The following is a 109,727-nucleotide window of genomic DNA, read 5'->3' on the forward strand; positions in this document are numbered from 1 at the left end:
CATAGCTAGGTTCTTAACTAATATGTATACCAAACGTTTGGTTGCATACACAGATCGGCTAGATAGCTAGCTACACATCCATGGGCATACAGGGATTTTAATCATCCACTGCACAATAAGCAAGAACATAGCTAGCTACGTGATTTCATCTATCTGCATGGCAAATATCAGTAAGGCAAGCTTACAAAATTGTACATTCAATTTACAGTAAATTCTTCAGCTAGCTAGATTCTATACATCCACTGTTTCACAAATCAACCGCCTGGTTTGCTGGTTGTTTCAGGAGTCCCTAAAACAACCAGAATTACAATTTCATACTCATGTCACAACACCCATAAAGCTAGCCAGCTAGCTGGCTAATGTTAGCTGGGTCAGCTAGCTGGCTAAATCGCGATTTTCATGAATTAACTTTATGATAAAAAAAAATGCATAATCGTTTGTCTCTACATGAACAAACATTCCTGTCAACTGTACATGTTTTTTGCATGATTCGTTATGACGTTATAATCCCTTACATTTGCTTCCATCCTAGTATTTCCGTCCGCCATCTTTGATTCAGTTCAGTTCTGTGTAGGGGTTCCCCTCTCTCCTAGTATTTCTGTTCGCCATCTTTGATTCAGTTCAGTTCTGTGTAGGGGTACCCCTCTCTCCTAGTATTTCTGTCCGCCATCTTTGCTGAAGAAAGTGTAACAGTCACTAGCGCAGCAGCAGCCTCCCCCGGTCCTAGTGCCGGCCCGGTAAGATGTTTAAGATGCGATGGAACGGTTGACGAAATAAGAAATCACAGACAAAATATATTGACTGATATTGATTTATTTAGTTTAAAATTAATATTTCATATCAGCAGATTGCGGTCTGCGACTTTAAGGCAATGCTGCTACTGTGACGTATAATCTAGTGGACGGAACGCTTCTTTCAACAGCAGCAACAGACAGTCAGCCACCTCGGTAGCTTGCTAGACAAAATAGACGAACCAATAAAGTTCTGTAGACGCTTTAGTGTATATTTGCCACTGTATTTTAAAGCCACTTCTGTCGCCTAGTTAGTTATCCGTTTTAATTTCATATTTACGGTATTGTTTTTATTATTCATCTAGCGGGCTGGTTAAGTTAGCATTAGCCTAGCTAGCTAACATCTCCAACCATGAGGTCACTAAGCTACTCTCTTGTTAATGAAGAGGAGGTCTGCTGGACGGAGAAAGAAGCTCTCGTCAAAGAGGAGGAGGAAGAGAAGGATATCACAGTAAAACAAGAAGTAGAGGGTGAGGCTGTTACAGTGAAAGAAGAAGAGAAAGACGCGTTCAGATTGAAAGAGGAAGAGGATGTTACAGTAAAAGAAGAGGAGGAAGAGAAAGAGGAGGGTGCAGTTTTTGGAGTGAAGGAGGAGGAGAGGGAGATGACTGTCACATTGAAAAAGGAGATGGAAGAAGAGGAGGAAACTGGATTTCTGGACTCGGTTTCCCAAACGCATCTTAAGGCATCCGATGGTTCTAACGATGAACGGGCCCTGGTTAACACAAGTAAGTACTGCCTTAAAAACAGAGACACAAACTCTGCAGTTGTTGAACTTTTTTATTTAACCAGGTGGCTATGATGTCATAATGATAGTTTAACCAGGTGACCATGATGTCATAATGATAGTTTAACCAGGTGACCATGATGTCATAATGATAGTTTAACCAGGTGGCCATGATGTCATAATGATAGTTTAACCAGGTGACCATGATGTCATAATGATAGTTTAACCAGGTGGCCATGATGTCATAATGATAGTTTAACCAGGTAGGCCAGTTGAGAACACGTTTTCATTTACAACTGCGACCTGGCCAAGATAAAGCAAAGCAGTGTGACACAGACAACAGCATAGAGTTACACATGGAATAAACAATAAACAAGCCAATAACACAATAAACAAGTCAATGACACAGTAGAAAAAAATAAAGTCTATATATAGTGTGTGCTATAGTGTGTGCAAAAGGCATGAGGAGGTAGGCAATGAATAGTCCATAGTAGCGAAGAATTACAATTTAGCAGATTAACACTGGAGTGATAAATGAGCAGATGATGATGTGCAAGTAGAGATACTGGTGTGCAAAAGAGCAGAAAAGTACATGTACAGCTGCAGCGATCGATTAGCTGCTCAGATAGCTGATGTTTAAAGTTGGTGAGGGAAATATAAGTCTCCAGCTTCAGCGAATTTTGAAATTCGCTCCAGTCACTGGAAGGATGTGTGGTGTTAAAGGGGAAATCTGCAATTACCACATCCATATTTAGATTTTTTAATTATTTATTTATAGCCATTGATTCTTGAAGAATATAACACATGCCTCATGAGCTTAGTTCAACTGTTGTACCCCATCAGAACCCTAAATAAGCTTTTTTACTCCAATGTATAGAAAAAATGTAAATCAACACTGTATAGCCTCAACATGGTTAAAACTATAATGTTGATATCATGGATGGTCAGTCCTTGCATCCATAGGTCTGTCTATGAATTTGAAAGTAGTTACATTTCTCCAGCGCCATCCATCATCTTATAAGCAAAACAGTGGTGGAAAGACAGCTTTGTTATTGGTTGATTGATTGTTGTGTGGCTTTTTTAAAGGGACAACTTAGTATTTAAACAGCAACAAAATGGCTGCCCAGAGACTGGGTTTGGTAAACAGCTGAGGGATGGGGGCTGGAGAAATGAAACCATGCTCAAATTCATAGAGAAAGCTATTGTATCAACCGTAATCCAACACCTAGCGACCTCGTCAAAAAGTTCAGACATCTTGGCGTAACAGTTGTAAGGTGTTGGCTTGACAGTCGCTGGACCCAGGTTTGAGTTCAGCTCAGGCTACACCCTGAATTCACTATACTATGAATACAAGGACTGGCCATCCATGATGTCATAATGATAGTTTAACCAGGTTTCTAGGATATATAGTATATTCTAGAATTCATCCATGATGTCATAATGATAGTGTAACCAGGTTTCTAGGCTATATAGTATATTCTAGAATTCATCCATGATGTCATAATGATAGTTTAACCAGGTTTCTAGGCTATATAGTATATTCTAGAATTGCCAGTGTAGATTTCCTGTGGGGGTCAAATTGTTAGAGCTGTTGATAAGTCATTGTATAATATTCAGCCAATTTATTTCCATGCCATTACATCAATAACGCCCAACCAGAGGAAGAAACAAACTCTTCCCGATCCACCTCCTGCTGCTGTCCTTCATACATTCTGACGTTGCTGGTAATTGGCTCAACAAGCAGTCGGCAACCTACATTTGGAGTGCAAATCTATCTTACCATTTCTACTGATCTGGTGACAGTTATGATTTTCATATTCACATTTTACTGGAACAGTTTAATTTCATTTATAATAGTATCTCAATCATTGTCTGTGATTAATCTACATTCTATCTAAATGAAAATTATACAAATCTAATTTATGTAAAAAATAGCCTACATAACAAATAAAAACATTGCAAATAGATGTCCTATAAATCACATGACCTGTCCATAACGAACTTGAAACATTGTATAAAATATTCTGGGCCCTCAGTTTCCCGTGCCTGTGAGTTCTCGACCAACACAGCTGTAGGCTATTTGTGAAAGGGATAAGAAGTAATCAGGTGTTTTGACATTTCCACTGGATCAGCACATTACGTTTTTCCCTTTCGTGCCGAGTGGTTATCGAAAGGGCGAGAGCTGGAAATATTTTACAAATACATTCTCCTTTGCAATTGATTTAGATTTAGACTTTGATTACTTGCTGTTTGAGGTGGAAAAAAAACATTACTTTGAGAAGCTCCACAACTCACAATCAGACATCCCCAAATGTGCATATTTATAGGCCTCCATTTGTGCTCAGGACAGGTAGACTAGTCCTACTTCTATATGTGTAACCAGGTAGACTAGTCGTACTTCTATATGTGTAACCAGGTAGACTAGTCCTACTTCTATATGTGTAACCAGGTAGACTAGTCCTACCTCTATATGTGTAATCAGGTAGACTAGTCCTACCTCTATATGTGTAACCAGGTAGACTAGTCCTACTTCTATATGTGTAACCAGGTAGACTAGTCCTACTTCTATATGTGTAACCAGGTAGACTAGTCCTACCTCTATATGTGTAATCAGGTAGACTAGTCCTACCTCTATGTGTAATCAGGTAGACTAGTCCTACTACTATATGTGTAACCAGGTAGACTAGTCCTACTTCTATATGCGTAACCAGGTAGACTAGTCCTACTACTATATGCGTAACCAGGTAGACCAGTCCTACCTCTATATGTGTAACCAGGTAGACTAGTCCTACTACTATATGTGTAACCAGGTAGACTAGTCCTAGTACTATATGTGTAATCAGGTAGACTAGTCCTACTTCTATATGTGTAACCAGGTAGACTAGGTCTACTTCTATATGTGTAGTCAGGTAGACTAGTCCTACTTCTATATGTGTAGTCAGGTCGACTAGTCCTACTTCTATATGTGTTATCGGGTAGACTAGTCCTACTTCTTTATGTGTAACCAGGTAGACTAGGTCTACTTCTATATGTGTAGTCAGGTAGACTAGTCCTACTTCTATATGTGTAGTCAGGTAGACTAGTCCTACCTCTATATGTGTAACCAGGTAGACTAGTCCTACTTCTAAATGTGTAACCAGGTAGACTAGTCCTACTTCTATATGTGTTGTCAGGTAGACTAGTCCTACTTCTATATGTGTAGTCAGACTCACTCTGACATCTGTCGAGTTGAAATATCTCCTCTCTAGGTGAGATTTCACCTCTGGTGCAGATGTGCCCACCTGCTCTCCAGGTGTAGACCCAGGGGGCCCGTTTAGAACCTTTTTAGGACATTTCGAGATGACAGATGTTTGTGTTTGGTCTATTAATGTACCTGTGAGTTGAAATTTTTATCATTTTTGCATTTTTGACAAAATTAGACTCCTTTTAAAGTGTCATTTTTTCGCTCAGGTAGGGTATCAGCCTGATCTATTTAAAAACACTTTTTCCACATTTCAAGATAGCAGTGTGTTCAGTTTGATCATTTCAAAGACAGCTGCAGCTTCATTTTATTAATAATATTCAAAAAATTTTTTTTTTCCATTTTCATCATAAAAATTCCCTCGGCTGTTAACCTCAACTCCAGAGGTGTTCAAGGTGAGGGATCAGCCTGGATTATTTAAAAACACGTTTTCAACATTTCAAGATAGCAGTTAGTTTAGTTTGATGTACATAAAGATAGCTGCATCTTTATTTTATTCATTTTCAAAAATATTTTTTTTACCAAAAACATGTGAAAATGAATAAAATAAAGTTGCAGCTGTCTTTATTTACATCAAACTGGAGTAACTGCTATCTTGAAATGTTGAAAAAGTGTGTTTAAATAGGCATCCTATTTAAAATAGGCATTTCCAAATTAGCTGAAAGGCTGAGGGAATCATCTCCAACCTCTTCTCAGGAGATGGCCCCCTCAGCCTTTCAACTAATGTTCAAATGATAGGATAATTATTTAAAAACACTTTTTCAACATTTCAAGATAGCAGTTAGTTCGTTTTGAGCATATCAAAGACAGCTGCAAGTTGATTTTATTTTATTTTTATTCCAGCCAAAAATATTCTAAGTCCACACAGAAGTTCACACTCAACTTTGTTTGGTGATTGAACAGGTTAGCAGGTGTATTTTTGAATATGGTTCTTAATATGGTTCATTGGGTTGCTGGGGTCCACTGCTTGCTAAGGGGGAACCCCCCACCCGTGTTCAGCCGACTGGGGCGCACTCTCTGTCAACATTTTCAACATTTCAAGATAACAGTTTATTAAGTCTGATGCATATTTATTTTTTTAATTTTCACACACCCTAACCCACCTCATTTGAAAGGTTAATGTGAATAGTTACCACTTCTCAGGAGATGATAGACTTAGCCTTTCAAATGTTTTGTAATGATGGGATGGCTATTGAACAGAACTTTAAAACCTGGTTTTCTTGTCTGTACCAGTTCATGAAATCACACATTTGACATTTATGCTCACTGAGTCTGTACATAGTCAAAGCTTTCCTTAAGTTTGGGTCAGTCACAGTGGTCAGGTATTCTGTCACTGTGTACTCTCTGTTTAGGAACAAATTGCAATTGATAATGTACAAGTGTCAGCTTTTTTCCACATTATCAATTGCTCATGTCATGTTGATCCAAATATAGTAGTTGGTTCTCTGTTGAATAGTCTGACCCCTCAAAACATCTAGGCATTAGTTCCTTGCATAAGCCATTACAGGCAAAATTGTTGAACTATTTGTCACAAACTGTCAAGCATAGTTTTACACATTTCTATAAGACCTTTTGTACAAAAAGGTAAACTGATGAATCGTGCAGGTGAAATTGACCCTCACTCATGAAGGAATGAAGTTTTGATTTACATAGCCTGCAATTGTGACAATCACTGCATTCAAACCTGTGTAGATCAGTCAATTTTTAATATACAGACTTAAAACTCAGGATTCTGTAACAGCATACTCCATTCAAGATATGTGTTTACTGTGACAACCAGAAGGGCCTTAAGATGGTGTCATAGATGCTGTTTTGAAGGGGTAAAAGGTCAGAACTTTTCAAAACTTCATATATGTGATTAGACAACCCTCGTGAACTGTAAATCAGTCATTTCTCCCAACAGATGTCAAAGAAAAGCTCTCACACACACACACAGCAGGGATGGAGTGAAAAAGTACGGTGCTTAAAGACACACAAAGCCTGCAATGGCATTACTATTATCTCCAGGCCGTGCCGAGTTCAACGAGATGCCCCGCTTGACCGTAGCTCACTCGGTCTGAGCGCAGCCACAGTGACAACAAGACGGACCCAGAGCTGTCTGTCTGTCTGTCTGTCTGTCTGTCTGTCTCTGTCTCTCTCTCTCACATTCTCTCTCTCTCTTTCTCTACGATTAGAATGTAAAGTCTCTCTCTATCTCTCTCTCTCTTTCTCTCTCAATTCAATTCAATTATATTCAAGGGTCTTTATTGGCATGGGAAACATGTGTTTACATTGCCAAAGCGAGTGAGGTAGATAATATACAACAGTGAAATAAACAATAAAAATGAACAGTAAACATTACACATGCAGAAGTTTCAAAACAATAAAGACATTACAAATGTCATATTATATATATATACAGTGTTGTAACAATGTACAAATGGTTAAAGTACAAAAGGGAATGAGATCCCTGAATGGTAAAAAACATCTCCAAATAGAATATGTTTGTATCACAAATGATCTTACAGATATTTTGACCATATCTGACAGGCTCCCAAAGGCAATCAAAGGATCTAGCTCACTTAATGCCCCATACCCTCCCCATCACCAATCAGCCCTGCCATTGTTTGTATTCATACTGTTTTGTAAAGAATGGCTTCTTGTCTGTTAGGTTGTATTCCACTGGGAAAGTGATTACAGTTTTCCTCAGTCGCTTTGGTGCATTTCTTAGATCAAAAGTGCAATTCTTGATACGACTTGTACAAATTCCAAATCATCTAGTCACTTGTGCACATCATTAAAGCAATTTCTTATTCCTTTGAACACATTGCAATTGATAATGTACAAGTGTCAGCTTTTTTCCACATTATCAATTGCTCACATCATGTTGATCAAAATATAGTATATGGTTCTCTGTTGAATAGTCTTACCCCTCAAAACATCTAGGCATTAGTTCCTTGCATAAGCCATTACATGCAAAATTGTTTAACTATTTGTCATAAACTGTCAACCTCTCTCCGCCTCTCTCCCTTTTCACTCCCCTCTCTCCCTTTTCACTCCCCTCTCTCCCTTTTCACTCCCTCTCTCCGCCTCTCTCCCTTTTCACTCCCTCTCTCCACCTCTCTCCCTTTTCACTCCCTCTCTCCGCCTCTCTCCCTTTTCACTCCCTCTCTCCGCCTCTCTCCCTTTTCTCTCCCTCTTTCCGCCTCTCTCCCTTTTTACTCCCTCTCTCCGCCTCTCTCCCTTTTCACTCCCTCTCTCCGCCTCTCTCCCTTTTCACTCCCTCTCTCCGCCTCTCTCCCTTTTCACTCCCCCTCTCCACCTCTCTCCCTTTTCACTCCCTCTCTCTCCCTTTTCACTCCCTCTCTCTCCCTCTCTCTCCCTTTTCACTCCCCCTCTCCGCCTCTCTCCCTTTTCACTCCCTCTCTCTCCCTTTTCACTCCCTCTCTCCGCCTCTCTCCCTTTTCACTCCCCTCTCTCCGCCTCTCTCCCTTTTCACTCCCTCTCTCCGCCTCTCTCCCTTTTTACTCCCTCTCTCCGCCTCTACCTTTTCACTCCCTCTCCCTCTCTAAGAACTTCCCATTTGAATCAATAAGGATTGCAGTTGTGGGTGACTATCTGGGTGGAGCAGACTGGGAGGCTGGTATTCTGCCCTGGGCTGGAGCAGACTGGGAGGCTGGTATTCTGACCTGGGCTGGAGCAGACTGAGAGGCTGGTATTCTGACCTGTGCTGGAGCAGACTGGGAGGCTGGTATTCTGACCTGGGCTGGAGCACACTGTGTTGGAGCAGACTGAGAGGCTGGTTTTCTGACCTGGGCTGTGGCAGACTGAGAGGCTGGTATTCTGACCTGGGCTGGAGCAGACTGGGAGGCTGGTATTCTGACCTGGGCTGGAGCAGACTGGGAGGCTGGTATTCTGACCTGGGCTGGAGCAGACTGAGAGGCTGGTATTCTGACCTGGGCTGGAGCACACTGTGTTGGAGCAGACTGGGAGGCTGGTATTCTGACCTGGGCTGGAGCACACTGTGCTGGAGCAGACTGAGAGGCTGATAAGTTGACCTGGGCTGGAGCAGACTGGGAGGCTGGTATTCTGACCTCGGCTGGAGCAGACTGGGAGGCTGGTATTCTGACCTGGGCTGGAGCAGACTGGGAGGCTGGTATTCTGACCTGGGCTGGAGCAGACTGGGAGACTGGTATTCTGACCTGGGCTGGAGCACACTGTGCTGGAGCAGACTGGGAGACTGGTATTCTGACCTGTGCTGGAGCAGACTGGGAGACTGGTATTCTGACCTGTGCTGGAGCAGACTGGGAGACTGGTATTCTGACCTGTGCTGGAGCAGACTGGGAGACTGGTATTCTGACCTGGGCTGGAGCAGACTGGGAGACTGGTATTCTGACCTGGGCTGGAGCAGACTGGTAGGCTGGTGCAGTGTCATCAGGTTGTGTGGTGGAGGCCATCCTGTTCTCGGGTTCTGCTTGTGTTATGCCAACCACCAGGTCATTATAACCACCAGGTCATTATAACCACCAGGTCATTATTACCACCAGGTCATTATTACCACCAGGTCATTATTACCACCAGGCCATTAGAACCACCAGGTCATTAGAACCACCAGGTCATTAGAACCACCAGGTCATTAGAACCACCAGGTCATTAGAACCACCAGGTCATTATTACCACCAGGTCATTATTACCACCAGGTCATTATTACCACCAGGTCATTATCACCACCAGGTCATTATCACCACCAGGTCATTATTACCACCAGGTCATTATTACCACCAGGTCATTAGAACCACCAGGTCAGGGAGAAAAGACTCACCTTGTTGCTCTGGTAGGGTATCAGCCTGAGCTATTTAAAAACACGTTTTCAACATTTCAAGATAGCAGTTAGTTTAGTTTGATGTAAATAAAGATAGCTGAGAAGTGGGACTCTGTCATTGTTTCTGACAAAATCTCTCATTGATCTCGGGTTCAGCCACCAGGGGGCACCAAACCTCTTTGAAAAGTTCATGTGAATAGTTACCACTTCTCAGGAGATGATAGACTTAGCCTTTCAAATGTTTTGTAATGATGGGATGGCTATTGAACAGAACTTTAAAACCTGGTTTTCTTGTATGTACCAGTTCATGAAATCACACATTTGACCTTTATGCTCACTGAGTCTGTACATAGTCAAAGCTTTCCTTAAGTTTGGGTCAGTCACAGTGGTCAGGTATTCTGCCCTTTCTCCGCCTCTCTCCCTTTTCACTCCCTCTCTCCGCCTCTTTCCCTTTTCACTCCCCTCTCTCCGCCTCTCTCCCTTTTCACTCCCTCTCTCCGCCTCTCTCCCTTTTCACTCCCCTCCGCCTCTCTCCCTTTTCACTCCCTCTCTCCGCCTCTCTCCCTTTTCGCTCCCTCTCTCCGCCTCTCTCCCTTTTCACTCCCTCTCTAAGCCTCTCTCCATTTTCACTCCCGTCTCTCCCTTTTCACTCCCCTCTCTCCGCCTCTCTCCCTTTTCACTCCCTCTCTCCGCCTCTCTCCCTTTTCACTCCCTCTCTCCCTTTTCACTCCCCTCTCTCCGCCTCTCTCCCTTTTCACTCCCTCTCTCCGCCTCTCTCCCTTTTCACTCCCTCTCTCCGCCTCTCTCCCTTTTCACTCCCTCTCTCCGCCTCTCTCCCTTTTCACTCCCTCTCTCCGCCTCTCTCCCTTTTCACTCCCTCTCTCCGCCTCTCTCCCTTTTCACTCCCTCTTTCCGCCTCTCTCCCTTTTCACTCCCCCTCTCCGCCTCTCTCCCTTTTCACTCCCTCTCTCTCCCTTTTCACTCCCTCTCTCTCCCTTTTCACTCCGCCTCTCTCCCTTTTCACTCCCCTCTCTCCGCCTCTCTCCCTTTTCACTCCCTCTCTCCGCCTCTCTACCATTTCACTCCCTCTCCCTCCCTAAGAACTTCCCATTTGAATCAATAAGGATTGCAGTTGTGGGTGACTATCTGGGTGGAGCAGACTGGGAGGCTGGTATTCTGACCTGGGCTGGAGCAGACTGGGAGGCTGGTATTCTGACATGGGCTGGAGCCCACTGTGCTGGAGCAGACTGAGAGGCTGGTAAGTTGACCTGTGCTGGAGCAGACTGAGAGGCTGGTATTCTGACCTGGGCTGGAGCAGACTGGGAGGCTGGTATTCTGACCTCAGCTGGAGCATACTGGGAGGCTGGTATTCTGACCTGGGCTGGAGCAGACTGGGAGGCTGGTATTCTGACCTGTGCTGGAGCAGACTGGGAGGCTGGTATTCTGACCTGGGCTTGAGCACACTGTGTTGGAGCAGACTGAGAGGCTGGTTGGCTGACCTGGGCTGGAGCAGACTGAGAGGCTGGTATTCTGACCTGGGCTGGAGCAGACTGGGAGACTGGTATTCTGACCTGTGCTGGAGCAGACCGGGAGACTGGTATTCTGACCTGGGCTGGATCAGACTGGGAGACTGGTAAATCACACATTTGACCTTTATGCTCACTGAGTCTGTACATAGTCAAAGCTTTCCTTAAGTTTGGGTCAGTCACAGTGGTCAGGTATTCTGCCACTGTGTACTCTCTGTTTAGGGCCAAATAGCATTCTAGTTTTCTCTGTTTTTTGTTAATTCTTTCCAATGTGTCAAGTAATTGTCTTTTTGTTTTCTCAGGATTTGGTTGGGTCTAATTGTGCTGTTGTCCAGGGGCTCTGTGGGGTGTGTTTATGTTTGTGAACAGAGCACAATGACCAGCTTGCTTAGGGGACTCTTCTCCACGTTCATCTCTCTGTAGGTGATGGCTTTGTTAATGGCCCATACCCTCCCCATCACCAATCAGCCCTGCCATTGTTTGTCTTCATACTGTTTTGTAAAGAATGGCTTCTTGTCTTTCAGGTTGTATTCCACTGGGAAAGTGATTACAGTTTTCCTCAGTCGCTTTGGTGCATTTCTTAGATCAAAAGTGCAATTCTTGATACGACTTGTACTAATTCCAAATCATCTAGTCACTTGTGCACATCATTAAAGCAATTTCTTATTCCTTTGAACAAATTGCAATTGATAATGTACAAGTGTCAGCTTTTTTCCACATTATCAATTGCTCACGTCATGTTGATCAAAATATAGTAGATGGTTCTCTGTTGAATAGTCTTACCCCTCAAAACATCTAGGCATTAGTTCCTTGCATAAGCCATTACATGCAAAATTGTTGAACTATTTGTCATAAACTGTCAAGCATAGTTTTACACATTTCTATAAGACCTTTTGTACAAAAACGTAAACTGATGAATCGTGCAGGTGAAATTGACCCTCACTCATGAAGGAATGAAGTTTTGATTTACATAGCCTGCAATTGTGACAATCACTGCATTCAAACCTGTGTAGATCAGTCAATTTTTAATATACAGACTTAAAACTCAGGATTCTGTAACAGCATACTCCAATCAAGATATGTGTTTACTGTGACAACCAGAAGTGCCTTAAGATGGTGTCATAGATGCTGTTTTGAAGGGGTAAAAGGTCAGAACTTTTCAAAACTTCATATATGTGATTAGACAACCCTCGTGAACTGTAAATCAGTCATTTCTCCCAACAGATGTCAAAGAAAAGCTCACACACACACACACACAGCAGGGATGGAGTGAAAAGGTACGGTGCTTAAAGACACACAAAGCCTGCAATGGCATTACTATTATCTCCAGGCCGTGCCGAGTTCAACGAGATGCCCCGCTTGACCGTAGCTCACTCGGTCTGAGCGCAGCCACAGTGACAACAAGACGGACCCAGAGCTGGCTGTCTGTCTGTCTGTCTGTCTGTCTCTCTCTCTCTATCTCTCTCTCTCACTCTCTCTCTCTATCTCTCTCACATTCTCGCTCTCTCTCTTTCTCTGCTATTAGAATGTAAAGTCTCTCCCTATCTCTTTTGGATAACTTTATGAAATAGATACTCTCTCTCTCTCTTTCTCTCTCTCTCAATTAAATTAAATTCAATTCAAGGGGCTTTATTGGCATGGGAAACATGTGTTTACATTGCCAAAGCAAGTGAGGTAGATAATATACAGCAGTGAAATAAACAATAAAAATGAACAGTAAACATTACACATGCAGAAGTTTCAAAACAATAAAGACATTACAAATGTCATATTATATATATATACAGTGTTGTAACAATGTACAAATGGTTAAAGTACAAAAGGGAATGAGATCCCTGAATGGTAAAAAAACATCTCCAAATAGAATATGTTTGTATCACAAATTATCTTACAGATATTTTGACCATATCTGACAGGCTCCCAAAGGCAATCAAAGGATCTAGCTCACTTAATGCCCCATACCCTCCCCATCACCAATCAGCCCTGCCATTGTTTGTATTCATACTGTTTTGTAAAGAATGGCTTCTTGTCTGTTAGGTTGTATTCCACTGGGAAAGTGATTACAGTTTTCCTTAGTCGCTTTGGTGCTTTTCTTAGATCAAAAGTGCAATTCTTGATACGACTTGTACAAATTCCAAATCATCTAGTCACTTGTGCACATCATTAAAGCAATTTCTTATTCCTTTGAACAAATTGCAATTGATAATGTACAAGTGTCAGCTTTTTTCCACATTATCAATTGCTCACGTCATGTTGATCAAAATATAGTAGATGGTTCTCTGTTGAATAGTCTTACCCCTCAAAACATCTAGGCATTAGTTCCTTGCATAAGCCATTACATGCAAAATTGTTTAACTATTTGTCATAAACTGTCAACCTCTCTCCGCCTCTCTCCCTTTTCACTCCCCTCTCTCCCTTTTCACTCCCTCTCTCTCCCTTTTCACTCCCTCTCTCTCCCTTTTCACTCCCTCTCTCTCCCTTTTCACTCCGCCTCTCTCACTTTTCACTCCCCTCTCTCTGCCTCTCTACCTTTTCACTCCCCTCTCTCCCTTTTCACTCCCTCTCCCTCCCTAAGAACTTCCCATTTGAATCAATAAGGATTGCAGTTGTGGGTGACTATCTGGGTGGAGCAGACTGGGAGGCTGGTATTCTGACCTGGGCTGGAGCAGACTGGGAGGCTGGTATTCTGACATGGGCTGGAGCACACTGTGCTGGAGCAGACTGAGAGGCTGGTATTCTGACCTGGGCTGGAGCAGACTGAGAGGCTGGTATTCTGACCTGTGCTGGAGCAGACTGAGAGGCTGGTATTCTGACCTCGGCTGGAGCAGACTGGGACGCTGGTATTCTGACCTGGGCTGGAGCAGACTGAGAGGCTGGTATTCTGACCTGTGCTGGAGCAGACTGGGAGGCTGGTATTCTGACCTCGGCTGGAGCAGACTGGGAGGCTGGTATTCTGACCTGGGCTGGAGCAGACTGGGAGGCTGGTATTCTGACCTGGGCTGGAGCACACTGTGTTGGAGCAGACTGAGAGGCTGGTTGGCTGACCTGGGCTGGAGCACACTGTGTTGGAGCTGACTGAGAGGCTGGTATTCTGACCTGGGCTGGAGCAGACTGGTAGGCTGGTGCAGTGTCATCAGGCTGTGTGGTGGAGGCCATCCTGTTCTCGGGTTCTGCTTGCTTTATGCCAACCACCAGGTCATTATTACCACCAGGTCATTATTACCACCAGGTCATTAGAACCACCAGGTCATTATTACCACCAGGTCATTATTACCACCAGGTCATTAGAACCACCAGGTCATTAGAACCACCAGGTCATTAGAACCACCAGGTCATTAGAACCACCAGGTCATTATAACCACCAGGTCATTATTACCACCAGATCATTATAACCACCAGGTCATTCTTACCACCAGGTCATTATAACCACCAGGTCATTATTACCACCAGGTCATTAGAACCACCAGGTCATTAGAACCACCAGGTCATTAGAACCACCAGGTCATTAGAACCACCAGGTCATTATTACCACCAGGTCATTATAACCACCAGGTCATTATTACCACCAGGTCATTATAACCACCAGGTCATTATTACCACCAGGTCATTATAACCACCAGGTCATTATAACCACCAGGTCATTATTACCACCAGGTCATTAGAACCACCAGGTCATTAGAACCACCAGGTCATTAGAACCACCAGGTCATTATTACCACCAGGTCATTATTACCACCAGGTCATTAGAACCACCAGGTCATTAGAACCACCAGGTCATTATAACCACCAGGTCATTAGAACCACCAGGTCATTATTACCACCAGGTCATTATTACCACCAGGTCATTAGAACCACCAGGTCATTAGAACCACCAGGTCATTATAACCACCAGGTCATTAGAACCACCAGGTCAGGGAGAAAAGACTCACCTTGTCGCTCAGGTAGGGTATCAGCCTGAGCTATTTAAAAACACTTTTTCAACATTTCAAGATAGCAGTTAGTTTAGTTTGATGTAAATAAAGATAGCTGAGAAGTGGGACTGTGTCATTGTTTCTGACAAGATCTCTCATTGATCTCGGGTTCAGCCACCAGGGGGCACCCAACCTCTTTGAAAAGTTCATGTGAATAGTTACCACTTCTCAGGAGATGATAGACTTAGCCTTTCAAATGTTTTGTAATGATGGGATGGCTATTGAACAGAACTTTAAAACCTGGTTTTCTTGTATGTACCAGTTCATGAAATCACACATTTGACATTTATGCTCACTGAGTCTTTACATAGTCAAAGCTTTCCTTAAGTTTGGGTCAGTCACAGTGGTCAGGTATTCTGCCCTTTCTCCGCCTCTCTCCCTTTTCACTCCCCTCTCTCCGCCTCTCTACCTTTTCACTCCCTCTCTCTGCCTCTCTCCCTTTTCACTCCCCCTCTTCGCCTCTCTCCCTTTTCACTCCCTCTCTCCGCCTCTCTCCCTTTTCACTCCCTCTCTCCGCCTCTCTCCCTGTTCACTCCCTCTCTTCGCCTCTCTCCCTTTTCAATCCCTCTCTCCGCCTCTCTCCCTTTTCACTCCCCCTCTCCGCCTCTCTCCCTTTTCACTCCCTCTCTCCGCCTCTCTCCCTGTTCACTCCCTCTCTTCGCCTCTCTCCCTTTTCACTCCCTCTCTCCGCCTCTCTCCCTTTTCACTCCCCCTCTTCGCCTCTCTCCCTTTTCACTCCCTCTCTCCGCCTCTCTCCCTTTTCACTCCCCCTCTCCGCCTCTCTCCCTGTTCACTCCCTCTCTCCGCCTCTCTCCCTTTTCACTCCCCTCTCTCCCTTTTCACTCCCTCTCTCTGCCTCTCTCCCTTTTCACTCCCTCTCTCCGCCTCTCTCCCTTTTCACTCCCTCTCTCCGCCTCTCTCCCTTTTCAATCCCTCTCTCCGCCTCTCTCCCTTTTCACTCCCTCTCTCCGCCTCTCTCCCTTTTCACTCCCTCTCTCCGCCTCTCTCCCTTTTCACTCCCTCTCTCCGCCTCTCTCCCTTTTCACTCCCCCTCTCCGCCTCTCTCCCTTTTCACTCCCTCCCTCTCCGCCTCTCTCCCTTTTCACTCCCTCCTTCTCCGCCTCTCTCCCTTTTCACTCCCCCTCTCCGCCTCTCTCCCTTTTCACTCCCTCCCTCTCCGCCTCTCCCTTTTCACTCCCTCTCTCTCCCTTTTCACTCCCTCTCTCTCCCTTTTCACTCTCTCTCTCCCTTTTCACTCCCCTCTCTCCGCCTCTCTCCCTTTTCACTCCCCTCTCTCCGCCTCTCTCCCTTTTCACTCCCCTCTCTCCGCCTCTCTCCCTTTTCACTCCCCTCTCTCCGCCTCTCTCCCTTTTCACTCCCCTCTCTCCGCTTCTCTCTCTTTTCACTCCCCTCTATCCGCCTCTCTCCCTTTTCACTCCCCCTCTCCGCCTCTCTCCCTTTTCACTCCCTCCCTCTCCGCCTCTCTCCCTTTTCACTCCCTCCCTCTCCGCCTCTCTCCCTTTTCACTCCCCCTCTCCGCCTCTCTCCCTTTACACTCCCTCCCTCTCCGCCTCTCTCCCTTTTCACTCCCTCTCTCTCCCTTTTCACTCCCTCTCTCTCCCTTTTCTCTCCCTCTCTCCCTTTTCACTCTCTCTCTCCCTTTTCACTCCCCTCTCTCCGCCTCTCTCCCTTTTCACTCCCCTCTCTCCGCATCTCTCCCTTTTCACTCCCTCTCTCCGCCTCTCTCCCTTTTCACTCCCCCTCTCCGCCTCTCTCCCTTTTCACTCCCTCCCTCTCCGCCTCTCTCCCTTTTCACTCCCTCCCTCTCCGCCTCTCTCCCTTTTCACTCCCTCTCTCTCCCTTTTCACTCTCTCTCTCCCTTTTCACTCCCCTCTCTCCGCCTCTCTCCCTTTTCACTCCCCTCTCTCCGCCTCTCTCTCTTTTCACTCCCCTCTCTCCGCCTCTCTCCCTTTTCACTCCCCTCTCTCCGCCTCTCTCCCTTTTCACTCCCCTCTCTCCGCTTCTCTCTCTTTTCACTCCCCTCTCTCCGCCTCTCTCCCTTTTCACTCCCCCTCTCCGCCTCTCTCCCTTTTCACTCCCTCCCTCTCCGCCTCTCTCCCTTTTCACTCCCTCCCTCTCCGCCTCTCTCCCTTTTCACTCCCCCTCTCCGCCTCTCTCCCTTTTCACTCCCTCCCTCTCCGCCTCTCTCCCTTTTCACTCCCCTCTCTCCGCTTCTCTCTCTTTTCACTCCCCTCTCTCCGCCTCTCTCCCTTTTCACTCCCTTTCTCCGCCTCTCTACCTTTTCACTCCCTCTCCCTCTCTAAGAACTTCCCATTTGAATCAATAAGGATTGCAGTTGTGGGTGACTATCTGGCTGGAGCAAACTGGGAGACTGGTATTCTGACCTGGGCTGGAGCAGACAGGGAGACTGGTATTCTGACCTGGGCTGGAGCAGACTGGGAGGCTGGTATTCTGACCTGGGCTGGAGCAGACAGGGAGACTGGTATTCTGACCTGGGCTGGAGCAGACTGGGAGGCTGGTATTCTGACCTGGGCTGGAGCACACTGTGCTGGAGCAGACTGAGAAGTTGGTTGGCTGACCTGGGCTGGAGCAGACTGGGAGGCTGGTATTCTGACCTGGGCTGGAGCACACTGTGCTGGAGCAGACTGGGAGACTGGTATTCTGACCTGGGCTGGAGCAGACTGGGAGACTGGTATTCTGACCTGGGCTGGAGCAGACTGGGAGACTGGTATTCTGACCTGGGCTGGAGCAGACTGGGAGGCTGGTTTTCTGACCTGGGCTGGAGCACACTGTGCTGGAGCAGACTGGGAGGCTGGTATTCTGACCTGGGCTGGAGCAGACTGGGAGACTGGTATTCTGACCTGGGCTGGAGCAGACTGGGAGACTGGTATTCTGACCTGGGCTGGAGCACACTGTGTTGGAGCAGACTGGGAGACTGGTATTCTGACCTGGGCTGGAGCAGACTGGGAGGCTGGTATTCTGGCCTGGGCTGGAGCACACTGTGTTGGAGCAGACTGGGAGACTGGTATTCTGACCTGGGCTGGAGGAGACTGGGAGACTGGTATTCTGACCTGGGCTGGAGCAGACTGGTAGGCTGGTGCAGTGTCATCAGGCTGTGTGGTGGAGGCCATCCTGTTCTCGGGTTCTGCTTGTGTTATGCCAACCACCAGGTCATTATTACCACCAGGTCATTAGAAGCACCAGGTCATTAGAACCACCAGGTCATTAGAACCACCAGGTCATTAGAACCACCAGGTCATTAGAACCACCAGGTCATTATAACCACCAGGTCATTATAACCACCAGGTCATTATTACCACCAGGTCATTAGAACCACCAGGTCATTAGAACCACCAGGTCAGGGAGAAAAGACTCACTCTGACCTCTGTCGAGTTGAAGTATCTGCTCTCCAGTTGAAATTTCAGCTCTGGTGCAGATGTGCCCATCTGCTCTCCAGGTGTAGACCCAGGGGGCCCGTTTAGAAACCTTTTAGGACATTTCGAGATGACAGATGTTTGTGTTTGGTCTATTAATGTACCTGTGAGTTGAAATTTGTATCATTTTTGCATTTTTGACAAAATTAGACTCCTTTAAAGTGCCAGTTTTTCGCTCAGGTAGGGTATCAGCCTGAGCTATTTAAAAACACGTTTTCAACATTTCAAGATAGCAGTTAGTTTAGTTTGATGTAAATAAAGATAGCTGAGAAGTGGGACTGTGTCATTGTTTCTGACAAGATCTCCCATTGATCTCGGGTTCAGCCACCAGGGGGCACCAAACCTCTTTGAAAAGTTAATGTGAATAGTTACCACTTCTCAGGAGATGATAGACTTAGCCTTTCAAATGTTTTGTAATGATGGGATGGCTATTGAACAGAACTTTAAAACCTGGTTTTCTTGTATGTACCAGTACATGAAATCACACATTTGACCTTTATGCTCACTGAGTCTGTACATAGTCAAAGCTTTCCTTAAGTTTGGGTCAGTCACAGTGGTCAGGTATTCTGCCCTTTCTCCGCCTCTCTCCCTTTTCACTCCCCTCTCTCCCTTTTCACTCCCTCTCTCCGCCTCTCTCCCTTTTCACTCCCTCTCTCCGCCTCTCTCCCTTTTCACTCCCTCTCTCCGCCTCTTTCCCTTTTCACTCCCCTCTCTCCGCCTCTCTCCCTTTTCACTCCCTCTCTCCGCCTCTCTCCCTTTTCACTCCCCTCCGCCTCTCTCCCTTTTCACTCCCTCTCTCCGCCTCTCTCCCTTTTCACTCCCTCTCTACGCCTCTATCCCTTTTCACTCCCTCTCTCCGCCTCTCTCCCTTTTCACTCCCTCTCTCCGCCTCTCTTCCTTTTCACTCCCTCTCTCCGCCTCTCTCCCTTTTCACTCCCTCTCTCCGCCTCTCTCCCTTTTCACTCCCTCGCTCCGCCTCTCTCCCTTTTCACTCCCTCCCTCTCCGCCTCTCTCCCTTTTCACTCCCTCTCTTCCCTTTTCACTCCCTCTCTCTCTTTACTCTCTCTCTCCCTTTTCACTCCCTCTCTCCGCCTCTCTCCCTTTTCACTCCCCTCTCTCCGCCTCTCTCCCTTTTCACTCCCCTCTCTCCGCCTCTCTCCCTTTTCACTCCCCTCTCTCCGCCTCTCTCCCTTTTCACTCCCTCTCTCCGCCTCTCTCCCTTTTCACTCCCCTCTGCCTCTATCCCTTTTCACTCCCTCTCTCCGCCTCTCTCCCTTTTCACTCCCTCTCCGCCTCTCTCCCTTTTCACTCCCTCTCTCCCTTTTCACTCCCCTCTCTCCGCCTCTCTCCCTTTTCACTCCCTCTCTCCGCCTCTCTCCCTTTTCACTCCCTCTCTCCGCCTCTCTCCCTTTTCACTCCCTCTCTCCGCCTCTCTCCCTTTTCACTCCCTCTCTCCGCCTCTCTCCCTTTTCACTCCCTCTCTCCGCCTCTCTTCCTTTTCACTCCCTCTCTCCGCCTCTCTCCCTTTTCACTCCCTCTCTCCGCCTCTCTCCCTTTTCACTCCCTCGCTCCGCCTCTCTCCCTTTTCACTCCCTCCCTCTCCGCCTCTCTCCCTTTTCACTCCCTCTCTTCCCTTTTCACTCCCTCTCTCTCTTTACTCTCTCTCTCCCTTTTCACTCCCTCTCTCCGCCTCTCTCCCTTTTCACTCCCCTCTCTCCGCCTCTCTCCCTTTTCACTCCCCTCTCTCCGCCTCTCTCCCTTTTCACTCCCTCTCTCCGCCTCTCTCCCTTTTCACTCCCTCTCTCCGCCTCTCTCCCTTTTCACTCCCTCTCTCTCTTTACTCTCTCTCTCCCTTTTCACTCCCTCTCTCCGCCTCTCTCCCTTTTCACTCCCCTCTCTCCGCCTCTCTCTCTTTTCACTCCCCTCTCTCCGCCTCTATCCCTTTTCACTCCCTCTCTCCGCCTCTCTCCCTTTTCACTCCCTCTCCGCCTCTCTCCCTTTTCACTCCCTCTCTCCCTTTTCACTCCCCTCTCTCCGCCTCTCTCCCTTTTCACTCCCTCTCTCCGCCTCTCTCCCTTTTCACTCCCTCTCTCCGCCTCTCTCCCTTTTCACTCCCTCTCTCCGCCTCTCTCCCTTTTCACTCCCTCTCTCCGCCTCTCTCCCTTTTCACTCCCTCTCTCCGCCTCTCTCCCTTTTCACTCCCTCTCTCCGCCTCTCTCCCTTTTCACTCCCTCTCTCCGCCTCTCTCCCTTTTCACTCCCTCTCTCCGCCTCTCTCCCTTTTCACTCCCCCTCTCCGCCTCTCTCCCTTTTCACTCCCTCTCTCCGCCTCTCTCCCTTTTCTCTCCCTCTCTCCCTTTTCACTCCCTCTCTCCGCCTCTCTCCCTTTTCACTCCCTCTCTCCCTTTTCACTCCCTCTCTCCGCCTCTCTCCCTTTTCACTCCCTCTCTCCGCCTCTCTCCCTTTTCACTCCCTCTCTCCGCCTCTCTCCCTTTTCACTCCCTCTATTTCACCTCTCTCCCTTTTCACTCCCTCTCTCCGCCTCTCTCCCTTTTCACTCCCTCTCTCCGCCTCTCTCCCTTTTCACTCCCTCTCTCCGCCTCTCTCCCTTTTCAGTCCCTCTCTCCGCCGCTCTCCCTTTTCACTCCCTCTCCCCGCCTCTCTCCCTTTACACTCCCTCTCTCCGCCTCTCTCCCTTTTCACTCCCTCTCTCCGCCTCTCTCCCTTTTCACTCCCCCTCTCCGCCTCTCTCCCTTTTCACTCCCTCTCTCTCCCTTTTCACTCCCTTTCTCTCCCTCTCTCCCTTTTCAATCCCTCTCTCCGCCTCTCTCCCTTTTCACTCCCTCTCTCCGCCTCTCTACCTTTTCACTCCCTCTCCCTCTCTAAGAACTTCCCATTTGAATTAATAAGGATTGCAGTTGTGGGTGACTATCTGGGTGGAGCAGACTGGGAGGCTGGTATTCTGATCTGGGCTGGAGCAGACTGGGAGGCTGGTATCTGGACCTGGGCTGGAGCAGACTGGGAGGCTGGTATTCTGACCTGGGCTGGAGCAGACTTGGAGGCTGGTATTCTGACCTGGGCTGGAGCAGACTGAGAGACTGGTATTCTGACCTGGGCTGGAGCAGACTGGGAGACTGGTATTCTGACCTGGGCTGGAGCAGACTGAGAGACTGGTATTCTGACCTGGGCTGGAGCAGACTGGGAGACTGGTATTCTGACCTGGGCTGGAGCAGACTAGGAGAGTGGTCAGGTATTCTGCCACTGTGTACTCTCTGTTTAGGGCCAAATAGCATTCTAGTTTTCTCTGTTTTTTTGTTAATTCTTTCCAATGTGTCAAGTAATTATCTTTTTGTTTTCTCATGATTTGGTTGGGTCTAATTGTGCTGTTGTCCAGGGGCTCTGTGGGGTGTGTTTATGTTTGTGAACAGGGCACAATGACCAGCTTGCTTAGGGGACTCTTCTCCACGTTCATCTCTCTGTAGGTGATGGCTTTGTTAATGGCCCATACCCTCCCCATCACCAATCAGCCCTGCCATTGTTTGTATTCATACTGTTTTGTAAAGAATGGCTTCTTGTCTGTTAGGTTGTATTCCACTGGGAAAGTGATTACAGTTTTCCTCAGTCGCTTTGGTGCATTTCTTAGATCAAAAGTGCAATTCTTGATACGACTTGTACAAATTCCAAATCATCTAGTCACTTGTGCACATCATTAAAGCAATTTCTTATTCCTTTGAAAAAATTGCAATTGATAATGTACAAGTGTCAGCTTTTTTCCACATTATCAATTGCTCACGTCATGTTGATCAAAAGATAGTAGATGGTTCTCTGTTGAATAGTCTTACCCCTCAAAACATCTAGGCATTAGTTCCTTGCATAAGCCATTACATGCAAAATTGTTTAACTATTTGTCATAAACTGTCAACCTCTCTCCGCCTCTCTCCCTTTTCACTCCCCTCTCTCCCTTTTCACTCCCTCTCTCCGCCTCTCTCCCTTTTCACTCCCTCTCTCCGCCTCTCTCCCTTTTCACTCCCTCTCTCCGCCTCTCTCCCTTTTCACTCCCTCTCTCCGCCTCTCTCCCTTTTCACTCCCCTCTCTCCTCCTCTCTCCCTTTTCTCTCCCTCTTTCCACCTCTCTCCCTTTTCACTCCCTCTCTCCGCCTCTCTCCCTTTTCTCTCCCTCTTTCCGCCTCTCTCCCTTTTCACTCCCTCTCTCCGCCTCTCTCCCTTTTCACCCCCTCTCTCCGCCTCTCTCCCTTTTCACTCCCTCTCTCCGCCTCTGTCCCTATTCACTCCCTCTCTTCGCCTCTCTCCCCTTTCACTCCCTCTCTCCGCCTCTCTCCCTATTCACTCCCTCTCTTCGCCTCTCTCCCCTTTCACTCCCTCTCTCTCACAATTTAAATCTCTCTCCCTTTTCACTCCCTCTCTCCGCCTCTCTCCCTTTTCACTCCCTCTCTCCGCCTCTCTCCCTTTTCACTCCCTCTCTCCGCCTCTCTTCCTTTTCACTCCCTCTCTCCGCCTCTCTCCCTTTTCACTCCCTCTCTTCGCCTCTCTCCCTTTTCACTCCCTCTCTCTCACAATTTAAATCTCTCTCTCCCTTTTCACTCCCTCTCTCCGCCTCTCTCCCTTTTCACTCCCCTCTCTCCACCTCTCTCCCTTTTCACTCCCTCTCTCTCCCTTTTCTCTCCCTCTCTCTCCCTTTTCACTCCGCCTCTCTCCCTTTTCACTCCCCTCTCTCTGCCTCTCTCCCTTTTCACTCCCTCTCTCCGCCTCTCTCCCTTTTCACTCCCCTCGCTCCGCCTCTCTCCCTTTACACTCCCTCTCTCCGCCTCTCTCCCTTTTCACTCCCTCTCTACGCCTCTCTCCCTTTTCACTCCCTCTCTCCGCCTCTCTCCCTTTTCACTCCCCTCTCTCCCTTTTCACTCCCCTCTCTCCGCCTCTCTCCCTTTTCACTCCCCTCTCTCCACCTCTCTCCCTATTTCCGCCTCTCTCCCTTTTCACTCCCTCTCTCCGCCTCTCTCCCTTGTCACTCCCTCTCTCCGCCTCTCTCCCTTTTCACTCCCTCTCTCCGCCTCTCTCCCTTTTCACTCCCCTCTCTCCGCCTCTCTCCTTTTTCACTCCCCTCTCTCCGCCTCTCTCCCTTTTCACTCCCTCTCTCCGCCTCTCTCCCTTTTCACTCCCTCTCTACGCCTCTATCCCTTTTCACTCCCTCTCTCCGCCTCTCTCCCTTTTCACTCCCTCTCTCCGCCTCTCTTCCTTTTCACTCCCTCTCTACGCCTCTATCCCTTTTCACTCCCCTCTCTCCGCCTCTCTCCCTTTTCACTCCCCTCTCTCCGCCTCTCTCCCTTTTCACTCCCCTCTCTCCGCCTCTCTCTCTTTTCACTCCCCTCTCACCCGCCTCTCTCCCTTTTCACTCCCTCTCTCCGCCTCTCTACCTTTTCACTCCCTCTCCCTCTCTAAGAACTTCCCATTTGAATCAATAAGGATTGCAGTTGTGGGTGACTATCTGGGTGGAGCAGACTGGGAGGCTGGTATTCTGACCTGGGCTGGAGCACACTGTGTTGGAGCAGACTGAGAGACTGGTATTCTGACCTGGGCTGGAGCACACTGTGCTGGAGCAGACTGGGAGGCTGGTATTCTGACCTGTGCTGGAGCAGACCGGGAAACTGGTATTCTGACCTGGGCTGCAGCAGACTGAGAGGCTGGTATTCTGACCTGTGCTGGAGCAGACTGGGAGGCTGGTATTCTGACCTCGGATGGAGCAGACTGGGAGGCTGGTATTCTGACCTGGGCTGGAGCAGACTGGGAGGCTGGTATTCTGACCTGGGCTGGAGCAGACTGGGAGGCTGGTATTCTGACCTGGGCTGGAGCACACTGTGTTGGAGCAGACTGAGAGGCTGGTTGGCTGACCTGGGCTGGAGCAGACTGAGAGGCTGGTATTCTGACCTGGGCTGGAGCAGACTGGGAGGCCGGTTATTCTGACCTGGGCTGGAGCAGACTGGGAGGTTGGTATTCTGACCTGGGCTGGAGCACACTGTGTTGGAGCAGACTGAAAGGCTGGTTGGCTGACCTGGGCTGGAGCAGACTGAGAGGCTGGTATTCTGACCTGGGCTGGAGCAGACTGGGAGGCCGGTTATTCTGACCTGGGCTGGAGCAGACTGGGAGGTTGGTATTCTGACCTGGGCTGGAGCACACTGTGTTGGAGCAGACTGAGAGGCTGGTTGGCTGACCTGGGCTGGAGCAGACTGAGAGGCTGGTATTCTGACCTGGGCTGGAGCAGACTGAGAGGCTGGTATTCTGACCTGGGCTGGAGCACACTGTGCTGGAGCAGACTGGGAGGCTGGTATTCTGACCTGTGCTGGAGCAGACCGGGAGACTGGTATTCTGATCTGGGCTGGAGCAGACTGGGAGACTGGTATTCTGACCTGGGCTGGAGCACACTGTGCTGGAGCAGACTGGGAGGCTGGTATTCTGACCTGTCCTGGAGCAGACTGGGAGGCTGGTATTCTGACCTGGGCTGGAGCAGACTGGGAGGCTGGTATTCTGACCTGTGCAGGAGCAGACTGGGAGACTGGTATTCTGACCTGGGCTGGAGCAGACTGAGAGGCTGGTATTTTGACCTGGGCTGGAGCACACTGTGCTGGAGCAGACTTGGAGACTGGTATTCTGACCTGTGCTGGAGCAGACTGGTAGGCTGGTGCAGTGTCATCAGGCTGTGTGGTGGAGGCCATCCTGTTCTCGGGTTCTGCTTGCGTTATGCCAACCACCAGGTCATTATAACCACCAGGTCATTATAACCACCAGGTCATTATAACCACCAGGTCATTATAACCACCAGGTCATTATTACCACCAGGTCATTATTACCACCAGGTCATTATAACCACCAGGTCATTATAACCACCAGGTTATTATTACCACCAGGTCATTATAAACACCAGGTCATTATTACCACCAGGTCATTAGAACCACCAGGTCATTATTACCACCAGGTCATTATTACCACCAGGTCATTATTACCACCAGGTCATTATTACCACCAGGTCATTATAACCACCAGGTCATTATAACCACCAGGTCATTATTACCACCAGGTCATTATAACCACCAGGTCATTATTACCACCAGGCCAGGTTTGGTTTGGTTCGACACTGCTGCCGACTGACTGATCTACAAATCACCTTACATCATAAATAACTACTCATTATTATTTAAGCAGTGTGTTACTTTATCAGCATTGATCAATGACTTCTGAAGGTTTATTTTCTCCCATCATTCTGTTGTCCTCGATCTTTTGATCTGCAAACACGTTTAGGTTTTGTTAGTTTGGTTCTAAATGGTCTCGGTGCTGGTTGGCTACGCTGGTTAGGCTAATAGCTAGTTAGCTAAATAGCTAACGTTAGCTGGTTGGCTACGCTGGTTAGGCTAATAGCTAGTTGGCTAAATAGCTAACGTTAGCTGGTTGGCTACGCTGGTTAGGCTAATAGCTAGTTGGCTAAATAGCTAACGTTAGCTGGTTGGCTACGCTGGTTAGGCTAATAGCTAGTTGGCTAAATAGCTAACGTTAGCTGGCAGGCTAAGTTAACTGCATATAGCTAATGTTAGCTTGCTGGCGTAGATAACTGCATATAGCTAATGTTAGCTGGCTGGCTAAGATAACTGCGTAAAGCTAACGTTAGCTGGCTGGCTAAGATAACTGCATATGGCTAACGTTAGCTGGTTAAGATAACTGCCTATAGCTAATGTTAGCTGGCTGGCGTAGATAACTGCATATAGCTAATGTTAGCTGGCTGGCTAAGATAACTGCATATAGCTAACGTTATCTGGCTGGCTAAGATAACTGCATATGGCTAACGTTAGCTGGCTAAGATAACTGCATTTAGCTAATTGTTAGCTGGCTGGCTAAGATAACTGCATTTAGCTAATTGTTAGCTGGCTGGCTAAGATAACTGCATATAGCTAATGTTAGCTGGCTGGCTAAGATAACTGCATATAGCTAACATTAGCTGGCTGGCTAAGATAACTGCATATGGCTAACGTTAGCTGGCTGGCTAAGATAACTGCATATAGCTTATGTTAGCTGGCTGGCTAAGATAACTGCATATAGCTAACATTCATTTGATATTTGGTTAGATGGCGTTATGTATTTACAAAACTGTGGTTTACTTTAATCAGTCAAGTCATGAGTGTTATACATTTATACATTTTAAGTTATTTTTGTTGTAGTATACATCATAGGGAATAGAGTTTGAAAACAGCAGGTCTTTATATTATTATAAAATTGTATCATTTTTTTTTTTTATATCATCTTCCCATTAATAACCTCAATGACAATTAACTTGTGGGCGGTGGTGGTGATGACGTCCTATTCGATGACGTCGTCCATCGGGATTTCCCAAAAAAGAAGACGCTCTGGATTGATCACTGGCGTCAGATGTGAAGGAGGAGGTTGATCATCAGGAGTCAGGTGTGAAGGAGGAGGTTGATCATCAGGAGTCAGATGTGAAGGGGGAGGTTGATCATCAGGAGTCAGATGTGAAGGAGGAGGTTGATCATCAGGAGTCAGATGTGAAGGAGGAGGTTGATCATCAGGAGTCAGATGTGAAGGAGGAGGTTGATCATCAGTGAACCTCTAGGATTGTGGCTGGGCTGGCGTTTCCACTTCCAGCTTGGTCATATATTTTGATACATTGAATGTTGATATTGTGAAACTATGTTATATATTTGTACCTCCTGTTTCATGAAGTGATGTCACTAAGTACTGCCCCTATATATACAATGCATTCAGAAAGCATTCAGACCCCTTCACCTTTTCCACATTTTGTTACGTTACAGCCTTATTCTAAAATTGATTCAATCATTTTTTCCCCTCATTAATCTACACAATACCCAATAATGACATCAAAATACCCAATAATGACATAACAATACCCCATAATGACATCACAATACACCATAATGACAAAGCAAAAACAGGTAAATAAATGAAAAAATTAGATTTTCTTTAAAAAACAAGGACATTTCTAAGTGACCCCAAACTTTTAATGGTAGTGTACATCTACATGATGTATAGTTACACCATGTAGGAGCAGTATAGACCTAGTCTGTTCATTATATACATCTACATGATGTATTGTTACACCATGTAGGAGCAGTATGGACCTAGTCTGTTCATTATATACATCTACATGATGTAATGTTACACAATGTAGGAGCAGTATAGACCTAGTCTGTTCATTATGTACATCTACATGATGTATTGTTCCACCATGTAGGAGCAGTATAGACCTAGTCTGTTCATTATATACATCTACATGATGTATTGTTACACCATGTAGGAGCAGTATAGACCTAGTCTGTTCATTATATACATCTACATGATGTATTGTTACACAATGTAGGAGCAGTATAGACCTAGTCTGTTCATTATATACATCTACATGATGTATTGTTACACCATGTTGGAGCAGTATAGACCTAGTCTGTTCATTATATACATCTACATGATGTATTGTTACACCATGTTGGAGCAGTATAGACCTAGTCTGTTCATTATATACATCTACATGACGTATTGTTACACCATGTAGGAGCAGTATGGACCTACAGTAGCTTGCTAATTATTTAGATTTAGTTTGACTTAATGAAACTGCCTTAAATGTGCTGTAGTAAACATTTTTTATCCACACTAATCAATCAACACATTCCTGTCTTTGTATGTCTCAATATAATGGTATTATTTAATTAAATCCATTTAAAATAATCTTTGTCTGAAAATAAAATATGATCCTCAACTGCGTTTCCCCTCCAGTCAGCAGACGGCGATGTGCGTCTTTCAGGCGACGCTGCCAGCGTGACGTATAATCTAGTGGACGGTTCTTCATAAACAGCTCGTCAACCACCTCCGTAGCTTGCTAGCCAACATAGCCGAACGATTCAAGCTATTTATACGCTTTCGGTGTATATTAGCTGCTGTGTTTTCGACACACTTAGGTCGTATCTACTTGTTAACCTATTTAATATTACGTTATTTTGTATTAGTCAGCTATAGTAGCTGGCTGGTTAAGTTAGCACTAGCCTAGTCGCTAATGATAGCTAGCTAGCTAACATCCCTGAACATGAGCTCCCTAAACTTCTCCCCTCTCGTTGAAGAAGAGGATAAGGTCTGCTGGACGGAGAAAGGAGGTCTGTGGCTGAACATTAACGTGAAAGAGGAGGAGGAAGAAGAGGATGTCACAGTAAAACAAGAAGTAGAGGGTGAGGCTGTTACAGTGAAAGAAGAAGAGAAAGACGTTTCAGTGAAAGAAGAGGAAGACGCGTTCAGAGTTAAAGAGGAGGAAGATGAGAAAGAGGAGGATGTAGTTTTTGGTGTGAAAGAGGAGGGGGAGATTACTGTCACATTGGAGGAAGAAGAGGAGGTTGGAGATCCGTTTAACCCCAGTAAGTACCGTCTCTGCAGTCATTGAACCAATATGCAGTAAAGGGGTTCTACACTTTAATGTTGTTCTGTAGGAATGGCTGAAGCTACACTGTAACGTGTAGAACATCAAGAGTGGACCATCAACAAAACGTTAACAATTGATCAAATGCATCCAATGACAATGCCTGAAATACTGTAGTCCTCAATATCTCCTATTAGATTCGCCCAATATGTAGTCTTAAAGGGGCAATCAGCAGTTGTTACATCCATTTTGGGACTTATACATTAATGATATGTACCCATTGTTTCTTGAAGAATTCCCTTATAAATGCCTCATGAGCTTAGTTCAACTGTTGTACCCCATCAGAACCCAAAATATAAGCATTTATTTTACTCCAATGTTAGTCAGTAAATATAAACAAACACTGTATATCCTCAAAACGTGGTTATAACTAGAATGTTGATATCATGAATGGTTGCATTTCTCCAGCCCCATCCCTCAGCTTTTTACCGAAACAGGCAGGGAGTACGCTTTGATATTGTTTCTACTGCTGATTGCTGCCCCCGTTACTCCTCAAGGTCCAAGGACTGTATGTTATTTTCAGAGGTAGACTGGCTCTGGCAGCTAAAATAGTCAAATATTCCATCTAAATGTGAATCGATTCTCAACGGGCAGGGAGTACGCTTTGTTATTGTTTCTACTCCTGATTCTCTGCCCCAGTTACTCCTCAAAATAATTTCACATAATACTTTCATATCACATAACAATTATTTCACACAATACTTTCATATCACATCAAAATAATTTTAAATACTTTAACATCAAAATAATTTCACACAATACTTTCATATCACATCTAAATAGGTAACCAGTCTGTATAGATAGATAGCTAAGTGAATTAAATATCATCAGCTGTCTAACTTCATATTAGCTAGCTATCTTGATGTATTTATCACTATAAAAAAACAAACTCCAAATGCATTTGAAGGTAGCTAGCTAACAACCATGGAGGGTGAAAGGATAGCAGCCCCAACTGTCAGTGAGAGAGGAGGCTATTCTGGATAGGGCAGGTACTTTTGTGTAGTTCCTGTCCCTAGAAGTGAGGACGGCGATAATAGTAACATAATATTCAGTGTGGTGTAATTTGACTATAATGAAGTGAGTTTCTTGTGAGGTTTTCTGTCCTCAGATAAAGAGCGCTATGAAAGCCAGTCTACATATGAAGAGGTCCCAATGAAGAGCAGTGGTTCTCAGTCCTGGGGACTCAAAGAGGCACATTGTTGTTTTTGCCTCAGCACTGCACAGCTGATTCAAATGATCAACTTATCATCAAGCTTCAAGTGGTATTTATGTAGTCATTTGTGATGCCATCCTTGATATGATCCTGTTATTGTCACATGCTACACATGTACATATATGTGCCCATGCATCTATCAATCCAATGTTATCATGATTTGTTATCAGGGATATTATACTTTAGTAATCCACAATGACCTGGTGATGTAACAGTCTAATAATGACATTGTCTTCCATATTCCTACAGATACCTTGTAACTGGAGATTCCTTCAAAACGATTGCCTACAGTTGCCGTGTAGGGCACTGCAAGGTTGGGTGACCAGGGTCATCTGGGATTGCCTCCTAGAGGAATTCAGGTGTGTGAAAGCTACCTGTGTCCTGCGTAACTTCATGAGGATGGACACGCGGACCAGGAGGGGATCTGCAGCTCGCCGCCGTGTCCCAGAGGAGGAGTCTGCTGCTCTGCAGGATGTTTCAAGGATGGGGTCCAACCACGCAGCAAGAGAGGCAATCCGTGTTCGGGAGATCTTCACCTCCTACTTCTTCAAAGAGGGTGCTGTTCCCTGGCAACACCATAGACTACACTATGCACAACCAAAGGCTCTTTTAAGAGGGTACTGTTCCCTGGCAACACCATAGACTACACTATGCTCAACCAAAGACTCTTTTAAGAGGGTGCTGTTCCCTGGCAACACCATAGACTACACTATGCACAACCAAAGGCTCTTTTAAGAGGGTGCTGTTCCCTAGCAACACCATAGACTACACTATGCACAACCAAAGGCTCTTTTAAGAGGGTGCTGTTCCCTAGCAACACCATAGACTACACTATGCTCAACCAAAGACTCTTTTAAGAGGGTGCTGTTCCCTGGCAACACCATAGACTACACTATGCACAACCAAAGGCTCTTTTAAGAGCCATTCACATTGAAATAAGAGTATTCTTCCATTTACTTAGCAATGTCAACTGCAGTTATTCAATTCACAGTTTCTCTCCCTTTAACTGTGGCTCCTTCCACCTTCAAAGAATAGGCAAGAGGGCCAACCATGGAGAATAGTAAGACACTTCATTATTTCTATAACTACGCTATATTGTTTGTCTTTGTGTGCCCGTTCATGTTTTTCAGCATAAAGTACTCTGCAGCCACTTAGTGTGGTGTGGACACCAGGTGAGGCCACACACAGATTCCTGTTGAACACTGTGGCTTTAACTACCTTATTTTCTCAATAACAGTCTCTCTCCTTCACTTCATCCCTCTCTCCTCTTCTCCCTAAGTCCTCTAGGTTATATCAGCTGTGTCGGTGAACCCCTCCTGCATCTGAACTGGCTACATAGAGGGCACAGCATGATCAGAGGTGAGAGGTCACTTGGTCAGGTCAACAGGAAGTATGATTAAAGAGATGCTTTACATTGAAATACAGATAGATGTAGTAGTCCCAGAGTTAATGATCCCAGGTCAGTTTATATTATACAGGAAGTATTATTAAAGAGATTCTTTACATTGAAATACAGATAGAGATGCAATAGTCCCAGAGTTAATGATCCCAGGTCAGTTTATATTATGCAGGAAGTATTATTAAAGAGATGCTTTACATTGAAATACAGAGAGATGCAGTAGTCCCAGAGTTAATGATCCCAGGTCAGTTTTGCATTTCACCTCCTGATTGATGACTAACAATGTTAGAATAAAAACACAAGGCTTAACCATGCTCTCTCTCTCCATCTGTCTCTCGTCTGCAGATATGTTTTTATGTGAGAGGATGCCAAACCCCAGTCCCATCATCGCCACCTCACCTGCTTTTAAGATAACCTTTGGGCCGACTAGAGACACTATTATGTAATTGTGATGAACTGAGAGAATATTTATGTAGCACTGTGATTCATTAATCATGTGCTGCCTTCCCTGCTCCTATGTGCTTACCTCTTTCCCTTTCTGTCTTTTACACCTCTCTCTCCACCTCTTTCTTCCTCTGTTTTTATAATGCACAACAGATGTGCATTGAAGTACAGATTAAACTTGTATTTATATCACTTGGATAATGAGCTTTTCAATAAAGCGTTTCACATTCTCTACTGGTTGAAATGAAGTGTAATGTGATGAAATACTCCACCTATCCTGTGTTTATCAGATCAATGCAGATGAAGGGCATTAGATGTTGAGATGAACCGGTGTTGGAGTATTTACATGATGCATAGGAAGTGTAGTGTTCTGGTTTTTAACATTATATTTCTGTATATATGAATTAACTAGTTAAATCCTGTTTCTAGTCTATTAGTTACAATGTGTAACCATTGATGTCCCAGGACCAAGATTGGTGAACACTGTTGAAGTGTATAATTGTAATACATACATGCAGACACAGCGTCATTCAAAGACTGGAATTTGATTCTCCTGGTATTGGATATGACTGAAAAAATCATCTCAAAGACATTCATACCTAAACTGCACCTTTATTTGCCAAGGTAGAGTACATGATCAGTGAATATATTAAATGTACAGGCTACAAAGTGGGGATCTCATGCATGGTAATAACTACATGTATATACGACTTGCATCCTTGGCACAACATGATATTATATTCTACTCAATTCATAGGCTTCATTAATGTCATTCAGGCTGTTTTAAAGTTGATACAACTGGCTATGATAGCTGAGGTTCATAGCTAGGTTCTGGACTAATATGTATACCAAACGTTTGGGTCCATACACAGATCGGCTAGATAGCTAGCTACACATCCATGGGCATACAGGGATTTGAATCATCCACTGCAGAATAAGCAAGAACATAGCTAGCTACGTGATTTCATCTATCTGCATGGCAAATATCAGCAAGGCAAGCGTACAAAATTATACATTCAATTTGCAGTAAATTCTTCAGCAAGCTAGATTCTATACATCCACTGTTTCCCAAAACGACAGATCGGCTAGATAGCTAGCTACACATCCATGGGCATACAGGGATTTGAATCATCCACTGCACAATAAGCAAGAACATAGCTAGCTACGTGATTTCATCTATCTGCATGGCAAATATCAGCAAGGAAAGCTTACAAAATTATACATTCAATTTGCAGTAAATTCTTCAGCTAGCTAGATTCTTTACATCCACTGTTTCACAAATCAACCGCCTGGTTTGCTGGTTGTTTCAGGAGTCCCTAAAACAACCAGAATTACAATTTCATTCTCATGTCACAACACCCATAAAGCTAGTCAGCTAGCTGGCTAATGTTAGCTAGTCAGCTAGCTGGCTAATGTTAGCTAGTCAGCTAGCTGGCTAATGTTAGCTGGGTCAGTTAGCTGGCTAATGTTAGCTAGTCAACTAGCTGGCTAATGTTAGCTAGTCAGTTAGCTGGCTAAATCACGATTTTCTTAAATGAACTATGATAACGAAAATGCATAATCGTTTGTCTCTACATGAACTAACATTCCTGTCAACTGTACATGTTTTTGCATGATTAGTTATGACGTTATAATCCCTTACATTTGCTTCCATCCTAGTATTTCTGTCCGCCATCTTTGATTCAGTTCAGTTCTGTGTAGGGGTTCCCCTCTCTTCTAGTATTTCTGTTCGCCATCTTTGATTCAGTTCAGTTCTGTGTAGGGGTTCCCCTCTCTCCTAGTATTTCTGTTCGTCATCTTTGATTCAGTTCAGTTCTGTGTAGGGGTTCCCCTCTCTTCTAGTATTTCTGTTCGCCATCTTTGATTCAGTTCAGTTCTGTGTAGGGTTACCCCTCTCTCCTAGTATTTCTGTTCGCCATCTTTGATTCAGTTCAGTTCTGTGTAGGGGTACCCCTCTCTCCTAGTATTTCTGTTTGACATCTTTGATTCAGTTCAGTTCTGTGTAGGGGTACCCCTCTCTCCTAGTATTTCTGTCCGCCATCTTTGATTCAGTTCAGTTCTGTGTAGGGTTACCCCTCTCTCCTAGTATTTCTGTCCGCCATCTTTGCTGAAGAAAGTCTAACAGTCATTAGCGCAGCAGCAGCAGCAGCACCCCCCCCCCCCCCCCCCCCCCCTCCCCCCCCCCCCCCCCGTCCTAGTGCCGGCCCGGTAAGATGTTTAAGATGCGATGGAACGGTTGACGAAATAAGAAATCACAGAAAAAATATATTGACTGATATTGATTTATTTAGGGGGGGCTAATTCATATTTTGGTTCTAGCGACGTCCCTGATTCCTACCCTTTAATTTTTTGTCTGAAAATTAAATTTACATTTTACTCAACTGCGTTACCCACTCCAGTCAGCAGATTGCGGTCTGCGACTTTAAGGCAATGCTGCTACTGTGACGTATAATCTAGTGGACGGAACGCTTCTTTCAACAGCAGCAACAGACAGTCAGCCACCTCGGTAGCTTGCTAGACAAAATAGCTGAACCAATAAAGCTCTTTAGACGCTTTAGTGTATATTAGCCACTGTATTTTAAAACCACTTCTGTCGCCTAATTAGTTATCCGTTTTAATTTCATATTTACGGTATTGTTTTCATTATTCATCTAGCGGGCTGGTTAAGTTAGCATTAGCCTAGCTAGCTAACATCTTCAACCATGAGGTCACTAAGCTACTCTCTTGTTAATGAAGAGGAGGACTGCTGGACAGAGAAAGAAGCTCTCGTCAAAGAGGAGAAGGAAGAGAAGGATATCACAGTAAAACAAGAAGTAGAGGTTGAGGCTGTTACAGTGAAAGAGGAAGAGGATGTTACAGTAAAAGAAGAGGAGAAAGAGGAGGATGCAGTTTTTGGAGTGAAAGAGGAGGAGAGGGAAATGACTGTCACATTGAAAAAGGAGGTGGAAGAAGAGGAGGAAACTGGATTTCTGGACTCGGTTTCCCAAACGCATCTTAACAATGGTTCTAACGATGAACGGGCCCTGGTTAACACAAGTAAGTACTGCCTTAAAAACAGAGGCACAAACTCTGCAGTTGAACTGATGTTTTTTTATTTAACCAGGTGACCATGATGTCATAACGATAGTTTAACCAGGTAGGCCATGATGTCATAACGATAGTTTAACCAGGTAGGCCATGATGTCATAACGATAGTTTAACCAGGTAGGCCATGATGTCATAATGATAGTTTAACCAGGTAGGCCATGATGTCATAATGATAGTTTAACCAGGTAGGCCATGATGTCATAATGATAGTTTAACCAGTTGGCCATGATGTCATAATGATAGTTTAACCAGGTGACCATGATGTCATAATGATAGTTTATCCAGGTAGGCTATGATGTCATAATGATAGTTTAACCAGGTAGGCCAGTTGAGAACAAGTTCTCATTTACAACTGCGACCTGGCCAAGATAAAGCAAAGCAGTGTGACACAGACAACAACACAGAGTTACACATGGAATAGCATACAATAAACAAGCCAATAACACAATAAGCAAGTCAATGACACAGTAGAAAAGAAAGAGTCTATATATAGTGTGTGCAAAAGGCATGAGGAGGTAGGCAATGAACAGTCCATAGTAGCGAAGAATTACAATTTAGCAGATTAACACTGGAGTGATAAATGAGCAGATGATGATGTGCAAGTAGAGATACTGGTGTGCAAAAGAGCAGAAAAGTACATGTACAGCTGCAGCGATCAGTTAGCTGCTCAGATAGCTGATGTTTAAAGTTGGTGAGGGAAATATAAGTCTCCAGCTTCAGCTATTTTTGAAATTCGCTCCAGTCACTGGAAGGATGTGTGGTGTTAAAGGGGAAATCTGAAATTACCACATCCATATTTTGATTTTTAAATTATTTATTTATAGCCATTGTTTCTTGAAGAACATAACACATGCCTCATGAGCTTAGTTCAACTGTTGTACCCCATCAGAACCCAGAATAAGCCTTTTTTACTCCAATGTTTAGAAACAATGTAAATCAACACTTTATAGCATCAAGATGGTTAAAACTATAATGTTGATATCATGGATGGTCAGTCCTTGCATCCATAGGTCTTTCTATGAATTTGAAAGTAGTTACATTTCTCCAGCCCCATCCATCATCTTATTAGCAAAACAGTGTTGGAATTACAGCTTTGTTATTGGTTGATTGATTCTTGTGTGGCTTTTTTAAAGGGACAACCTAGTATTTAAACAGCAACAAAATGGCTGCCCTGAGACTTAGTTTGGTAAACAGCTGAGGGATGGGGGCTGGAGAAATGTAACCACTCTCAAATTCATAGAGAAAGCTATTGTATCAACCGTAACCCAAAACCTAGCGATCTCGTCAAGAAGTTCAGACATCTTGGCAAAACAGTTTTAAGGTGTTGGCTTGACAGTCGCTGGACCCAGGTTTGAGTTCAGCTCAGGGCTGCCCCCTGAATTCACTACACTATGAATACAAGGACTGGCCATCCATGAGGTCAAAATTATATTTTAACCAGGTTTCTAGGATATATAGTATATTCTAGAATTCATCCGTGATGTCATAATGATAGTTTAACCAGGTTTCTAGGATATATAGTATATTCTAGAATTCATCCATGATGTCATAATGATAGTTTAACCAGGTTTCTAGGATGTATAGTATATTCTAGAATTCATCCATGATGTTGTAATGATAGTTTAACCAGGTTTCTAGGATATATAGTATATTCTAGAATTCATCCATGATGTCATAATGATAGTTTAACCAGGTTTCTAGGCTATATAGTACATTCTAGAATTCATCCATGATGTCATAATGATAGTTTAACCAGGTTTCTAGGCTATATAGTATATTCTAGAATTGCCAGTGTAGATTTCCTGTGGGGGTCAAATTGTTAGAGCTGTTGATAAGTCATTGTATAATATTCAGCCAATGTATTTTCATGCCATTACATCAATAACGCCCAACCAGAAGAGAAGAAACTCTTCCTGAACCACCTCCTCCTGCTGGCCTTCATACATTCTGACGTTGCTGGTAATAGGCTACACAAGCAGTCGGCAACCTACATTTGGAGTGCAAATTTATCTGACCATTTCTACCGATCTGCGTGCCGGTTATGATTTTCATTTGCACATTTTACTGAAACAGTTTAATTTCATTGATAATAGTATCTCAAAATCATTCTGTGATTAACCTGTCTGGCCCCGGGGTTCCACTAGCGGAACTCCTCCCACATTCCACTGAAAAGGCAGAGCGCGAAATTCAAAAAATATTTTTTTGAAATATTTAACTTTCACACATTAACAAATCCAATAGAGCAAATGAAAGATACACATCTTGTGAATCCAGTCAACATGTCCGATTTATAAAAATGTTTACAGCGAAAACAGCACGTATATTTATGTTAGCTCACCACCAAATACAAAAAAGGACAGACATTTTTCACAGCACAGGTAGCATGCACAATGCCAACCTAACTAACCAAGAAACAACTTTATCAGATGACAGTCTTTTAACATGTTACACAATAAATCTATGTTTTGTTCGAAAAATGTGCATATTTGAGCTATAAATCAGTTTTACATTGCAGTTACCATCACAGCTACCGTCAGAAATAGCACCGAAGCAGCCAGAGTAATTATAGAGACCAACGTGGAATACCTAAATACTCATCATAAAACATTTCTGAAAAATGCATCGTCTACAGCAAATGAAAGACAAGCATCTTGTGAATCCAGCCAATATTTCAGATTTTTTAAGTGTTTTACAGCGAAAACACAATATAGCATTATATTAGCTTACTACAATAGCCTACCACACTACCACATTCATTCATCAAGGCACGTTAGCAATAGGCACGTTAGCGATAGCGAATAAACCAGCAAAAGATATAAATTTTCACTAACCTTCATAAACCTTCGTCAGATGACAGTCCTATAACATCAGGTTATACATACACTTATGTTTTGTTCGAAAATGTGCATATTTAGAGCTGAAATCAGTGGTTATACCTTGTGCTAACGTAGCATCTTTTCCCAGAATGTGCGGATATTTTTCTACAACTCACCTATTCTGACCAAATAACTATTCATAAACATGACTAAAAAATACATGTTGTATAGGAAATGATAGATACACTAGTTCTTAATGCAATCGCCGTGTTAGAATTCGAAAAATAACTTCATTACGACATCCAGCTTAAGTTAAAGCGACAGAGTGCCCAAAATCTGGGCGCTACCTAATAGTACACATGTTCGACAGATATATGAAATAGCATCATAAAATGGGTCTTACTTTTGATGATCTTCCATCAGAATGTTGTACAAGGGGTCCTTTGTCCAGAACATTCGTTGTTTGGTTTTAGAACGTCCTTTTTCCCTCATGAATTAGCAAGCACACTAGCCAAGTGGCGCGAAGCTATCCTTCCTGAACAAAGGCACACGACGCAACACGCCTAACGTCCCGAAAAAATTTCAATAATCTAATAAAACTATATTGAAAAAACATACTTTACGATGATATTGTCACATGTATCAAATAAAATCAAAGCCGGAGATATTAGTCGTCTATAACGACAGCTTTCCAGAAGGCAATACCAGGTCCCTTTTCGCGCGCTCCAGGAAACAGGAAATTGGGGTCACGTCATGCCAAGAGGATTTATTCCACCTCAGACCAAGATAAACACTCCATTTCTTCTATCACTTCCTCTTGACATCTAGTGGAAGGTGTATGACGTGCATGTATACTTATACGTATCAAGCCCATTTATAGGCATGCCCTAGAAAAGAGCATCGTTTTCAGATTTTCCACTTCCTGATCAGGAAGTTTGCTGCAAAAGGAATTCTGTTTTACTCACAGATATAATTCAAACGGTTTTAGACACTAGAGAGTGTTTTCTATCCAATAGTAATAATAATATGCATATTGTACGAGCAAGAATTGAGTACGAGGCCGTTTAAATTGGGCACGATTTTCCCCCAAAGTGAAAATAGCGCCCTCTGTCCTCAACAGGTTAATCTACATTCCATCTAAATCTAAATAAAAATTATACAAATCTAAAAGTAACTTTTATTGCCAACTATGTAAAAAATAGCCTACATAAAGCCAACAAATAAAAAGTCTGCTAGCAAAGGGTCTGAATAATTAAGTAAATAAGGTATTTCTGTTTTTTACCTGTTTTCACTTTGTCATTCTGGGCTATTGATGACACCCCTCTGAAACAAGATAGCCTATCAGAAAAACTTCTTCTTTAGCCTACTCCTCCCGCTGCTGCTGGCCTTCGTAAATTCTGATGTTATGCTCCTATAGTTTCTGGTAATAGACAACACCAGCAGTCGTTATGCTCCTATAGTTTCTGGTAATAGGCTACACCAGCAGTTGTTATGCTCCTATAGTTTCTGGTAATAGGCTACACCAGCAGTTGTTATGCTCCTATAGTTTCTGGTAATAGACTACACCAGCAGTCGTTATGCTCTTATAGTTTCTGGTAATAGACTACACCAGCAGTCGTTATGCTCCTATAGTTTCTGGTAATAGGCTACACCAGCAGTCGTTATGCTCCTATAGTTTCTGATAATAGACTACACCAGCAGTCGTTATGCTCCTATAGTTTCTGGTAATACGCTACACCAGCAGTCGTTATGCTCCTATAGTTTCTGGTAATAGACTACACCAGCAGTCGTTATGCTCCTATAGTTTCTGGTAATAGGCTACACCAGCAGTCGTTATGCTCCTATAGTTTCTGGTAATAGGCTACACAGGCAGTCGTTATGCTCCTATAGTTTCTGGTCATAGGCTACACCAGCAGTCAGTAACCTTTTCCATTTGGTGCCCACTTTATCTGACCATTTCTACTGATCTGGTGCCAGTTAGGATTTTCATATTCACATTTTACTGGAACAGTTTCATTTAATTTATAATAGTAATAATAATTATAATAGTCTTTATCTCAACATCATTATCTGTGATTAATCTACATTCTATCTAAATGAAAATTATACAAATCTAAAAGTAACTTTTATTGCCATTGCCAACTATGTAAAAATAGCCTACATGAAACCAACAAACAAAAACATTTGCAGCCTGCAAGTAGAAAATATCCAGATTTAAAAATAAATATCCTATAAATCCCATTGGCTGCACATGGCCTGTCAACAACGAACTTGAAACATTCTATCAACTATCAACTGGGTCCTCTGAAACTTGCAACATTGTATAAAATATTCTGGGCCCTCAGTTTCCCGTGCCAGTGAGTTCTGGACAGACACATCTGTCGTTGTCTATTTGTGCAAAGGATAAGAAGTAATCAGGTATTTTATAACATTTCCACTGGATCAGAGCATTACATTTTTCCCTTTAATGCTGAGTGGTTATCGAAAGGGCGAAAGCTGGAAATAATTTACAAATACTTTGAGCAACTATTGTCATTCGTAATGGTTTCTTTTTTTAAAATTTTTATTTATTTTTTTATCCCATTTTCTCCCCAATTTTTCGTGGTATCCAATCGCTAGTAATTACTACCTTGTCTAATCGCTACAACTCCCGTACGGGCTCGGGAGAGACGAAGGTCGAAAGCCATGCGTCCTCCGAAGCACAACCCAACCAGCCGTACTGCTTCTTTAACACAGCGCGCCTCCAACCCGGAAGCCAGCCGCACCAATGTGTCGGAGGAAACACCGTGTACCTGGCCCCCTTGGTTGGCGCGCACTGCGCCCGGCCCGCCACAGGAGTCGCTGGAGCGCGATGAGACAAGGATATCCCTACCGGCCAAACCCTCCCTACCCCGGACGACGCTATGCCAATTGTGCGTCTCCCCACGGACCTCCCGGTCGCGGCCGGCTGCGACAAAGCCTGGGCGCGAACCCAGAGACTCTGGTGGCGCAGTTAGCACTGCGATGCAGTGCCGTAGACCACTGCGCCACCCGGGAGGCCCTCGTAATGGTTTCTAATAAGACTTTGTTTACCTGCTGTTTGAGGTGAAGAAAAAAATTAGTTGGAGAAGCTGAATCATTTTTTTTTAGAAGCTCCACAGCTCATTAGTGGTGGTGCGTTAAGACAATCTGAAATACTATCAGACATCCCGAAATGGGCACATTTTATAGGTCTTCATTTGCACTCAGACCAGGTAAACTAGTCATATTTCTATATGTGTAACCAGGTAGACTAGTCCTACTTCTAAATGTGTAACCGGGTAGACTAGTCCTACTTCTATATGTGTAACCATGTAGACTAGTCCTACTTCTATATGTGTAACCATGTAGACTAGTCCTACTACTATATGTGTAACCAGGTAGACTAGTCCTACTTCTATATGTGTAACCAGGTAGACTAGTCGTACTTCTATATGTGTAACCAGGTAGACTAGTCCTACTTCCTATATCTGTAACCAGGTAGACTAGTCCTACTTCTATATGTGTAATCAGGTAAACTAGTCCTACTTCTATATGTGTAATCAGGTGTGCGTCCTTACTCAACATTGACAGGACTGTTTCAAACAAAAGACAATTAATAAATTGACAAAACTGACGCATCTTGTGGGGTCAGGTCTGGGTGGTCTGCCATGGGTCGTTTCATTTAGTATCCGTTTGGGTCGGCATGGGGAATGAATCTATTTCTCCATAGTATGTTGTACCGAAGTTGACCGACTGAAAGGAAGTGTAACTTTGACTATAATTACTGTTTCCTGAAGGAGGGAAACGAGGTACAACACCTGATTGGCCCCACCCCTTCCTGGGTCGGTGAAGAGCGGTATTAAATTGAAGGAATAAATCCAAGCCTCACGCTCATCACCTGTGGAAGACAGGGATTCCAGGAAGGTGTGGATATGATAGTATGTTGTTCCTAGTTTCCCTCCTTCAGGGAACAGTAGTAATAGTCATAATGTGTGGATTTAATAGTATGTTGTACCTAGTTTCCCTCCTTCAGGGAACAGTAGTTATAGTCATAACATGTGGATTTAATAGTATGTTGTACCTAGTTTCCCTCCTTCAGGGAACAGTAGTTATAGTCATAACATGTGGATTTAATAGTATGTTGTACCTAGTTTCCCTCCTTCAGGGAACAGTAGTTATAGTCATAACATGTGGATTTAATAGTATGTTGTACCTAGTTTCCCTCCTTCAGGGAACAGTAGTTATAGTCATAACATGTGGATTTAATAGTATGTTGTACCTAGTTTCCCTCCTTCAGGGAACAGTAGTTATAGTCATAACGTTACGCTTGTCATATGATGAACTTCAACTTAAATACTGGATCTTGCAGTGGGACAGTTTTTTTGTATTCAGATCTCTGAAATGCTCTCTAACTACGTCACATTTAATGTCTCCTTATGTTATGCTGGGGAAACAGTTTTCAATCATTTCAGAGTTTGCTAAATCCAATGGTTCTAACCGAAAGTCCCCTTAACTTTATTGACAACACCCAAATGGATACTGTCATTAACGCAGTTCTTCAATAATTACACATCATTCTTAATACTGTAGCTGTTTAGTTAGTCACATGTTCAACTATCATCAGCCGATCCAGGAAATCATTTTCTGAATGCCAGTCACATGACAAACATCACAACATGCAACAACAACCAAAGTGCTTCTTCATTCATTACTCTGGTAAAGACAGTTATGCCGTGCTCCACGTTGGATCCAACATCCCTAACAAATTTATGTTTATAATGTTATTGTCTGCTTGATTTACAGTAAGGTCTCGTTAGTCTGTTTGCACACAGAGATACTCAGCTCATAATGTGTAGAGAACTGTTCCTTGATGGATAGGTTATTGTACAACACACAGAGCTATTTTCCTTTATTCAGGACATTTAGAATGACAACACATTACAGAGTAGCCTAGTGGGATTATTCACAAAATTATCTGGTGATCAGGTTATGAAATGTCATGACAAAGACATTTTAGTTTCCATGTTTCACCTGGAATATTAAATGATTTATAGTCCTAGGTCTATGTTATTGTTAGGTGAAGTTATGGGTCCTACAGTAGGTCTATGTTGTTGTTAGGTGAAGTTATGGGTCCTACAGTAGGTCTGTGTTGTTGTTAGGTGAAGTTATGGGTCCTACAGTAGGTCTATGTTGTTGTTAGGTGAAGTTATGGGCCAATTTGTTAAACACTTAATGTACAAACCCTCAGTTTCAGGCTGATGGCAAAGCTAGCTAAAGAGCATTTTACTGGTTGAAGTGTTTTATAAGTATAAAGCAGTTGATTTGCGGCAATAACACAAACATATTAAGCAGGAGATTCAAACGAGCCTTACAGTTATAATCCAAAGTAATGTGAAATGCACTCATATGCAACCTGGAAATGGAGGCTATTTTTGCTGTCAGCCTATGAGAACTCCCCTGAGTTTTCCCCCACGGTGGTGAATTAGTGAAAAGACACAGAGCTTAATGTGAGTTTCCTTGAGTAGCACTCCTGATCTTGTGCTGTAATATTCATAATACATTGTGGAAAACTAAAATCTTTGCTCACCATTTTTGTTCCAGGCAGATATACTACATCCATAACTAGTGGTTTCGTCATTACCAGATATACTACATCTATAACTAGTGGTTTCCTCATTACCAGATATACTACATCCATAACTAGTGGTTTCCTCATTACCTCATTACCAGATATACTACATCCATAACTATCATTTTTCTCATTAGCAAGGAGGAGTTACCAAATTGTATGTGCTTTGCCCTCGTGCCACAATTGTATTAAACACAGAAAGGGGCCTATATTGGAGACCAATCGCCAGTCGTCTGGCTCACTGCTTACAGTTTCAACAACATGAATAACTTATTTCAAGCCTACAGTCATCGATGTTACTACTAAAATATGACTATTCTTCTCTCATTTTAAGACAATTGTCAAATAATTGTAACATTCATTACAGACGTCAATTGTTGTACAACATCAAGGCTACGCTGTTGGCATCACCTTTTATAGTGGATCTGTAACCATCTGTCTGACTTTGTTGTTCACACAGGAGAGATACGGAACTATCGTGGATCCTCTGGGGAGCCTCACCAACCTCATGATGCTGACGAGGCAGAGAAGAGTCTCTCCAGATCAGAACTCCTCAAGAAACATCTGCAGAGATCCACAGGGAAGAGATACACCTCATCAGGCATTAACGTTCATCAGAGAACACACACAGGAGAGAAACCTTATAGCTCTGATCAATGTGGGAAGAGTTTTGGTCAATCTGGAGATCTGACAGTGCACCAGAGAATACACACAGGAGAGAAACCATATAGCTGTGATCAATGTGGGAAGAGTTTTACAACTTCTGGCTATCTGACAGTGCACCAGAGAACACACACAGGAGAGAAACCATATAGCTGTGATCAATGTGGGAATAGTTTTATTACATCTGGCAATCTGTCTCGACACCAGAGAATACACACAGGAGAGAAACCTTATAGCTGTGGTCAATGTGGGAAGAGTTTTACTACATTGAGCTCTCTGACTATACACCAGAGAACACACACAGGAGAGAAACCATTTAGCTGTGATCAATGTGGGAAGAGTTTTGGTCGATCTGGAGACCTGACAGTGCACCAGAGAATACACACAGGAGAGAAACCCTATAGCTGTGGGCAATGTGGGAAGAGCTTTGTTCAATCTAGCTATCTGACAGTGCACCAGAGAACACACACAGGAGAGAAACCTTATAGCTGTGATCAATGTGGGAAGAGTTTTACTACATCGAGCTCTCTGACTATACACCAGAGAACACACACAGGAGAGAAACCTTATAGCTGTGATCAATGTGGGAAGAGTTTTACTACATCTGGCTCTCTGACTTTACACCAGAGAACACACACAGAAGAGAAACCTTATAGCTGTAATCAATGTGGGAAGAGTTTTACTACTTCTGGCAATCTGACTTTACACCAGAGAGTACACACAGGAGAGAAACCTTATAGCTGTGATCAATGTGGGAAGAGTTTTTGTCAATCTGGCTATCTAATAGTGCACCAGAGAACACACACAGGAGAGAAACCTTATAGCTGTGATCAATGTGGGAAGAGTTTTTGTCAATCTGGCTATCTAATAGTGCACCAGAGAACACACACAGGAGAGAAACCTTATAGCTGTGATCAATGTGGGAAGAGTTTTACTACATTGAGCTCTCTGACTATACACCAGAGAACACACACAGGAGAGAAACCATTTAGCTGTGATCAATGTGGGAAGAGTTTTGGCCAATCTGGAGCGCTGACAGTGCACCAGAGAACACACACAGGAGAGAAACCTTGTAGCTGTAATCAATGTGGGAAGAGTTTTACTACTTCTGGCAATCTGACTTTACACCAGAGAGTACACACAGGAGATAAACCTTATAGCTGTGATCAATGTGGGAAGAGTTTTTGTCAATCTAGCTATCTGACAGTGCACAAGAGAACACACACAGGAGAGCCAATGTATAGCTGTGACCAGAGATAATCTGATAAAAGATCTCTGACTAATCATCAGAAAATACATTAAGGAGTTTTCATGATATCAATGAAATGATGTCACAATGTAGAATGTTTTAACATTGTAGTAGGAGTATTTTAATGATGTCACAATGTAGAATGTTTTAACATTGTAGGAGGAGTATTTTAATGATGTCACAATGTAGAATGTTTTAACATTGTAGGAGGAGTATTTTAATGATGTCATAATGTAGAACCCTAAATGTTTGTCCCCTGTTCTATTGATTTCAACATGATATGGATATTATCCTCAGGGGAAAAATCCAGGCTCTGAATTGAATGAGTACTATTTATGAGATTTAGTAAGTACACATTATTCCCAGATTCCGTGTAGTTTTTGAGCTGCTAGTTTTAACAGGACGTGCAACCTCATCTCCCTCCTGTCACATAAATGATTTTAGCATGATATCGATGAGTTATGACAAATAAGTGTTGAGTTCCTTTGTTTAGCGACCCCTACATTTAAATGCATTCCAACATCACGTACAACCTGATTTCCCCCCTAATCGATATCAGTGATTTATTGCTACTTGTCAAAACAACACTGTTTCTGGTGCTTGTGCAGTTTATAAGGAGCTTGTTTAAAAAAATACAAGAAATATGATTATTGTGGCAGATGTTTGTGTAAATAGCACATGTTATGTTTAGGTTTTCAATTTATCCCAAACTGTTTCTACATATTGGTTATTGATTTGGACATGTTAAAACTGTGTTTTGACATTGAGGCTATCCCACCTAGCAAAATGTAATTGAAAAGTCGTTGAAAATAAGACTATGCAATCTTATTTTTTTTAAACATTTTTTATTATACCATGCCTTACCATTAAGTGAATTATTGACAATACATATTATTAAAGGGGTGTACATTTGGTTTTGGTATTTCATGTTTACAATTCATGTAACTTTTAGTAATCATAATTATTTATGCAATCAACTGACAATTTTTTGGTATAAATATATTGACATTGTTGCCCTTCTTTTAGAATATCAGGGTTCATTCTCAGATGTGCCAACCCAAATGTACTAGAGCATGACATTGGGGACTGGACCCCGATCCAACAACATGCCTATCGAGTGATCCCTGAAAAGAGAGAGCTCCACAGTGAGGTGGAAAGTTACTACGGATATTGCAGGATTTTCCTCTTGAAATCAGACACATCCGTGGTAAGGACAACTTGGTTGCTGAGTGTCTCAAGAATGGGCAGTCAAAAAGATTTGTGTTTTGCATTTAGCCATTGCGTTGCCATGGATCACAATTTATTTTGACTGCACGTTTTTCCGTATTGGAGATGAGTTTTGTTTGGGCTCGTTCCAAGGGGACGAGAGTTCTAGAAGCTGGTGAGTTTTAGGAAGACGAAAGTTCTAGAAGCTATTGAGTTCTAGGATTCTATAGAATGAAAAAGAAGAAAAAATAATACGATTGTATATTATTATTTAGAAATGCTTGTTTTTCTTGTTTTTAATTGTTGACAGCCAGTAGACACCATGTTTATATTGTAGAAGGTGAAGCATTGTAGTTGATTTATAATGTGAAATGGAAGTTGTTTTCTGTTGGTGGTGAGCAAACTTGTCCAACAAAAATTATAGGATTTATTTGTTGTTTCAAGGGGAAAGGTGTTCCAGGCTTTCGTTTTTCCATTTATGTTTTGAGGTTGGACTTTAGCACGTATAGCTCGTTAGCACGTAGGGCACACTGATTGGTGTCACCTCGTTAGTTAGTATGTGTAACACCAGTTCTTTTGTTTGCCTGTTCTTGGGCAGATTTAGTGGATCTCATGGTGGGTGACTTTTATGTCCCAGTTGTTGTTACTAGTCAACTTTCAGTGGACACTGAGAGCAAAATTGCAAGATTATGTTATAATTCTTTTATTGGATCAAATGGTTGTTTTATGCAACAGAATAGAGGGTTCTTAGAACTATTGTGTCTGTGTGTTTTACTGAGGATGGGCCTCTGGGAGAAAACACTGACAGGAGATTTACAATGTCTTTTGGGTGATAAAACCTAAAGAGACCACATTCCAGAGCATGAGTTAATGTTTCTGTTCTATATGGCACCAGGGAGAGATGACCCCAGGGCCAGACCCTGGTCTCTACACAAAGAGTACTGTTTTTACAGCAGATACTGTCTGCTGAGAATTATAAGTATCTTTCATACAAATCTTAACCTTATGACCCGTTCTATACATCTGTTGTTGGTCATGTAGGTTGAAAGGGTTGTATCTTGCCTATAAAAGACCTTTGTACTTTTGTCTCGGGGCTCTCAACGAATCTCTGGGGGTGATTCATCGACCAGCCATCATTATCGTAGAGCACTCAATTGATTCACTTTATATGTGTGCATTGTATTGACCTGCTCCCTTATTAATAAGTGAATAAAGATTTAGTTTAAGAATAACTCTGACTTGTGATAAATGTGTCTCTCCTTATTTGATATGAAAGAAAATAACCATATTTGGCAATGGGGATGTGAATCTTCGCTTGGTGACCGCTCCTGACGAAAATAAATCATGCACGAGCGATCCCTCAAACTTGGGATCTCAGAGAGACCACACTTTGGGAACGGAGCAGATGGTCCCACCTTTGATCTGAGAGGCAGCGAGCCGAGTGGATACCAAATCTCAAACCAAGTTTAAAAAAAGAGGTGAGCGAACCACGCAAAGTGTTTTTAGAACAGCCTCGTAGGCTCTGAGTGTGTATTCCTGTGTGAGGGGGGGACCTTGGAGGTGTAAACAGGGCCCAGTCAGGAGGCTCTGAGTGTGTATTCCTGTGTGAGGGGGGGACCTTGGAGGTGTAAACAGGGCCCAGTCAGGAGGCTCTGAGTGTATTCCTGTATTTTCCCAGTATGGGAGGAGTTGCTAGATTGATTGAATAAACCTTTTTCCATAAAGTTAGTGAACCAAGGTGGCTGACTAACTGTAGATGTTGAAAAAATGTCCCGTCCACTAGATTAAACGTCTGTGGCAAAATCACCTGAAAGACGCACATCGCCATCTGCTGACTGGAGTTGGTATCGCAGTTGAGAAAATACTTTCAGACAAAAAGCTAAAAAGCGACTGCCTCTAAAAACCAACGACTCCCTTTGAAAACGGGCGATGTGGCATCAGAAACATTTATTATAGTGTAAAAATGTACTACAAAGTGCAGCTAAATAGAATAACTTTGGTCATACCCACTCAGCACGTGACGTCCAAGGACGTCGAATTATGGGCGATATCAGGTCTGTCTGTTGTGGCCTCTATTTCGCCCCAAAATAGTCATCCCAAATCGGGCTGTGTGTAACTATGTAAATGTCTCTCGGACAAGGTGAGTTTTATCAATATACACTCTAAAAAGTAAAGGTTCCTGGAGTAGCCTTTAGGGGTTCTTCAAATTGAAACAGTGGGGGAACCCCTAAAAGTTATTCAAAGAACCTTTTGTGGGAACCCCTATAAGTTCTTTGAAGAACCCCTTATCATGGTTCCTCAAAGAACCCCTCCATTATAAAAACATATTTTAATAATATTAATAACAATATTGATTTAAATAATTCATTGTTTATTTAGTGGCACCACAAATGTGAATTAATATTTGCAAAACAATTTACCAAATAAAACACATTACAAAATTGCAACATTTCTGCAGACATGTCAGACCATAATAAATAATACATTTACTTTGTATAGTGCTTTTCATGACATTTAAAATATATAAAATAGTGATGTACAATAAAAACAACATACATTAAAAATGAATCATAGGTAAACTAACAATATTGTAGACTTGATGCTAAATACAGATTTTTCAGCTTTAGTGTGTATATCGTATCCACTTAATTATGTTAGGAAGTTTGCCATCTTTATGACCGGCCCTGGTAACTTCACCCCAACTTCTCTTATCCCCAGAACACAGTAACTTAACATAAGTGTTTTTCTGACATTTTTGGGAACTTGAATGGAAAATAAAAAATACAGCCCTAGCAGAGCCCCAAGTCCCATGGGGACGTCCTCGAGGGCGTGGATGTTCTCCCCCATCAAAGGCCAGCGGGATTTCACTCTCATGGTGAAATGGATTTCAGCCGATGTGCAGTAAAGGAGTGAAGGGCGGTGAAATCTGTCAACAAAAGTAAGAAAAGATTAATACACATACAATTAACAAAGAACATAACAAATGTTCAGCTGTAGTTTTATATCAGCATGCACGCCTACGTTTATGAAGAAACAGATGATTGGTGCATAGGCATACCTTGTCACGGACATAAAGGCCCTCATTGAAGAGGTAGGGCAAGAGCAGGATCACTGCTGTGGTCTCCAGTCCTAGTAAAGTAAAGCAATGATCTTACTACACTTGATCATTTTATTACAAAATACATTAGAGAAAGGGAAGGAATAAGAGCAAATCCCTCTTCTGTATTGTCCTTCAGGGACTGTCAAAATAGCAGGATGATGTCCTCACCCCTTCCTCGCCTCTCCACCTCTGCTAGTCCTTGAATTATCTTTTTGTCTATATCCATTCCATGGACTTGATTCATTTCTGACAAGATCTGAAAAGATCATTTGCACACATTTGTATGCTAATAGATGTCAGTTTGTATTGACTGCTATGTAGGTTAAATGTACACTTCAAATGCAGCTGTCCTACAACAGATCTGTACCTTCTTCTTGATCCCAATTGCATTGTGTCCATGTTCTGTCCTATAAGAATTTCAAAGGAAGAGAAAATGTGTCAAAGAATAGTCTTACAAGCATTAAAACATACACTGCTCCAAAAATAAAGGGAACACTTAAACAACACAATGTAACTCCAAGTCAATCACACTTCTGTGAAATCAAACTGTCCACTTAGGAAGCAACACTGATTGACAATAAATTTCACATGCTGTTGTGCAAATGGAATAGACAAAAGGTGGAAATTATAGGCAATTAGCAAGACACCCCCAAAAAAGGAGTGATTCTGCAGGTGGTGACCACAGACCACTTTTCAGTTTCTATGCTTCCTGGCTGATGTTTTGGTCACTTTTGAATGCTGGCGGTGCTCTCACTCTAGTGGTAGCATGAGACGGAGTCTACAACCCACACAAGTGGCTCAGGTAGTGCAGTTCATCCAGGATGGCACATCAATGCGAGCTGTGGCTAAAAGGTTTGCTGTGTCTGTCAGCGTAGTGTCCAGAGCATGGAAGCGCTACCAGGAGACAGGCCAGTACATCAGGAGACGTGGAGGAGGCCGTAGGAGGGCAACAACCCAGCAGCAGGACCGCTACCTCCGCCTTTGTGCATGGAGGTGCACTGCCAGAGCCCTGCAAAATGACCTCCAGCAGGCCACAAATGTGCATGTGTCAGCATATGGTCTCACAAGGGGTCTGAGGATCTCATCTCGGTACCTAATGGCAGTCAGGCTACCTCTGGCGAGCAAATGGAGGGCTGTGCGGCCCCACAAAGAAATGCCACCCCACACCATGACTGACCCACCGCCAAACCGGTCATGCTGGAGGATGTTGCAGGCAGCAGAACGTCTCCACGGCGTCTCCAGACTCTGTCACATGTGCTCATGTGCTCAGTGTGAACCTGCTTTCATCTGTGAAGAGCACAGGGTGCCAGTGGCGAATTTGCCAACCTTGGTGTTCTCTGGCAAATGCCAAACGTCCTGCACGGTGCTGGGCTGTAAGCACAACCCCCACCTGTGGACGTCAGGCCCTCATACCACCCTCATGGAGTCTGTTTCTGACTGTTTGAGCAGACACTTGGAGTGATGTCAGATTGTTAATAACATTGATTATAGACCAATTTATTATACTGCTTTCATGTGTGTATATATACACAAACATCTGCAACAACAAGCAGCTTTTTCAACTTGTAGAAAACAGCTAGCTACATTTTGAAGTGCTGCATTTTGATTAAAGTGGGTCACCAATACAGTAAGTGTAACACAGCTCTTTTTTTTGTTTGTCACTTTTTGTTAAATAATACTCTTTCAATTCAGAGCCTGGATTTTCCCTTGAGGCTAATATCCATATCATGCTGCAATCAATTGAACAGGGCAAACATCATTAAAATACTCCTACTACAATGTTAAAACATTCTACATTGTGACATCATTAAAATACTCCCACTACAAAGTTAAAACATTCTACATTGTGACATCATTTCATGGATATCATGAAACAACTTCTTCATGTATGTATTTTCTGATGTTTGATCAGAGATCTTTTATCAGAGTATCTCTTGTCACATTGACCACAGTTATAAGGTTTCTCTCCTGTGTGTGTTCTCTGGTGTCGAATCAGATGACTTGATGTAGTAAAACTCATCCCACATTGATCACAGCTAAAAGGTTTCTCTCCTGTGTGTGTTCTCTGGTGTACAGTCAGCTGGCTAGATGTAGGAAAACTCTTCTCACAATGATTACAACTATAAGATTTCTCTCCTGTGTGTGTTCTCTGGTGTATAGTCAGAGAGCTTGATGTAGTAAAACTCCTCCCACATTGATCACAGCTAAAAGGTTTCTCTCCTGTGTGTGTTCTCTGGTGTACAGTCAGAGAACAAGTTGTAGTAAAACTCTTCCCACATTGATTACAGCTATAAGGTTTCTCTCCTGTGTGTGTTCTCCGGTGCACTGTCAGATCTCCAGATTGGACAAAACTCATCCCACATTGATCACAGCTAAAAGGTTTCTCTCCTGTGTGTGTTCTCTGGTGTTCAGTCAGAGTGCCAGATGTAGTAAAACTCTTCCCACAATGATTACAACTATAAGGCTTATCTCCTGTGTGTATTCTCTGGTGTACTGTGAGCTGGTCAGATCTAACAAAACTCTTCCCACATTGACCACAGCTATAAGATTTCTCTCCTGTGTGTGTTCTCTGGTGTATAGTCAGAGAGCTTGATGTAGTAAAACTCATCCCACATTGATCACAGCTAAAAGGTTTCTCTCCTGTGTGTGTTCTCAGGTGCACTGTCAGATAGCCAGATGTAGTAAAACTCTTCCCACATTGATCACAGCTATAAGATTTCTCTCCTGTGTGTGTTCTCTGGTGCACTGTCAGATAGCCAGATGTAGTAAAACTCTTCCCACATTGATCACAGCTATAAGATTTCTCTCCTGTGTGTGTTCTCTGGTGTCGAGTCAGATTGCAAGATTGACCAAAACTTTTCCCACATTGATCACAGCTATAAGATTTCTCTCCTGTGTGCATTCTCTGGTGTTGAGTCAGATTGCAAGATCGACCAAAACTCTTCCCACATTGATCACAGCTATTAGATTTCTCTCCTGTGTGGATCCTTTGATGAATTGTAATGCCTGATGAAGTGAATCTCTTCCCACAGTCAGAGCAGCAGTGAGTTCTCTTCCCTGTGGATCTCTGCTGGTGTTTATTGAGGCGTTCTGATCTGGAGAGACTCTTCTCTGCCTCGTCAGCATCATGAGGTTGTTGAGGCTCCCCAGAGGATCCACGATAGTCCTGTATCTCTCCTGTGCGAAAAACAAAGTCAGATGATTAAAGGCCCACAACAGTGGAAATCCACTGTAAAAGGTGATGCCAACAGCGTAGCCATGATGTTGTACAACAATTGACGTCTGTAGTGAATGTAATGATAATTTGACAATTGTCTTAAAATGAGCAAGAATAGTCATATTTTAGTAGTAACATCGATGATTGTAGGCTAGAAATAAGTTATTCATGTTGTTGAAACTAAGCACTGTGCCAGACGACTTTTGGTCTCCAATATAAGCCCCTTTCACATGAACCTTTCAAATGAGGTGGGTTAGGGTGTGTGAAAATTAAAAAAATAAATATGCATCAGACTTAATAAACTGCTATCTTGAAATGTTGAAAATGTTGACAGAGAGTGCGCCCCAGTCGGCTGAACACGGGTGGGGGGTTCCCCCTTAGCAAGCAGTGGACCCCAGCAACCCAATGAACCATATTAAGAACCATATTCAAAAATACACCTGCTAACCTGTTCAATCACCAAACAAAGTTGAGTGTGAACTTCTGTGTGGACTTAGAATATTTTTGGCTGGAATAAAAATAAAATAAAATCAACTTGCAGCTGTCTTTGATATGCTCAAAACGAACTAACTGCTATCTTGAAATGTTGAAAAAGTGTTTTTAAATAATTATCCTATCATTTGAAAATTAGTTGAAAGGCTGAGGGAGCCATCTCCTGAGAAGAGGTTGGAGATGATTCCCTCAGCCTTTCAGCTAATTTGGAAATGCCTATTTTAAATAGGATGCCTATTTAAACACACGTTTTCAACATTTCAAGATAGCAGTTACTCCAGTTTGATGTAAATAAAGACAGCTGCAACTTTATTTTATTCATTTTCACATGTTTTTGGTAAAAATAATATTTTTGAAAATGAGTAGAATAAAGATGCAGCTATCTTTATGTACATCAAACTAAACTAACTGCTATCTTGAAATGTTGAAAAAGTGTTTTTAAATAATCCAGGCTGATCCCTCACCTTGAACACCTCTGGAGTTGAGGTTAACAGCCGAGGGAATTTTTATGATGAAAATTTAAAAAAAATTTTTTTTTGAATATTATTAATAAAATGAAGATGCAGCTGTCTTTGAAATGATCAAACTGAACACACTGCTATCTTGAAATGTGGAAAAAGTGTTTTTAAATAGATCAGGCTGATACCCTACCGGAGCGAAAAAATAACACTTTAAAAGGAGTCAAATTTTCTCAAAAATGCAAATATGATAAAAATTTCAACTCACGGGTACATTAATAGACCAAACACAAACATCTGTCATCTCGAAATGTCCTAAAAAGGTTCTAAACGGGCCCCCTGGGTCTACACCTGGAGAGCAGGTGGGCACATCTGCACCAGAGCTGAAATCTCACCTAGAGAGGAGATATTTCAACTCGACAGATGTCAGAGTGACCCTCTTCTCCCTGACCTGGTGGTTCTAATGACCTGGTGGTAATAATGACCTGGTGGTAATAATGACCTGGTGGTAATAATGACCTGGTGGTTATAATGACCTGGTGGTTATAATGACCTGGTGGTTGGCATAACACAAGCAGAACCCGAGAACAGGATGGCCTCCACCACACAGCCTGATGACACTGCACCAGCCTACCAGTCTGCTCCAGCCCAGGTCAGAATAACAGTCTCCCAGTCTGCTCCAGCCCAGGTCAGAATACCAGCCTCCCAGTCTGCTCTAGCACAGGTCAGAATACCATTCTCCCAGTCTGCTCCAGCACAGGTCAGAATACCAGCCTCCCAGTCTGCTCCAGCACAGTGTGCTCCAGCCCAGGTCAGAATACCAGCCTCCCAGTCTGCTCCAGCCCAGGTCAGAATACCAGTCTCCCAGTCTGCTCCAGCCCAGGTCAGAATACCAGTCTCCCAGTCTGCTCCAGCACAGGTCAGAATACCAGCCTCCCAGTCTGATCCAGCACAGTGTGCTCCAGCCCAGGTCAGAATACCAGCCTCCCAGTCTGCTCCAGCACAGGTCAGAATACCAGCCTCCCAGTCTGCTCCAACACAGTGTGCTCAAGCCCAGGTCAGAATACCAGTCTCCCAGTCTGCTCCAGCGCAGTTCAGAATACCAGTCTCCCAGTCTGCTCCAGCACAGGTCAGAATACCAGTCTACCAGTCTGCTCCAGCACAGGTCAGAATACCAGTCTCCCAGTCTGCTCCAGCACAGGTCAGAATACCAGTCTCCCAGTCTGCTCCAGCACAGTGTGCTCCAGCCCAGGTCAGAATACCAGCCTCCCAGTCTGCTCCAGCACAGGTCAGAATACCAATCTCCCAGTCTGCTCCAGCACAGTGTGCTCCAGCCCAGGTCAGAATACCAGCCTCTCAGTCTGCTCCAGCCCAGGTCAGAATACCAGCCTCCCAGTCTGCTCCAGCCCAGGTCAGAATACCAGCCTCCCAGTCTGCTCCAGCACAGGTCAGAATACCAGTCTCCCAGTCTGCTCCAGCCCAGGTCAGAATACCAGCCTCCTAGTCTGCTCCAGCACAGGTCAGAATACCAGCCTCCCAGTCTGCTCCAGCACAGGTCAGAATACCAGCCTCCCATCTGCTCCAACACAGTGTGCTCCAGCCCAGGTCAGAATACCAGTCTCCCAGTCTGCTCCAGCACAGGTCAGAATACCAGCCTCCCAGTCTGCTCCAGCACAGTGTGCTCCAGCCCAGGTCAGAATACCAGCCTCTCAGTCTGCTCCAACACAGTGCGCTCCAGCCCAGGTCAGAATACCAGTCTCCCAGTCTGCTCCAGCACAGGTCAGAATACTACCAGTCTGCCAGTCTGCTCCAGCACAGTGTGCTCCAGCCCAGGTCAGAATACCAGCCTCTCAGTCTGCTCAGGCCAGGTCAGAATACCAGCCTCTCAGTCTGCTCCAGCACAGTGTGCTCCAGCCCAGGTCAGAATACCAGCCTCTCAGTCTGCTCCAGCCCAGGTCAGAATACCAGCCTCTCAGTCTGCTCCAGCCCAGGTCAGCCAACCAGCCTATCAGTCTGCTCCAACACAGTGTGCTCCAGCCCAGGTCAGAATACCAGCCTCCCAGTCTGCTCCAGCCCAGGTCAGAATACCAGCCTCCCAGTCTGCTCCAGCCCAGGCCAGAATAACATTCTCTCAGTCTGCTCCAGCCCAGGTCAGCCAACCAGCCTCTCAGTCTGCTCCAGCCGAGGTCAGAATACCAGCCTCCCAGTCTGCTCCAGCCCAGGTCAGAATACCAGCCTCCCAGTCTGCTCCAGCCGAGGTCAGAATACCAGCCTCCCAGTCTGCTCCAGCACAGGTCAGAATACCAGCCTCTCAGTCTGCTCCAGCCCAGGTCAACTTACCAGCCTCTCAGTCTGCTCCAGCACAGTGTGCTCCAGCCCATGTCAGAATACCAGCCTCCCAGTCTGCTCCAGCCCAGGTCAGAATACCAGCCTCCCAGTCTGCTCCACCCAGAGAGTCACCCACAACTGCAATCCTTATTGATTCAAATGGGAAGTTCTTAGGGAGGGAGAGGGAGTGAAAAGGGAGAGAGGCGGAGAGGGGGAGGGAAAAGGGAGAGAGGCGGAGAGAGGGAGTGAAAAGGGAGAGAGGCGGAGAGAGGGAGTGAAAAGGGAGAGAGGCGGAGAGAGGGAGTGAAAAGGGAGAGAGGCGGAGAGAGGGAGTGAAAAGGGAGAGAGGCGGAGAGAGGGAGTGAAAAGGGAGAGAGGCGGAGAGAGGGAGTGAAAAGGGAGAGAGGTGGAGAGAGGGAGTGAAAAGGGAGAGAGGGAGTGAAAAGGGAGAGAGGCGGAGAGAGGGAGTGAAAAGGGAGAGAGGCGGAGAGAGGGAGTGAAAAGGGAGAGAGGCGGAGGGGAGTGAAAAGGGAGAGAGGCGGAGAAAGGGAGAGAGGCGGAGAGAGGGGAGTGAAAAGGGAGAGAGGGAGTGAAAAGGGAGAGAGGCGGAGAGAGGGAGTGAAAAGGGAGAGAGGCGGAGAGAGGGAGTGAAAAGGGAGAGAGGCGGAGGGGAGTGAAAAGGGAGAGAGGCGGAGAGAGGGAGTGAAAAGGGAGAGAGGCGGAGAGAGGGGAGTGAAAAGGGAAAGAGGAGGAGAGAGGGAGTGAAAAGGGAGAGAGGCGGAGAAAGGGCAGAATACCTGACCACTGTGACTGACCCAAACTTAAGGAAAGCTTTGACTATGTACAGACTCAGTGAGCATAAAGGTCAAATGTGTGATTTCATGAACTGGTACATACAAGAAAACCAGGTTTTAAAGTTCTGTTCAATAGCCATCCCATCATTACAAAACATTTGAAAGGCTAAGTCTATCATCTCCTGAGAAGTGGTAACTATTCACATGAACTTTTCAAAGAGGTTTGGTGCCCCCTGGTGGCTGAACCCGAGATCAATGAGAGATCTTGTCAGAAACAATGACAGAGTCCCACTTCTCAGCTATCTTTATTTACATCAAACTAAACTAACTGCTATCTTGAAATGTTGAAAACGTGTTTTTAAATAGCTCAGGCTGATACCCTACCTGAGCGAAAAACTGGCACTTTAAAGGAGTCTAATTTTGTCAAAAATGCAAAAATTATAAAAATTTCAACTCACAGGTACATTAATAGACCAAACACAAACATCTGTCATCTCGAAATGTCCTAAAAGGTTTCTAAACGGGCCCCCTGGGTCTACACCTGGAGAGCAGATGGGCACATCTGCACCAGAGCTGAAATTTCAACTGGAGAGCAGATACTTCAACTCGACAGAGGTCAGAGTGAGTCTTCTCCCTGACCTGGTGGTTCTAATGACCTGGTGGTAATAATGACCTGGTGGTAATAATGACCTGGTGGTTATAATGACCTGGTGGTTATAATGACCTGGTGGTTGGCATAAAACAAGCAGAACCCGAGAACAGGATGGCCTCCACCATCACAGCCTGATGACACTGCACCAGCCTACCAGTCTGCTCCAGCCCAGGTCAGAATACCAGTCTCCCAGTCTGCTCCAGCACAGGTCAGAATACCAGCCTCCCAGTCTGCTCCACCCAGAGAGTCACCCACAACTGCAATCCTTATTGATTCAAATGGGAAGTTCTTAGGGAGGGAGAGGGAGTGAAAAGGGAGAGAGGCGGAGAGGGGGAGGGAAAAGGGAGAGAGGCGGAGAGAGGGAGTGAAAAGGGAGAGAGGCGGAGAGAGGGAGTGAAAAGGGAGAGAGGCGGAGAGAGGGAGTGAAAAGGGAGAGAGGCGGAGAGAGGGAGTGAAAAGGGAGAGAGGCGGAGAGAGGGAGTGAAAAGGGAGAGAGGTGGAGAGAGGGAGTGAAAAGGGAGAGAGGGAGTGAAAAGGGAGAGAGGCGGAGAGAGGGAGTGAAAAGGGAGAGAGGCGGAGAGAGGGAGTGAAAAGGGAGAGAGGCGGAGGGGAGTGAAAAGGGAGAGAGGCGGAGAAAGGGAGAGAGGCGGAGAGAGGGGAGTGAAAAGGGAGAGAGGGAGTGAAAAGGGAGAGAGGCGGAGAGAGGGAGTGAAAAGGGAGAGAGGCGGAGAGAGGGGAGTGAAAAGGGAAAGAGGAGGAGAGAGGGAGTGAAAAGGGAGAGGCGGAGAGAGGGAGTGAAAAGGGAGAGAGGCGGAGGGGAGTGAAAAGGGAGAGAGGCGGAGAGAGGGAGTGAAAAGGGAGAGAGGCGGAGAGAGGGGAGTGAAAAGGGAAAGAGGAGGAGAGAGGGAGTGAAAAGGGAGAGGCGGAGAAAGGGCAGAATACCTGACCACTGTGACTGACCCAAACTTAAGGAAAGCTTTGACTATGTACAGACTCAGTGAGCATAAAGGTCAAATGTGTGATTTCATGAACTGGTACATACAAGAAAACCAGGTTTTAAAGTTCTGTTCAATAGCCATCCCATCATTACAAAACATTTGAAAGGCTAAGTCTATCCTCTCCTGAGAAGTGGTAACTATTCACATGAACTTTTCAAAGAGGTTTGGTGCCCCCTGGTGGCTGAACCCGAGATCAATGAGAGATCTTGTCAGAAACAATGACAGAGTCCCACTTCTCAGCTATCTTTATTTACATCAAACTAAACTAACTGCTATCTTGAAATGTTGAAAACGTGTTTTTAAATAGCTCAGGCTGATACCCTACCTGAGCGAAAAACTGGCACTTTAAAGGAGTCTAATTTTGTCAAAAATGCAAAAATTATAAAAATTTCAACTCACAGGTACATTAATAGACCAAACACAAACATCTGTCATCTCGAAATGTCCTAAAAGGTTTCTAAACGGGCCCCCTGGGTCTACACCTGGAGAGCAGATGGGCACATCTGCACCAGAGCTGAAATTTCAACTGGAGAGCAGATACTTCAACTCGACAGAGGTCAGAGTGAGTCTTCTCCCTGACCTGGTGGTTCTAATGACCTGGTGGTAATAATGACCTGGTGGTAATAATGACCTGGTGGTTATAATGACCTGGTGGTTATAATGACCTGGTGGTTGGCATAAAACAAGCAGAACCCGAGAACAGGATGGCCTCCACCATCACAGCCTGATGACACTGCACCAGCCTACCAGTCTGCTCCAGCCCAGGTCAGAATAGCAGTCTCCCAGTCTGCTCCAGCACAGGTCAGAATACCAGCCTCCCAGTCTGCTCCACCCAGAGAGTCACCCACAACTGCAATCCTTATTGATTCAAATGGGAAGTTCTTAGGGAGGGAGAGGGAGTGAAAAGGGAGAGAGGCGGAGAGGGGGAGGGAAAAGGGAGAGAGGCGGAGAGAGGGAGTGAAAAGGGAGAGAGGCGGAGAGAGGGAGTGAAAAGGGAGAGAGGCGGAGAGAGGGAGTGAAAAGGGAGAGAGGCGGAGAGAGGGAGTGAAAAGGGAGAGAGGCGGAGAGAGGGAGTGAAAAGGGAGAGAGGTGGAGAGAGGGAGTGAAAAGGGAGAGAGGGAGTGAAAAGGGAGAGAGGCGGAGAGAGGGAGTGAAAAGGGAGAGAGGCGGAGAGAGGGAGTGAAAAGGGAGAGAGGCGGAGGGGAGTGAAAAGGGAGAGAGGCGGAGAAAGGGAGAGAGGCGGAGAGAGGGGAGTGAAAAGGGAGAGAGGGAGTGAAAAGGGAGAGAGGCGGAGAGAGGGAGTGAAAAGGGAGAGAGGCGGAGAGAGGGAGTGAAAAGGGAGAGAGGCGGAGGGGAGTGAAAAGGGAGAGAGGCGGAGAGAGGGAGTGAAAAGGGAGAGAGGCGGAGAGAGGGGAGTGAAAAGGGAAAGAGGAGGAGAGAGGGAGTGAAAAGGGAGAGAGGCGGAGAAAGGGCAGAATACCTGACCACTGTGACTGACCCAAACTTAAGGAAAGCTTTGACTATGTACAGACTCAGTGAGCATAAAGGTCAAATGTGTGATTTCATGAACTGGTACATACAAGAAAACCAGGTTTTAAAGTTCTGTTCAATAGCCATCCCATCATTACAAAACATTTGAAAGGCTAAGTCTATCATCTCCTGAGAAGTGGTAACTATTCACATGAACTTTTCAAAGAGGTTTGGTGCCCCCTGGTGGCTGAACCCGAGATCAATGAGAGATCTTGTCAGAAACAATGACAGAGTCCCACTTCTCAGCTATCTTTATTTACATCAAACTAAACTAACTGCTATCTTGAAATGTTGAAAACGTGTTTTTAAATAGCTCAGGCTGATACCCTACCTGAGCGAAAAACTGGCACTTTAAAGGAGTCTAATTTTGTCAAAAATGCAAAAATTATAAAAATTTCAACTCACAGGTACATTAATAGACCAAACACAAACATCTGTCATCTCGAAATGTCCTAAAAGGTTTCTAAACGGGCCCCCTGGGTCTACACCTGGAGAGCAGATGGGCACATCTGCACCAGAGCTGAAATTTCAACTGGAGAGCAGATACTTCAACTCGACAGAGGTCAGAGTGAGTCTCTTCTCCCTGACCTGGTGGTTCTAATGACCTGGTGGTAATAATGACCTGGTGGTAATAATGACCTGGTGGTAATAATGACCTGGTGGTAATAATGACCTGGTGGTTATAATGACCTGGTGGTTCTAATGACCTGGTGGTAATAATGACCTGGTGATTATAATGACCTGGTGGTTATAATGACCTGGTGGTTGGCATAAAACAAGCAGAACCCGAGAACAGGATGGCCTCCACCATCACAGCCTGATGACACTGCACCAGCCTACCAGTCTGCTCCAGCCCAGGTCAGAATACCAGTCTCCCAGTCTGCTCCAGCACAGGTCAGAATACCAGTCTCCCAGTCTGCTCCAGCACAGGTCAGAATACCAGTCTCCCAGTCTGCTCCAGCACAGTGTGCTCCAGCCCAGGTCAGCCAACCAGCCTCTCAGTCTGCTCCAACACAGTGTGCTCCAGCCCAGGTCAAAATACCAGTCTCCCAGTCTGCTCCAGCACAGGTCAGAATACCAGTCTCTCAGTCTGCTCCAACACAGTGTGCTCCAGCCCAGGTCAGAATACCAGCCTCCCAGTCTGCTCCAGCCCAGGTCAGAATACCAGCCTCCCAGTCTGCTCCAGCCCAGGTCAGAATACCAGTCTCCCAGTCTTCTCCAGCCCAGGTCAGAATACCAGCCTCCCAGTCTGCTCCAGCCCAGGTCCGAATACCAGCCTCCCAGTCTGCTCCAGCCCAGGTCAGAATACCAGTCTCCCAGTCTGCTCCACCCAGATAGTCACCCACAACTGCAATCCTTATTGATTCAAATGGGATATTCTTAGAGAGGGAGAGGGAGTGAAAAGGTAGAGAGGCGGAGAGAGGGAGTGAAAAGGGAGAGAGGGGAGTGAAAAGGGAAAGAGGCGGAGAGAGGGAGTGAAAAGGGAGAGCGGCGGAGTGAGAGGAGTGAAAAGGGAGAGAGGCTGAGAAAGGGCAGAATACCTGACCACTGTGACTGACCCAAACTTAAGGAAAGCTTTGACTATGTACAGACTCAGTGAGCATAAAGGTCAAATGTGTGATTTCATGAAATGGTACATACAAGAAAACCAGGTTTTAAAGTTCTGTTCAATAGCCATCCCATCATTACAAAACATTTGAAAGGCTAAGTCTATCATCTCCTGAGAAGTGGTAACTATTCACATGAACTTTTCAAAGAGGTTTGGTGCCCCCTGGTGGCTGAACCCGAGATCAATGAGAGATCTTGTCAGAAACAATGACACAGTCCCACTTCTCAGCTATCTTTATTTACATCAAACTAAACTAACTGCTATCTTGAAATGTTGAAAACGTGTTTTTAAATAGCTCAGGCTGATACCCTACCTGAGCGAAAAACTGGCACTTTAAAGGAGTCTAATTTTGTCAAAAATGCAAAAATTATAAAAATTTCAACTCACAGGTACATTAATAGACCAAACACAAACATCTGTCATCTCGAAATGTCCTAAAAGGTTTCTAAACGGGCCCCCTGGGTCTACACCTGGAGAGCAGATGGGCACATCTGCACCAGAGCTGAAATTTCAACTGGAGAGCAGATACTTCAACTCGACAGAGGTCAGAGTGAGTCTCTTCTCCCTGACCTGGTGGTTCTAATGACCTGGTGGTAATAATGACCTGGTGGTAATAATGACCTGGTGGTAATAATGACCTGGTGGTTATAATGACCTGGTGGTTATAATGACCTGGTGGTTGGCATAACACAAGCAGAACCCGAGAACAGGATGGCCTCCACCACACAGCCTGATGACACTGCACCAGCCTACCAGTCTGCTCCAGCCCAGGTCAGAATAACAGTCTCCCAGTCTGCTCCAGCCCAGGTCAGAATACCAGCCTCCCAGTCTGCTCTAGCACAGGTCAGAATACCATTCTCCCAGTCTGCTCCAGCACAGGTCAGAATACCAGCCTCCCAGTCTGCTCCAGCACAGTGTGCTCCAGCCCAGGTCAGAATACCAGCCTCCCAGTCTGCTCCAGCCCAGGTCAGAATACCAGTCTCCCAGTCTGCTCCAGCCCAGGTCAGAATACCAGTCTCCCAGTCTGCTCCAGCACAGGTCAGAATACCAGCCTAACAGTCTGATCCAGCACAGTGTGCTCCAGCCCAGGTCAGAATACCAGCCTCCCAGTCTGCTCCAGCACAGGTCAGAATACCAGCCTCCCAGTCTGCTCCAACACAGTGTGCTCCAGCCCAGGTCAGAATACCAGTCTCCCAGTCTGCTCCAGCGCAGTTCAGAATACCAGTCTCCCAGTCTGCTCCAGCACAGGTCAGAATACCAGTCTACCAGTCTGCTCCAGCACAGGTCAGAATACCAGTCTCCCAGTCTGCTCCAGCACAGGTCAGAATACCAGTCTCCCAGTCTGCTCCAGCACAGTGTGCTCCAGCCCAGGTCAGAATACCAGCCTCCCAGTCTGCTCCAGCACAGGTCAGAATACCAATCTCCCAGTCTGCTCCAGCACAGTGTGCTCCAGCCCAGGTCAGAATACCAGCCTCTCAGTCTGCTCCAGCCCAGGTCAGAATACCAGCCTCCCAGTCTGCTCCAGCCCAGGTCAGAATACCAGCCTCCCAGTCTGCTCCAGCACAGGTCAGAATACCAGTCTCCCAGTCTGCTCCAGCCCAGGTCAGAATACAAGCCTCCTAGTCTGCTCCAGCACAGGTCAGAATACCAGCCTCCCAGTCTGCTCCAGCACAGGTCAGAATACCAGCCTCCCATCTGCTCCAACACAGTGTGCTCCAGCCCAGGTCAGAATACCAGTCTCCCAGTCTGCTCCAGCACAGGTCAGAATACCAGCCTCCCAGTCTGCTCCAGCACAGTGTGCTCCAGCCCAGGTCAGAATACCAGCCTCTCAGTCTGCTCCAACACAGTGCGCTCCAGCCCAGGTCAGAATACCAGTCTCCCAGTCTGCTCCCTCTGGTCGGGTTGTGTTGACGACCGGCTCCCTCTGGTCGGGTTGTGTTGACGACCGGCTCCCTCTGGTCGGGTTGTGTTGACGACCGGCTCCCTCTGGTCGGGTTGTGTTGACGACCGGCTCCCTCTGGTCGGGTTGTGTTGACGACCGGCTCCCTCTGGTCGGGTTGTGTTGACGACCGGCTCCCTCTGGTCGGGTTGTGTTGACGACCGGCTCCCTCTGGTCGGGTTGTGTTGACGACCGGCTCCCTCTGGTCGGGTTGTGTTGACGACCGGCTCCCTCTGGTCGGGTTGTGTTGACGACCGGCTCCCTCTGGTCGGGTTGTGTTGACGACCGGCTCCCTCTGGTCGGGTTGTGTTGACGACCGGCTCCCTCTGGTCGGGTTGTGTTGACGACCGGCTCCCTCTGGTCGGGTTGTGTTGACGACCGGCTCCCTCTGGTCGGGTTGTGTTGACGACCGGCTCCCTCTGGTCGGGTTGTGTTGACGACCGGCTCCCTCTGGTCGGGTTATAGTGATGACCGGCTCCCTTTAGTAATTTGTGTGTATAATGTATTTAATCAAACAGCGTGCTTAAAGCATCAGACAAGTTCAGTACATATAGATTTTATAAAAACACATGGGGCGATTGGTAGAAAGAACAGATGACTCTTGGTTGACCAGGATGTATTTTAGTTGGGGACAGCACTAGAACATGATTTTGGGGCTCCCGAGTGGCGCAGCGGACACTGCATCTCAGGGTTTGAGGCGCCACTACAGACACCCTGGATCAAATCCAGGCTGTACCACAACCGACCGTGATTGGCCCAGCGTCTTCCGGGGTAGGCAGTCATTGTAAATAAGATTTTGTTCACAACTGACTTGCCTAGTTAAATAAAGGTTACATTTAAATGAATAAGAAAATAGTGTTTCATGACAAACCATTTCTTACAAATCCGTCAAGGCACCAACTTTGAGAAGGGTTTAAAACAAAGGTTTCAAACCAATTCATTAAAGTAATTGAATCTAGGTATGTCTTGCCTTTAATGTAAGGGCATAAAAAAAATTGGCTGAATATTATACAATGACTTATCAACAGCTCTAAAAAATTTCCCCCACGGGAAATCTTCACTGGCAATTCTAGAATATACTATATAGCCTAGAAACCTGGTTAAACTATCACTATGACATCATGGATGAATTCTAGAATATACTATATAGCCTAGAAACCTGGTTAAACTATCACTATGACATCATGGATGAATTCTAGAATATACTATATATCCTAGAAACCTGGTTAAACTATCATTATGACATCATGGATGGCCAGTCCTTGTATTCATAGTGTAGTGAATTCAGGGGGAAGCCCTGAGCTGGACTCAAACCTGGGTCCAGTGACTGTCAAGCCAACACCTTATAACTGTTACGCCAAGATGTCTGAACTTCTTGACGAGGTCGCTAGAGAATGCTACAATAGCATTCTCTATGATTTTGAGAGTGGTTACATTTCTCCAGCCCCCATCCCTCAGCTGTTAACCAAACCAAGTCTCAAGGCAGCCATTTTGTTGCTGTTTAAATACTAGGTTGTCCCTTTAAAAAAAACACATCAATCAACCAATCTGCAGTTGAAACAATAACAAAGCAGTCATTCCACCACTGTTTTGGTAATAAGATGATGATGGGCCTGGAGACATTTAACTACTCTCAAATTCATAGACAGACCTATGGATGAAAGGACTGACCATCCATGATATCAACATTATAGTTTTAACCACGTTGAGGCTATACAGTGTTGATTTACATTGTTTCTAAACATTGAAGTAAAAAAAGCTTATTTGGGGTTCTGATGGGGTACAACAGTTGAACTAAGCTCATGAGGCATGTGTTATATTCTTCAAGAATCAATGGCTATAAATAAATCATTTAAAAGTCAAAATATGGATGTAGCAATTGCAGATTTCCCTTTTAACACCAAACATCAGTTCAACAACTGCAGAGTTTGTACCTCTGTATTTAAGACAGTACTTACCAGTGGTAATCACGGCCCGGTTTCTCAAAACCATCTTATGGCTAAGTTCATCTTTAGAACCACTGGATGCCTTAAATTGTGTTTGGGAAATCGGGCCCAGATATCCAGTCTCTTCATCCTCTTCTTCCGATGAGACCGTAAACTCCCCATCCTCCGCTTTCACTTCAAAAACTGAATCCTCCTCATCTTTTACTGTAACATCCTCCTCCTCTTTCACTCTGAACGCGTCTTCCTCTTCTTTCACTGAAACGTCTTTCTCTTCTTCTTTCCATGTAACAACCTCACCCTCTACTTGTTTTTGTATTGTAACATCCTTCTCTTCCTCCTCCTCTTTGATGAGACCTTCTTTCTCCGTCCAACAGACCGTCTCTTCTTCAGCAGGAAGAGAGTAATTTAGTGAACTCATGGTCGGAGATGTTAGCTAGCTAGGCTAATGCTAACTTAACCAGCCCGCCAGCTGAATAATAACAACACCGTAAATATGAAATGAAATAGGATAACTAACTAACTAGACGACAGAATAGGGTTTAAAACACAGTGGCTTATATACACTAAAGCGTCTAAAGAGCTTTATGGGTTCGGCTATTTTGTCTAGCAAGCTACCGAGGTGGCGGACTAACTGTTGCTGCTGCTGAAAGAAGCGTTCCGTCCACTAGATTATACGTCACACTAACAGCATTGCGTTCCGTCCACTAGATTGTACGACACACTAACAGCATTGCCTTAAAATCGCACACCGCCATCAGCTGGAGTGGGTAACGCTCAGTCTGAACCTCTGACTGCGATGGAGATGTACGACTTTAAGACAATGACGCTAGTGTGACGTAAAATATATATTATAATGTTCAGACAAAAAGTTAGTGTGGGAAGCATGAGTTTTTACTCACCAGTGTAACAATACAGTGTGGCTAAAGACTTAGTAACTTAGTTGTGTTCACGATCTGGTTCCCTATAAGCACAACCAGTTATGTTTTTGAATTATCACATATGTATTAATTTATTTCGGGATTCTGGGTAATCCACAGCAGATTTATGGAGAATTGCTGTGGGTGAGTTCAAAATGGAATAGTCCCGGGATAGAAATATATAAAGTTGACATTACATCATAAAATCCACCTTTTAAATCATACATTAGCCATTTATGTTTTAGTAACTACTGTTGTTGGTTTGGCGTCAAATAAACCTCTCTTTCTATGTTATTTGCCAAATCTCCGTTTTCCATGTGGGTTTTATGCTAACGTTCCCTCTTTCAAGTTGGTATCTAACTGGAAAATGCATCTTCTTTAGGAGTGGTATTTTTACCGTGTCGACTACTGATCATTCATCCACACTGTGTGTCTCATCAATGCAGGTCATTTATGACAAATGTATAGAGTATATGTTTTTTAAATTCATGAACACCAGCCAGTTTATTAGCCCGGTTTTGTTAGTTTAGGTGTATTATACTTCTTCGCCTGTAGAGGGGGACATTGAGTCATTTTTCAGGTTAATTTGATATATTTTGATACTAAAATGGATGACAGTTTATTCTGATGTAGTGAATATGAGACACATGGAAACAATTTTTTCATTTATAATAGTAAATTAGGAATTAGTAGGAATGGTTAAATCCACTATACGATCACAATGACTTTGATAGACATTTCAATAGTTTTTTTGTTAGTATATTATAGGGCAGATTTATGTAGAATTGCTGTGGGAGTGCTATTTATATCCCGTCACTACTGATCATTCATCCATACTGTGTGTGTCCCATCATTGCAGCTTTGGAAATAAATGAACTATCCATCCATTGCTCCTTCCTGTGTTGACTCACTGACTTGAGAGACCAGGAAGGTCACACTAGCTCGATAGGTTGATATCTAGCTCAGGCGTCACCTCATGCTTTTCATTAACTGTGTGGTTGTGTTATCTAGTGGGAACCCGTTAGCACGGTAGGCTCTGGTGCCTTCTTGCCGTGGGCTCAAAACGACAGAGGAAATCAACCTGCTTGCTCCTTTTTGTATTGTCAACTTTTCGATATGGATGTTATGTTTGATACCGGAGGTACGAGGCTTTGAAAGCATTAAACTTCAAAGCAGTGTGCTGATGCCTGTCTCACTTTATCAGCAGCACGTGATCAACGACGTCTGAAGATTCATTTAATCGAACAACCACCTGATTGGTTTGGTTTGGTTCGACACTGCTGGCGACTGCCAACTGACTGCTCTACAAATCACTTTACATCATAAATAACTACTCATTATTATTGAAGCAGTGTGTCACTTTATCAGCATTGATCAATGACTTCTGAAGGTTAATTTTCTCCCATCATTCTGTTTGTCTCTGATCTTTTGATCTGCAAACACGTTTAGGTTTTGTTAGTTTGGTTCTAAATGGTCTCGGTGCTGGTTGGCTACGCTGGTTAGGCTAATAGCTAGTTGGCTAAATAGCTAACGTTAGCTGGTTGGCTACGCTGGTTAGGCTAATAGCTAGTTGGCTAAATAGCTAACGTTAGCTGGCCGGCTAAGATAACTGCATATAGCTAATGTTAGCTGGCTGGCTAAGTCAACTGCATATAGCTAATGTTAGCTGGCTGGCTAAGATAACTGCATATAGCTAATGTTAGCTGGCTGGCTAAGATAACTGCATATAGCTAATGTTAGCTGGCTGGTGTAGATGACTGCATATGGCTAACGTTAGCTGGCTGGCTAAGATAACTGCATATAGCTTATGTTAGCTGGCTGGCTAAGATAACTGCACATAGCTAATGTTAGCTGGCTGGCTAAGATATCTGCATATAGCTAATGTTAGCTGGCTGGCTAAGATAACAGCATATAGCTAACGTTAGCTGGCTGACTAAGATAATTGCATATAGCTAATGTTAGCTGGCTGGCTAAGATAACAGCATATAGCTAACGTTAGCTGGCTGACTAAGATAACTGCATATAGCTAATGTTAGCTGGCTGGCTAAGATAACTGCATATAGCTAATGTTAGCTGTCTGGCTAAGATAACTGCATATAGCTAACATTCTTTGATATTTGGTTAGATGGCGTTATGTATTTCCAAAACGTTGGTTTACTTTAATCAATCAAGCCAGCAGCATACCACCCTGCATACCACTACTGGCTTGCTTCTGAAGCTAAGCAGGGTTGGTCCTGGTCAGGCCCTGGATGGGAGACCAGATGCTGCTGGAAGTGGTCCATCTCCATTAACTACATCACACCTGTCCAGACCCACTAGAACACACCTCCATCTCCATTAACTACATCACACCTGTCCAGACCCACTAGAACACACCTCCATCTCCATCAACTACATCACACCTCCATCTCCATTAACTACATCACACCTGCCCAGACCCACTAGAACACACCTCCATCTCCATTAACTACATCACACCTGCCCAGACCCACTAGAACACACCTCCATCTCCATTAACTACATCACACCTGCCCAGACCCACTAGAACACACCTCCATCTCCATTAACTACATCACACCTGCCCAGACCCACTAGAACACACCTCCATCTCCATTAACTACATCACACATGTCCAGACCCACTAGAACACACCTTTATCTCCATTAACTACATCACACCTGCCCAGACCCACAAAACACACCTCCGTCTCCATTAACTACATCACACCTGCCCAGGCCCACTAGAACACACCTCCACCTCCATTAACTACATCACACCTGCCCAGACCAACTAGAACACACCTCCATCTCCATTAACTACATCACACCTGCCCAGACCCACTAGAACACACCATCTCCATTAACTACACCATACCTGCCCAGACCCACTAGAACACACCTCCATCACCATTAACTACATCATACCTGCCCAGACCCACTAGAACACACCTCCATCTCCATTAACTACATCACACCTGTCCAGACCCACTAGAACACACCTCCATCTCCATTAACTACATCACACCTGCCCAGACCCACTAGAACACACCTCCATCTCCATTAACTACATCACACCTGCCCAGACCCACTAGAACACACCTCCATCTCCATTTACATACATCTCACCTGCCCAGACCCACTAGAACACACCTCCATCTCCATTAACTACATCACACCTGCCCAGACCCACTAGAACACACCTCCATCTACATTAACTACATCACACCTGCCCAGACCCACTAGAACACACCTCCATCTCCATTAACTACATCACACCTGCCCAGACCCACTAGAACACACCTCCATCTCCATTAACTACATCACACCTGCCCAGACCCACTAGACCACACCTCCATCTCCATTAACTACATCACACCTGCCCAGACCCACTAGAACACACCTCCATCTCCATTAACTACGTCACACCTGCCCAGACCCACTAGAACACACCTCCATCTCCATTAACTACATCACACCTGCCCAGACCCACTAGAACACATCTCCATCTCCATTAACTACATCACACCTGCCCAGACCCACTAGAACACACCTCCATCTCCATTAACTACATCACACCTGCCCAGACCCACTAGAACACACCTCCACATCTCCATTAACTTCATTCCATCACCTTTTTTCAGTCAGATGCCAACTCACTTTCAACTTTTGGATAATAAAGCATTTGACCTTTCTATTGAATTAACAACAGAGGATTGGTTGATTTCCAGGTTTAATTAAGTATAATATTTAAGATGATTTATGAGAAATGTATCGTCCAACTCTGGGGTATCTCACTGCACCCTCAAATGTCATGTTTTGAAATATACAGACAGACGGATTAAAAGTAATTTTACATTGTATAACTGTACTTCTGACAGCCAACTTTCTAACTCCGCCCGTAACTTTATGACATCATAACATTCCCAGAAGGATTATTGAGTCATTGTTAGTTTTACACTGAAGACATGACTCTGCCGTTGTGCTGTAGAATTTGTGAATTTTGTCTCTTGTATAATAAGGGACTATCATTTGTCCCAACATCACAGGCCACAGACTTTGATGCTGTTAAAGACTTCCAAAAGTGTTTCCACAATTTAAGATCAACTGAGTTTTTTAAATGGAGTTTCTCCCTGTGCACCTGCCAATGTGAATCCTTTGAACGAGACAAGTTACCAGACAGGACATATTGCTAATGTTCTTCCCATTAATAACCTCAATGACAATTAACTTGTGGGCGGTTGTGGTGATGACGTCCTATTCGATAACGTCGTCCATCAGGATTCCCCCCAAAAAAGAAGACGCTCTGGATTGATCACTGGAGTCAGATGTGAAGGAGGAGGTTGATCACCAGGAGTCAGATGTGAAGGAGGAGGTTGATCATCAGGAGTCAGATGTGAAGGAGGAGGTTGACCATCAGGAGTCAGATGTGAAGGAGGAGGTTGATCATCAGGAGTCAGATGTGAAGGAGGAGGTTGATAATCAGGAGTCAGATGTGAAGGAGGAGGTTGATCATCAGGAGTCAGATGTGAAGGAGGAGGTTGACCATCAGGAGTCAGATGTGAAGGAGGAGGTTGATCATCAGGAGTCAGATGTGAAGGAGGAGGTTGATCATCAGGAGTCAGATGTGAAAGAGGAGGTTGATCATTAGGAGTCAGATGTGAAGGAGGAGGTTGATCATCAGGAGTCAGATGTGAAGGAGGAGGTTGATCATCAGGAGTCAGATGTGAAGGAGGAGGTTGATCATCAGGAGTCAGATGTGAAGGAGGAGGTTGATCGTCAGGAATCAGATGTGAAGGAGGAGGTTGATCATCAGGTGTCAGATGTGAAGGAGGAGGTTGATCATCAGTGAACCTCTAGGATTGTGGCTGGGCTGGCGTTTCCACTTCCAGCTTGGTCATATATTTGGGCTGGGCTGGCGTTTTATGTATTGTTACACCATGTTGGAGCAGTATAGACCTAGTCTGTTCATTATATACATCTACATGATGTATTGTTACACCATGGAATACCTAGGATAAAGCAATCCTTCTGCCCCCCCCCCCCCTTAAAAGATCTGATGCACTATTGTAAAGTGGCTGTTCCACTGGATGTCATAAGGTGAATGCACCAATTTGTAAGTCGCTCTGGATAAGAGCGTCTGCTAAATGACTTAAATGTTAAATGTAAATGTAGGAGCAGTATAGACCTAGTCTGTTCATTATATACATCTACATGATGTATTGTTATACCAAGTAGGAGCAGTATGGACCTAGTCTGTTCATTATATACATCTACATGATGTATTGTTACACCATGTAGGAGCAGTATAGAACTAGTCTGTTCATTATATACATCTTCATTATGTATTGTTACACCATGTAGGAGCAGTATAGACCTAGTCTGTTCATTATATACATCTACATGATGTATTGTTACACAATGTAGGAGCAGTATGGACCTAGTCTGTTCATTATATACATCTACATGATGTATTGTTACACCATGTAGGAGCAGTATGGACCTACAGTAGCTTGCTAATTATTTAGATTTAGTTTGACTTAATGAAACTGCCTTTAATATGCCGTGGTAAACATTTTTTATTCTCACTAATCAATCAACACATTCCTGTCTTTGTATATCTCAATATAATGGTATTATTTAATTAAATCCATTTACAATAATCTTTGTCTGAAAATAAAATATTTCTCTTAACTGCGTTTCCCCTCCAGTCAGCAGACGGCGATGTGCGTCTTTCAGGCGACGCTGCCAGCGTGACGTATAATCTAGTGGACGGTTCTTCATAAACAGCTCGTCAACCACCTCGGTAGCTTGCTAGCCAACATAGCCGAACGATTCAAGCTATTTATACGCTTTCGGTGTATATTAGCTGCTGTGTTTTCGACACACTTAGGTCGTATCTACTTGTTAACCAATTTAATATTACGTTATTTTGTATTAGTCAGCTATAGTATCTGGCTGGTTAAGTTAGCACTAGCCTAGTCGCTAATGATAGCTAGCTAGCTAACATCCCCGAACATGAGCTCCATAAACTTCTCCCCTCCTGTTAAAGAAGAGGAGGTCTGCTGGACGGAGAAAGAAGCTCTGTGGCTGAACATTGTCGTGAAAGAGGAGAAGGAAGAAGAGGATATCACAGTAAAACAAGAAGTAGAGGGTGAGGCTGTTACAGTGAAAGAGGAAGACGTTTCAGTGAAAGAAGAGGAGGACGCGTTCAGAGTTAAAGAGGAGGAAGATGAGAAAGAGGAGGATGTAGTTTTTGGTGTGAAAGAGGAGGGGGAGGTTACTGTCACATTGGAGGAAGAAGAGGAGGTTGGAGATCTGTTTAACCCCAGTAAGTACCGTCTCTGCAGTTGTTGAACCAATATGCAGTAAAGGGGTTCTACACTGTAATGTTGTTCTGTAGGAATGGCTGAAACTTCACTGTAACGTGTAGAACATCAAGAGTGGACCATCAACAAAACGTTAACAATTGATCAAATGCATCCAATGACAATGCCTGAAATACTGTAGTCCTCAATATCTCCTATTAGATTAGCCCAATATGTAGTCTTAAAGGGGCAATCAGCAGTTGTTACATCCATTTTGGGACTTATACATTAATGATATGTACCCATTGTTTCTTGAAGAAATCACTTATAAATGCCTCATGAGCTTAGTTCAACTGTCGTACCCCATCAGAACCCAAAATATGAGCTTTTTTTTACTCCAATGTTTGTCAGTAAATATAAACAAACACGGTATATCCCCAAAACATGGTTAACTAGAATGTTGATATCATGGATGGTTGCATTTCTCCAGCCCCATCCCTCAGCTTTTTACCGAAACAGGCAGGGAGTACGCTTTGTTATTGTTTCTACTGCTGATTGCTGCCCCCGTTACTCCTCAAGGTCCAAGGACTGTATGTTATTTTCAGAGGTAGACTGGCTCTGGCAGCTAAAATAGTCAAATATTCCATCTAAATGTGAATCGATTCTCAACGGGCAGGGAGTACGCTTTGTTATTGTTTCTACTGCTGATTCTCTGCCCCCGTTACTCCTCAAAATAATTTCACATAATACTTTCATATCACATAACAATTATTTCACACAATACTTTAATATCACATCTAAATAGGTAACCAGTCTGTATAGATAGATAGCTAAGTGAATTAAATATCATCAGCTGTCTAACTTCATATTAGCTAGCTATCTTGATGTATTTATCACTGTAAAAAACAAACTCCAAATGCTTTTGTAGGTAGCTAGCTAACAGCCATGGAGGGTGAAAGGATAGCAGCCCCAACTGTCAGTGAGAGAGGAGGCTATTCTGGATAGGGCAGGTACTTTTGTGTAGTTCCTGTCCCTAGAAGTGAGGACGGAGATAATAGTAACATAATATTCAGTGTGGTGTAATTTGACTAATGAAGTGTGTTTCTTGTGAGGTTTTCTGTCCTCAGATAAAGAGCGCTATGAAAGCCAGTCTACATATGAAGAGGACCCAATGAAGAGCAGTGGTTCTCAGTCCTGGGGACTCAGAGGCACATTGTTGTTTTTGCCTCAGCACTGCACAGCTGATTCAAATGGTCAACTCATCATCAAGCTTCAAGTGGTATTTATGTATTCATTTGTGATGTCATCCTTGATATGATCCTGTTATTGTCACATGCTACACATGTACATATGTGTGCCCATGCATCTATCAATCCAATGTTATCATGATTTGTTATCAGGGATATTATACTTTAGTAATCCACAATGACCTGGTGATGTAAAAGTCTAATAATTACATTGTCTTCCATATTGCTACAGATACCTTGTAACTGGAGATTCCTTCAAAACGATTGCCTACAGTTACCGTGTAGGGCACTGCAAGGTTGGGTGACCAGGGTCATCTGGGACTGCCTCCTGGAGGAATTCAGGTGTGTGAAGGCTACCTGTGTCCTGCGTAACTTCATGAGGATGGACACGAGGACCAGGAGGGGATCTGCAGCTCGCCCCCGTGTCCCAGAGGAGGAGTCTGCTGCTCTGCAGGATGTTTCAAGGATGGGGTCCAACAACGCAGCAAGAGAGGCAATCCGTGTGCAGGAGATCTTCACCTCCTACTTCTTCAAAGAGGGTGCTGTTCCCTGGCAACACCATAGACTACACTATGCACAACCAAAGGCTCTTTTAAGAGGGTGCTGTTCCCTGTCAACACCATAGACTACACTATGCACAACCAAAGGCTCTTTTAAGAGGGTGCTGTTCCCTGGCAACACCATAGACTACACTATGCACAACCAAAGGCTCTTTTAAGAGGGTGCTGTTCCCTGGCAACACCATAGACTACACTATGCACAACCAAAGACTCTTTTAAGAGGGTGCTGTTCCCTGGCAACACCATAGACTACACTATGCACAACCAAAGGCTCTTTTAAGGGGGTGCTGTTCCCTGGCAACACCATAGACTACACTATGCTCAACCAAAGGCTCATTTAAGAGGGTGCTGTTCCCTGGCAACACCATAGACTACACCAAGCACAACCAAAGGCTCTGTTAAGAGCCATTCACATTGCAATAAGAGTATTCTTCCATTTACTTAGCTATGTCAACTGCAGTTATTCAATTCATAGTTTCTCTCCCTTTGATTTCTACTTCTCAGGTGAGGGTGCTGTTTAGGTAAGGGTCTGATGTCTGTGCAAAAATAAAACAGGCTGATTTAAATCACTCATATTGAAAAAATGTAGAACAATTAGACACCCTATAACCCACACCTACACACTCATGTATCAATCTGATTGATGGATTGTGTTGTGCAGTAAGCAGGCTCAGGTGTATAACTGTGGCTCCTTCCACCTTCAAGGAATAGGCAAGAGGGCCAACCATGGAGAATAGTAAGACACTTCATTATTTCTATAACTACGCTATATTGTTTGTCCTCGTGGGTCCGTTCATGTTTTTCAGCATAAAGTACTCTGCAGCCACTTAGTGTGGTGTGGACACCAGGTGAGGCCACACACAGATTCCTGTTGAACACTGTGGCTTTAACTACCTTATTTTCTCAATAACAGTCTCTCTCCTTCACTTCATCCCTCTCTCCCCTTCTCCCTAAGTCCTCTAGGTTATATCAGCTGTGTCGGTGAACCCCTCCTGCATCTGAACTGGCTACATAGAGGGCACAGCATGATCAGAGGTGAGAGGTCACTTGGTCAGGTCAACAGGAAGTATTATTAAAGAGATGCTTTACATTGAAATACAGAGAGATGCAGTAGTCCCAGAGTTAATGATCCCAGGTCAGTTTATATTATACAGGAAGTATTATTAAAGAGATGCTTTACATTGAAATACAGATAGATGCAGTAGTCCCAGAGTTAATGATCCCAGGTCAGTTTTGCATTTCACCTCCTGATTGATGACTAACAATGTTAGAATAAAAAATAAAAACACAAGGCTTAAACATGCTCTCTCTCTCCATCTGTCTCTCGTCTGCAGATATGTTTTGATGTGAGAGGATGCCAACCCCTAGTCCCATCATCGCCACCTCACCTGCTTTTAAAATAACCTTTGGGCCGACTAGAGACACTATTATGTAATTGTGATGAACTGAGAGAATATTTATGTAGCACTGTGATTCATTAATCATGTGCTGCCTTCCCTGCTCCTATCTGCTTACCTCTTTCCCTTTCTGTCTTTTACACCTCTCTCTCCACCTCCTCTTTCTTCCTCTGTTTTTATAATGCACAACAGATGTGCATTGAAGGACAGATTGAACCTGTATTTGTAACACTTGGATAATGAGCTTTTCAATAAAGCGTTTCACATCTAAGGTCTTCGAAAGCCAAGTCAACAAACAGATCACTGACCATCTCGAATCCCACCGTACCTTCTCCGCTGTGCAATCCGGTTTCCGAGCCGGTCACGGGTGCACCTCAGCCACGCTCAAGGTACTAAACGATGTCATAACCGCCATCGATAAAAGACATTACTGTGCAGCCGTCTTCATCGACCTGGCCAAGGCTTTTGACTCTGTCAATCACCATATTCTTATCGGCAGACTCAGTAGCCTTGGTTTTTCTAATGACTGCCTTGCCTGGTTCACCAACTACTTTGCAGACAGAGTTCAGTGTGTCAAATCGGAGGGCATGTTGTCCGGTCCTCTGGCAGTCTCTATGGGGGTACCACAGGGTTCAATTCTCGGGCCGACTCTCTGTATATATCAATGATGTAACTCTTGCTGTGGGTGTTTCTCTGATCCATCTCTACGCAGCCGACACCATTCTGTATACATCTGGCCCTTCTTTGGACACTGTGTTAACAAACCTCCATACGAGCTTCAACGCCATACAACACTCCTTCCGTGGCCTCCAACTGCTCTTATATGCTAGTAAAACTAAATGCATGCTCTTCAACCGATCGCTGCCCGCATCCGCCCGACTAGCATCACTACTCTGGATGGTTCTAACTTAGAATATGTGGACAACTACAATTACCTAGGTGTCTGGTTAGACTGCAAACTCTCCTTCCAGACTCATATCAAACATCTCCAATCCAAAATCAAATCTAGAGTCGGCTTTCTATTCCGCAACAAAGCCTCCTTCACTCACGCAGCCAAACTCACCCTAGTAAAACTGACTATCCTACCGATCCTCGACTTCGGCGATGTCATCTACAAAATAGCTTCCAATACTCTACTCAGCAAACTGGATGCAGTTTATCACAGTGCCATCCGTTTTGTTACTAAAGCACCTTATACGACCCACCACTGCGACCTGTATGCCCTAGTCGGCTGGCCCTCGCTACATGTTCGTCGTCAGACCCACTGGCTCCAGGTCATCTACAAGGCTATGCTAGGTAAAGTGCCGCCTTATCTCAGTTCACTGGTTACGATGGCTACACCCACCCGTAGCACGCGCTCCAGCAGGTGTATCTCACTGATCATCCCTAAAGCCAAAACCTCATTTGGACGCCTTTCCTTCCAGTTCTCTGCTGTCTGCGACTGGAACGAATTGCAAAAATCTCTGAAGTTGGAGACTTTTATCTCCCTCAACAACTTTAAAAATCTGCTATCCGAGCAGCTAACCGATCGCTGCAGCTGTACATAGTCCATCTGTAAACTACCCACCCAATTTACCTACCTCACCCCCATACTGCTTTTATTTATTTACTTTTCTGCTCTTTTGCACACCAGTATCTCTTCTTGCACATGATCATCTGATGATTTATCACTCCAGTGTTAATCTGCTAAATTGTAATTACTCGATTTATTGCCTACCTCATGCCTTTTGCACACATTGTATATAGATTCTCTTTTTTCTACCATGTTATTGACTTGTTTATTGTTTACTCCATGTGTAACTGTGTTGTTGTCTGTTCACACTGCTATGCTTTATCTTGGCCAGGTCGCAGTTGCAAATGAGAACTTGTTCTCAACTAGCCTACCTGGTTAAATAAAGGTGAAATAAAAAACATTCTCTACTGGTTGAAATGAAGTGTAATGTGATGAAATACTCCACCTACCCTGTGTTTATCAGATCAATGCAGATGAAGGGCATTAGATGTTGAGATGAACCGGTGTTGGAGTATTTACATGATGCATAGGAAGTGTAGTGTTCTGTTTTTAACATTATATTTCTGTATATATGAATTAACTAGTTAAATCCTGTTTCTAGACTATTAGTTACAATGTGTAACCATTGATGTCCCAGGACCAAGATTGGTAAACACTGTTGAAGTGTATAATTGTAATTCATACATGCAGACAGCGTCATTCAAAGACTGGAATTTGATACTCCTGGTATTGGATGACTGAAAAATAATCTCAAAGACATTCATACCTAAACTGCACCTTTATTTGCCAAGGTAGAGTACATGATCAGTGAATATATTAAATGTACAGGCTACAATGTGGGGATCTCATGCATGGTAATAACTACATGTATATACGACTTGCATCCTTGGCACAACATGATATTATATTCTACTCAATCCATAGGCTTCATTAATGTCATTCAGACTGTTTTGAAGTTGATACAACTGGCTATGATAGCTGAGGTTCATAGCTAGGTTCTGAACTAATATGTATACCAAACGTTTGGGTCCATTCACACAGATCGGCTAGATAGCTAGCTACACATCCATGGGTATACAGGGATTTTAATCATCCACTGCACAATAAGCAAGAACATAGCTAGCTACGTGATTTCATCTTTCTGCATGGCAAATATCAGTAAGGCAAGCTTACAAAATTGTACATTGAATTTGCAGTAAAATCTTCAGCTAGCTAGATTCTATACATCCACTGTTTCACAAATCAACCGCATGGTTTTCTGGTTGTTTCAGGAGTCCCTAAAACAACCAGAATTACAATTTCATACTCATGTCACAACACCCATAAAGCTAGTGTTAGCTAGTCAGCTAGCTGGCTAATGTTAGCTAGTCAGCTAGCTGGCTAATGTTAGCTAGTCAGCTAGCTGGCTAAATCGCGATTTTCATAAATTAACTTTATGATAAAAAAATGCATAATCGTTTGTCTCTACATGAACTAACATTCCTGTCAACTGTACATGTTTTTTGCATGATTCGTTATGACGTTATAATCCCTTACATTTGCTTCCATCCTAGTATTTCTGTCCGCCATCTTTGATACACTTCAGTTCTGTGTAGGGGTACCCCTCTCTCCTAGTATTTCTGTCCGCCATCTTTGATACACTTCAGTTCTGTGTAGGGGTACCCCTCTCTCCTAGTATTTATGTCCGCCATCTTTGATACACTTCAGTTCTGTGTAGGGGTACCCCTCTCTCCTAGTATTTATGTCCGCCATCTTTGATACACTTCAGCTCTGTGTAGGGGTACCCCTGTCTCCTAGTATTTCTGTCCGCCATCTTTGCTGAAGAAAGTGTAACAGTCACTAGCGCAGCAGCAGCCTCCCCCGGTCCTAGTGCCGGCCCGGTAAGATGTTTAAGATGCGATGGAACGGTTGACGAAATAAGAAATCGCAGAAAAAATATATTGACTGATATTGATTTATTTAGTTTAAAATTAATATTTTAGGACTAGCCAATTCCCTGATTCCTACCCTTTAATTTTTTGTCTGAAAATTAAATGTACATTTTACTCAATTGTGTTGCCCACTCCATTTAGCAGATGGCGGTCTGCGACTTTAAGGTAATGCTGCTACTGTGACGTATAATCTAGTGGACGGAACGCCTCTTTCAACAGCAGCAACAGACAGTCAGCCACCTCTGTAGCTTGCTAGACAAGATAGATCAACCAATAAAGCTCTGTAGACGCTTTAGTGTATATTTGCCACTGTATTTTAAATCCACTTCTGTCGCCTAGTTAGTTATCCGTTTTAATTTCATATTTACGGTATTGTTTTTATTATTCATCTAGCGGGCTGGTTAAGTTAGCATTAGCCTAGCTAGCTAACATCTCCAACCATGAGGTCACTAAGCTACTCTCTTAATGAAGAGGAGGTCTGCTGGACGGAGAAAGAAGCTCTCGTCAAAGAGGAGGAGGAAGAGAAGGATATCACAGTAAAACAAGAAGCAGAGGGTGAGGCTGTTACAGTGAAAGAAGAAGAGAAAGACGTTTCAGTGAAAGAAGAGGAAGACGCGTTCAGATTGAAAGAGGAAGAGGATGTTACAGTAAAAGAAGAGGAGGAAGAGAAAGAGGAGGGTGCAGTTTTTGGAGTGAAGGAGGAGGAGAGGGAGATGACTGTCACATTGAAAAAGGAGATGGAAGAAGAGGAGGAAACTGGATTTCTGGACTCGGTTTCCCAAACGCATCTTAAGGCATCCGATGGTTCTAACGATGAACGGGCCCTGGTTAACACAAGTAAGTACTGCCTTAAAAACAGAGGCACAAACTCTGCAGTTGTTGAACTTTTTTATTTAACCAGGTGGCTATGATGTCATAATGATAGTTTAACCAGGTGACCATGATGTCATAATGATAGTTTAACCAGGTGACCATGATGTCATAATGATAGTTTAACCAGGTGACCATGATGTCATAATGATAGTTTAACCAGGTGGCCATGATGTCATAATGATAGTTTAACCAGGTGACCATGATGTCATAATGATAGTTTAACCAGGTAGGCCAGTTGAGAACAAGTTCTCATTTACAACTGCGACCTGGCCAAGATAAAGCAAAGCAGTGTGACACAGATAACAACATAGAGTTACACATGGAATAACATGGAATAAACAATAAACAAGCCAATAACACAATAAACAAGTCAATGACACAGTAGAAAAAAAGAAATTCTATATATAGTGTGTGCAAAAGGCATGAGGAGGTAGGCAATGAATAGTCCATAGTAGCGAAGAATTACAATTTAGCAGATTAACACTGGAGTGATAAATGAGCAGATGATGATGTGCAAGTAGAGATACTGGTGTGCAAAAGAGCAGAAAAGTACATGTACAGCTGCAGCGATCGATTAGCTGCTCAGATAGCTGATGTTTAAAGTTGGTGAGGGAAATATAAGTCTCCAGCTTCAGCGAATTTTGAAATTCGCTCCAGTCACTGGAAGGATGTGTGGTGTTAAAGGGGAAATCTGCAATTACCACATCCATATTTAGATTTAAATTATTTATTTATAGCCATCGATTCTTGAAGAATATAACACATGCCTCATGAGCTTAGTTCAACTGTTGTACCCCATCAGAACCCAGAATAAGCTTTTTTTACTTCAATGTATAGAAACAATGTAAATCAACACTGTATAGCCTCAACATGGTTAAAACTATAATGTTGATATCATGGATGGTCAGTCCTTTCATCCATAGGTCTGTCTATGAATTTGAAAGTAGTTACATTTCTCCAGCCCCATCCATCATCTTATAAGCAAAACAGTGGTGGAATTACAGCTTTGTTATTGGTTGATTGATTGTTGTGTGGATTTTTTAAAGGGACAACTTAGTATTTAAACAGCAACAAAATGGCTGCCCAGAGACTTGGTTTGGTAAACAGGTGAGGGATGGGGGCTGGAGAAATGAAACCATGCTCAAATTCATAGAGAAAGCTATTGTATCAACCGTAATCCAACACCTAGCGACCTCGTCAAGAAGTTCAGACATCTTGGCGTAACAGTTATAAGATGTTGGCTTGACAGTCACTGGACCCAGGTTTGAGTCCAGCTCAGGGCTACCCCCTGAATTCACTACACTATGAATACAAGGACTGGCCATGCATGATGTCATAATGATAGTTTAACCAGGTTTCTAGGATATATAGTATATTCTATAATTCATCCATGATGTCATAGTGATAGTTTAACCAGGTTTCTAGGCTATATAGTATATTCTAGAATTCATCCATGATGTCATAGTGATAGTTTAACCAGGTTTCTAGGATATATAGTATATTCTAGAATTCATCCATGAGGTCAAAATTATAGTTTAACCAGGTTTCTAGGATATATGGTATATTCTAGAATTCATCCATGATGTCATAATGATAGTTTAACCAGGTTTCGAGGCTATATAGTATATTCTAGAATTGCCAGTGTAGATTTCATGTGGGGGTCAAATTGTTAGAGCTGTTGATAAGTCATTGTATAATATTCAGCCAATTTATTTTCATGCCATTACATCAATACAGCCCATCCAGAAGAGAAGAAACTCTTCCTGAACCACCACCTCTTGCTGTCCTTCATAAATTCTGTCGTTGCTGGTAATCGGCTACACAAGCAGTCGGCAACCTACATTTGGAGTGCAAATGTATCTTACCATTTCTACTGATCTGGTGACAGTTTTGATTTTCATATGTTCATTTTACTGGAACAGTTTCATTTAATTTATAATAGTATCTCAATCATTGTCTGTGATTAATCTACATTCTATCTAAATGAAAATTATACAAATCTAAAAGTAACTTTTATTGCCATTGCCACCTATGTAAAAACTAGTCTACATAAAGCCAACAAATAAAAACATTGCAAATAAATGTCCTATAAATCGCATGGCCTGTCTAAAACGAACTTGAAACATTGTATAAAATATTCTGGGCCCTCAGTTTCCCGTGCCTGTGAGTGTTCTCGACCGACACAGCTGTAGGCTATTTGTGAAAGGGATAAGAAGTAATCAAAATTTTCCTTTTTGTGGTTATCGAAAGGAATAGAGATGGAAATATTTTTCAAATACTTTGAGGAGTTATTCTCATTTGCAATTGGTTTTGATTAGACTTTGTTTACTTGCTGTTTGAGGTGAGAAAAAAATGTGCTTCGAGAGGCTCCACAACTCATTAGTGGTGCAGACAATCAGAAAAACTATCAGACATCCCCAAATGGGCTCATTTATGGATCTACATTTGTGCTCAGGCCAGGTAGACTGGTAGATATGTGTAACCAGGTAGACTAGTCCTACTTCTATATGCGTAGTCAGGTATACTAGTCCTTCTATATGTGTAACCAGGTAGACTAGTTCTACTTCTATATGCGTAATCAGGTAGACTAGTCCTACTTCTATATGTGTAACCAGGTAGACTAGTCCTACTTCTATATGCGTAATCAGGTATACTAGTCCTTCTATATGTGTAACCAGGTAGACTAGTTCTACTTCTATTTGTGTTGTTGGGTAGACTAGTCCTACTTCTATATGTGTAACCAGGTATACTAGTCCTTCTATATGTGTAACCAGGTAGACTAGTTCTACTTCTATTTGTGTTGTTGGGTAGACTGGTTCTACTTCTATATGTGTAACCAGGTAGACTAGTCCTACTTCTATATGTGTAACCAGGTAGACTAGTCCTACTTCTATATGTGTAACCAGGTAGACTAGTCCTACTTCTATATGTGTAACCAGGTAGACTAGTCCTACTTCTATATGTGTAACCAGGTAGACTAGTCCTACTTCTATATGTGTAACCAGGTAGACTAGTCCTACTTCTATATGTGTAACCAGGTAGACTAGTCCTAACTCTATATGTGTAACCAGGTAGACTAGTTCTACTTCTATATGTGTAACCAGGTAGACTAGTCCTACTTCTATATGTGTAACCAGGTAGACTAGTCCTACTTCTATATGTGTAATCAGGTAGACTAGTCCTACTTCTATTTGTGTTGTTGGGTAGACTAGTCCTACTTCTATATGTGTAACCAGGTAGACTAGTCCTACTTCTATATGCGTAACCAGGTAGACTAGTCCTACTTCTATTTGTGTAACCAGGTAGACTAGTCCTACTTCTATATGCGTAACCAGGTAGACTAGTCCTACTTCTATATGTGTAACCAGGTAGACTAGTCCTACTTCTATATGCGTAACCAGGTAGACTAGTCCTACTTCTATTTGTGTTGTTGGGTAGACTAGTCCTACTTCTATGTGTGTAACCAGGTAGACTAGTCCTACTTCTATATGTGTAACCAGGTAGACTAGTTCTACTTCTATATGTGTAACCAGGTAGACTAGTCCTACTTCTATATGTGTAACCAGGTAGACTAGTTCTACTTCTATATGTGTAACCAGGTAGACTAGTCCTACTTCTATGTGTGTAACCAGGTAGACTAGTTCTACTTCTATTTGTGTTGTTGGGTAGACTAGTCCTACTTCTATGTGTGTAACCAGGTAGACTAGTTCTACTTCTATTTGTGTTGTTGGGTAGACTAGTCCTACTTCTATATGCGTAATCAGGTAGACTAGTCCTACTTCTATATGTGTAACCAGGTAGACTAGTCCTACTTCCATATGTGTAACCAGGTAGACTAGTCCTACTTCTATATGTGTAACCAGGTAGACTAGTCCTAGTTCTATATGTGTAACCAGGTAGACTAGTCCTACTTCTATATGTGTAATCAGGTAGACTAGTCCTACTACTATATGTGTAACCAGGTAGACCAGTCCTACTTCCATATGTGTAACCAGGTAGACTAGTCCTACTTCTATATGTGTAACCAGGTAGACTAGTCCTACCTCTATATGTGTAACCAGTTAGACTAGTCCTACTTCCATATGTGTAACCAGGTAGACTAGTCCTACTTCTATATGTGTAACCAGGTAGACTAGTCCTACCTCTATATGTGTAATCAGGTGTACGTCCTTACTCAACAATGACAGGAGTGTTTCAAACAAAAGACAATGAATAAATTGACAAAACTGACGCATCTTGCAGGGTCAGGTCTGGGTGGTCTGCCAGGGGCCGTTTCATTTAGTATCCGTTTGGGTCGGCATGGGGAATTATTGTATTTCCCCATAGTATGTTGTACCGAAATCGACTGAAAGGGAGTGTACCTTTATGACTATAATTACTGTTCCCTGAAGGAGGGAAACGAGGTACAACACCTGTTTGTCCCCGCCCCTTCCTGGGTCGATGAAGGGCGGTATTAAATTGAATATGACCTAAGGCTCGTTTTTCTGTGTTTATTATACTTAAGTCTATGATTTGATATTTGATAGAGCAGTCTGACTGAGCGGTGGTAGGCAGCAGCAGGCTCGTAAGCATTCATTCAAACAGCACTTTCCTGCGTTTGCCAGCAGCTCTTCGCAATTCTTGAAGCACAGTTCTGTTCATGACTTCAAGCCTATCAACTCCCAAGATTAGGCTGGCAATACTATAGTGCCTATGAGAACATTCGGGGTGGCAGGGTAGCCTAGTGGTTAGAGCGTTGGACGAGTAACCGAAAGGTTGCAAGTTCAAATCCCCAAGCTGACAAGGTACAAATCTGTCGTTCTACCCCTAAACAGGCAGTTAACCCACTGTTCCTAGGCTGTCATTGAAAATACGAATTTGTTCTTAACTGACTTGCCTAGTAAAATAAAGGTACAAAAATATATTAAATACAAATGTTAATTAAATACAAATGGTATTGAGAGAAATAGTTATATGTTAAAAGCTTTTTTTTACGTAAGTGTTTTTTTAAAGTGTTGTTGTTAGGTGAAGTTATGGGTCCTACAGTAGGTCTATTTTGTTGTTATGGGTCCTACAGTAGGTCTATGTTGTTGTTATGGGTCCTACAGTAGGTCTATTTTGTTGTTAGGTGAAGTTATGGGTCCTACAGTAGGTCTATGTTGTTGTTAGGTGAAGTTATGGGTCCTACAGTAGGTCTATGTTATTGTTAGGTGAAGTTATGGGTCCTACAGTAGGTTTATGTTGTTGTTAGGTGAAGTTATGGGTCCTACAGTAGGTCTGTGTTGTTGTTAGGTGAAGTTATGGGTCCTACATTAGGTCTATGTTGTTGTTAGGTGAAGTTATGGGTCCTACAGTAGGTCTGTGCTGTTGTTATGGGTCCTACAGTAGGTCTATGCTGTTGTTATGGGTCCTACAGTAGGTCTATGTTATTGTTAGGTGAAGTTATGGGTCCTACAGTAGGTCTATGCTGTTGTTATGGGTCCTACAGTAGGTCTATGTTATTGTTATGGGTCCTACAGTAGGTCTATGTTATTGTTAGGTGAAGTTATGGCTCCTACAGTAGGTCTATGTTATTGTTAGGTGAAGTTATGGGTCCTACAGTAGGTCTATGTTATTGTTATGTTAAGTTATAGGTCCTACAGTAGGTCTATGTTGTTGTTAGGTGAAGTTATGGGTCCTACAGTAGGTCTATGCTGTTGTTATGGGTCCTACAGTAGGTCTATGCTGTTGTTATGGGTCCTACAGTAGGTCTATGCTGTTGTTATGGGTCCTACAGTAGGTCTATGTTATTGTTAGGTGAAGTTATGGGTCCTACAGTAGGTCTATGCTGTTGTTATGGGTCCTACAGTAGGTCTATGCTGTTGTTAGGTGAAGTTATGGCTCCTACAGTAGGTCTATGCTGTTGTTATGGGTCCTACAGTAGGTCTATGCTGTTGTTATGGGTCCTACAGTAGGTCTATGTTATTGTTAGGTGAAGTTATGGGTCCTACAGTAGGTCTATGCTGTTGTTATGGGTCCTACAGTAGGTCTATGCTGTTGTTAGGTGAAGTTATGGCTCCTACAGTAGGTCTATGCTGTTGTTATGGGTCCTACAGTAGGTCTATGTTGTTAGGTGAAGTTATGGGTCCTACAGTAGGTCTATGCTGTTGTTAGGTGAAGTTTTGGGTCCTACAGTAGGTCTATGTTGTTGTTAGGTGAAGTTATGGGTCCTTCAGTAGGTCTATGTTGTTGTTAGGTGAAGTTATGGGTCCTACAGTAGGTCTATGTTATTGTTAGGTGAAGTTATGGGCCCTACAGTAGGTCTATGTTGTTAGGTGAAGTTATGGGTCCTACAGTAGGTCTATGTTGTTGTTAGGTGACGTTATGGGTCCTACAGTAGGTCTATGTTATTGTTAGGTGAAGTTATGGGTCCTACAGTAGGTCTATGTTGTTAGGTGAAGTTATGGGTCCTACAGTAGGTCTATGTTGTTGTTATGGGTCCTACAGTAGGTCTATGTTGTTAGGTGAAGTTATGGGTCCTACAGTAGGTCTATGTTATTGTTAGGTGAAGTTATGGGTCCTACAGTAGGTCTATGTTGTTGTTAGGTGAAGTTATGGGTCCTACAGTAGGTCTATGTTGTTGTTATGGGTCCTACAGTAGGTCTATGTTATTGTTATGGGTCCTACAGTAGGTCTATGTTATTGTTATGGGTCCTACAGTAGGTCTATGTTGTTGTTAGGTGAAGTTATGGGTCCTACAGTAGGTCTATGTTGTTGTTAGGTGAAGTTATGGGTCCTACAGTAGGTCTATGTTGTTGTTAGGTGATGTTATGGGTCCTACAGTAGGTCTATGTTGTTGTTATGGGTCCTACAGTAGGTCTATGTTGTTGTTATGGGTCCTACAGTAGGTCTATGTTGTTGTTATGTGAAGTTATGGGTCCTACAGTAGGTCTATGTTGTTGTTAGGTGAAGTTATGGGTCCTACAGTAGATCAATGTTGTTATCAGGTGAAGTTATGTGTCCTACAGTAGGTCTATATTTGTAGTTAGGTGAAGTTATGGGTCCTACAGTAGGTCTATGTTGTTGTTAGGTGAAGTTATAGGTCCTACAGTAGGTCTATGTTGTTGTTAGGTGAAGTTGTGGGCCAATTTGTTAAACACTTAATGTACAAACCCTCAGTTTCACGCTGATGGCAAAGCTAGCTAAAGAGCATTTTACTGGTTGAAGTGTTTTATAAGTATAAAGCAGTTGATTTGCGGCAATAACACAAACATATTAAGCAGGAGTTTCAAACGAGTGTTACAGTTATTATCCAAAAGTAGTGTGAAATGCACTCATAAGAAACCTGTAAATGGAGGCTATTTTTGCTGTCAGCCTATGAGAACTCCCCTGATTTTTCCCCCATAGTGGTGAATTAGTAACTAGCGACACATAGCTTAATGTGAGTTTCCTTGAGTAACACTCCTGATCTTGCGCTGTAATATTCAGAATACATTGTGGAAAACTAAAATCTTTGTTCACCATTTTTGTTCCAGGCAGATATATTACATCCATAACTAGCGGTTTCTGCAATCAAATTGTGTGGGCATCGCCCTCGTGCTGCAATTTTAGCACAGAACACAGAAAGGGGCCTTTTTTGGAGACCAAAGGTCGTCTGGTCTGGCACACTGCTTAGGTCTTGACTGTGTTGAGTCTTGACTGATAATTGTAAAATAATTTAACAGACATCAATTGTTGTACAACTGCATGGGCATGCTCTGGGCATTACCTTTTACCTCAAATAAACCGTGGATTTCTGCTTTTGTGGGCCTTTAACCGTCTGACTTTGTTGTTCACACAGGAGAGATACGGGACTATCGTGGATCCTCTGGGGAGCCTCAACAACAACATGAGGCTGAAGAGGCAGAGAAGAGTCTCTCCACATCAGAACACCTCAAGAAACACCAGTGGAGACCCACAGGGAAGAAATCTCACCACTGCTCTGACTGTGGGAAGAGATTCACCTCATCAGGCATTAAAATTCATCAGAGAATCCACACAGGAGAGAAAGCTTATATCTGTGGTCAATGTGGGAAGAGATTCACCTCATCAGTAAAACTTAAAATACATCAAAGACATCACACACGAGAGAAACCATATGGCTGTGCTCAATGTGGGAAGAGTTTTACTACATCTAGCTATCTAAATATACACCAGAGAATACACACAGGAGAGAAACCTTATAGCTGTGGTCATTGTGGGAAGAGTTTTACTACATCTAGCAATCTGACATTACACCAGAGAACACACACAGGAGAGAAATCTTATAGCTGTGATCAATGTGGGAAGAGTTTTACTACATCTAGCTATCTAAATATACACCAGAGAATACACACAGGAGAGAAACCTTATAGCTGTGGTCAATGTGGGAAGAGTTTTACTACATCTAGCTATCTAAATACACACCAGAGAATACACACAGGAGAGAAACCTTATAGCTGTGATCAATGTGGGAAGAGTTTTAGTCGATCTGGCTATCTAACTAAACACCATAGAACACACACAGGAGAGAAACCTTATAGCTGTAGTCAATGTGGGAAGAGTTTTAGTCGATCTGACTATCTAACTATACACCATAGAACACACACAGGAGAGAAAAGATATAGCTGTGATCAATGTGGGAAGAGTTTTAGTCGATCTGGCTATCTAACTATACACCATAGAACACACACAGGAGAGAAACCATATAGCTGTGGTCAATGTGGGAAGAGTTTTTCCACTTCTAGAAATCTAACTATACACCATAGAACACACACAGGAGAGAAACCTTATAGCTGTGGTCAATGTGGGAAGAGTTTTTCTTCTTCTGGCTATCTAACTATACACCATAGAACACACACAGGAGAGAATCCGCGCTGTGATCAATGTGGGAAGAGTTTTTCTTCTTCTTGCTATCTAACTATACACCAGAGAACACACACAGGAGAGAAATCTTATAGCTGTGGTCAATGCGGGAAGAGTTTTAGTCAATCTGGCCATCTGACAGTTCACCAGAGAACACACACAGGAGAGAAAACGTATAGCTGTGGTCAATTTGGGAAGAGTTTTTCTTCTTCTGGCTATCTAACTATACACCAGAGAACACACACAGGAGAGAAATCTTATAGCTGTGGTCAATGTGGGAAGAGTTTTAGTCAATCTGGAGATCTGACAGTGCACCAGAGAACACACACAGAAGAGATTCTGCGCTGTGATCAATGTGGGAAGAGTTTTTCTACTTTTAGACATCTAACTATACACCAGAGAACACACACAGGAGAGAAACCTCTTAGCTGTGACCAGAGATAATCTGATAAAAGATCTCTGATCAAATATCAGAAAATGTGTATATGAAGGAGTTGTTTCATGATATCAATGAATTAATGTCACAATGTAGAATGTTTTAACATTGTAGTAGGAGTGTTTTAATGTCTCAATGTAGAATGTTTCAATATATAGTATATTAATATACTCTGCAGTCAGTCAGTCAGTCAGAATGTCACAATGTAGAACCCTAAACGTTTGCCCCCTTATAAATTGGTTTCAACATGATATGGATATTAGGCTCATTGGGGGAAATCCAGGCTCTGAATTAAAAGAGTATTATTTATGCGATTTAACACAAAGTGACTAACAAAAAAAGAGTTGTCCTCTAACCAGTGATGTACACATTATTTCCAGAATCAACTTATTTCAACATGATATCGATGAGTTATGACAAATAAGTGTTGTGTTCCTTTGTTTAGCTACCCCTAAATTTAAATGCATCACTCCAATATGTAGCTGACTGTCTTCTGCAGGTTGTCCTCTAACCAGTGAGCTAAAAGATATCTCCCATTTCCATGTTTTTCTTTTGTTGTTAGTTTCAACAGCACGTACAACCTGATTTCCCCCCTAATCGATATCAGTGATTTATTGCTACTTGTCAAAACAACAGCGTTTCTGGTGCTTGTGCAGTTTATAAGGAGATTGTTTTAACAAAAGACAATTATTGTGGCAGATGTTTGTGTATATACCACATGTTAGGTTTTCAATTTATCCCAAACTGTTTCTGCATATTGGTTATTGATTTGGACACGTTAAAACTGTGTTTTGACATTGGGCTATCCCTCCTAGCAAAATGTAATTGAAAAGCCGTTGAAAATAATACTATGCAACCAAATATTTCTTATTTACATTTCATGTAACATTTAGTAATGAAAATTATTCATGCAACCAACTGACAGTTTTTTGGGTACTATTATATTGACATTGTTGCCCTGTTTTTAGAATATCAGGGTTAATTCTCTCATGTGCCAAACCAAATGTACTAGAGCATGACATTGGGTACTGGGCCCCGATCCAACAACATGCCTATCGAGTGAACCCTGAAAAGAGAGAGAAGCTCCGTAGTGAGGTGGACGGTTACTACGGATATTGCAGGAGTTTCCTCTTGAAATCAGACATGTCTGTGGTGAGAACAACCTGGTTGCTGATTGTCTCAAGGGTGGGCAGTCAAAATGTTTTGTGTTTTGCGTTTAGCCAGTGCATTGCCATGGATCACAGTTTATTTTTACTGCACGTTTTTCCGTATTGGAGATGAGTTTTGTTTGGGCTCGTTTCAAGGGGACGAGAGTTCAAGAAGCTAGTGAGTTTTAGGAAGACGAGAGTTCTAGAAGCTAGTGAGTTTTAGGAAGACGAGTTCTAGAAGCGAAACTTTTTTTTCTTGTTTTTAATTGTTGACAGCCAGTAGAAACCATGTTTATATTGGTAAAGGTGAAGCATTGTAGTTGATTATAATGTGAAATGGAAGTTGTTTTCTGTTGGTGGTGCGCATTCTCTTAAGGTGTTAGTCTTTGGTTTTTCCATTTATGTTTTGAGGTTGGACTTTATCACGTCTAGCTTGTTAGCACGTAGGACGCACTGATTGGTGTCACCTCGTTAGTCAGTATGTGTTACACCTGTGCTGGCTTGTCCATCTCGTTAGTGGGAAGGTGTTTCACCTGAGCTGGTCCAGGTTCTATTTAAGAGTGTCTGGCCCAGTGTTCCAGTTGTCTTGATAGATGTGGAGAGTTAACACCTTTAGTTGCTCCACTTTTTTGGTTTGCTTCCTGTCTGTAAGTTTGGTGTGGGTTTTTCTTTTGTTTGCCTCATCTTGGGCAGATTTAGTGGGTCTCATGGTGGGTGTCTTTTATGTCCCAGTTGTTGTTACTAGTCAACTTTCAGTAGACACTGAGAGCAAAACTGCAACATTATGTTATAATACTTTTATTGCATCAAATGGTTGTTTTATGCAACAGAATAGAGGGTTCTTTGAACTATAGTGTCTGTGTTTTCTACTGAGGATGGGCCTCTGGGAGAAAACACTGACAGGAGATTTACAATGTCTTTTAGGGGATAAAACCTAAAGAGACCGCATTCCAGAGCATGAGTTAATGTTTCTGTTCTATATGGTACCAGGGAGAGATGACCCCAGGGCCAGACCCTGGTCTCTACACAAAGAGGACTGTTTTTACAGCAGATACTGTCTTCTGAGAATTATAAGTATCTTTCATACAAATCTTAACCTTGTGACCCGTTCTATACATCTGTTGTTCGCTATGTAGGTTGAAAGGGGTGCATCTTGGCTGTAAAAGACCTTTGTAGTTTTGTCCTGTGGGTCGACCAGCCATCATTATCGTAGAGCACTCAATTGATTCACTTTATATGTGTACGTTGTATTTACCTGCTTCCTTATTAATAAGTGAATAAAGATTTAGTTTAAGAATAACTCTGACTTGTGTGGTAAGTTTCTCTCCTCATTTGATATTAAAGAAGTTAACCACCACATTTGGCGATGGGGATGTGAATCTTCACTTGGTGACCGCTCCTGGTGACCTGGCTCCTGACGACCTGGCTCCTGACAACCTGGGTAAATGACCTGGCTCCTGACGACCTGGGTAAATGACCTGGCTCCTGACGACCTGGGTAAATGACCTGGCTCCTGACGACCTGGGTAAATGACCTGGCTCCTGACGACCTGGGTAAATGACCTGGCTCCTGACGACCTGGGTAAATGACCTGGCTCCTGACGACTTGGGTAAATGCCCTCAAACCTAGTTTTTAAAAAAAGAGGTGAGCGAAACATGCAAAGTGTAGTTTATATAAAAGTCTAGTAAGCTCTGAGTGTGTATTCCTGTGTGAGCGGGGCAACTTGGAGGTGTAGACAGGGCCGAGTCAGTGGAGGATGATTTGAGAGTCAGTCGACTCTCACTCTCTCACTAGATTAATTTCTGAGAACATCTGAAAAGATCATTTGTATGCTAATAGATTTCAGTTTGTATTGACTGCTATGTAGATTAAATGTACACTTCAAATGCAGCTGTCCTACAACATATCTGTACCTTCTTCTTGATCCCAATTGCATTGTGTCCATGTTCTGTCCTATAATAATTTCAAAGGAAGAGAAAATGTGTCAAGCAATTAAATATATATATTAAATAAATATTGAAAGATAAATGGCATTGACATACAATGTAATGTAAAATAGAAGAACATATTGGAGAAAGCACTAGCCAATACAGTATTGCCATACAGTAACAGTACTGCCATACAGGCCTAATATCACATTTCAAGATATCTTTGTACACAAATTGTTCAATATTTTATCATTATACAAAAGAGGTAGTCTAGACACTGTATTAATACCATTATGCATTTGAATCCCATCTACAGCTACCATCTAAGATATTAATTTCCCTCCACAAGGGGGCGTACATGTAACGTTTCCAAAATGGGATAGTATTGTCCATGTGACGTTTCCAAAATGGGATAGTATTGTCCATGTAACGTTTCCAAAATGGGATAGTATTGTCCATGTGACGTTTCCAAAATGGGATAGTATTGTCCATGTGACGTTTCCAAAATGGGACAGTATTGTACATGTAACGTTCCCAAAATGAGATAGTATTGTCCATGTAACGTCTCCAAAATGGGATAGTATTGTACATGTAACGTTTCCAAAATGAGATAGTATTGTACATGTAACGTTATGCCCCCTTGTGAGTTAATAGTATTGCATGCTGTAGCAGGCTATATAAAGAGGAAGACCTCCATTGACGATTCAGTTCGTTGTAACATCTCGTCTGGACAGGTCACCGTCCTTAGGTAGTTAGTTAGTTAACGTTAGCTAGTTCATTATCACAAAAGTGAGAACTACTCTAGATTGGAAACTTACGTTAATGAGTGTAAAGCCATGTTGGCTTTATGGAAACGATATACAATATATGGGAAAGAATATAGTTCAGGGAAATAATCCAAACCTAGTTGTGACTAGTTAGGACATAACGTTAGCTAGCTAGATAACGGTACTGTACTGTAGCTCATACAACGCCGACGGTCAAACCCGGCTTTCTAATATTTACAGTAATTAACTATAGTAACGTTATGGAAGCTATCCACAGAAAACCATCATTGTCTTCGTTATTCATTATTAGTATGTTATATTATTATTATATAAATGATTTCTAGATATATTCAGAGCCAGACATCAACCCAATTTAACCTTATTAACTGTTGTCGCATCCAAACTTGCCACCATCGTTTTCAGTTGTAATTGCGAAGTTCCCGGAAGAAGTCCAGCAACAACGGAGGTTCCTCGATGAACCCACCTTCTAACAAGTTCTTTGAAGAACCTTTTGGGATTGTTTTTCATTGACCAAGAACCCTACAGTTCTTAGGGGATCTTTTTTTACATTTCATTTTTACATACTGAGACAAGGATATCCCTACCGGCCAAACCCTCCCTAACCCGGACGACGCTATGCCAATTGTGCGTCGCCCCACGGACCTCCCGGTTGCGGCCGGCTGCGACAGAGCCTGGGCGCGAACCCAGCCCAGCCTGGGCGTGAACCCAGAGACTCTGGTGGCGCAGCTAGCACTGCGATGCAGTGCCTTAGACCACTGCGCCACCCGGGGGACCAACACCTGCAATATCGGTAGTAAATTTCCACCTCACTGCAGAGCTTCTCTCTCTTTTCAGGGTTCACTAGATAGGCATGTTGTTGGATCGGGGCCCAGTCCCCCAAAGTCAAGCATTTGGGTTAGCACATCTGAGAATGAATCCTGATATTCCAGAAGAAGGGTAACAACGTCAATATAATTGTACCCAAAAATGGTCAGCTGGTTGCATAAATAATTATGATTACTAAATATTACATAATTGTAAATATCAAAACCAAATGTACACCCTTTTGTTGATATGTATTGGCAATACTTCCCTTAAGGGTGAGGCATGGAATAATAAAACATGTATCTTTTGTCAGGCTGGATGTTTGAAATATGAGGTCATTTGAGTGATGCTTCTTCAGTAGTGGAATAAAGACAACTAGCATTTGAATGTGGTCAAGAAATACTGGATTGATGTCAGATTGTTAATCAAATTGATTAGTACAATTTATTATACTGCTTTCATGTGTGTATATACACAAACATCTGCAACAATTATCATATTACCAATATTTTTTTAAACAAGCAGCTTTTTCAACTCGTAGATAACAGCTAGCTACATTTTGAAGTGCTGAATTTTGATTAAAGTGGGTCACCAACACGGTAAGTGTAACACAGCTCTTTTTTTGTTAGTCAATTTTGGTTAAATAATACTCTTTCAATTCAGAGCCTGGATTTCCCCCTGAGGCTAATATCCATATCATGCTGCAATCAATTGAACAGGGCAAACGATAAGGTAGAACATCATTAAAATACTCCTACTACAATGTTAAAACATTCTACATTGTGACATCATTAAAATACTCATACTACAATGCTAAAACATTCTACATTGTGACATCATTAAAATACTCCTTCTACAATGTTAAAACATTCTACATTGTGACATCATTAAAATACTGCTTCTACAATGTTAAAACATTCTAAATTGTGACATTATTTCATTGATATCATGAAACAACTTCTTCATGTATGCATTTTCTGATGTTTGATCAGAGATCTTTTATCAGAGTATCTCTTGTCACATTGATCACAGCTATGAGGTTTCTCTCCTGTGTGTGTTCTCTGGTGTGAAGTCAGATGGCTTGATGTAGTATAACTCTTCCCACATTGATCACAGCTATAAGGTTTCTCTCCTGTGTGTGTTCTCTGGTGTGAAGTCAGAGAGCTAGATATAGTAAAACTCATCCCACATTGATCACAGCTATAAGGTTTCTCTCCTGTGTGTGTTCTCTGGTGTGAAGTCAGATTGCTTGATGTCGTAAAACTCTTCCCACATTGATCACAACTATGAGATTTCTCTCCTGTGTGTGTTCTCTGGTGTGAAGTCAGATTGCTTGTTGTCATAAAACTCTTCCCACATTGATCACAACTATGAGGTTTCTCTCCTCTGTGTGTTCTCTGGTGTGAAGTCAGATTGCTTAATGTAGTACATCTCTTCCCACATTGAGCACAGCTATAAGGTTTCTCTCCTGTGTGTATTCTCTGGTGTGATGTCAGCTGGCCAGATCTACCAAAACTCTTCCCACATTGACCACAGCTATAAGATTTCTCTCCTGTGTGTTTTCTCTGGTGTACAGTCAGAGAGTAAGATGTAGTACATCTCTTCCCACATTGACCACAGCTATAAGGTTTCTCTCCTGTGTGTATTCTCTGGTGTGATGTCAGCTGGCCAGATCCACCAAAACTCTTCCCACATTGATCACAACTATGAGATTTCTCTCCTGTGTGTGTTCTCTGGTGTGAAGTCAGATTGCTTGATGTAGTAAAACTATTCCCACATTGAGCACAGATATAAGGTTTCTCTCTGGTGTGATGTCAGCTGGCCAGATCTATCAAAACCCTTCCCACATTGACCACAGCTAAAAGGTTTCTCTCCTGTGTGTTCTCTGGTGTACAGTCAGAGAGCAAGATTGAAAAAAACTCTTCCCACATTGACCACAGCTATAAGATTTCTCTCCTGCGTGTGTTCTCTGGTGTGAAGTCAGATTGCTTGATGTAGTACATCTCTTCCCACATTGATCACACCTATAAGGTTTCTCTTCTGTGTGTATTCTCTGGTGTGATGTCAGCTGGTCAGATCTACCAAAACTCTTCCCACATTGATCACAGCTATAAGGTTTCTCTCCTGTGTGTACTCGCTCGTGTATTTTAAGTTCTGATGAAGATTTGCAACCTTTCCCACAGTCAGAGCAGCAATGAGATTTCTTCCCTGTGGGTCTCTGCTGGTGTTTCTGGAGGAGTTCTGATGTGGAGAGACTCTTCTCTGCCTCGTCAGCATCATGTTGTTGTTGAGGCTCCCCAGAGGATCCACGATAGTCCCGTATCTCTCCTGTGCGAACAACAAAGTCAGATGATTAAAAGCCCACAACAGTGGAAATCCACTGTAAAAGGTGATGCCAACAGCGTAGCCATGATGTTGTACAACAATTGACGTCTGTAATGAATGTAATGATTATTTGACAATTGTCTTAAAATGAGCAAGAATAGTCATATTTTAGTAGTAACGTCGATGATTGTAGGCTAGAAATAAGTTATTCATGTTGTTGAAACTAAGCACTGTGCCAGACGACTTTTGGTCTCCAATATAAGCCCCTTTCTGAGTTTAATAAAATTGCGGCACGAGGGCGATGCACATGCAATTTGGTTGTAGAAACTCCTCCCTGCTAATGAGGAAACCGACAGTTATGGATGTAGTATATCTGTCTGGAGCAAAACTGGTGAGCAAAGATTTTAGTTTTTCACAGTGTATTCTGAATGTGAATGGGGGAAAACTCAGGGGAGTGCATTTCACACTACTTTGGATTATAATTGTAAGGCTCGTTTGAATGTCCTGTGTAATATAATGTTTGCTACAGTATTTAGAAATATGTTTAATTATTGAAGAATCGCGTTAATGACAGTATCTATTTGGGTGTTGTCAATAAAGTTATGATTTTTTAAATGTATTTTTAATTACATTTTTCCCCCACCTTTATTTAACCAGGTGTCCAGTTGAGAACAAGTTCTCATTCACAACTGCGACCTGGCCAAGAAAAATCAAAGCAGTGCAACAAAAAAACAACACAGAGTTACACATGGGATAAACAAAAGTACAGTCAATAACACAATAGAAAAATCTATATACAGTGTGATGGAGTAAGGAGGTAAGGCAATAAACAGGCCATGCTATGGGTGGGTGTTGCTATGGTGACCAGTGAGCTGAGTTAAGGCGGAGCTTTACCTAGCAAAGACTTATAGATGACCTGGAGCCAGTGGGTTTAGCGATGAATATGTAGCGAGGACCAGCCAACGAGAGCATACAGGTCGTAGTGGTGGGTGGTATATGGGGCTTTGGTGACAAAACGGATGACACTGTGATGGACTGCATCCAGTTCGCTGAGTAGAGTGTTGGAGGCTATTTTGTAAATGACATCGCTAAAGTCAAGGATCGGCAGGATAGTCAGTTTTACGAGGGTATGTTTGGCAGCGTGAGTGTAGGAGGTTTTGTTGTGAAATAGGAAGCATATTCTAGATTTAATTTGGGATTGGAGATGTTTAATGTGAGTCTGGAAGGAGAGTTTACAGTCTAACCAGACACCTAGGTATTTGTAGTTGTCCACATATTCTAAGTCAGAACCGTCCAGAGTAGTGATGCTAGTCGGGCGGATGAGGGCAGCGATCGGTTGAAGAGCATGCATTTAGTTTTACTAGCGTTTAAGAGCAGATGGAGGCCACGGAAGGAGAGTTGTATGACATTGAAGCTCATTTGGAGGTTTGTTAACACAGTGTCCACAGAAGGGCCAGATGTATACAGAATGGTGTTGTCTGCGTCGAGGTGGATCAGAGAATCACCCGCAGCAAAAGCGACATCATTGATATATACAGAGAAAAGAGTCGGCCAGAGAATTGAACCCTGTGGTACCCCATAGAGACTACCAGAGGTCCGGACAACAGGTCCTCCGATTTGACACACTGAACTCTATCTGAGAAGTAGTTGGTGAACCAGGCGAGGCAGTCATTTGAGAAACCAAGGCTGTTGAGTCTGCCGATAAGAATGTGGTGATTGACAGAGTCGAAAGCCTTGCCTTAACCTTTATCACTAGACACCTCATAGTGAGCTACAGGTAGGAATCAGCAATGAATCCCAATAATGAGACACCTCTGGGGAGGGGTGTCAGCAACATAAAAAAAAAAATTTTGATACACTGCCGATTTTGCAGGTTTTCCTACTTACAAAGCATGTAGAGATCTGTAATTTTACACTTCAACTGTGAGAGACGGAATCTAAAACAAAAATCCAGAAAATCACATTGTATGATTAAGTAATTAATTTGCATTTTATTGCATGACATAAGAATTTGATCACCTACCAACCAGTAAGAATTCCGGCTCTCACAGACCTGTTAGTTTTTCTTTAACCTGTTTGGCGTGCAAGTCCGACGTCGGTACACTTATGACAACAGCAGAGTGCAGGGCGTGAAATTCAAAAGATATTTTTTTTAAATATTTAACTTTCACACATTAACAAGTCCAAGACACCAGATGAAAAGGTACACATCTTGTGAATCAAGCCAACATGTCCGATTTTTTAAATGTTTTACAGGGAAGACACAATATGTAAATCTATTAGCTAACCCCGTTAGCAAAAGACACCACTATTTTTACTCCATCAGTTTTTTACTCCATCAGTACAAATTCAACCAAATAAAGATATAAATAGCCACTAACCAAGAAACAACTTCATCAGATGACAGTCTGATAACATATTTATTGTATAGCATATGTTTTGTTAGAAAAATGTGCATATTTCAGGTATAAATCATAGTTTACATTGCAGCTACAGTCAGAAATTGCACCGAAAGCAGACAGAAAAATTACAGACCCCAACGCCAAATAACTAAATACTCATCATAAAACATTTCTGAAAAATACATAGTGTACAGCAATTGAAAGACAGGCATCTTGTGATTCCAGACAATATTTCCGATTTATTAAATGTTTTACAGCGAAAACAAAATGTAGCGGTATATTAGCATAGCCACAATAGCCAGAAACACTTGGGCGCCCACGACCAGTTCACATGCACGAAATAGCATCATAAAATGTTTCTTACTTTTGGTGATCTTCCGTCAGAATGTTGGACAAGGTGTCCTTTGTCCAGAACAGTCGTTGTTTGGATCTGGAATGGCAAATTTCTCTCTTCATTTAGCATGGGCACTTGCCAAGTGGCACGGATCTCTCCAACGTAAACAAAGTCAGAGAACGGAACACGGCAAAACTCCCGAAAAAATTTCAATAATCTGATTAAACTATTTTGTAAAAACATACTTTACGATGATATGGTCACATGTATCAAATAAAATCTAAACCGGAGATGTTAGTCGTCCATAACGACAGCTAAACAGAAGGCAAATCCATGTCCCCTTCCGCGCGCTCCAGAAACAGGAAATGGACGGTCACGTCATACAAAGAGCTTTAATTCCACCTCAGATCAAGATAAACACGAAATTTCTTCTCTCACCGCATCTTGACAACCAGGGGAAGGTGTATGAAGTGTACGTAGACTCTTACGTATCATGCCCATGTATAGGCAGGAAGTTGAACAGAGCATCGATTTCTGACATTCCACTTCCTGGTCAGGAAATGTGCTGCAGAATGAGTTCTGTTTCACTCAGAGAAATAATTCAAACGGTTTTAGAAACTAGAGAGTGTTTTCTATCCAATAGTAATAATAATATGCATATTGTACGAGCAAGAATTGAGTACGAGGCCGTTTGAAATGGGCACGATTTAACTGGCTACTCAATACTGCCCCTTGCAGCCATAAGAAGTTAAGAAGCCCTCCTGTTCCCCACTCATTACCTGTATTAACTGCACCTGTTTGAACTCGTTACCTGTATAAAAGACACCTGTCCACACACTCAATCAAACAGACTCCAACCTTTCCACAATGGCCAAGACCAGAGAGCTGTGTAAGGACATCAGTGATAAAATTGTAGACCTGCACAAGGCTGGGATGGGCTACAGGACAATAGGCAAGCAGCTTGGTGAGAAGGCAACAACTGTTGGCGCAATTATTAGAAAATGGAAGAAGTTCAAGATGATGGTCAATCACCCTCTGTCTGGGGCTCCATGCAAGATCTCACCTCGTGGGGCATCAATGATCATGAGGAAGGTGAGGGATCAGCTCAGAACTACACGGCAGGACCTGGTCAATGACCTGAAGAGAGCTGGGACCACAGTCTCAAAGAAAACCATTAGTAACACACTATGCAGTCATGGATTAACCTGTTGAGGCTAGGGGGTGCTGTTGTCACTATTTCTGGAAATCGTGTAATTTTTAAACGGCTTCCTACTCAATTCTTGCTCGTACAATATGCATATTATTATTATTATTGGATAGAAAACAGTCTCTAGTTTCTATAGCCGTTGAAATTTTGTCTCTGAGTGGAACAGAACTCATTCTACAGCAATTTCCCTGACATGGAGTCAGATTTCACACATTTTGGCCCCTGATCTGGAGTCAGTTTAAAGGCCACTGTGAACGCTATGAGCATACAGACACTGCTTACGTCTTCCCCTGGATGCCTTTACGTGATGACGCTTTGAATGGCGTCGATTGCGCAATCACAGCCACTATAAATGAAAAAAACCTGTAGGTAGGAACTCTTTTCCAGATGCGTCGGGCGCGCGGTGGACACTGACCCTGCTCTTTTTCCAAGCATTAGTGTAGCCAGTTATATTTCTCCGGTCATGTTTCTACTCGTTATAGGAGTTAAAAACATCATAAGGTAGCTAATTTAAACCGTTTTATAGCAATTTATATCCGTTTAGTGCGATTTTGGGACATTTATTTCTGAGACACTGTGAATCTCTGGGCACGGTTCCAGTTCATGCCGAACGCAATGGGCATTTCTACATGGCAAGAGGACAGCTTTCGACCAAAAGACGATTAGACCCAAGAAAGGATTCTTTGCCCAAGATTCTGATGGAAGAACAGCTCAAAGTAGGAACAATTTATTATGATAAATCGTGTTTCTGTCGAAAAATGTTAATCGCTTATGACGCCATCTTGTTAGACATAGCTTCGCTTGGCGCAAACTGTATTGAAAAGTAAGGATAATTTAAAAAATGTAAATCAGCGATTGTATTAAGAATTAAATTGTCTATCAATCGCTGTCCACCCTATATTTTTTAGTCACGTTTATGAGTATTTATGTATACGACTAGATCACTGTCTAATATGGCGCACGACATTGTCTGACCAGCTGGGCAACTTTTGTCATTGTCTAACCATGATTTTGGTGGCTAAATATGCACATTTTCGAACAAACTGTATATGGATTGTGTAATATGATGTTACAGGAGTGTCATCGGAAGAATTCTGAGAAGGTTAGTGAAAAAATTAATATATTTTGGCGATGTTTACGTTATCGCTCTCTTTGGCTAGAATCAATGCTCTGGTAACGTTTGCATATGTGGTATGCTAATATAACAATTTATTGTGTTTTCGCTGTAAGACACTTAGAAAATCTGAAATATTGTCTGTATTCACAGGATCTGTGTCTTTCGATTAGTGTATGCTGTGTATTTTTACGAAATGTTTGATGATTAGTAATTAGGTAAACACATTGCTCTATGTATTTATTCTAGTCCATTTGTGACGGTGGGTGCAATTGTAAACTATGACATCTACCTGAAATATGCACATTTTTCTAACAAAACCTATCCTATACCATAAATGTTATCAGACTGTCATCTGATGAGGTTTTTTCTTGGTTAGTGGCTATCAATATCTTAGTTTAGCCGAATTGGTGATAGCTACTGGTGTTGGTGGACAAATAAAAGATGGTGTCTTATGCTAATGTGTTTAGCTAATAGATTTACATATTTACATATTGTGTCTTCCCTGTAAAACATTTTAAAAATCGGACATGTTGGCTGGATTCACACGATCTGTGTCTTTCATTAGCTGTATTGGACTTTAATGTGTGAAAGTTAAATATTTAAAAAAAATATTTTTTTTGAATTTCGCGGCTCTGCCTTTTCAGTGGGGGTGGGGGGGGGGGGTGCCGCTAGCGGCATCCCAGTCCTAGACAGGTTAAAATCCTGCAGCGCACGCAAGGTCCCCCTGCTCAAGCCAGCGCATGTCCAGGCCCGTCTGAAGTTTGCCAATGACCATCTGGATGATCCAGAGGAGGAATGGGAGAAGGTCATGTGGTCTGATGAGACAAAAATAAAGCTTTTTGGTCTAAACTCCACTCGCCGTGTTTGGAGGAAAAAGAAGGATGAGTACAGCCCCAAGAACACCATCCCAACCGTGAAGCACGGAGGTGGAAACATCATTTTTGGGGATGCTTTTCTGCAAAGGGGACATGACGACTGCACCGTATTGACGGGAGGATGGATGAGCCCATGTATTGCGAGATCTTGGCCGACAACCTCATTCCCTCAGTAAGAGCATTGAAGATGGGTCATGGCTGGGTCTTCCAGCATGACAACGTCCCGAAACACACAGCCAGGGCAACTAAGGAGTGGCTCCGTAAGAAGCATCTCAAGGTCCTGGAGTGGCCTAGCCAGTCTCCAGACCTGAACCCAATATACAATCTTTGGAGGGAGCTGAAAGTCCGTATTGCCCAGCGACAGCCCCGAAACCTGAAGGATCTGGAGAAGGTCTGTATGGAGGAGGAGTGGGCCAAAATCCCTGCTGCAGTGTGTGCAAACCTGGTCAAGAACTACAGGAAACGTATCTCTGTAATTGCAAACAAAGGTTTCTGTACCAAATATTAAGTTCTGCTTTTCTGATGTATCAAATACTTATGTCATGCAATAAAATGCAAATGAATTACTTAAAAATCATACAATGTGATTTTCTGGATTTTTGTTTAGATTCCGTCTCTCACAGTTGAAGTGTACCTATGATACAAATTATAGACCTCTACATGCTTTGTAAGTAGGAAAACCTGCAAAATCGTCAGTGTATCAAATACTTCTTCTCCCCACTGTATAGTGTTTTATGACAAACCTTTTTTACAAATACGTCAAGACACCAACTTAGACTTTACAGTGAAATGCTTTACTTACAAGCCCTTAACCAACAGTGCAGTTCAAGAAGAAGAAAACGTTTACCAAGTAAAATAAAAAGTAATAATAAAAAGTAACACAATGAGAATAACAATAACGAGGCTATATACAGGGGGCCCCGGTACTGAGTCAGTGTGGAGGTTATATACAGGGGGCACCGGTACCAAGTCAGTGTGGAGGCTATATACAGGGGGCACCGGTACCGAGTCAGTGTGGAGGTTATATACAGGGGGCACCGGTACCAAGTCAGTGTGGAGGCTATATACAGGGGGCACCGGTACCGAGTCAGTGTGGAGGCTATATACAGGGGGCACCGGTACCGAGTCAGTGTGGAGGCTATATACAGGGGGCACCGGTACCGAGTTAGTGTGGAGGCTATATACAGGGGGCACCGGTACCGAGTCAGTGTGGAGGCTATATACAGGGGGTACCGGTACTGAGTCACTGTGGAGGCTATATACAGGGGGCACCGGTACTGAGTCACTGTGGAGGCTATATACAGGGGGCACCGGTACTGAGTCAGTGTGGAGGCTATATACAGGGGGCACCGGTACCGAGTCAGTGTGGAGGCTATATACAGGGGGCACCGGTACTGAGTCAGTGTGGAGGTTATATACAGGGGGCACCGGTACCGAGTCAGTGTGCGGGGTTACAGGCTAGTTGAGGTAATCTGTACATGAAGGTAGGGGAGTGTAGTAACTATGCATAGGTAAGAAACAACCAGTGAGTAGCAGCGGTGCACAAACGGGGGGAGGGGGGGGGGGGTCAATGTAAATTGTCCGGTGGTGATTTATGAATTGTTCAGCAGTCTTCTGGCTTGGGGGTAGAAGCTATTGAGGAGGCTTTTGGTCGTAGACTTGGCGCTCCGGTACCACTTGCCGTGCAGTAGCAGAGAAAACAGTCTATAACTTGGGTGACTGGAGTCTCTGACAATTTTGTGGGCTTTCCTCTGTCACCGCCTATTATATAGGTCCTGGATGGCAGGAAGCTTTGCCACAGTGATGTACTGGGCTGTTCGCACTACCCTCTGTAGCGCCGAGCAGTTGCCATACCAGGTGGTGATGCAACCGGTCAGGATGCTCTCGATGGTGCAGCTGTATTACCTTTTGAGGATCTGGGGACCCATGCCAAATCTTTTCAGTCTCCTGAGGGGGAAAAGGTTTTGTTTTGCCCTCTTCATGACTGTCTTGGTATATACCCACGTGGGTGATTGAAAGAGGAACTGAGGTCCACACTCCAGTCCAGTTGATGGTGGTAATGCACCTTAAAGTTGGTTTCCAACCACCATATAAAGTCCAAAGAAGAAAAAGAAGCCTAAAGGAAGGTGAAATTACGAGAAACGAATTTGGTTTATCGTTTGGGGTATTGCAACTGGTTACTTATTTTGATGTGATATGAAAGTATTGTGTGAAATTATTCTGAATTGATATGAAAGTACAGCGATTTATGTTTCTAGGAATGTATCGCAATTGAGAATGGATTCACATTTAGATGGAATATTTGACTATTTTACCTGCCAGAGCCAGTCTACCTCTGAAAATAACATACAGTCCTTGGACCTTGAGGAGTAACGGGGGCAGCAATCAGCAGTAGAAACAATAACAGGTCTATTGCACAATAACAATAACAAAGCGTACTCCCTGCCCGTTTCGGTAAAAAGCTGAGGGATGGGAATGAAGAAATGTAACCATCCATGATATCAACATTATAGTTTTAACCATGTTTTGAGGATATACAGTGTTTGTTTATATTTACTGACAAACATTGGAATAAAAAAAGCTCATATTTTGGGTTCTGATGGGGTACGACAGTTGAACTAAGCTCATGAGGCATTTATAAGTGAATTCTTAAAGACACAATGGGTACATATCATTAATGTATAAGTCCCAAAATGGATGTAACAACTGCTGATTGCCCCTTTAAGACTACATATTGGGCTAATCTAATAGGAGATATTGAGGACTACAGTATTGCAGGCATTGTCATTGGATGCATTTGATCAATTGTTAACGTTTTGTTGATGGTCCACTCTTGATGTTCTACACGTTACAGTGTAGCTTCAGCCATTCCCACAGAACAACATTAAAGTGTAGAACCCCTTTACTGCATATTGGTTCAACGACTGCAGAGACGGTACTTACTGGTGTTAAACAGATCTCCAACCTCCTCTTCTTCCTCCTCCAATGTGACAGTCATCTCTTCCTCCTCCTCTTTCACATCCTCCTCCTCTTTCACTCTGAACGCGTCTAACTCTTCTTTCACTGAAACGGCTTTCTCTTCTTGTTTTACTGTGACATCCTCTTCTTCCTTCTCCTCTTTAACGACAATGTTCAGCCCCAGAGCTTCATTCTCCGTCCAGATAACCTCTTCTTTAACAAGAGGGGAGTAGTTTAGGGAGCTCATGTTCAGGGATGTTAGCTAGCTAGCTATCCTTAGCGACTACGCTAGTGCTAACTTAACCAGCCAGCTACTATAGCTGACTAATACAAAATAACGTAATATTAAATTAAATAGGTTAACAAGTAGATACGACCTAAGTGTGTCGAAAACACAGTAGCTAATATACACCGAAAGCGTATAAATAGCTTGAATCTTTCGGCTATGTTGGCTAGCAAGCTACCGAGGTGGTTGACGAGCTGTTTGTGAAGAACCGTCCACTAGAATATACGTCACGCTGGCAGCGTCGCCTGAAAGACGCACATCGCCGTCTGCTGACTGGAGGGGAAACGCAGTTGAGGATCATATTTTATTTTCAGACAAAGATTATTTTAAATGGATTTAATTAAATAATACTATTATATTGAGAGATACAAAAACAGGAATGTGTTGATTGATTAGTGCGAGTAAAAAATGTTTACTACAGCACATTTAAGGCAGTTTCATTAAGTTATATTACATCTAAATTAGCTACTGTAGGTCCATACTGCTCCTACACGGTGTAACAATACATCATGTAGATGTATATAATGAACAGACTAGGTCTATACTGCTCCTACATGGTGTAACAATACATCATATAGATGTATATAATGAACAGACTAGGTCTATACTGCTCCTACATGGTGTAACAAAACATCATGTAGATGTATATAATGAACAGACTAGGTCTATACTGCTCCTATATAATGAACAGACTAGGTCTATACTGCTCCTACATGGTGTAACAATACATCATGTAGATGTATATAATGAACAGACTAGGTCTACTGCTCCTACGTGGTGTAACAATACATCATGTAGATGTATATAATGAACAGACTAGGTCTATACTGCTCCTACATGGTGTAACAATATATCATGTAGATGTATATAATGAACAGACTAGGTCCATACTGCTCCAACATGGTGTAACAATACATCATGTAGATGTATATAATGAACAGACTAGGTCTATACTGCTCTTACATGGTGTAACAATACATCATGTAGATGTATATACTGAACAGACTAGGTCTATACTGCTCCTTCATGGTGTAACAATACATTATGTAGATGTATATAATGAACAGACTAGGTCTATACTGCTCCTACATGGTGTAACAATACATAATGTAGATGTACACTACCATTCAAAAAGTTTGGGGTCACTTAGAAATGTCCTTGTTTTTTAAAGAAAATCAATTTTTTTCATTTATTTACCTCTTTTTGCTTTGTCATTATGGGGTATTGTGATGTCATTATTGGGTATTGTGTAGATTGATGAGGGGAAAAAATTATTGAATCAATTTTAGAATAAGGCTGTAACGTAACAAAATGTGGAAAAAGTGAAGGGGTCTGAATGCTTTTCCGAATGCATTGTATATATAGGGGCAGTACTTAGTGACATCACTTCATGAAACAGGAGGTACAAATATATAACATAGATTCACAGTATCAACATTCAATGTTTCAAAATATATGACCAAGCTGGAAGTGGAAACGCCAGCCCAGCCACAATCCTAGAGGGTCACTGATGATCAACCTCCTTCTTCACATCTGACTCCTGATGATCAACCTCCTCCTTCACATCTGACTCCTGATGATCAACCTCCTCCTTCACATCTGACTCCTGATGATCAACCTCCTCCTTCACATCTGACTACAGTGATCAATCCAGAGCGTTTTCTTTTTTGGGGAATCCCGATGGACGACGACATCGAATAGGACGTCATCACCACAACCGCCCACAAGTTAATTGTCATTCAGGTTATTAATGGGAAGAACATTAGCAATATGTCATGTCTGGTAACTTGTCTCGTTCAAAGGATTTACATTGGCAGGTGCACAGGGAGAAACCCCATTAAAAAAACTCAGTTGATCTTAAACTGCGGAAACACTTTTGGAAGTCTTTAACTGCATCAAAGTCTGTGGCCTGTGATGTTGGAACAAATGATAGTCCCTTATTATACAAGAGACAAAATCCACAAATTCTACAGCACAACGGCAGAGTCATGTCTTCAGTGTAAAACTAACAATGACTCAATAATCCTTCTGGGAATGTTATGATGTCATAAAGTTATGGGCGGAGTTAGAAAGTTGGCTGTCAGAAGTACAGTTATACAATGTAAAATTACTTTTAATCTGTCTGTCTGTATATTTCAAAACATGGCATTTGAGGGTGCAGTGAGATACCCCAGAGTTGGACGATACTTTTCTCATAAATCAGTTTTGGAAATACATAACGCCATCTAACCAATCAAAGAATGTTAACTATATGCAGTTATCTTAGCCAGCCAGCTAACATTAGCTATATGCACGCCAACCAGCTAACGTTAGCTATATGCAGTTATCTTAGCCAGCCAGCTAACATTAGCTATATGCAGTTATCTTAGCCAGCTAACATTAGCTATATGCAGTTATCTTAGCCAGCCAGCTAACATTAGCTATATGCAGTTATCTTAGCCAGCCAGCTAACATTAGCTATATGCAGTTATCTTAGCCAGCCAGCTAACATTAGCTATATGCAGTTATCTTAGCCAGCCAGCTAACAATTAGCTAAATGACATTAACTGCAGGTCAAAAGAGCAGCAACATACAGAATGAGGGAAAATCCCCCACATCCAAAATAGATAGATTCCAGAAGTCAGTCAGCGTGCTAGCAATAAGCCAAGGTGGAAAATGTTACAAAACTCCCGTAGTCTAATTCACAGAAAACATGCTGAAAAGTAGTGACTATGGTCAGTGAGCTGGAGCCCAACTACCGGAGACCAGTTAGAACCCAACTAAAACATGATGTGTGTTGAACGTGTTTGCATATCAAAAGATTAGGGACGAAATGAAGCTTCAAACTTCATTGATCACTGCTGATAAAGTGACACACTGCTTTGAAGTTTACTGCTAAGCGATTTCAGCGCATGCCTCGTAGCTCCGGTATCAAATGTAACACGTTACAGCGCGTGCTACCGTTGTTGTGTTGTTATCTTGACCAGTGAGCTGATTAACATCCATATCGAAAAGTTGACAAAACAAAAAGGAGCAAGCAGGTTGATTTCCTCTGTCATCTTGAGCCCACGGCAAGAATGCACCAGAGCCCACCGTGCTAACAGGTTCCCACTAGATAACACAACCACACAGTTAATGAAAAGCATGAGGTGAAGCTTGAGCTAGATATCAACCTATCGAGCTAGTGTGACCTTCCTGGTCTCTCAAGTCAGTGAGTCAACACAGGAAGGAGCAATGGATGGATAGTTCATTTATTTCCAAAGCTGCAATGATGGGACACACACAGTATGGATGAATGATCAGTAGTGACGGGATATAAATAGCACTCCCACAGCAATTCTCCATTAATCTGCCCTATAATATACTAACAAAAAAACAATTGAAATGTCTATCAAAGTCATTGTGATCATATAGTGGATTTAACAATTCCTACTAATTCATAATTTACTATAATAAATGAATCAATTGTTTCCATGTGTCTCATATTCACTACATCAGAATAAACTGTCATCCATTTTAGTATCAAAATATATCAAATTAACCTGGAAAATGACTAAATGTCCCCCTATGGTGGTTAAGAAGTATAATACACCTATACTAACAAAACCGGGCTGATGAATGGCTGGTGTTCATGAATTTATAAAACATATACTCTATACATTTGTCATAAATGACCTGCATTGATGAGACACACAGTGTGGATGAATGATCAGTAGTCGACAGGATATAAATAGCACTCCTAAAGAAGATGCATTTTCCAGTTAGATACCAATTTGAAAG

The 109,727-nt window shown here is 43.2% G+C and overlaps 5 protein-coding genes and 1 long non-coding RNA gene across 11 annotated transcripts; 4 read left to right on the forward strand and 2 right to left on the reverse strand.

The window, feature by feature from the left end:
- Window positions 1–27,989: 27,989 nt before the first annotated feature.
- On the forward strand, window positions 27,990–32,308 carry LOC129842761 (uncharacterized). 4 transcript variants are annotated; one of them, XR_008757678.1, is made up of 3 exons: window positions 28,042–30,270; window positions 30,471–31,580; window positions 31,966–32,308. It is a non-coding gene; the product is annotated as an uncharacterized LOC129842761 (long non-coding RNA). The 4 variants fall into 4 exon arrangements; XR_008757680.1 differs by having other exon boundaries at window positions 28,044–29,037; window positions 29,648–31,580; XR_008757679.1 differs by having other exon boundaries at window positions 28,045–28,946; window positions 30,102–31,580.
- Window positions 32,309–34,291: 1,983 nt separating this feature from the next.
- LOC129842740 (zinc finger protein ZFP2-like) lies at window positions 34,292–47,946 on the forward strand. Its single transcript, XM_055911370.1, has 2 exons — window positions 34,292–35,100; window positions 44,057–47,946. The coding sequence occupies exons 1-2, from the start codon at window positions 34,767–34,769 to the stop codon at window positions 45,517–45,519; spliced, it is 1,797 nt and encodes a 598-aa protein (XP_055767345.1). The 5' UTR covers window positions 34,292–34,766; the 3' UTR covers window positions 45,520–47,946.
- Window positions 47,947–49,068: 1,122 nt separating this feature from the next.
- On the reverse strand, window positions 49,069–66,431 carry LOC129842742 (zinc finger protein ZFP2-like). Its single transcript, XM_055911372.1, has 5 exons — window positions 65,790–66,431; window positions 50,182–52,991; window positions 49,983–50,070; window positions 49,773–49,843; window positions 49,069–49,640 (listed from the first exon to the last, which is right to left on the reverse strand). Exons 1-2 carry the CDS (start codon window positions 66,193–66,195, stop codon window positions 51,697–51,699), a joined length of 1,701 nt encoding a protein of 566 aa, XP_055767347.1. The 5' UTR covers window positions 66,196–66,431; the 3' UTR covers window positions 49,069–49,640; window positions 49,773–49,843; window positions 49,983–50,070; window positions 50,182–51,696.
- A 6,024-nt stretch (window positions 66,432–72,455) lies between these two features.
- On the forward strand, window positions 72,456–78,636 carry LOC129842756 (X-linked retinitis pigmentosa GTPase regulator-interacting protein 1-like). Of its 3 annotated transcripts, none has more exons than XM_055911394.1 (5): window positions 72,456–73,021; window positions 74,111–74,277; window positions 74,478–75,541; window positions 75,761–75,840; window positions 76,140–78,636. In XM_055911394.1, exons 1-3 carry the CDS (start codon window positions 72,709–72,711, stop codon window positions 74,868–74,870), a joined length of 873 nt encoding a protein of 290 aa, XP_055767369.1. In that variant the 5' UTR covers window positions 72,456–72,708; the 3' UTR covers window positions 74,871–75,541; window positions 75,761–75,840; window positions 76,140–78,636. The 3 variants fall into 3 exon arrangements, with proteins under 3 accessions (XP_055767369.1, XP_055767370.1, XP_055767371.1); XM_055911395.1 differs by having other exon boundaries at window positions 75,769–75,840; XM_055911396.1 differs by lacking the exons at window positions 74,111–74,277; window positions 74,478–75,541 and having other exon boundaries at window positions 75,769–75,840.
- Window positions 78,637–79,843: 1,207 nt separating this feature from the next.
- LOC129842739 (zinc finger protein ZFP2-like) lies at window positions 79,844–90,583 on the forward strand. The gene is made up of 2 exons (XM_055911369.1): window positions 79,844–80,483; window positions 88,318–90,583. Exons 1-2 carry the CDS (start codon window positions 80,087–80,089, stop codon window positions 89,802–89,804), a joined length of 1,884 nt encoding a protein of 627 aa, XP_055767344.1. The 5' UTR covers window positions 79,844–80,086; the 3' UTR covers window positions 89,805–90,583.
- A 3,646-nt stretch (window positions 90,584–94,229) lies between these two features.
- On the reverse strand, window positions 94,230–96,260 carry LOC129842760 (zinc finger protein 180-like; the record flags this gene model as incomplete). The annotated part of the gene is made up of 1 exon (XM_055911399.1): window positions 94,230–96,260. A coding segment is annotated over one exon (834 nt), but the record flags the coding sequence as incomplete, so codon positions are not given.
- Window positions 96,261–109,727: the final 13,467 nt, after the last annotated feature.

This window comes from Salvelinus fontinalis, unplaced genomic scaffold, assembly GCF_029448725.1.
Source record: "Salvelinus fontinalis isolate EN_2023a unplaced genomic scaffold, ASM2944872v1 scaffold_0064, whole genome shotgun sequence".
In the NCBI taxonomy this organism is placed as follows: Eukaryota; Metazoa; Chordata; class Actinopteri; order Salmoniformes; family Salmonidae; genus Salvelinus; species Salvelinus fontinalis.

Excerpts from the sequence above, each read along its gene's own strand:
- LOC129842740 (XM_055911370.1), top strand. The coding sequence starts at position 34,767 with ATGAGGTCACTAAGCTACTCTCTTGTTAATGAAGAGGAGGACTGCTGG. Across the intron at positions 35,101-44,056 it reads ACGGGCCCTGGTTAACACAA|GAGAGATACGGAACTATCGT; the intron begins GTAAGTACTGCC and ends TTGTTCACACAG.
- LOC129842739 (XM_055911369.1), top strand. The coding sequence starts at position 80,087 with ATGAGGTCACTAAGCTACTCTCTTAATGAAGAGGAGGTCTGCTGGACG. Across the intron at positions 80,484-88,317 it reads ACGGGCCCTGGTTAACACAA|GAGAGATACGGGACTATCGT; the intron begins GTAAGTACTGCC and ends TTGTTCACACAG.
- LOC129842742 (XM_055911372.1), bottom strand. The coding sequence starts at position 66,195 with ATGAGTTCACTAAATTACTCTCTTCCTGCTGAAGAAGAGACGGTCTGT. Across the intron at positions 52,992-65,789 it reads CCGGGCCGTGATTACCACTG|GAGAGATACAGGACTATCGT; the intron begins GTAAGTACTGTC and ends TTTTTCGCACAG.
- LOC129842756 (XM_055911394.1), top strand. The coding sequence starts at position 72,709 with ATGAGCTCCATAAACTTCTCCCCTCCTGTTAAAGAAGAGGAGGTCTGC. Across the intron at positions 73,022-74,110 it reads TGGAGATCTGTTTAACCCCA|GTTTTCTGTCCTCAGATAAA; the intron begins GTAAGTACCGTC and ends GTTTCTTGTGAG. Across the intron at positions 74,278-74,477 it reads TCATCATCAAGCTTCAAGTG|ATACCTTGTAACTGGAGATT; the intron begins GTATTTATGTAT and ends ATATTGCTACAG.